This window comes from Dendropsophus ebraccatus, chromosome 5 (assembly GCF_027789765.1).
Source record: "Dendropsophus ebraccatus isolate aDenEbr1 chromosome 5, aDenEbr1.pat, whole genome shotgun sequence".
Classification (NCBI taxonomy): Eukaryota; Metazoa; Chordata; class Amphibia; order Anura; family Hylidae; genus Dendropsophus; species Dendropsophus ebraccatus.
The window spans coordinates 60,488,242-60,619,053 of record NC_091458.1 but is presented as its reverse complement, the minus strand read 5'-3'; the positions used below and the strand labels follow the sequence as shown (position 1 = coordinate 60,619,053).

Sequence of the window (130,812 nt, the reverse complement as noted above, 5' to 3'; positions counted from 1 at the left end):
TGCCACATCTGTTGCAGAACATCTAATTTCACTGCAAACTATTGCATTAGTAAAGTTGCAGCACCTGCTTCTTCCATTCCCTGTCTGCTCTTCTACCTCGGCAATGCTCAGCACAGGGCAGGATGCTGTAAACACACCTCATTCTCCCTAAATATCTAAATGTGCATATGGCTTGGGGATGGTGATGTAGCCTGGAAGGACTGGTCAGAGATGGTATAAGCGCTGAGAGACAAGATAGAGCTGAGAGACAAGATCCAGCCAAGCCTAATGGTACCACCATATTGGGAAGTAATATATCTTGAGGTGACATTTTTTTAATACAGTTTTCTGATTCTGGAGTACCCCTTTAAGGCTAGGGTTACACAATAAAATTCACTGTAGAATGGATTGTGTGGCCAAAAATTGCTGTATGGCTCTCCCTGAATTGTGCTACATCACAGCAAATGTAAATCTAAGGGGTTGCATTGCAACACAACAGTCTTTGGCTGTGCGACCCATGTCACATACAAAGATGCTGTGTAGCTCTAGCCCTATAAGGATTTTTGCTCAGGGTATAATGGGTACATCAGGTGACAAGTAACACATTCATATTCAGTATCATTCTACTGCGCAGTATAAAATAATTATTTCCTGTAGTAAATGTAATTAGTAACATAGTTAATAAAGGTTAAAAAAAGACAAGAGTCCATCAAGTTCAACCTACGGAAACCCTGAAGTGAGGCAAAAGCCCCTATGAGGCAGATGCCAATTGCCCTATCACAGGGAGAACAATTCCTTCCTGACTTAGCGTCCTATCACATGAAATCTAGTGCCCATAGATTGTAATACTATATTTTTTAAGAAAAGCATCCAAGTTATACCAAATAGGCTATGTTCACACAACGTTTTTTCAGCTCCGTTTAAAATGACGTCCGTCATTTTGAGTCTAAAATAACGGACATTTGGGGTTACTAATTGCTCTTTCCGTGTGGCTTAATTTAAAAGTCCATTGAATTTAATATTAAAAACAGAGAACGGTGGAAAAAGAAAAACTGTGTGTGAACAGCTAATCAAAAACGTCGGCTGTTTGCAAAAGACATCCGAAAATAATGATCATGTTCATTATTTTGACGTCCATGGTAAAAGCGTCCACTTATTCAATGCATTGTGTGCATTGGACGTCCATCTTCCCATTGACGGCAAAAACGTCAGTTTTTTTAAATATCAAAATCGGGCGCCTTTTCTAAATTTTTGACGTTGTGTGAACATAGCCATACACTGCTCAAAAAGTAAAGGAAACAGTAGAAGATCACATCCTAGATTTTAACGAATGAAATATTCTAGTTGCAAATCTTTAATGAGTACACAGTGGAATGCGTTGAGCAAAAACCTAAAAATTCTGTGGAAATGCCTCAAGACAGGGAAATGAGGCTCAGTAGTGTGTATGGTCTCCCTACAATGCCTGGGCATGCTCCTGATGAGGCGGCGGATGTTCTCCTGGGGGATCTACACCTAGACCTGGATTACAGCATAAGTCAACTCCTATTCAGTCACTGGTGCAATGTTGTGCATTGAACGAGACATGATGTCCCAGATTTGCTTGATTAGATTCATGTCTGGGGAACTGGTAGGCCAGTCCATAGCATCAATGCTGTCATCATGCAGGAACTGCTGACACACTTCAGCCATATGTAGCCTAGCATTGTCATGTATCAAAGGAACCCATGGCCAACCGCACCAGCATATGGTTTCACAATGGGTGTGAGGATCTCATCCCGGTACCTAATGGCAGTCAGGGCAACTCTGGCAAGCACATAGAGGGCTGTGTGTCCCTCCAAAGAAATGCCAGATCACACCAATACTGACCCACTGCCAAACCGGTCATGCTGGAGGATATTGCAGGCAGCAGAATGTTCTCCACAATCTCTCCAAGCTCTGTCGTGTCTTTCACATGTGCTCAGTGAGAACCTGCTCTAATCTGTGAAGAGTGCAGCACACTAATATTGAATCTTGCAATGTTGGTGTTTCCTGGAAAAAGCCAATTGCCCTGCACAGTGTTCGGCTGTAAGCACAATACTTACTTGTGGATGTGGGGCCCTCATACCACCCTCATGGAGTCTGTTTCTGGCAGTTTGAGCAGATACATGGATTTTAGTGGCCTGCCAGAGGTCATTTTACAGGGCTCTGGCACTGTTTCTCGTATTTCTCCTTGCACAAAGGAGGAGGTAGTGGTCTTGGTGCTGGGTTGTTGCCCTTCTTCATCGCCTCGTGTTACCTCTAGGGGGTCACAGCAATGATAAAATGCTAAAGTGTGAGGGGCAACACCCCGAAACAGCTGTATGTGGATGGTTACCTAGCCTTGGTTTATGCCTTGTCATTACATTGACTTATAGGGCCACTCAATATGGTGGTTTTGGTGGTTTCCTAACAAGAGCTGCCCCTTGGCTGGGTCCTTCCCGGAGGGATATCTGGCTAGTCCTGTGTTTTGAGACTCTTCAATGAGGCTCCACGGGCTCCTCTTTTGCATATTCATGTTTCCCAGGGGGCAATGCACCTAGGACTTCACTGCATTGAGCGCTTTCACTAGCAGCCGGCAGTGTTGTCATTTGGCTGGTTTCCCTGAGTTCAGCAATCTGTTTCTCTTATGGCTCTACTAGGCATTGCTCCCACCTAGCCAGAATCCTGCTCCACACTGATGAGGGGCAACACCCCTAAACAGCTGTATGTGGATGGTTACCTAGCCTTGGTTTATGCCTTGTCATTACATTGACTTATAGGGCCACTTAATTTGGTGGTTTCCTAACAGTAGCTGCCCCTTGGCTGGGTCCTTCCTGGAGGGATATCTGGCTAGTCCTGTGTTTTGAGACTCTTCAATGAGGCTCCACGGGCTCCTCTTTTGCAAAATGCAAAAGTGACCAAAACAACAGCCAAAAGGGATGAGAACAGAAAAATGGCCTGTGGTCAACACCTGCAGAACCACTCCTTTATACGGGTTGTCTTGCTTGGTTGTCATACAACCCTTACGGTTTTGATGACAGCAGTGTCAAATAATGGCAATCAATGGCACTCAAGTGACTAATAATGGGGACTGGTGAGGTCCATTTTGGTGTCTATGGTTTATTGGAACGTACACTGAAGTTGCCAGTGGAGGCTATGAATGGAGCCTTTGAGTGTAGTGTGAACAAAGCCTAAGAAAGGCCTTTATGCCCACAAAAAAAGAGAAAAGTATTTCAGTAGAAAATGACGTTCTTTGGGATTTTCTAAAAATTGGCTACCTGCACAAACCAAATAGAATAAAAATGTACTCACCATTAATACTGCTACCAATGCTCAGGCGTCCCCTGTGAACCTGCTCTAATGATGTCACATGCATTGTTCACATGATACTGCAGTTAATCACTGGCCTTAGTGGTCCCATTTGGCATATACTGCACAAGACCATTGAGGCTAGAGACTGGCATCAGCATGACATGAACCACAGCAGAATCAGGTGTTGAGGACAGGTATTCACCCACAGACAGCTGTTTCAGGGTGTTGCTCTTCATCAATGTGGGGCAGAATCCTGCTCCACACAGATGAGGGGCAACACCCCGAAACAGCTGCCTGTGGATGGATACCTGGCCTTGGTTTTTCACTTATCATCACATTGACTAATAGGGCCACTTATATGGTGGTTTTGGTGGTTTCCCTACAAGAGCCACAGTTGAAAGTATTATTGAGAAGTAAAGATTTCCATATGGAAAGCTATGGGATTTTATGAGCTGTTCTAAGCCAAAGGTGTAGATTAAGAAAAGTAAGGTTTCTTGTACCAAACCTTGAATGATGCCGACACAAAGAAAGAGGTGGTTAATGTGAATTTAGTCTAAATGCTCAGTTGGTGAAAGGATGGCTGGTCTATGGCCAGTTTTAGGAAAATTAGACTACTACTAAAAACTGAGCCTCTATCCTAATATCTTATACAATTACCCCCAAACCAGATTTACTTGTTATGTATCATCTATACCTGAAGACTTGTCAAAAATGAGAAGTGCAATGCCCTAAAACGTTACACGGAATCTAAAAAAAAGTATGTGAGAATGCCTGTCCAGGCATAAACCTTATACTTAGAGATTTCTTTTCCCCAGTACAGAGCGGGATTGCAGATCATTTACATAGAATGCTAAATATTAGTCCTAATAAACAGTATTAGCAGCCATCTTGAAGGAATGCAATTTGGACAATTGAAAATAACTAATGTCTGCAATGTTTTTGAGGCTTTTTTATTCCCCTCTAAATTAACCCCTTGCCTCCGCAGCCTGTTTTGGCCTTAATGACCATGGCCTATTTTTCAAATCTGACCTCTCTTTATGTAGTGATAACTCTGCGTTGCTTTTAACTATCGTGGTTATTCTCAGATTGTTTTTGCGTGACATATTCCTCTTTATGTTTGTGGTATACTTTAGTTGATACACTCAGTAATTTTTTGTAAAAAGCACAACATTTGTGCAAAACTTAGAAAAATTTACATTTCTGAATATTCAAAATTCTCTTTTTCTGGGAAAAATAGTTATGCCACATGAACTAATTATTACTGCAACATCTACAACATGTCTACTTTATGGTGACGTCATTTGGTGAAAGTCGATTTTTCACATTTTCAGGAAAATTTCAAATTCTGATTTTATTAGGGACCAGTCCAGTTCTGAAGTGGGTTTGTGGGGCCTGTATGTTAGTTACCCCCATAAATCCCTCCACTGTAAAAACTGCACCCCTCAAAATATTCAAAGTAACATTTTATAAGTTTATTAACCCTTTTGGTGTTTCACAGAAGTTTAAGCAAGTTGGAGGGGAAATATAAAATTTTCATTTTTCTGGCAGATATTCCATTTTAATCTATTTCTTTCCTCTTACACAGCAAATACTAACTGAGAAATACCACTCACTATTGATTCCCTTTATTCCAATGTTTCTAGAAATCCCACATATGTGGCTGCAGTGTGTCACCTGAATCATCCACAGGCCTCAGACATGACAGAGACCTGGGGGATTTTGGGGCCTTTCTTTATTTCAGGTTTTGTTTTAGCCTTTATACCATGTCACAGAGGCCTTGCGGTGCCAAAATATCTGTGTAAGACAAGTTGATGTTTCCATCGGTACCATTCTGGGGGACATGTGATACCCTGATCATTTTTTATTACGTTTTTTATGAGGTGGAATGAAAAAAAAGCACAATTTAGCAGCAGTTTTTCATGATTCTTTTGTACACGGTTTAGTGTATGTCACATATGACATGTTATTTTTATTCTTCAGGTCGGTACGATTACAGAGATATCCATTTTGTATAGCTTTTGTTATAGTTTATGGCATTTATACTATAAAAACTGTTTGTGTCTTGCATATTGTAAGAGCAGCAATATTTTAACTTTTTCGCCAATGGAGTTATGTGAGGGCTTTTTTTTCAGCATACGCTGGGGTTTTTAGTGGTACACCTTTTGGGTACATGTGACGTTTTGATAGCTTTTTTTCTATATTTTATAGGGGGCAGGATTATAAAAAAATTGTCATTTTGGTTAGTATTTCATTTATTTTTTGTATGGTGTTAATTTGGCGTGTTAATTAATGTAATGGATTAATAGACGGGGTCATTACGGACGCGGCAATACCAAATATATGTATCTCATTTATAGGGGATCATTTATAAAGTTTGATGGGGAATGAGTATATTTATTTATTTATATATTTATTTATTTATTTAATTAATTAATTTATTTATTTATGTATTTATTAGTGTGTGTGTGTGTTTACTTTTGCAGGTATATATATATAATGCAGTACAGCACCTGATCTGTGCTGTACTGCATTATATAGTGAATGAGAGGTCAGTGTGACACACTGACCACTCATTCAAACGATTAGGTCCCTGCAGTGCACTAGCCATAGTAACCCAGACGCACCGGGAAGCGTCTGGGTTACTATGGTAACACCGGGGGGGGGGTCTGGAAGCTCCGGGGGGGAGCAGAGGGAGCACGGGAACGGGGACCAGAAGGAGCACGGGGACGAGAGCATGGGGATGGGAGTGCGGGGACGGGAGCACATCAGCAGTGGCGGCAGGAGGAGGCAATGTTGCCGCAGCCTCCTCCTGCCGCCCAGTCAGCGGGGGAGGCTTCAGATCCCTCCATAGACACTACGATCGTAATGACCGCGGCGTCTATGGGGTTAACTGCCCGGAGGGGAGCACGGCTCCTCTCCGGGCAGTGGCGGCGGGAGGAGGCTGTCTGTGGCAGCCTTCTGCCGCCGCAGATTTTAAGCTAGGGACAGAGGGGGTAGGCAGAGAAGGCATGACGTCCAGGGACGTCATGATGCAGTTTGGCACTGCTTTTCATGACGTCCCTGGACGTCATATTGGGGGAAGGGGTTAAAGAAAATCTGCCAGACATTACAGGAGGATCTGGCACCTTTCCTGACATGTTTTAGAAGTAATAGCATTGATGCACTTTTAGTTAGAGCTGCATTGTGCTGTTTCTCTTTACTTCCTTTCATGTATGTATGAATATAGGGATATGGGCTAGGAAGGGATCACTGTGGCCGTTTGCTGCAGTCAGCCATCAGCCCCACTTTCCAAATTACACAGCCAATGGACAATGATTTTTTTTGGTGGGATCTGATAAGTTACTTCCTGTTCCTGTGTACACTCTAGCCACAAGTTCAGTAAACTCTTATCTCCTTCCCACTATGTGTGAAGCGTTAAAGTCATGAAGGTATAATGGGCTGGAGTTATAGTTGGCTGAAAATAGGTTTCATTGTTGGACAGCCCCTTTAAGGTATAGAACACTGTTATAGTAAAGTAGTTGGTCTCCTTGGCTAAAGAAGCATTGGATTTGGTCTGTTACTTGTGGTTTGTATTTAAGCATTATTATTATTATGATTGGTAATAAAACATATGTTTTAATCACTAGGTTGCAGTGATAAGTGATATGTTTTTTCCATAGTGTCTACATTGATTATTCTTTATATAAAATAAGCATAAAATACACAGGGATGACTCCCTGGCAATCATCCTTTCCATGCACTGTATAGATATAATCCTGATCCAATTTATGCCTGGTACTCATGTCTTTGCTATTGAAATCTATTTCTATCTATCTCCTATCTATCTATCTATCTATCTATCTATCTATCTATCTATCTATCTATTATCTATCTATCTATCTCCTATCATCTATCTATCTATCTATCTATCTATCTATCTATCTATCTATCTATCTATCTATCTATCTTTTAGGTAGTGTACATGCACCAGTTAATTAAAAGACACGTGCAAGTCAAATATAATCCCACAACAGTGGATGTGTGGCTACGAAGTGGTGTTGAAAATAAATGTGGAAGTAGCGCAGCGGATTTTACACTGTCATTTTCAGTGAGATTACATACTCGCAGCAGGATATAAGGAGTATAGGTGTATAAAAAAATTACATGTTGAGACCCACTTTGACCATTAGTTATAGCCCCTTTATTTCTATATAAAAACAAACCCTCTGAGCATTAGGGAATGAAGTTCATTGTGGTTGACCCTTTATTTATTATATTATACTCCCTCTTCTCTCTAATTATTATTCCTGTAAACCCAGGTAGCATTTCCCAAAGCAAGATCTGCACCATGGGTGTCATAGCTACTATGTTTAGCTCATATACCATGGAAATGCAGTTCAGGTGGGCTGAGAACATTGGCTTAAAGTAGAAAAGTAATGTAAATTGAATGTAGGTTTTCCATATGTTATCTTAAAAAAAACTTTATGTGGGGGAGATGTTTACTTTTGTAATAAGGGCACAAAATCCTGCTCCGCATTAGGTATTTTCCCAACGTACTTAGTAAGAAACTTGTCAATCTGACCACGCCAATGAGGCAAACACTGAACTTGAAGTAAGACATTCCTAGTGTCTATCACACACAAGCTCACCAGTGATTTCAAAGGAAAACATATTTTCCTTCATGATCCATATATCCCATGAGACCTATGCAGTTTCAAGAGAGGCTTGTTATTCATGGTTGAAAGTGTAGTACATAGAACAAGGTATGGTATGTTTCAGACTTAATAAAGTGGTAAGGTCTGTGTACAGAAGGAACACACTTAGTACCAGGTCTGACTTTACAAACAAAATAACTTGTAGAAATTTTTTATCTTTCACAAAATTAATTTTGTAATGAGTGCACAACATCTACCTGTCCTGTCTGTAATTTTTTTAAGCCAAAGCCAGAGGTGGATGCATTCAGAAATAAAAGTATAGGTTTTCCTCTATGTTTCCAATTCCATTTAAATCCGTCTCTGGTTTTCTACTGAATAAGTGTAAACCCCCCTACAGGCAACTATAGAATGTATATTGTTCTCAGTATGGGAGTGTTTTTCTGTAAACTTTTAAATGAAAAACTCCCTAATATATCTATAAGAATAAACCTTTCAGTAACTTTTGACAAATTTAGTGGTTTCCGATCAAGTACTTACTTTTTCCCTGGTCCAGAAAGGTATAGAACTAATTCTGGCTCCTTCATTTATAATAGCAGCTTTGTTAAGAAGCCATTGTGATAATTTTAGATGAAGTCATAATTATTTATGTATTTATTAATCATATTCTTTTTTTCTTTACAGATTCCCTTAATTCCTTAGTTACTAATTCCAAAGGAATAATTATTTTCTTTTATAAGACTTAATATACATTCAGAACTTAATGACTTTCTTAACAGCCCTTACTATATTAAGAGTAGGTATTTGTTGATTTTCTTTTGAGTTTTTTCAATCATTTTTGTAACTATAATAATTCTAATAATACATATTCACTGTATGATTTCATCGATTACGGCCATGAGCGAATAACAAGCCCCTGTATGATCACATGACCAGAGCAGGACAGTATCCATTGGAAGTAACAGCAGGAAGAGATCATAAAAAACATAAACGTAGTTTGCTCAATATACAATCAAATTTACTTTTCCGATGCAAATATCTTATTTTCCCTGTAATAAATCATACAGTAAAGTAGAAACAAGTATTATCAATTTGTTATTTCAAATATATTGATAATAATGTGAAAGTCTCTGCGGATTGGAAGCCGCTATCATGACCTGTGGGAAGAAAAGAAAAGTCTGGTGAACAGCAATAATGGAATTTACATTGATTAATTTTTAACTGCGATAAGGAAACAGATCCATTATGTCATTGTTCACGTTGTTGTTAGCAGAGCAGTTTATTTTCTGTTGTAATCATGGGATCAGGGTGTGACTCGGGCTTGTACAAGAATCGGACAACATTTACAACCTTTCACTTTCTTTGTGATTTACTGACTATCAAGAGCGAAACTAAAAACTTTATTTACAATTTTAAAGAGAGTGCTAAGAAACATTTACTTTTGCTATAAACTACAAAGATTGTATTATGGCAGGTCAGCATGAGAGATGGTACTATACTGGGTCAGTATCAGAAATGGTACTACAACGGGTTAGTATCAGTGATTGTACCACACCAGGTCAGTATCAAAGACTGTACTACGCCAGGTCAGTATCATTCTGTACTACACCCGGTCAGTATCAGAGACTGTACTACGCCAGGTCAGTATTAGAGACTGTACTACACCCGGTCAGTATCAGAGACTGTACTACACCAGGTCAGTATCAGAGATGGTACCACACCGGGTTAGCATCAGTGATTGTACCACACCAGGTCAGTATCAGAGATTGTACTATACGCGGTCAGTATCAGAGATTGTACTACACCGGGTCAGTATCAGAGACTGTACTACACCGGGTCAGTATCAGAGATTGTACTACACTAGGTCAGTATTAGAGATTGTACTACACCAGGTCAGTATCAGAGATTGTACTACACCAGGTCAGTATCAGAGATTGTACTACATCGGGTCAGTATCAGAGATTGTACTACACCAGGTCAGTATCAGAGATTGTACTACACCGGGTCAGTATCACAGATTGTATTACACCAGGTCAGTATCAGAGATTGTACTACACCGGGTCAGTATCAGAGATTGTACTACGCCGGGTCAGTATCAGAGATTGTACTTCGCCAGGTCAGTATCAGAGATTGTACTACGCCGGGTCAAAATCAAAGATTGTACTACACCGGGTCAGTATCAGAGATTGTACTACACCCGGTCAGTATCAGAGATTGTACTACACCGGGTCAGTATCAAAGATTGTACTACACCAGGTCAGTATCAGAGACTGTACGATACCCGGTCAGTATCAGAGATTGTACTACATCAGGTCAGTATCAGAGATTGTACTACACACGGTTAGTATCAGAGATTGTACTACATCGGGTCAGTATCAGAGATTGTACTACACCAGGTCAGTATCAGAGATTGTACTACGCTGGGTCAAAATCAAAGATTGTTCTACACTGGGTCACAGTGTGGAGATTGTACTACACCTCTCTATACTGGTTTCTTCCCTTCACTTCCTTTCTCCTTTCTTACTTTTCTCTATTCTATACTTTCTATCCTTATTTTATTCTCAATGTCTGGGAGCTACTGATACCAGAAGTGTATTTAATTTGTTTTCCTTTCAAATCAACTGTTTATATTGTTTTGTTAATCACTTCTATTTAAAAATCTTTCATCTTTCAGTCCTTATCAGCTGCTGTATGTCCTGCAGGAAGTGGTGTATTCTTTCCAGTGTGACACAGTGCTTTCTGCTGACATCTCTGTTCGTGACAGGAACAGTCCAGGGCAGTAGAAAATCCCCACAGAAAACTTCTCCTGCTCTGGACAGTTCCTGTCTTGGACAGAGGTGGCAGAAGAGAGCACTGTGTCAGACTGGAAAGAATACACCACTTCCTGCAGGACCTAAAGCAGCTGATAAGTATGTGAAAACTTTTAATAGAAATAAATTACAAATCTATATAACTTTCTGAAACCAGCTGATTTATTTACCTAAATAAAGATTGCACTACATCAGGTCAGAATCAATGACTGTACTACACTGAGTCAGATTTCTAGTAACTAACATTAAACTATTTTTCTTTTGTAGTTAGTTAGGCTAGGTTTACACTCATTTCAGTCTGTTTAATTTAAACATACAGAAAAACACTGTCAGCCACTTCTTTGTGCAGTGTGGACCTAGCCTTAACCAAAACTTTAGCATATTTGAAACTACATTTGCCTTTCTATTTATTCTACAGTATTTTTTTTACATATTTTCTGATCATTTTCATTTCCCTCCTCAATTTTTAGAATTATTTTTAAACTTGTCAAAACTACAATATCCCAATAGGTATTAAAACTAAACATCTGTTTTATCCCAACTTTAATGCCCACAATAGAAATGACAAAAATCAGTGAATAAAATGTTCGTAGTATATAGGTTGTGTTTAAGGGTACAAACCCACACACTGTATACGCAGCAGATACGCAACAAATACGCAGCAGATTTGATGGTTTAGATTTAATGCTGTGTTCAGTTATTTAGATCTAATCTGCTGCGTATTTGTTGCGTATTTGCTGCGTTTTTGCTGCGTATCGCAGCAGTAAATACGCTGCGTATACGGTGTGTGGGTTTATACCCTAAATCATCCTGCCTGCAATAGTATTTTAGAATGAGAATAAATAAAAATATGCACAAAATCTTCAATAAATTCATAGGACAGATGATTAGGATTGCTACATTCTCTTTAGCAAAAAAAAATAATCCATTCTTAGATCAGTCTACACTAAAAATGGGTTATATACTGTTATAGTTTAGAAGTAAATATAGTAGCAACTAATTTGTTTTGATCAAATAAGAAGAATAAATGTAAAGTTGAATTGTTGGTTCAGTGGTCTTAGGCTGATATTAAAGGGTTACTTTTCGCTCCCTCCATTTCTGCCCCAGTCCCATCTTGAAAGTATAGATTTCAAAACGGGGGCTGTGAGTACCAAATTACTGCAACTATTCCTTTTTTAAAAATAAACTTAATACTATCATAGGGTTTGAACGATTTGTCTATATTAAACGAAAATGTAGTCCCAAATTCGAGAAAGTGTGGGGTAGATAGTTGGATTCCCCAGGTTTCCCCTCTAGAGCACTCTTGGAGTGTTGTAGACTCTGCTTCGTCCCTTGCGTACTCAGGTTGCTTGTAGGCGCTGATCTAGAAGATTGTGAATGTGAATATACTTTGGTATGGGATCACTTTAGGCGTCTCCACATAGGCACATGACACTGATGTAGTATGTACTCTTTATTGTGTTCACTATGAACAATTGTACATGTGTAATTTCTCATGGTTGATTTCACGTATTGTTCTACTCATTTCAGTATGTATGTTTGCTTCCCTTTTTCTTTTTATCTTTTTTCTTTCTTTTTTTGGCACTGTTTCTGAGTGTTATATATAAATTGTGTAAAACTTTAATATAAACTATCTGATAAAAAAAATATATATGACCATTTCCTGCATTAAGAATCTTTTTTATGAAATACTGAAATAAAAAAATAAAATATATTTCAATCTGCAATCTGTTATATATTGTTTTAGTTATAGTTTAGAAGTTAATATAGTAGCACCTAACTTGTTTTGATCAAATAAGAAGAATAAATGTGAAGTAGAATTGTTGGTTCAGTGGTCTTAGGCTGATATTAAAGGGTTACTTTTCGCTCCCTCCATTTCTGCCCCAGCCCCAAGATTCCAAAACAGGGGGGAAGCGGGTACCAAATCACTGCAACTTTTTTAAAATTTTTTGCACAATAATTAGCCGAAATATATATCGGCTGATTATTGTGCAAAAAACTTTAAATTGTTTGAATTTAGGCGATAATCTTCTGGTGTAAACGTGGCAACCATCAAACTATGAACAAAAATTAGTTCGTATGTGGTTGATCACATCTTTTGAGCTGACCTCATAATCCTTGTTTTCAAGTCTTTTAGTGCAAACACTTATCGCTCATAGTATATAGATACAAACACAACTACAAATATTCAGAATATATTTACAAACACAATTACAATAGCATTAACAACTCTTTATAGCGATTTATCCTCTGGTCTTAATGCCTTAATTGTTTAAAAGAAAAAATCATCACTTGTTTGCTAAACAAGCGATTTATCCGATTTGTTCGCTAAACGAGCGATTTATCTGTGTGTAAAAGAACCCTTAGAGGGGATTTCCAGATCTAGCATTCATCATCAGGCTTAGAATAGACAATGATTGTGTGATTGGGGAGATCTTACCCTTAAGTACCCCCATTGAACAAAAGTGATTTTCAGAATGCCTATAGAGCAGTTTAGAAAATTAAAGGGGTAGCTTGTGGCATTGTTTAGGTAAGCATTTTTTCCCGTTGTGTTTATTTCAGCTGAAGAAAATGGTGATGTTCTCTTTTTGTACAAGCTGTAGACTTCAAACACAACTGTAAGTATTATAGACTCATCTGTTATTCAGATTCCTGTTAGAAGAGCTGCAATATAAAGCAATTATTTAGAATACTATTAATTCTAATTACGGTATTATTTTCCACATGTATTAAAGAAAGATTTTACATTTGTTGACTTTAGAAAGGTATGCATGCCTCTGCAGATGACAGATGGAAGCAGAACTATCTTAAGGCCCCCTTACACCTATAGATATTTTACAGAAGCAAGCGCCAACCTGTCAGGTTGCGCTCACTTCCTCCTTGTTCCCTGCTCGCTGCATTGTGCTATTACACGCACTACCAGCAAGTGGGGATCAGCGGGAGGGGCCGTATGAATGATTGTTGGATCCTTTGGGTGGCCCCCAGTCTGTTATGTATGTACTTAGTGCTGTTTATGAGCTTTATTCTAGTACTATGTCACTCCAGCCCCCTTTGTGTAAATGTTTCCAGATTGGGTAATGTTAGGTATCAGGCCTGCTCAGCCAATCAGCAGCAATAGTGGTGTCCTGTCTTAGCAACTAATTGGCTGAGCGGGTCTGCCATGTCACGTCCCTGGAAGCATCTGCACAATAGGTACAAGAGCGGTACAGTACCAGCCGCAATGCAGGAGCCAGGGAGGTAAGTACATATTATTTTTTTATTCACCCCCTACCCGAGAGTACAGCTTAAAAGAGTCCTATCAGGACAACGACTTCAATATAGTGCAGAACAGAAGGAATATTAAACAGGTATTCCAATGAGGCAGAATGGTAACTTCCTGGCTCCCTTCGGCCTGAAAAGAATGAGCTACGATACCAGGTACCAATTGTATGTGCCTGATAAACAAAGAAGAGGTATACAACTGCTGTAGTCATTTCATTTAGCTTATTAATGGGGGTGCCTTTATCAATGTGATATTGATGGCTAATCCCAAGATTATCATTATCAAGGGCATCACTATTAAAGTCCTGGAAATCAACTTTAAATTATTGCTGCACTTTACTTCCATCCTTTCTAACACTGCAAATCCCAGCTAGAAACAGAAAGCTTTCTACTGGAGAACTAAAGAGATGCTTGTCACTGTTGGAATGGAAAGGGCAGACAGATGGACCATGTGGTCTGACGACAATCTTCTATGTTTCTGCATTTCTATTGCAGATTGTTGATTTTTCCTAGAGTTTGTGACCTTGACCCTGCACCCATTGGATTTTTTTCTGTTCTTTACAAACTTTTCTGTACCTAACAGAGAATTACACAATATATTTGTGACTGTATACACAAAGTGTCCTACATAAACTCCTGTGGTAACATCGGCATCAGTATTGACACTGCGCAATGTGAGAACTCTGACCACAGCAGTGTACTAGCAGTGATGTGGAAATGAAGCAGAAGAGCCAAGAGTAATGTAAACTAACAATGATGGTAGAAACAGTGATTGGTGACTGAGCTTCACAAAGTATTGCATATGAGGATGTAAGGGCACAATAGTTTTATTTTTTCACTAGACACAGACTTTAATTATAAGCAGTGTGGCGTACAATGTATTTATTTATACCTATTATTCGTTTAATCAGGGTTACATATTTGTTTATTAGAGCACCTACACACTATATAGTCAAGTTACATAGTAGACAAGTTAACCTCTAAGTAATTTTTTGACGCATAGGAGGAAAGCAAGTATCCTGCTCCTGTACTCCAGAGTAGTGCAGGTTTTCTGCTGTGGGACACAAGCAATAAGGTCGTATAATTGTGTGTTTCCTGCAAAAGAAAACCTGCATAGCTTCAGGTGACCAAGTACAGAGCAGAAGAAAAGGAAAAGGAGGGCTCAGTGCTGGAGCGGAAGGAAAGTGAGTAGGACTTTTATTATATTTTATTTTCTAGGGATGGGAACATCTACTTAATAAGGGGAGGGGGTTAACTACCTACTGGGGCCATCTACTTATGAGCTTCTTATCCCCATATCCGTATGGCAGCCAACCACAGTTTCTTAGAAAACACATTTTGGTACAAAATTTTTATAGGGTTAGTGTTGTCATTAAAAAAAAATGTATACTGGGGTATATGTGGGGAAGTTGTCATGTATAGATGGATGAAGGAGGGAGTTTACTGTTGACTACAAGTGACAGGGAAAAGGGTATAAGGAGACAAAAAGCAGGGTGGAGTTTTTGCCATCTGTAGTATCCAGGCAAAAAAGGAAAGAAAATGTCCATGATTTTATTTTTCAAAATTAGCGCTGTGAATGCACTAATAGTAGGGTGCCCAGCCTTTCCTGTCACCAGCCCAATGTGAGTTTATATCACCAACACCTCAGTTGTAGATGCAAGTTTTCTGTAAAAGGAGGACCTTACAAGGGCAACCAGGAGTGTTCTTCACCGCTGCTGGCTAGTGTCAGTAGTTGAGAAGTGTTTGTCAGCCAGGGACTCATTCTATTCATTCTTCCCTCTGCTCAAAGACCACCAACAGCAGCCAGGAGCAGGTATCTGCAGCAGTGAAGAATGTTCCTGGCATTCCTCTTAGATTCCTCCCAGGGACTGGGCTTGAATGAATTTTGGGATCTAAATGAGGCCTCATTCAGACATACTTTTTGTAACAATTATTTTTGGCCTTTCCCCCCTAAAATACTGTGCATTAGTATATGCATCTTTTGGCTTTTTTACCATCATCTGTCTCATTACCTGACGTGATTCTTTGATCATGTGATTCAAGGATTTGTATTGAGGAATGTAGGGAAAAATACAAGAAAAAATGCTCACACATTTTTACATGTTTTTTCTTTGCATTTTTTAAACCTAGGAAGGTCTATGGGAAGAAAAGTTCCACTAACTGGCTATGTTCACACTAAGGAAAAAAAAAAAAGACGTCCACTTTTTCTTTTTAAAATGACGTCTGCATTTTAATTGACCTCAATGGAATGCACTGAAGTCAATGGAATGACGGCCACCCAATTCACAGAACATTAATAAACATCAAAATAATGATCATGACAATTATTTTTGAACGTCTTTTGCAAACAGCGGATGTTGTTTTTTAGTTAGTCGCACAGTTTTTATTTTTTAACATTCCTTTCCCTGTCCTTACTATTAAATTCAATGGACTTTTCAATTAAAGACACACCCAAAGGCCAACCAGTCCAACCTACACTAGAATAATATACAGGCAGCCATTATTGTAATGATGGGCATCCAAAACATGAAATAACGGGTGCAATTTTGAACTCAAAATGATGAAAGTCATAGTCCCTGGGTAAAAAACAAAACAAAAACAAACACCTGCATTTTTAACCCCTAGACAACCCTGGACGTAGGGTTACGTCATGGAAGTCTGTCCCCAGACGACCCATGACGTAACCTTACTTCCTGGGTGTTTTTCCCGCTATGAAGCGCGCTCCGGAGCGGAGCGCGCTTCATAGCAGGTGGGGGCCGGCTGCAATCAGCAGCCGGGACCTCACCGGTAATGACACGCTGCAGCGATCGCGCTGCCGCGTGTCATTAACCCCTTAAACGCCGCGATCGCGGCGCGACCGCGGCGTTTAAGTGTAAGTGACAGGGGGAGTCCCCTGTCACTTACCGATCGGGACCCCCGCAGTGTGACTGCGGGGGTCCCGATCGTTGAAACGGACTGCCGGAGGTCTCTTACCTGCCTCCGTGCGGTCCGATCGGCGATCTGCTGCACTAAGCCTGCACAGGCAGGCTCAATGAGCAGATCGCCGATAACACTGATCAATGCTATGCCTATGGCATAGCATTCATCAGTGTAGAAATCAAAGTAATGTATGTACAAGTCCCCCAAAGGGACTTCAAAAGTGTAAAAAAAAAAAAAGTTCAAAACACTAACACACTACCCCAAAACCCCTCCCCCAATAAAAGTTGAAATCACCCCCCTTTCCCATTATATAAATAAAACATATAAAAATGAATAAATAGATAAACATATAATATACCGTAGCGTGCGTAATTGTCCGATCTATTAAAATATAACAAGCGTCATTGCGACCGGTAAACGGCGTACACGAAAAGAGGGGAAAAAGTGCGCAGATTACCGATTTTATGTTACATTATATATTTAAAAAAATCTATAAAAAGTGATCAAAACGTCCGATCTTTACAAATATGGTATTAATAAAAACTAGAGATCATGGCGGAAAAAATGACACCCCATACAGCCCCATAGGTGGAAAAATAAAACCGTTATAAGCGTCACAATAGGCCCATTTTATTAATATTTAATTGCCAAAAAAAGGATTTCATAAAAAAAAAAATATAACATTAGAGAATCTGTGTAACCTGCATATGGTTGTGTTCGGACTGACCTATAGAATAATAGTATCATGTCGCTGTTACCATATAGTGCATTACGTAGACACAGGAACCCCCCAAACGTTACCATATTGCATTCTTTCTTACGATTTCACCTATTTATATCTTCATAAATAATATATCTGGAATTCCATCATACATGTTATGGTAAAATGAAAGACGCCATTACACAGTACAACTATTCCTGTAAAAAACAAGCACTTACATGGCCTTGTAGATAGAAAACTGAGAGTGCTGGAGCTCTTAGAAGGGGAGGAGGGACAAACGAAAGCACTAAGATCAAAATTTGCCCGGTCCACTGGGTCATTTTGGGCCTGGTCCTCAAAGGGTTAAAATCTGGACACTGCCATTTTTCTAAATAGCCATATTGTCTATAGTGCTTTGTTTCCCCAGTGTCCCCCCCCCCTGGAAAAACACCTTGAGTGAAACCAGCTTTATAAGAATGTGTAGTTGGAGCACTGGTCCCCTCTATGGTTTTCAGGATTTCTGGAAGCTAAGACTGATATGGGAAACTTGGTCATTTCTTTGAAATCTTTCTTCACATGTATTCTACTTAGAAGTCACATTAGTCTGTGGTTTTACTCTATGATGTTGAATGATTTCTCTCTTCTGTCAGCTTACCTGTCTGTTTTAGAGGTGTCTGGTTTGTCTATAGACAATGACAGTACTTTTTTGCCATGTCAGTGCAATGATGCGAATTATAGTTTTGCAACAGCTAGAGGGCTGTAGCTTTGAAACCCCTGTATTATTTGATCCCTCTGTATAACTAATAGCACCTTGCACTGAAAAATTGCTACAGATACTTTTTATGGTTTTTCTGATGACTGGGGTCTATAGGTATGTTTGCTGTATATGCTTGAATATTTCCTTACGTACACAGTAAACTAACATGGTGTGAAAAATTACAAAATGTATGTCCAAAATCTCATTAGTTTCCATTGCTCTGCACTTTTTCCTGGATAGGATGTCATAGGGTATCCAAAAGCATAGTCCTGAGGTGGCAATATGGACGGAATTTTTCCTTTGGTTATTGTGACTATATTTCTATAGTGATTATATATTGCTGATTTACAGCTCACATGGTGATATGTTTACTTGATGTGGACATTTAGAAGCAGCGTGTTTTCTCCATATAAAGACTGTAGTAGACAGCCCGACCTGCCATGTAAGCGAGAACTGTTAGATTGGCACTTGCTTTCAGACCCTATTAGATGGCTCGACAATTGTGCGGCCAGGGCTGAGCAAACATCGCTAGTGATGTTCAGACAGCCCTTTGGTCAGCCGTCAGCTGTGCATCACTTATTACACAGAGAAATTAGCATTCACATAATCTCTCCATGTAATAGGGCCTTGTAGAGGTTGTCCAGGCAAAATGAACTTGTCCCCTATCCACAGGATTGTGGAGGATCTGACCTCCCTACCCCTGCCAATCTCCCTATTGGGCCCAACTGTGGATAGAAGACAAGTTTGTTTTACCTAGACAACTTTTTTAAGACTGGCTTCACACAGCCTTAAATTTTCACAAAAAAAACATCCCAAAAAATAGTGGTGTCACACACCGCTTTTGAGAAAGTTTATTTTAGCATTTTTTCCTGGCGTTTTTGACTTTAGGTGTGAATGTTTTTTTGGGGGGAGTCTATGTGCTTCCAGGAGTGGTGTTTTTGAGACAAACAAAAGAAATTCCATTGAACACCACACTCTCTGCATCACTTCTCACCTACAAGTCCCTCTTGACTCTATACTAGCAAATGGCACCTTTCCTACATACCTCTTTCTGCGCATACATTTTCTCCACTGTTCACTTTAAGAACAAAATTTCTTACCACAAAAGACTAGATAATAATAAAGGTTATACAGTATAGGGGACCTTGATCAAGACTGGCATATGAGTATGAGTCTTAAGTAAGAAATAAGAATCTTGATCTTAACCCTTTGAGGACCAGGCCCAAAATGACCCAGTGGACTGTGCAAATTTTGATCTTAGTGTTTTTGTTTTTCCCTCCTCCCCTTCTAAGAGCTTTAGCACTTTCAGTTTTCTATCTACAGGGCCATGTAATGGCTTGTTTGTTACAGGTATAGTTGTACTTTGTAATGGCGTAATTCATTTTACCATAACATGTATGATGGAACTCCAAATATATTATTTATGAAGATATAAATTGGTGAAATCGTAAAAAAGAATGCAATATGGTAACGTTTGGGGGGTTCCTGTGTCTACGTAATGCACTATATGGTAAAAGCGACATGATACAATTATTCTATAGGTCAGTTCGAACACAACCATATACAGGTTTACGCAGATTCTCTAATGTTAAATATATATTTTGTTTTATTAAATCTTTTTTTTGGCAATTAATTATAAATAAATAGCCCTATTGTGACGCTTATAACGGTTTTAGTTTTTCACCTATGGGGCTGTATGGGGTGTAATTTTTTCCACCATGATCTCTAGTTTTTACTAATACCATATTTGTGAAGATCGGGTGTTTTGATTGATCACTTTTTATTAATTTTTTTTTATATATAATGTAACATTAAATCGGTAATCCGCACACTTTTTTCCCTCTTTTCATGTACGCCGTTTACCTTTCGCAATGACACTTATTATATTTTAATAGATTGGACAATTATGCACGCGACGGTATATTATATGTTTGTTTATTTTTATATGTTTTATTTATATAATGGGAAAGGGGGCTGATTTCAACTTTTATTGGGGGAGGGGTTTTGGGGTAGTGTGTTAGTGTTTTTAACTTTTTTTTTTCTTACACATTTGAAGTCCCTTTGGGGGACTTTTACATACAGTACTTAGATTTTTACACTGATCATTGCTATGCCATAGGCATAGCATTGATCAGTGTTATCGGCGATCTGCTCATTGAGCCTGCCTGTGCAGGCTCAGTGCAGCAGATCGCCGATCGGACCGCACGGAGGAAGGTGAGAGACCTCCGGCGGTCCGCTTTAACGATCGGGACCCCCGCAGTCACACAGGAATTTTTGGCAGCGCCAGGATACCTACCCAGGTACTTTTTTCTTCTTTTCACTGCAGTCTTAAGTAAAGCCCTGCCCCCTTTCTCAGATTTACTAGGAGGCGCACACCTCTTATTACAGCCGTCCCTGCGCTCGGCCCAGGCATTGTGCAAAAATCTACACCTGTTTTCAAGAAGATGTAGATTTTTGCCTAGTTTATGCCTGCTTCCAGGCATAAAGTTTCATAAATCAGATGTTGGAGAAGGCCATGCCTCCTCCCCGCCATGTTGTGCCCGCCCGCCTATCAGGCGAGTGGGAAATATGGCAGGCGTACGCCAAGGAAAAGGGGCGAATGTGCCCCTTTTTCATGGCGTACGCCACATTACTATCACCCAGATGCTATTCTGCAGTGATATACATCTAAAAATGTCCTATGTTTGTTTCTAGGAAAGAGATTCCGTTACAAGAGATTCAGATACCTGTTTCTTACAATGCCAAATGAAATGGATGTACAATTTCTTACATGGGCTGTCATATTGCATAAAGATGCAACAAACTCCTACAAAATTATATGTTGTTGTTATTATAACAGCCCACTTAAAGGGGTAGTGCGGCGCTAAACAATTATTCACAAAATAACACACATTACAAAGTTATACAACTTTGTAATGTGTGTTATGTATGTGAATGGCCCCCTTCCCCGTGTTTCCCCCCCCACCCCCACCCCCACCATCTGGGCGCGCTGTCTTTTTTTATGGCATGTGTTACCCATGGTGTTTTTTTGTCTGGCATTTTGTTGGAAAAAACGCCTTGTGGGAAATTGCCCTACGTGCGTTTGTTTGCTATGTTGTGTTCCTGCACATTTTGTACTCTCTTGCATGAAAATAAAGAAGGTTGTTTCATTATGCTCAAGAACATGGAGATGAAGTGGGTTTTCTTTCCTATGTTTTCAATACGTCGACCAGATCATGCAGCGCATGTCCTTGTAATCTATACTAGCACAGGCCGGTGTCATACAGAAGAGCTCTCAGCAAGCCTAAAAATGTCATTCTTGTTTTCCTACACAGCTCTCCCGTTTAGCAGTATGCAGCGTGGAGCCCCAGAGCAGAGGTTGCTATGCAACAGTCATGTGACACGACAGGGCACGGTTCCCATTACACAACACGAGAAAGTGAGATTGACGCCAAGTAAAGAATTTGGTGTCTATGTCATTTGGGAGCCAGTCAGCCCTAACACAAAACAAGCTATACACTGTCAAGACTTGCAAATCAAAACAAGGGATCTTACGAGGTCCAGACTTCCCCAAATCCGAATTCAATAATGAAGATTTCCTCTCGCGTTCGACCTCCGAAAGGTGAACAAGATTCCGTCTCGAAAATAAAGAGGTCCATCATACGCCCTGGATTGTGCAGGCAGATTATTTCCACCCGAAATATACAGTTCCCCTTTCACTGTATGATCGTATCCTATTTTAAGCAGGTCTTGAAGGGCACTAAACATAAAGATGGCAGCCTTTCAAAGATATGCTAGGATCTACTCTATTTGCAGTTGTTTCTGGAGGTGTAGGAACCAGTGATATATGAGATAAAGTAGGGACCATGGGTGGGGGGCAAGTTTCAGGACTGGTAATTAAAATCTTCTTGTTATGACTGTTTCCAGTGTGTTCGCTGTGACTGTCAAATTCTTATGAATGGGGCTTGCAGAACTCCATGCTCACTCTGCACACACACAACCCTATTCAGATGCACAGTATGAGACAGGCATTTAATTGTACACATTTCTGCAATAGACTTGCTGGATGGGAACAAGAGAATGCATTCTGCTGCAGAGTAAATACACAGAATGCACAATTTAAAATGGTTTTCTGACTTTTCAAAAATTACCTAGGGGGATGGAGTGAGAAGGTAAATAAAGGAAGTTATACTCCCCTTTCCATTTACTCCTGTGTTGCTGCTATTCACATGATGTCCATGTACTTGCAGTAAGGGATGCTGCAGCTAATCACTGGTGACAGCAGGCACGTGCAAGAGAATATGTACAGAGCGGTACTGGACCAGGAGTGAGCAGAGGGGTACTTTTCTATAAAGTCTAGAAAACCCAATAAAGCGACTCTGTACCCACAATCTGACCCCCCAAACCACTTGTACCTTCAGATAGCTGCTTTTTATCCAAGATCTGTCCTGGGGTCCGTTCGGCAGGTGATTCAGTTATTGTCCTAAAAAACAACTTTTAAACTTGCAGCCTGTGCCCAACGGGAGTATCTGTGCCCTAACTTTGCACCACCAATCCATTCCTCCTCCCCACCCTCTTCATCATTAGGAATGCCACTGGAACAACTTCTCCTGTCTGAATATTGCACAGGTGCTTTAACGATCCAGCCCATGTTCTGTATTCACACAGCTGAGGAATAGAAGACAATCTGCCTGGGCAAAGGGCAATAACCCTGAAACAGGTATTTGCAGGTAGGTATCTTTTCCTTCTGGAGAAATTTCAGGCTTGGCATATATCCCCAGTCATGTTCTAAGACTCCTAGTTGTAGTGAAACACTTGAGGAGAACACTACCTTTAAATGGCACCATCCTAGAGCTGCTTTGCATATCCTTCTAAGTTTTGTGCTTGAGGGTGTATTCATATGTTTTATTAGGTTAAGATATATATGACAAACAATTGACTAGGTGGAACATCTTCCCGAGAATGTGGATATTATATCTCGGAATTTATAAATGATTATAGAATAAACTGCATTCATTGAAAGTATAACCCTAGGATTTTCTCTTTATTTTCATTCAACCCCCACCCACAAGACGTTCTGTGAGAATCTATAACACAGACGCCATGTGAGCCCCATACTCCAAGAGTCAAACGTTAATATAGCATCAAGCAGCAGTTTGTCTCCTAAATAGGGAAGCGATAACAAGAGATTGAGTTACACTAACATTCACTTACTTGGGCCTCTTGCAAGCTAGAACAGCTCAAATTCACAGATTATGCAGGGGACGTCTGATTGCAGTGCTGAAAGAATGCACTTGTATGGACGCACAGGGAGCCCGGCTGGTTTGTCTGGGTTTCTCTTTGTGAATGAAGTGGAGAATTTCATAAGGCATTCATTTTAATCCTTGTGTTCACTAAAATACATCTTACTATGGCTGTTTCAGTGTTTACGGACATAGGCCTAACAATTCTTGTAGAAATGGGCCTCAAAAGAGCACACATTAGTACTAAAATAATCAAATATAGTCTAATAGCATTCATTTTTGCTATCACCAAACAATAATGTGAATAAGTCATAGACCATTAATTATTATTATACAGTAAATAATTCATCTAGAAGGGAACTCTTTTATTTTAGGAGCACCCTGATGGAATGCCAGTCTCTAGAATTCTGGGAGCGAAAGGGCATGAAACTCTGCACACTGCATCCAAATCTTTCCTCGATAGGACATTTTGAGAAGATTTACTGGCATTATCCTTCAACAGAATACTCTGATCTAAGCCATTCCTTATGCAGACAATGATATGTTTCACATAGGGTATTCGTTTTTGAGGTGGCCCCCTGTATAAGTAAGCATAAGACTTATACACTAAATGTAGGTCCTTAGTACACAGAGCCTTAGTTGCATGTCTGTGACCATTAGGCTATGTTCACACAACGATTTTCAATGGCTGTTATACTGTGCATTGTGTGAACAAACAGACGTTGTTTCCATAGACTTCAATGGAAACCATTGAAGACTGAAAATAACAGTTGTTATTTTGAGTATCACATAATGGCCGTTATTTTATTAGAAAAACAAAAACAGTGTGTGAACATGGCCTTACCCTTGTTTCTCACAATCATATTAGTAAATATCCATATTAAGAATTCACAAAGCTCATGTAGTATACATGGCACTGCATGTCATTAGTACATGATCAGTAATGCATCAGTATTAATGATCAGCAGTCTGTCTTCAAGGCAGGAAATTAAACTACACAAAATCGATAAAATATGGATAAAACTCCAACAGTATAGTAATGCAAAACAGATCTACTGCAGATTACATGGATCTCTTTCCTTATTCTCATGCTCCGTGATTCACAAACCCTACGTAGCATGAAGCTGCATGATAGAATACCAGTCCTTACGGCATCATGAATCATTATGATGCCGGGAGCGCCGAAAGTATCAGTACAGTCCCACAAAGAGTTAAACGTTTTGCGGCTCCCGGCATAATAATGGTACATGATGTCGGGAAGACTGGAATTTTACCACTCAGCTTCACCCGAGGGGGGGATGTAAAACGGCACATGAGGCATTTTTAAAATGCATACATACAGAGTGGTCCAAAAAAATGTATCCACTGTTTAAAAGTCCATAACTTGCAAACTAATTGACGGAATTGTCTCATATTTGGTAGTGTACTAGTTTGTAGTTCCGGCAGTCACCACACAAGCGTTGTATTGTTTTCACAGATGACAGTCGCCGGATAGTCTGTGTTGTGTTCGTAGTTGCACCTAGTAACTCGAGTAAACATGGCTGGCGCAAGGCTTACATTCGATGAAAGGAAGTCAGTTTTGAAGAGGTATTTTAAGTACGAAAACATTAATGAGATTCAACGGCAATGGCGAAATGAGTATCAAACAGAGCCACAGACACGTTTAACGATTTGTCGCATTCGAAACAAATTTGAAGCCGAAGGCTGTGTTAAAGATGTACACAAACAACGATCTGGATGACCTGTAACAGTAACAAGTCCAGCTAACTCCCGTCGTGTGTTACAACAATTCACTAGTTCACCACAGAAGTCTTTGAGTGTGTTCGTGAAACTGGAATGAGTCGCAAAAGTGTTTGGCGAATTTTGAAGACAGCAAAGTGGAAGTGCAACATCCCACTATTGCTACATGCAATGAACGTGGACGACCCAGATGGAGCACTGCGAGTGGTTTAACAACATGGTGCGCAACGATGACGAGTTTGCAGAGATGATTGTGTGGTCTGATAAGGCACAGTTCAAACTCAATGGTACAGTAAATCGCCACAATTGCATCTACTGGGCCGCCGAAAATCTGAACGTCCATGTCGACAAAGCTGTGAATTTGCCAGGAGTAAATGTGTGGTATGGGTTGTCGTATCGGGGCTTGATTGGGCCATTCTTCTTTGACGGCACAGTTACCGGTGAGGTGTACCTTTATAAGCTTCAGACATCCATTTTACCTGCCATCCGAGACCTGTATGGAGACAGAAGATTTTACTTTCAACAAGATGGTGCCCCAGCCCACTACCAACATCGTGTTAGGGCGTATCTCGACGAAAATCTACCAGGAAGGTGGATAGGCCATAGAGGTGCTGTGGAGTATCCACCACCTTCCCCAGACTTAACTCCTCTGGACTTTTACCTGTGGGTAAAGGACGTCGTTTATCGACAAATGCCACGCACATTGGCTGAACTTCGAGAATCCATCGTACATTCATGTGCAAATATCGAACTGAACACCTTGCAGTCAGTAGTTCGTGCCGCAGTTCGGCGGCATCGTTTTTGTGTGGATGTGAATGGTGACCATTTCGAACACCTACCATGATATCTTTAAGTTGGACTTTAAGCTACACTTTCACCAAATATGAGACAACTCCGCCAATTAGTTTGCAAGTTATGGACTTTTAAACAGTGGATACATTTTTTTTGGACCACTCTGTATTTATACCACCTGCACCATAGTTTAATATTTACTCTGTATTACAGACAGGTCATAAGTGATGAAATACTGATGAAAAATATGCTGCCAGTTTTTGGGTTAGTATATCGTAACGGTACTTGCCTGTTCAAAATAGAACAGAGATAAATAAATGATTTGCTCCTCTTCTGTATTTTGGACACAGCTCTGGTTTTGGCTTACACATACTGATGCCAAATATTGACCATAATGCTGGTGTGCGAAAGTGACCAAAGTCTGGAATGTAGACATTGTGGTGTAAAAAACATAGGCACATTTTTGCTTTTTTCTCATTTGTCTTTAGTTTATGGTTAATAGACTGCGTGCTATGTGATTCTCTAAGAAAAAGCTAGTTTCCACATGTTGCTTGGTATGGATGCACTTAGTGAAACTGTTTGGACTTGTCATCCGGTGGCTGGGACAGGTGGCATCTGCGTGATTAATGTGTACACAGCAAGTTATCATTGTGTCCTGTTACTTTGAACTGGAGACCACAGTCACAAGTTAACCGTTGAAGGCTGTGTGTTATTACTTTTCAGTGTGGAAACTAGTGAGATATTTTTTTTATTTGTTACTTTTTTATGGCTGTGTTCAGTTAGAATAGTGTAATGTTCAGCTCACTCACAACAAAAACACTGTACAAGTATCAGTGTCTTATAAGGCAGAAAATGTTTTTTTGCTTGTTTACTTTTACACTTTATACAAATAAATTTACTGGACAATGACTAATTTGGTATTTTATTGGGCAGGCATGTAAAACACTGTCCTATAGACACTTAAAGGGGTTGTCTGGGATGAACACATAATCAGGGATGCTGTGGGGGCATGACTAGTGATATATGCTTACCTGTCCCACTGTCCTGACGCAGCTGCTGGTTCCCGGGCTGCCAGCTCTCCACCACTGTCAGTGTTTCTTCAACATCTGCTGATGAGCCACTCACACCAGAAATAGCCACTCAGCATAGACTCTATACTGTCTATGCTTAGCATCTATTTCCAGTGGGAGTGGCTCATCAGTAGATGTGGAAAAGCTGACAGCAGTGGAAAGTGAGTGGCCGGGTAACCCTCAGCTGCAGTGGAGCGGGACAGGTAAGTATACATCATTGTCATGTCACCACAGCCCTGGTAGCATCCCCGATTATGTATTTATCCCAGACAACCTCTCTAATAAATCTATAATAATTATATTTTCGTTACTACACTAACACAATCAGAGCCTATTAGGTCTGAAGGCATAACTAGAATAGATTCCTGTAAATTGGCAAGCCCACTATCATGTATATTCATGGGAGAGCAAGTGATACTTACACTCCTAAGTCCTCTGCTTTTTGTCTCTCTCCCTACTTTTGAGATAGGGTATCCTGCTGCCGTTAAGGGTAAGAAGAGAGGGCTCCCGGCGTGAGCCCTCTCTGCAGCGTGCAGTTCTTTTTCAATTTCACTGCACAAATAATTTTTTTTATGAAAAAAATTAAGTATGTTTTTGCAAAGTATAATTGGTGTTGCAAAAAATAAGGGCTCATGTGGGTCTGTAGGTGAAAAAATGCATTCGCTATGGCCTTTAAAACACGAGAAGGAAAAAACGAAAGCGCAGCTGACAAAACCCTGTGTCCTATGTTCGGTATACACACGTAGTATAGTACAGTGGTTAGCTGACAAAACCCTGTGTCCTATGTTTGGTATACACACGTAGTATAGTACAGTGCCCTGTGTGTCCTAAATCTGTCCTTGTAACACAAATACTGTGTACAGAGCAACACTCAGGAAAACAACACTGGCCTCTAGCACAGAGGTAATATGAGGTCACTTGCTGGGCACTATGCCATGTTTACCCCTTCAGTACTACAGAAGCCTAGCCCTATGCTGATTAAGATGAAACTACATAGAAACACCTGTACGCTATATGTATTTATGCATTCATATTTATAGTCCTAAACAACAACCTAGAATTCCTGCCCACCATATTCAGACTGTATACTGTATACATACCATACATTCTTGTGTACCATACAAACAGTACACCATACATTCTTCTCTACAGTATGTATATTATACCTTTTTGTTTCAAAGTACAGAGTATGCGGTGGATTGGTCAGGGACAGTTTCTGAGGTCAAGGATATAAACGTTTACTGTATTTGATTAAGTATTTTCATACAAAGAAGTGTGCTACATACTGCTTCTTCTTGTAGAGAAAGCACAGGAAGCATGGCAGCACACATTATACTTGTGACCTTCGCTAAATACAGTAGTCCATGCCCTATCCCAGTTTGGGGTCTCCCAATGTATGCTACATTTCAATGGGAAGATGTGTTAGGTTGTTTCTTCTCTTTTGCTGGGAATAAATGTTGATGGTGGTTTGTCAGGGCTATTGTTGGTCCTGGCAGTCTGTTATCCTGGTGTTGATCTTGTTATGAGGTTATCCTTAGGCCCCGTTCACACTACGGAATTGGCATGTCAATTCTTTGAACGAAGAGGCGCAGAGAGCGAAGGCGTGCCAGCCCTCCCATTCAAACTGATAGAAGGCAGGAATAGGCGCTGAGTCCGCGCACGGGGGGTGGGGGGGGGGTGGGGGGGGGGGGTCCACAAGGAATCTAGGCGCCAATTCCGTAGTGTGAACAGGGCCTTACAACTGACACAGTTCTTATTTGCTATACGAACATTATCACCCACCATTCTGAGATATGATATTATTGATTGGTCCTTTTTTATTCTAGCCCTTATGTCTTATATCTATAACATTACAACTGCTAAGCTCAGCTATTGCAGCTGATAGATTCATTTTCATGCTGTGCACTGAACAGCGTAAATATAAGAGAACGGTGTAAATATAAAATAGAAAAAAAGGCCCAGTTTCTTGGGTGTGTAAAATAAAAATGGGCGTAAACTGCACATAACAACCAATCACAGATCAGCTTTTAGCTCTGATTCAATAAAAGCTGAGTTGTGATCGATTGCTGTAGGCAGCTTACACCAGTTTTTATCTTACTTACTTTATTTATTCAAGGCCAGTGTCAGAATTGCTTTTTTTCCCATTATCGTGAAAAGAATTAATAAAGGTTGATTTATAAAATATATTTACTCCAAATGGTACCGTGAAAAAATACAATTGGTCATCCAAAAAAACAAACATTTTAACATAACTCTTAGGCAATGGAAAAAGACAAATGCTTTGTTTTGAAATCTCAAAGGGGTGACTGTAGCTTTGGTGTTTAACCCCTTCAAGACTGAGCCCATTCGGGCTTTAATGACCAAGCTCATTTTTCAAAACCTGACCTGTCTCACTTTATGTGCTTATTGCTTAGTGATGCTTTAATGTATGCTAGTGATTCTGAGATTGTTTTTTCGTAACATATGGTACTTTATGATAGTGGCAAATTCGGTCACTGTCTTGTGTGTTTTTTGTGAAAAACATCAAAATATCATGAAAAATTTGCACTTCACAAACTTTGAAATTCTCTGCTTCTAAAAACAGAAAGTCATATCATATAAATTAGTTACTAAGTCACATTATCAATATGTCCTCTTTATTCTAATTTCATTTCGTAAACATATTTTACTTTTTTCGGGTGTTACGGGGCTTAGAAATGTATCAGCAAATTATCACATTTTAATGAAATTTCCAAAACTGATTTTTTTTAGGGACCAGTTCTTTTTTTTAATGGATTTAGGAGGCTTGTATCCTGGAAACCCCTATAAGTGACCCAATTTTGGAAACTAAACACCTAAAAGAATTAATCTAGGGGTATACTGAGCATTGTGGCCCTACAGGGGCTTGAGGAAAGTATTCACCATTAGGCCATAAAAAAATGGAAAATTGAAATTTTCCAACAATATATACGTTTAGATTAAATTATCTCATTTTGACAAGCAACATGAGAGAAAAAGCACACCAAAATTTGTAACACAGGTTCTTTTAAGTACAACGGTACCCCAAATGTGGGCATAAACTACTGTATGGGCACACCGCAGGGCTCAGAAGGGAAGGGGCACCAATTAGCATTTTCAGGGCAGATTTTGCTGAAAAAGTTTCTGAGCGCCAGATGCGTTTGCAGAGCCCCTGTAGTGACAGCAAAATAGAACTCCCCAAAAGTCACCCCATTTTGGAAAGTGCACCCCTCAAAGAATTCATCTTGGGTGTGGTGAGCATTTTGATACTACTGGTATGAGAGGAAAGTATCAATAATGTGTTTGTTTAGTTTGAAATTTCTTAATTGTACGAGTAACAGGGGAGAAAACACACCCAAAAAATTGTAACACAGGTTCTCCCGAGTACAACAGTACCCCATATGTGGGCATAAACCACTGTATGGGAACACAGCAGGGATCAGAAGGAAAGGAGCGTCATTTTGCTGGAGCAAAACCGCAGCTAGTATTGGTTATTAGAATAGTGCAGTTTACGGGCAATCTAGGGTGGTTACGGGCAATCTGGGATGGTTGCGGGCAGTCTGTGACAATCTAGGATGGTTACGGCCAGTCTGTGGCAATCTGGGGTGGTTACAGGCAATCTGGGGGTATTTACTGGCTATCTGGGGGTGGTTACGGGCAATCTGGGGGTGTTTCTGGCTATCTGGGGTAGTTACGGGCAATATGGGGGTGTTTACTGGCAATCTGGGGTGGTTACTGGCTCTCTGGGGTGATGATGGACAATCAAGTGGGTTATGGGCAGTCTGTGGCAATCTGGCGTGGTTATGGTTATTCTGAGATGGTTACGGGTAATCGGTGTGGTTATGAGTAATCTGGAGTGGTTACAGGTAATCCAGGGTGGTTACAGGTGATCCGGGGTGGTTACAGGTAATCTCAGATGGTTACAGGTAATCTGATGTGGTTACAGCTAATCCGGGGTGGTTACAGGTAATCCGAGGTGGCTACAGGTGATCCGGGGTGGTTTCAGGTAATCTCAGATGGTTACAGGTAATCTGATGTGGTTACAGCTAATCCGAGGTGGTTACATGTAATCCGGGGTGGTTACAGGTAATCCGAGGTGGTTACAGGTGATCCGGGGTGGTTACAGGTAATCTGGGGCACCTGACTTTTTATTCCCCGTCACCAATGATTTACAGTGACGGGATAAAAAGCACTGGCAGCATTTGGAACAAGCGGTCAGTGGTAAATAGTATATACCGCTGATTGCTTGTACCAGGACCACACTGGGTGGTCCCCAATCTCTGCCCCATGCTCTCCGACACCTCCGGTGGTAGAGAGAATAAAGCGTTGATCATGTTTAGGAATCCATCACAGTCTGTTCACAGTAATGGGGGCTATCTTCCTAACAAAAACCCACAAAAACTGTCGCCTCATTGCAAGATCCATAGCGTTTTTATCTTGCGCAAATGAGCTGGTTTTGGGCTCATTTTTTGCGGGAAGATGTGTAGTTTCTATTGATGCCAAGTTTTACATATACTTGTCTTTTTGATTTCTTTTATGACGTATTTTCTAAAGTGGATTGATAAAATACAGCTATTCTGGTACTTTTAAAAAAAATTACAGTATGTGTCGTGCTATATATTTAATGATTTAGTTTTATAGATTGGGTTGTTACGGATGTGGCGATACCAAACATGCATAGGTTTTGTGTTTTTGATCTGTTTTATGTAATGGTTTATAGTGTATAGGGAATTTAATGCATTTTTACTTTTACACTAGTGTAATACTGTAAAGTGATCTTTGATCACTGATCAAGAGGGCGGGAGAGCATTCCGATATGTACGCCATTAAAAAAAGTACGTATCGGAATAAAGCCCATTAGTGACCGCCGTAAAAATACGTATTGGCGTTCACTAAGGGGTTCATGTAATATTTGTATTGCCAGCGTCATTACGCACACGGCGATACTAAGTATGTGTTCTTCTTTTTTTTTAATGTTATTATTGTATTGGGGCTATGGGGCTTATATGTAAATTTTATTTTGTGTGTTTTTTTTTTTTACACTTTATGTTTTAGTCCCACCATGGGGACTTTACTGTAAAATTGCCTGATCAGCACTGCAATATGAGCCTGATCAGCCACCATAGCTATGACACCAGGAGGCTTCGGGGTAGCCTCCTGATGTCACAGATCCATCAGGACTGTGCAATCTTACCACACAGCCCTGATAGAGGAGACAGGGAGAATCCACCCATGTGCTTCAAGTTCCAGTCTGGTCATTTCCCCTAACCTTGACCACCTCTACAGCTGTACAGGAAGTTCTGTAGTTCTAAAAATTTCTATGGCTGTTGTAACAATGGTAGTGACTAAATCCCATACCGCAAAGGGACCTTGCTGGGGGTGGGCACACAGCTCCCAGACAAGCCCCGCCCCGGCTGGATTTCATTGGCTGCTCCACTCCGGGCTTCCTATCAGTCAAAATCAGACCCTGCCGGACCCCCGACCCTAATCCGAGCGTTTAGTATTAGGGTTAGGGTTGGGGGTCGGCTTAGGGTTACTCCAAACATTTAACTATCCCCTGCCCACACAACAACCCTAATCCTAACCCTCGGGGTTGGTGCTAATCAGGAGGGTTAGGGTAAGGGTTGGGGCTGTGGGGAGGGTTAGGCATGAGAAATCCGTGGGATGTAACCCTAAACCGACCCCCAACCCTAATACTAAGGGCTTGTCTGGGAGCTGTGTGCCCGCCCCCAGCAAGTTCCCTACCTTGTCACAATACATGTTACTGTCCTCCATTTTGTGCCAATATATCACAGAAGGTGTCATAGCACTGGGCGGTCCTGGCAGTGAGAGATTCCTATTAGTTTGTTACACTCAGGGTCATATGTTCCTTTTTAGCCATATACAGTGCTCTTCAGGACCTTCATCACATGATTCCTCAGAGCCAATAGCATCACAGAAATGGACCCTGCTGCCTAATAGTGCAGTGTTCTGTGGAGAAGAAATGGACTATCTGCATACCTCCCAACTTTTGCTGGGAGGAAAGAGGGACAGTCACGGCAATGTGCCACGCCCCTATGGCCACGCCCCCATAGCCACACCTCCATAGCCGCATTACCTATTACCATTATATAGGAAACAAATATTCCCACCAAATCTTCACCGCATAGTGACTTATCCCCCCTTATACTATTACTGCATAACATCCACTATACACACAGCAGTTCTCTCCCTCAGCAGTGACCATATAGCGGTAGATGAGGCTGTACACCTGCAGACCTTATAGGTGATTATAGTGCAGTTATTTAGTGACTCACAGGGGACGTATTCTCTTGTTGATCACTTTTGTGTTTCTTCGCCATCATGCACGGCCATCTTGAAAACCTCTCCGGCCATCTGCGAGACAAACATTTTAGGCTCCTGTCTCCAGTATCATCCTTATCTGCTTCACAGTAACTCTCTGTGCCCCATATGGTACAGACCCCTCTGGGCCTCCATATCCCACTGTAGTACCCCCCCCCTCCCCCTAGTTAATCTCACTTTAGTAACCCCCCTCTCCCCATAGAACACACTGTAGTAACCCTCCCTATAGTACTGTAGGTCCCACTGTAGTACCCCCCACCCCTACATAGTACTGTAGGTCCCACTGTAGTACCCCCACCCCCACATAGTACTGTATGTCCCACTGTAGTACCCCCACCCCCACATAGTACTGTATATCCCACTGTAGTACCCCCACCCCCACATAGTACTGTATGTCCCACTGTAGTACCCCCACCCCCACATAGTACTGTATATCCCACTGTAGTACCCCCACCCCCACATAGTACTGTAGGTCCCACTGTAGTACCCCCCACCCCCACATAATACTGTATGTCCCACTGTAGTACCCCCCCACCCCCACATAGTACTGTATGTCCCACTGTAGTACCCCCACCCCCACATAGTACTGTATGTCCCACTGTAGTACCCCCCACCCCCACATAGTACTGTAGGTCCCACTGTAGTACCCCCACCCCCACATAGTACTGTAGGTCCCACTGTAGTACCCCCCACCCCCACATAATACTGTATGTCCCACTGTAGTACCCCCCCCCCCCCACATAGTACTGTATGTCCCACTGTAGTACCCCCACCCCCACATAGTACTGTATGTCCCACTGTAGTACCCCCCACCCCCACATAGTACTGTATGTCCCACTGTAGTACCCCCACCCCCACATAGTACTGTAGGTCCCACTGTAGTACCCCCACCCCCTATAGTACTGTAGGTCCCACTCCTCCCTCTCCTCTAGGCAGACCCATCCCTGACAGAAAATAATAAAGATACATACTCACCTAGTCAGGGATCAGTCACAGAGCTTCTCCAGCTGCTGCTGAGGTCACAGGTCAGGGACAGAGCAGGAGAGAGCAGACAGCCTGACACACAGCCCCTGCCCCCGCAGCTCACAGCTCCAGCCCCGCGGTATCTGCTTTCATCTTCTCTCCGTCTGTCCCTGACCTGTGACGTCATCATCAGCAGCGTGTAGGGGACAGACAGGAGAGAGGAGACAGAGTGCAGGTACCGCGGGGCTGGAGCAGAGAGCTTCCGGGGCAGCAGCTGAGCTGTGTGTAAGGCCGCCTGCTCCAGAAGCTTTCTGCATGTGCAGACAGCGTCCCTAAAGCCATTTGACACTGTCAGCAGCCGCAGGAGCCGCCGACACTGTCAGATGGCTTCAGTGAGGAATGAGGGGGGGGGGGGGCGGCGGGACACAGGGGGGCCGTTCCGGGACCGCGGGACATCACCCCAAAATCGGGACCGTCCCGCGGGATCCGGGACGGTTGGGAGGTATGTATCTGTGCTCTATGGAAGGAGAGAACAGTGACCACTACTCCCCCCATCATCTCCCCCCATCCAGCAGAGCTTGTATATACATGCAGGGACATCACTGGAGCTCAGTGGTAGTCATATACATGCAGGGACATCACTGGAGCTCAGTGGCAGTCATATACATGCAGGGACATCACTGGAGCTCAGTGGCAGTCATATACATGCAGGGACATCACTGGAGCTGAGTGGCAGTCATATACATACAGGGACATCACTGGAGCTCAGTGGTAGTCATATACATGCAGGGACATCACGAGCTCAGTGGTAGTCATATACATGCAGGGACATCACTGGTGCTCAGTGGCAGTCATATACATGCAGGGACATCACTGGTGCTCAGTGCAGTCATACATGCAGGGACATCACTGGTGCTCAGTGCAGTCATATACATGCAGGGACTGGAGCTCAGTGGCAGTCATATACATGCAGGGACATGACTGGAGCTCAGTGGCAGTCATATACATGCAGGGACTGGAGCTCAGTGGCAGTCATATACATGCAGGGACATCACTGGAGCTCAGTGGTAGTCATATACATGCAGGGACATCGCTGGTGCTCAGTGGTAGTCATATACATGCAGGGACATCACTGGAGCTCAGTGGTATACATGCAGGGACATCACTGGAGCTGAGTGGCAGTCATATACATGCAGGGACATCACTGGAGCTCAGTGGTAGTCATATACATGCAGGGACATCACTGGAGCTCAGTGGTAGTCATATACATGCAGGGACATCACTGGTGCTCAGTGGCAGTCATATACATGCAGGGACATCACTGGAGCTCAGTGGTAGTCATATACATGCAGGGACATCACTGGTGCTCAGTGCAGTCATATACATGCAGGGACTGGAGCTCAGTGGCAGTCATATACATGCAAGGACTGGAGCTCAGTGGCAGTCATATACATGCAGGGACATGACTGGAGCTCAGTGGCAGTCATATACATGCAGGGACTGGAGCTCAGTGGCAGTCATATACACGCAGGGACATCACTGGAGCTCAGTGGCAGTCATATACATGCAGGGACATCACTGGAGCTCAGTCGCAGTCATATACATGCAGGGACATCACTGGAGCTCAGTGGCAGTCATATACACGCAGGGACATCACTGGAGCTCAGTGGCAGTCATATACACGCAGGGACATCACTGGAGCTCACTGGCAGTCATATACACGCCGGGACATCACTGGAGCTCAGTGGCAGTCATATACACGCAGGGACATCACTGGAGCTCAGTGGCAGTCATATACATGCAGGGACATCACTGGAGCTCAGTGGCAGTTATATACATGCAGGGACTGGAGCTCAGTGGCAGTCATATACATGCAGGGACATCACTGGAGCTCAGTGGCAATCATATACACGCAGGGACATCACTGGAGCTCAGTGCAGTCATATACATGCAGGGACTGGAGCTCAGTGGCAGTAATATACATGCAGGGACTGGAGCTCAGTGGCAGTCATATACATGCAGGGACTGGAGCTCAGTGGCAGTCATATACATGCAGGGACATCACTGGAGCTCAGTGGCAGTCATTTACATGCAGGGACATCACTGGAGCTCAGTGGCAGTCATATACATGCAGGGACATCACTGGAGCTCAGTGCAGTCATATACATGCAGGGACTGGAGCTCAGTGGCAGACATATACATGCAGGGACATCACTGGAGCTCAGTGGCAGTCATATACATGCAGGGACATCAATGGAGCTCAGTGGCAGTCATATACATGCAGGGACATCACTGGAGCTCAGTGCAGTCATATACATGCAGGGACTGGAGCTCAGTGGCAGACATATACATGCAGGGACATCACTGGAGCTCAGTGGCAGTCATATACATGCAGGGACATCAATGGAGCTCAGTGGCAGTCATATACATGCAGGGACATCACTGGAGCTCAGTGGCAGTCATATACATGCAGGGACATCACTGGAGCTCAGTGCAGTCATATACATGCAGGGACTGGAGCTCAGTGGCAGTCATATACATGCAGGGACATCACTGGAGCTCAGTGGCAGTCATATACAGGCAGGGACATCACGAGCTCAGTGGCAGTCATATACACGCAGGGACATCACTGGAGCTCAGTGGCAGTCATATACACGCAGGGACATCACTGGAGCTCAGTGGTAGTCATATACATGCAGGGACATCACTGGAGCTCAGTGGCAGTCATATACATGCAGGGACATCACTGAAGCTCAGTGGTAGTCATATACATGCAGGGACATCACTGGTGCTCAGTGGCAGTCATATACATGCAGGGACATCACTGGAGCTCAGTGGTAGTCATATACATGCACGGACATCAGTGGAGCTCAGTGGCAGTCATATACATGCAGGGACATCACTGGAGCTCAGTGCAGTCATATGCATGCAGGGACTGGAGCTCAGTGGCAGTCATATACATGCAGGGACTGGAGCTCAGTGGCAGTCATATACATGCAGGGACATCACTGGAGCTCAGTGGCAGTCATATACATGCAGGGACATCACTGGAGCTCAGTGGCAGTCATATACATACAGGGACATCACTGGAGCTCAGTGGCAGTCATATACACGCAGGGACATCACTGGAGCTCAGTGGCAGTCATATACATGCAGGGACATCACTGGAGCTCAGTAGCAGTCATATACATGCAGGGACATCACTGGAGCTCAGTGGCAGTCATATACACGCAGGGACATCACTGGAGCTCAGTGGCAGTCATATACATGCAGGGACATCACTGGAGCTCAGTGGCAGTCATATACACGCAGGGACATCCCTGGAGCTCAGTGGCAGTCATATACATGCAGGGACATCACTGGAGCTCATTGGCAGTTATATACATGCAGGGACTGGAGCTCAGTGGCAGTCATATACATGCAGGGACATCACTGGAGCTCAGTGGCAGTCATATACATGCAGGGACTGGAGCTCAGTGGCAGTCATATACATGCAGGGACATCAATGGAGCTCAGTGGCAGTCATATACACGCAGGGACATCACTGGAGCTCAGTGCAGTCATATACATGCAGGGACTGGAGCTCAGTGGCAGTCATATACATGCAGGGACTGGAGCTCAGTGGCAGTAATATACATGCAGGGACTGGAGCTCAGTGGCAGACATACATGCAGGGACATCACTGGAGCTCAGTGGCAGTCATATACATGCAGGGACATCACTGGAGCTCAGTGGCAGTCATATACATGCAGGGGCATCACTGGAGCTCAGTGCAGTCATATACATGCAGGGACTGGAGCTCAGTGGCAGACATATACATGCAGGGACATCACTGGAGCTCAGTGGCAGTCATATACATGCAGGGACATCAATGGAGCTCAGTGGCAGTCATATACATGCAGGGACATCACTGGAGCTCAGTGGCAGTCATATACATGCAGGGACATCACTGGAGCTCAGTGCAGTCATATACATGCAGGGACTGGAGCTCAGTGGCAGTCATACACATGCAGGGACATCACTGGAGCTCAGTGGCAGTCATATACAGGCAGGGACATCACGAGCTCAGTGGCAGTCATATACACGCAGGGACATCACTGGAGCTCAGTGGCAGTCATATACACGCAGGGACATCACTGGAGCTCAGTGGTAGTCATATACATGCAGGGACATCATTGGAGCTCAGTGGCAGTCATATACATGCAGGGACATCACTGAAGCTCAGTGGTAGTCATATACATGCAGGGACATCACTGGTGCTCAGTGGCAGTCATATACATGCAGGGACATCACTGGAGCTCAGTGGTAGTCATATACATGCACGGACATCAGTGGAGCTCAGTGGCAGTCATATACATGCAGGGACATCACTGGAGCTCAGTGCAGTCATATGCATGCAGGGACTGGAGCTCAGTGGCAGTCATATACATGCAGGGACTGGAGCTCAGTGGCAGTCATATACATGCAGGGACATCACTGGAGCTCAGTGGCAGTCATATACATGCAGGGACATCACTGGAGCTCAGTGGCAGTCATATACATACAGGGACATCACTGGAGCTCAGTGGCAGTCATATACACGCAGGGACATCACTGGAGCTCAGTGGCAGTCATATACATGCAGGGACATCACTGGAGCTCAGTAGCAGTCATATACATGCAGGGACATCACTGGAGCTCAGTGGCAGTCATATACACGCAGGGACATCACTGGAGCTCAGTGGCAGTCATATACATGCAGGGACATCACTGGAGCTCAGTGGCAGTCATATACACGCAGGGACATCCCTGGAGCTCAGTGGCAGTCATATACATGCAGGGACATCACTGGAGCTCATTGGCAGTTATATACATGCAGGGACTGGAGCTCAGTGGCAGTCATATACATGCAGGGACATCACTGGAGCTCAGTGGCAGTCATATACATGCAGGGACTGGAGCTCAGTGGCAGTCATATACATGCAGGGACATCAATGGAGCTCAGTGGCAGTCATATACACGCAGGGACATCACTGGAGCTCAGTGCAGTCATATACATGCAGGGACTGGAGCTCAGTGGCAGTCATATACATGCAGGGACTGGAGCTCAGTGGCAGTAATATACATGCAGGGACTGGAGCTCAGTGGCAGACATACATGCAGGGACATCACTGGAGCTCAGTGGCAGTCATATACATGCAGGGACATCACTGGAGCTCAGTGGCAGTCATATACATGCAGGGACATCACTGGAGCTCAGTGCAGTCATATACATGCAGGGACTGGAGCTCAGTGGCAGTCATATACATGCAGGAACTGGAGCTCAATGGCAGTCATATACATGCAGGGACATCACTGGAGCTCAGTGGCAGTCATATACATGCAGGGACATCACTGGAGCTCAGTGGCAGTCATATACATGCAGGGACATCACTGGAGCTCAGTGGCAGTCATATACAGGCAGGGACATCACTGGAGCTCAGTGGCAGTCATATACACGCAGGGACATCACTGGAGCTCAGTGGCAGTCATATACACGCAGGGACATCACGAGCTCAGTGGCAGTCATATACATGCAGGGACATCACTGGAGCTCAGTGGCAGTCATATACACGCAGCGACATCACTGGAGCTCAGTGGCAGTCATATACATGCAGGGACATCACTGGAGCTCAGTGGTAGTCATATACATGCAGGGACATCACTGGAGCTCAGTGGCAGTCATATACATGCAGGGACATCACTGGAGCTCAGTGGCAGTCATATACACGCAGGGACATCACTGGAGCTCAGTGGCAGTCATATACATGCAGGGACATCAATGGAGCAATGGAGCTCAGTGGCAGTCATATACATGCAGGGACATCACTGGACCTCAGTGGCAGCCATATACATGCAGGGACATCACTGGACCTCAGTGGCAGTCATATACATGCAGGGACATCACTGGAGCTCAGTGGCAGTTATGTACATGCAGGGACATCACTGGATCTCAGTGGCAGTCATATACACGCAGGGACATCACTGGAGCTCAGTGGCAGTCATATACATGCAGGGACATCAATGGAGCACAGTGGCAGTCATATACACGCAGGGACATCACTGGAGCTCAGTGGCAGTCATATACATGCAGGGACATCAATGGAGCAATGGAGCTCAGTGGCAGTCATATACATGCAGGGACATCACTGGACCTCAGTGGCAGTCATATACACGCAGGGACATCACTGGAGCTCAGTGGCAGGCATATACACGCAGGGACATCACTGGAGCTCAGTGGCAGTCATATACATGCAGGGACATCAATGGAGCAATGGAGCTCAGTGGCAGTCATATACATGCAGGGACATCACTGGACCTCAGTGGCAGCCATATACATGCAGGGACATCACTGGAGCTCATTGGCAGTCAGCTCTTCCCCATAGATACTGTATTTATACAAAGCAGAGGAGCTAACTGCCTGTGCTGGCGGCTTCTATCATGTTACAGCAGAGGCAGCAGCATCTGGGAATAAGGGGAATGATGGCTGGGTGCTGGTGTTTTTGTGGTTCTTACTTTAGATAGGTGAGTGGTCACTGGGGGGAGGGAATGTGGGAGGAGTTACAAGCAGTAGGCTGGTGGAATGGCGCAGGCTCTGACACACAGGGAATGCTGGTCTATGTAGTTTGGCAGGTCCTGTGCTTAACCCTTTGAGGACCAGGCCCAAAATGACCCAGTGGACCGCGCAAATTTTGATCTTAGTGTTTCCGTTTTTCCCTCCTCCCCTTCTAAGAGCTCCAGCACTTTCAGTTTTTTATCTACAGGCCATGTAAGGGCTTATTTGTTACAGGAATAGTTGTACTTTGTAATGGCGTCATTCATTTTACCATAACATGTATGATGGAATTCCAAATATATTATTTATGAAGATATAAATTGGTGAAATCGCAAAAAAGAATGCAATATGGTAACGTTTGGGGGGTTCCTGTGTCTACGTAATACACTATATGGTAAAAGCGACATGATACCATTACTCTATAGGTCAGTACGAACACAACCATATGCAGGTTTACGCAGATTCTCTAATGTTATATATTTTTTTTAAATGAAATCCTTTTTTTTGGCAATTAATTATAAATAAAATGGGACTATTGTGACGCTTATAACGGTTTTATTTTTTCACCTACGGGGCTGTATGGGGTGTCATTTTTCCGCCATGATCTCTAGTTTTTATTAATACCATATTTGTGAAGATCGGACGTTTTGATCACTTTTTATTAATTTTTTTATATATATAATGTAACATAAAATCGGTAATCTGCGCACTTTTTCCCCTCTTTACGTGTACGCCGTTTACCGTTCGCAATGACGCTTGTTATATTTTAATAGATCGGACAATTACGCACGCTACGGTATATTATATGTTTATCTATTTATTTATTTTTATATGTTTTATTTATATAATGGGAAAGGGGGGTGATTTCAACTTTTATTGGGGGAGGGGTTTTGGGGTAGTGTGTTAGTGTTTTTAACTTTTTTTTTTTTACACATTTGAAGTCCCTTTGGGGGACTTTTACATTCACTACTTGGATTTTTACACTGACCATTGCTATGCCATAGGCATAGCATTGATCAGTGTTATCGGCGCTCTGCTCATTGAGCCTGCCTGTGCAGGCTCAGTGACCAGAGCGCCGATCGGACCGCACGGAGGCAGGTGAGAGAGCTCCGGTGGCCCGTTTTACCGATCGGGACCCCCGCAGTCACACTGCGGGGGTCCCGATCGGTAAGTGACAGGGGACTCCCCCTGTCACTTACACTTAAACGCCGCGGTCGCGCCGCGATCGCGGCGTTTAAGGAGTTAATGACACGCTGCAGTTAATGATTGCAGCCGCCCCCCACCTGCTGTGAAGCGCGCTCCGCTCCGGAGCACGCTTCATAGCGTGAGAAACACCCAGGGCGTACAGTTACGCCCTAGGTCGTCTGGGGACAGACTTCCATGGCGTAACTATACGCCCTGGGTCGTCTAAGGGTTAAAGAGTCACTGTCGTATTTTTTATTTTTTTTGCAGAAATCAATAGTCCAGGCGATTTTAAGAAACTTTGTAATTGGGTTTATTAGCCAAATCTTCCATTATCTGCATGTAAAAAGCCTTTTCCCAGGTCCCCCCCTCCTTCCTCTTTTTCATCCACTCTGAAAAATCTGAAAATTGTGACTTGTTGCAGGAGTCGTACCCTGTCTGTTCTAGGGAGAGGGGAGGGGGGAGGAGGAAGGAGGGAGTTAGCCGGCAGCAGAAAGCAGATAACAGAGGATTACAGGCACGGAGCTGGGTGACAGCTGTAATCCGAGCTCAGACAGGTCACTGGTGACTGTCACAGGAGATATCCCGTGAGGGATTTGTAGATTAACTCTTTGTTGTCCTGTTTTGGTCTTTTCTTTAGCTCTCTCCATAGGAGAACAATGAAGACAGGGGGGAGAGCTTCAAACTGATTTTTCATGATAAAAATGCATTTTTCAGATAATAAACCCAATTACAAAGTTTCTTAAAATCGCCTGGACTATTGATTTCTGCAAAAAAAAAAATTTCACGACAGTGACACTTTAAATGATCCAAACCAGGAAGTAAAGAAAAGATGGGTGAACAGAAAAACGTCCACAGTTGCCCCAAAATGTAGTGGATCAAAGCAGAAATTGCTAGGGGGGGGGGGGGGGGGGGGGGGGGGGGGGGGACTTGGGTAAGCTAGAACTGCAATTTTTAAAAAATTGTGCATAGAGTTGAACACCCTCTTTAAGGGCAGAATTTATCATGTACAAAAAAAAATGTTATATGAAAATTTTTTATGCAAAAGTCAACATGTTCTGGCAGAAATTAGAGCCATCAAATGTCTTTTGTAGTTAGTTACCAGACTTTGTACTCTGCGGATGTGCCATAAATGTCTGGAAATACCCCATTAAAGAATGACTCTGGGCAAAACAGTTATGCCTAGTGTAAGGCCTGTGGGTGCTGTGCGGGATGCCTCTTCAGCCCTGTACTTTGCAGCAGTGTATTAAACAAATTGACTAAATTTTAGAGCTCTTTGTCCCTATTTCAGTGCCAGGCACACAATGCCCCTTAACAGTATCAGCCACACAGTGCATGATTAGCTTTCACCTGTCCCTACTCCAGCGTTGCTTCTTAAGGCTATGTTCACACTACGTAAGTCTCCGGACGTAGACTCCGTGAATAAGCGGCCGGAGACTTACGTAGTTTGCGTACAATGGAAAGTATACGATGTACGGCTGCACAGTTCACACTACTTACGACCTTACGCCCAGATCGTACGCGGCGCCGTAAAAATTAACCAAACCATTGTTGGAGGACGAAAATGCCGTAACTTACGCCCGTAGCGTAACATGCGGTCCCGTACGTAGTGGTGATTTCTTCATTTTGCAAGCTTTTTGTGCCGATCCAAAAGGTTCTGTGGGGTGTCCGGGGCTAAGCGAAGATTTCCAAGTAAAAGACCGCTGTCAGATCGCTATGTAGGGCACTCGTGAAGCGTAAGTAGACTACGGGCATAAGTTCGCGGTCCGTACGTAGCCGGCCGCAACTTGCGTAAATTCCCGGACGGAGTTTAACACGTATATGTCTGGCTGCGAAAATATGCGGCCGGACATATACGTAGTGTGAACATAGCCCCAGGGTGCGTTTACGCATAAAGGATCCGCAGCAGATTTGATGGTGCAGATATCAATGTAACTAAATGACTGAACACAGCATTAAATCTGCACCATCAAATCTGTGGATCCTGTACATGTGAACGCACCCCAAGCTGATTTTCTCTGTGATATGAAAGACATCTATGGCTATGTTCACACAATGTTTTTTCAGCTCCGTTTAAAATTATGTCCGTCATTTTAAGTTTTAAATAATAACGAACATCATTTAGCAGTCTGGCATCTCCTTCTATTGGTACATTATTCTAGTTTGGGGGTACTAATTGGCCTTTGGGTGTGGCTTAATTGAAAAGTCCATTGAAGGGAGAAAGAACAGTGAGAAAAGAAAAACTAATAAAAAACGTCCGCTGTTTGCAAAAGACGTTTGAAAATAATTGTCTTGATCATTATTTTGACGTCCACGGTAATAACGTCCGTTATTCAATACATTGTGTGCATTGGATGTCCGTCTTTCCATTAACTTCAATGCATTGCAGTCAGTTAAATCACAGTAATAACGGCCATTTTTTTTTAATAGCAAATAAGGTTGTCTTTTCTCTATTTTTTATGTTTTGTGAGCATAGCCTATGTGGGCAACTAACATGATTCTAACATGTTCATTCGAAATCTTTTCAGTGATATGACCCCTCTGCTGCTACCAATGTTTGTGTTGGGAACTGCAGGGCTGATGCACAGCATTGTACAGAGCAGGATTCCATCATCCCCTCAGTGTTCTGTATATTCTTATTACATATACACTACCCGGGGGCAGGCTGCTCATCCCTAGCAGTTCGTGCAGCTGGCCCTACAATACCCCTGATCACATCCATTTTAGTCTCCCAAATGAGTTCCAATCAGACAGTAGCTCCGTAGCTTCAGGGAGGCAGAGGAGACATAATGGTTAAAGCAATAAATCATAATGTCAAGGTAAAATGTATGAAGCCTGTCTAGCATAGCAAGGTTTTCCCCCGGTAACATCACAATAATCACAGTAACTTCAAGAACGGACTGATATATAATAGAATTATTATAATAAATATATATATATATCAGTGAGGGGAAAGTGGTCCACCATTCAGGACCCCCCCCCCCCACACACACACATATATATATGTGTGTGTGTGTTATCCACTTTGTCTCTTAATGTTATGGTTGACTGGTGAACATTCCTATGCCCCACACATCCATTCTTGTAAATCACACACACACACACACACACACACACGTTCCTATATACACTACCGTTCAAAAGTTTGGGGTCACCCAAACAATTTTGTGTTTTTCATGAAAAGTCAGACTTATTCCGACCTTCCTGCACTCTATTTTCCCCTCTGTGTCGGACCTGTGCTGGCGATGCTCCTCTGCACCCGGGACTATGCTGCAAATTTGGTGGAGTTGCCCATCACTGAACGGATACTGGCCCAAAATCTTCACTCTATACAACACTTTGACAGTTAACTCGATACCGACTACCCCCCAGATTGGCCTCCTCTCCATGATCCCCGGCTCTATCTCCTCAGCTAAAAAGGGCCTTCTCAGGCACTTTCTGACTGCCGCTAGAGTGGTGCTTCCCCGTCATTGGAGGTCCTCCATAGCTCCTTCTTGTGCAGAATTGGTAATCGAGGTCAATTATCTCATGCGAATGGAGGAGATGGTGGCGGAAGACGCCAATCGCAACGCTCAGTTCAATCGCACTTGGCCGCCCCCTAGATTTCGATTTCACCTTTAGCCTCTGACTCATGGTTAGAATAACAATTTAGAAGCCTCTTTCCTGGACATCCTCCCCCCCCCCCCCCACATCCCATGTCTGTTGCCACCCTTTCCTTCCTGTTGCCCATCCCCTCCTCCCTTTGTTTTCCTTCACATCTTCTGTTTTCTCTCTTCCTTTCTTCTTTTCTATTTAAATCTCGTACACTTTCCCTGCCTTATACCAATAGCGGTCCACTTATGGACTTACTTCGATATTCATTTATTCTTCTGTTATCGGATTATAGTTCAACAAAATAGCAGACTATCTATGCTGACAACACTTTACTTCAGGTTGTAAATATTATTTATGTTCCTTCTATTTTTATTATATATTTTTTTGGGGGGGTGGGTAAACGCTCTTACTATATTATGTGTTGTGACTTCACGGTTCCATAATGTTCACAATTCTGTAATCGAGCTTTATACTTTATGCAATTGTTTGGGGAACGCTAATCTATTCTGTGTTGTTCATTTCTTCTTTCAATAAAAACTTTATAATGAAAAAAAAAAGTCACAATTATTCACCACCATACGTTGTGAAATGAATAGAAAATAGAGTCAAGACATTGACAAGGTTAGAAATAATGATTTGTATTTGAAATAACATTGTTTTTATATCAAACTTTGCTTTCATCAAAGAATCCACCTTTTGCAGCAATTACAGCATTGCACACCTTTGGCATTCTAGCTATTATTCTGTTGAGGTAAGCTGGAGAAATTGCACCCCACGCTTCTAGAAGCAGCTCCCACAAGTTGGATTGGCTGCGCTGGCCACTCCATTACCGATAGAATACCAGCTGCCTGCTTCTGCTGTAAATAGTTCTTGCACAATTTGGAGGTGTGTTTAGGGTCATTGTCCTGTTGTAGGATGAAATTGGCTCCAATCAAGCGCTGTCCACTGGGTATGGCATGGCGTTGCAAAATTGAGTGATAGCCTTCCTTATTCAGAATCCCTTTTACCCTGTACAAATCTCCCACCTTACCAGCACCAAAGCAACCCCAGACCATCACATTACCTCCACCATGCTTCACAGATGGCGTCAGGCATTCTTCCAGCATCTTTTCATTTGTTCTGCATCTCACAAACGTTCTTCTTTGTGATCCAAACACCTCAAACTTGGATTCATCCGTCCAAAAAAATTTTTTCCAGTCTTCCTCTGTCCAATGTCTGTGTTCTTTTGCCCATCTTAATCTTTTTCTTTTATTGGCCAGTCTCAGATATGGCTTTTTCTTTGCCACTCTGCCCTGAAGCCCAAAATCCTGCAGCCGCCTCTTCACTTTAGATGTTGACACTGGTGTTTTGCGGGGTACTATTTAATGAAGATGCCAGTTGGGGACCTGTGAGGCGTCTGTTTCTCAAACTAGAGACTCTAATGTGCTTATCTTCTTGCTTAGTTGTGCAACGCGGCCTCCCACTTCTTTTTCTACTCTGGTTAGAGCCTGTTTGTGCTGTCCTCTGAAGGGAGTAGTAGGAAATCTTCAATTTCTTAGCAATTTCTTGCATGGAATAGCCTTAATTTCTAAGAACAAGAATAGACTGTCGAGTTTCAGATGAAAGTTCTCTTTTTCTGGCCATTTTGAGCATTTAATTGACCCCAAATGTGATGCTCCAGAAACACAATCTGGTCAGTTTTGTAGCTTCTGTAACAAGCTAGACTGTTTTCAGATGTGTGAACATGATTGGACATGGGTTTTCTAATAATCATTTAGCCTTCTGAGCCAATGAGCCAACACATTGTACCATTAGAACACTGGAGTGATAGTTGCTGGAAATGGGCCTCTATACACCTATGTAGATATTGCACCAAAAACCAGACATTTGCAGCTAGAATAGTCATTTACCACATTAGCAATGTATAGAGTGTATTTGTTCAAAGTTAGGACTAGTTTAAAGTTATCTTCATTGAAAAGTACAGTGCTTTTCCTTCAAAAATAAGGACATTTCAATGTGACCCCAAACTTTTGAATGGTAGTGTACACTACATACGTTCTTGTGCATTTCGTTTATATTTCTGGATACTATACTTATATTTATTGTCTTCACATTTAATATAAAATCTGAGTACATAGTTAACTGTGCTGCTGCTTTCAATGTAGAACCAACAGCACATTACTCCTGGATGCTTTCTTATTGCTGACTTCATTTGTACTTTTGTCTCTGTCCTTCCCTCCAATCATTCAGATGAATGGCTTTCCTTGTATTAGATGGAAAGTTCCAGTCTTCTATCTTGGGAAGTCTGCTCTTGCTTGAAGATGAAGGTCCTGAATGGTGAACCACTTTCCCCTCTGTGATATCCATATGATCTAATAAGGTAAATGGGTAGGCTGGATACTAGGCTGCAGCTCAGTAGGGCAGTTCCTGCAGGCAATGGTGTGTCACATCGGCAGGGAAGCTGAAGGCAATGGGGGTAGGTGAGTTTACCTTCTTTTTCAACTTTTACACCACCCCAGGCATCTAAAAAAAAAATCAATCCCCATGCAAACTCTTTAATGCTAATTTCTGGTAATTACAGTTTAAGTGATTGTATCCATCCACTGTATCCAGTGACTGTATCCATCCACTTGCACCTGGAAAATGTGTGGTAACAAGTGCACTTTGACCATTGCAATAAATTGTATCATTAAAGTATAAAACTTGTTGTAAAACAGCGACCTGTTAAACAGACTTGTTATGTATTAAAGGATGCCTATCCCTAGGACCAGCGTGTGATATGCTATCTTCAGGACCACTGATGATCAGAAAAAAATTAAATCTGTGTTCTCAGTATCTGCCTATCTCTGTACATCACCATGGATTCTCAAACTTTTTCTACTGGAGCGTCAGCCAACAGATCAAAGCCCCCCAAACAGTTTGAGAAGCACTGCCTTAGGGTATGTGCACACTCTGAAATTGGTGAAAATTTCAAGCAGACACTTTTGACGTGTCTCTAACGTGTAAAAAAATAAAAATATAATAATAAATAATAATCATAATAATAAGCAAGTCCGCTTTGGGCCAACGGGGGATTTAGATTGAGTCTATGGGATAGGGAGAACTTCAAGCGGAGACTCCACTTGACATTTCCGCCCAAATTCGGTAGTGAGCACATACCCTTACACTCTGACAGTGTTGCCTTGGAATGGCAACATGTCACTACCTGTTAACAGCACAACTCTCCAGCCGAGTTGTATTGCAGTCATATTATGATCCTATTTGGTAAATAAATATAATACAATGATATGAACAATTATTAGGTTTGCCCCAAATTTATACCAGGTAATTCGCTGCAGCAGTGACACTTATTTCTTTTTTTTTTTTATTATTATTATTATTATTATTATTATTATTATTATTGTTATTATTATTATTATTATTATTATTATTATTACAGATACATAATTAAGACACCCTTGATGTTTAATCTCTTACTGACCAAGTCAATTTAAGCCTTATATCCCAAACAGTTTTCTTAGTTTTTTTCTTTGTCACATTCTGTAAAAGATCTAACTTTTTAATTTTTTTGTTGAAAGGGCTATTTCTTTGGGAAGATGAAGCTGTGCTTTTTAATAGCACCATTTTGGGGTTCATATAATTTAGTGATTTAAAAATATATACATTTTTTGTGGAGATGAAAAAAAAATTATATATCTCTATATTTTGCATTTTAAATATACACTATTCATTGTATGGTTTCACTGTTAGGCTAGGTTCACACTATGTAAAAATGACGTCCATCTTCCATAACAGCAGGCATCATTGTGCAAATAACGCCCCTTATTTCAAAACATCGGATGCTATTTGCGCAACCTAGCTGTACACTGAAATGTATTAAGTTTGGGCACAAAAGAAATAGTTTTTATTATTAAAAAAAAAAAAAGTTGTGTTGCTACATTATTTTTTCCTTGACAGAGGTGGGTGGGGCTTGATTTTTTTGGGAGAAAGTTGTAACTTTTTTTGACTCAGGACCAGAGATTTCTCCAAACCCAGACATTAGTGCCAAGCCCAAAGCTCTTAGTGACTGCCATAAAAACACATTGTCACGGCCGCGGCGGCAGGGACCCGGCAGGGACCCGGCGCTGCTGCTAGTTCGGCCCCTGGGGGCGCCTCACCTCTCCTCCGCTCCTGTCTCCGTCTGTGCCGGCCGGCGCGCGCGACCCCGCCTCCTAGGGCGCGCGCGCGCGCCGGCTGTCTCAGATTTAAAGGGCCAGTCCGTCCCTAATTGGTAGTTGCACCCAATCACTCCCTATAAATCCCCGCATGCCCTGTCCCTCGTGTTGGAGCCTCTACATGCTTCCCATAGCGTTTGGCCCAGCCCCCTGTTGTTCCTGATTCCTATCCGCTACCTGGTCCCTAGTCCTTGTTCCTGATACCTATCCGCTACCTGGTCCCTAGTCCTTGTTCCTGGTTCCTGCTCCCCTGTCACTCCATTGCTCCTGTGTTCATCCTGTCACCTGCGGTTACGTCTACAGACCTCTGCCAGCACTATCTCCTGCCTACTGCTCCTGCCACGCCTCGCCTGCCGTCACTAGCAACCAAGCCAGGGGTAGCGACCTGGGGGTCGCCTGCCGCAGCAAGTCCATCCCGCCTTGCGGCGGGCTCTGGTGAAAACCAGCGGCCCCTTAGACTCCGCTCCCTGGTGAGGTTAGTGCCATCGCTAGTGACGGTCCAGTGGATCCACTACTCCAGGCGTTACACACATATGAAAGAATGTACCATAAGGTATATAGCTTTTTTTCTTTACATGAACTGATTGGTAAGGGGATCCTAGTGGCGCAGTCCTGTTTTGAAATGCTGCCCAGTTCCCGAGCTTGGTGACGTTCTTTTGCCTTGCCCACCTGTGGTGTCCCATCCCTGCTGTTTCTCTTGTACACCTGTCCTAAAGTTCACACTCAGGTGGTGAATGTTGTATGTTATTTCCCCATTAGCTGTCAGTTTTCCTTATATTTATATTTCTCCTGCACAGCTGAAGGTCATGGGTTAACAGTTTTATGTCATGTGTTATATGCTGACCACTAGGAGGTGCTCTTTCTTGTCTATCCTTTCTTCTTCCTCTCTCTTACACACACTCAGCCCCACCACTCACAGGAGGGTTAAGATAGTACCCCTGTAGGAGGAGTTAAACGGGTGGAGGAACTGAGTCAGACTTCACTTAGTTTCTACTGAGAGAGGACACACCAACCAGTTCCTGCATTAGTTAAGCCAGTGCCTGGCTTTGGCCAGGACCTCTGACAGGGACCAGAAATAGAGTTAGTCATTGGAGGTGCATGAGGACAGATGTATCAGAGACCAGTTCAGTTAAAGATTTCTTCTATGCAAGCAGTTACGTTCGCTATGCAGTGCTAAGTTACAGTAAGAGAGAGAAGCCACCAAGGAATACCCTAGCCCACACCAGGAACCTCTCGAAAAAGTGCAGGGCAGACTCCTGAACCAAGAGGAGCTGACCCCAGTAGGACAAAACTACCAGTATTTAAAAGGTCTACGTATCCTACTGTGCTGTGCAGGTCTACTGGGAAAATTCGGGCACCTCGCTACACCCCGATAACCGACGACTGGGACTCGTACTACCCTAGCAGGATGAGTAGCTCGAAACTGCAGGGCAAAAGATGATCAGACATAGGTCTAAATGTGAGTACGAGGATTGCTTCACTACTTATATATCTACACTAAAGTTTCAGCAAAGTACAGGATCTAAACTGGGCAAGGGCTCCTCTGGCAAACTCCTCTTTACCTCTACAAGGCACTACTACTAATCTACCAAAGCTCCTACTCTTTCCAATCACCTACTTTTAAAGCACTAAGTCAGCACTTGAGTCTATGGTAAAATTTACACTACCTTAAGAGAGTGTACTGTTTATTTGCCAAGTCCTACAGTAAACTGTCATATTTTTATACAAAACGCATGGGACTCTGCTTCCTCTGTCTGCACCTGTATCTATACACACACCACCGCACACCTTGGGTTATTCTTCCCCTTCTCTATGGGTGGCGGTACCATCATCCCGGGTGGGCCAACTACCACTTGAGGTTGCCGTGACGAGAACCCAAGTGACCCCCAACAAACTCGGAGGTTACCGACCATTTGGGGAGATAAACCAGCCATATACAAAACAGGTACCAACATCACACCTGTGTGCTGGCGTCACGACAAATTACATCACCGGCCGAGTCCACCACACACCATCCCCCAGTGTGACCATATCCCCTCCCCTCTGTGATGCAGCTCCATTGACTCTAATGGAGCCACGTCACAGAGGGGGATTTCATCACACTGGGGGCAGTGGGCCCACCCTCAGTGAATAGAGCCAGGCCTTTGCACAGCAAAAGAACATCACTAAGTGCATTAACTGGGCAGCATTTTAAGAAAATGACTGCAACATCGGAATTCCTGCACCGATTGGCTCATGTTAAAAATTTAAAAAAAGAGATGTACCTAATGGTACATTCACTTTAAGTGATCATGCTGCAGCTCTTTACAAACATCCGTGAAACTTTTTGAAAGTTTATGTCCAGTAATCTAATCTTTAAATAACAAAAACTGTAACCCTACAGAAGAAATAGGGTGGGCCAAGCCTAATGTGTGGCATTTTTGCTGCACTAAGTATCTTAACTAAAATCACTTAGCACGGTGTGGATACTACCATTAAAGATGAGTTTGTGTACACCCTTCCAGGTCTCTTACTAAATTAAAGGCTATAGATATCTTTGACATGGCCGAAAAAATATTTGCCATATATGTGATGTCTATGTGGGATATCTACAAATGGTCCAGCAGGGGCGTACGCCAGGGGGAAGGCACAGATTCGCCCCTTCTCCCTGATGTACAGCTGCTGTATCCTTGCTCCCTCCATAGGGTGGTTTCCTCCCGCATAATGATTTCCGCCTGCTCACAAGTCGACACCTGCTGAAAGACGCAAGTTAGGGCCCCCGGACGGCCGGATTCACTAAGAGGCGCTTCTTAGTAAATTTGGCTTGGAAAAGGGGGCGGGGCCTAATTTAAGACTGGCGTACGAGTCTAATATGCAACTGAATTCCCTAGCTCTCATGTATCTTTTCCCTGTATTATTTTCTGCTTTTGCAGCTTTTAGCTATGCTCACACTAAGTAAAAAAAGGACATCTACTTATTGTTTAAAAAAAAACAACAAAACTCTGCATCACTCTAATTGACTTCAATAAATTGCATTGAAGTCTATGGAATAACAGACGTCATTTGCACACAGTGTAAAGTGTATCAGGATCCAAACATGGGGAAGCAAAGAGGCAGTATCCGTTGTAGAGAGTAGGGAGAGAACGGGATTAGCACACCCCTTTCTTGGTTCTATCTAGCAATAAGTCAGGGTCTGAAAACTCTGACCAACCAAAACTTTTGATATATCTTTAGGACATATTGAAAGTTTGTGTTAAATGAAAGCGCCTATTTACGTTCGCCTGGAAAAACCCTTTAATATAGCCCATGACAACTGTTTCTTAGTAGTTATTACCTTAGCCTGAATTACTAATTTGTAGACATAGAAAATCAGGAAAAATCTGTATTTGCATTGTGTCACAATTTGTAGATCCACGTGTGAGGGCAGGAAATACACAATTCATTGATGTGGTTAAAATCCCATACTGCAGAATAAAATAAACAGTTACTGCTCTGGGTATAGACATCAGGCTGCCAATTCAACATCCCTCTCTCACTTGCCACCAAAAAAAAAACTTGTAGAAGTAACAAGAACTTTCTGCTTCTTCGCTATACGCCAGGGTATGTTTTCATTTTTCCAAGAAATCCTGAGACACACAGTGTGAGCTGGGACACCACAGAGTCTGCTCAGGAACTAAAAAGAAATGAAGCTGACATGACACGGGCCCATTATTTTATGTTCTTGGCCTGACCCCACCCCACCAACATCCTGTGTTGTGTTCTTTGGTTGAGATCAAAACTCAACTGGCTAAAGAAATCTTGAGGCACCCAGTGGTGGGAAAGAATCTCTAAGCAACACACATTCACAGATCCTTACAGTACGCAGGGTAGTACATTCCGAATATCTCCTTTTTCACTTTTATTCCTAAGATACGTTAACCCTGACTTGTTTGGCTGCCCAAAGCTCAACTTCATCATTTAGGATGCATTTTCAATGTGTTTTTCTTTGCATTTATTTTTCTGTCAGTTTTCTATTTTTTTTTATTTGCAGGACAGACAGGCTTTTTTTATTACTCAAAACTGAAGCTAATATAATTTTATTTTGTAGGTCTTCAAAACAGAAGCCGCAAAAATCAATTGCTCTTTAATTTTTTATATTTTAGAGTGGTTTGTTCAATTATTAAAAATCATACCAAAAAAGAATCTTACGATTATCCCATGCATATCTATGCCAAAATGGTTTAGATTGTATAATATTTAAGATTGCTATAGCAGCGAGGACGAAGTTTTTCAGCAGACGGAAGGACTCACTAAACTTCATCTCAGCCAACTTTATTTTTCCAAACAGGGTCACAGAACACAGACAAGATAGACGGCCATTTCGCTGCACATGTCGCTTCCTCTTGGCCTTTGGCAATTTTTATTAGCCAGAAACATGCAGGGAAGGGGCAGCCACATCCTTTTGGCTGCTGGCAAAGCAGTGATTGGCTAGCCACATCAGGTGAACTGGGTGTATATAGACCCAGGTCTTCTGATGCTTAACCCTTAGGCGACCCTAGACGTACCCGTACGTCCAGGGCCGCCTCCATGTGTTCAGAGCGGGGCCGCACGGTGGCCGCGCTCTGAACCGCCACCGACGGGTGCTGCTCGTGGTCCGATCGCCATGCCCGCTAATACAGTAATCCGATGCAGCTGTCAAAGTTGACAGCTGCATCCAATTACTTGATGCAGCCGTTCCCTGGTGTCTAGTGGGGAGGATCGCTCCGAGCGATCCACACATCTTACCCCGTCCGGGGTCAGCGCCGTAATGGCGCTGATCCCGGCTCGGCACTCGACTGCTTCCGGCTGCAGCAGCCGGAAGCAATCAATGTGCCTATTTCATCGATCTATGCTGCATATCTATGCAGCATAGATCTGTATGAGAGATCAGTGTACTTGTACTAGAAGTCCCCCAGGGGGGCTTCTAGTATAAGTGTAAAAGTAAAAATAAAAGTGTTGTTTTTAATAAAAAGCCCCCTCCCCTAATAAAAGTTTCAATCACCCCCAGTGTACCCTTGCAGTGTACTTTATGAAAAAAATTCAGCCTGTCATTGCAAAGTACAATTAGTATGGGTGATGGAGGGATGTGAACACATGGAGGAAATGTGAAATGGAAGAGGGACAGAAAGTATGACAAGATGGAGAAGGGGGAGGGAGACATAGAAGGTGTGGTGCATGCTGGGAGTTGGAGTCTCCTGGCCAGCGCCATATTGAAAAGCATGACAGAATTTTAAAAATTTTGATATGGGGAACAGAAGCATGCAGAAATGCAGGAATGGTGTCAAAACACTCAGGGGGATACAGTGAGTACAACAGGGCTGCTTTTGTAATTCTTTTTTAAACTACATTGGGTGGAATACCCCTTTAATTCAGCTGAGGTCTGTTAGCTGACAGGGAGAGTTGCTGGAGCAGGGACAGAGCAAGTGTAGGGCTAATGCTACGTTTACACGGAACGATTATCGGGCGTATTTTCGCGATAACGATCAAATTCGAACGATAATCGTAAGTAAACGCGGCGAACGATCGAACGACAAGCGAGAAATCGTTCATTTTGATCTTTTAACATGTTCTTAAATCGTCGTTCGCAAAAAATTTGCCGATCGTTCCGTGTAAACAGTCGTCGCGTGATAGTCCGGCCGCCCGCAGCCCCGCCCGCCCCCCCGCAGCCCCCCTGCGCCGGCTCGATCGCCACCCCTGCCGCCGCTCTGATCGCCACCCCCGCCGCTCTGATCGCCACCCCCGGTGCCGCCGCCACTCTGATCACCACCCCCGCCGCCCCTCTGATCGCCACCCCTGCCGCTCTGATCGCCACCCCCGCCGCCGCTCTGATCGCCTCCCCCACCGCCGCTCTGATCGCCACACCCGCCGCCGCTCTGATCGCCACCCCCGCCGCTCCGATCGCCCCCGCTGTGACGATCGCCCCCGCTGCGACCATACGTTACCTGCTCCGCGTAGCAGGTCTTTGACATCCCCGGCTCTGCTCTTCAGTGCACTGATTGGCTGAAGAGGTGAGCCGGGAATTTCAAACGGCTCCTCTTCAGCCAATCAGTGCTCCTCTTCAGCACTGATTGGCTGAAGAGGAGCTGTTGGAATTTCCTGGCTCCCCTCTTCAGCCAATCAATGCAAGGCAGCACTCTGTCCACACAATGTTGAAATTGAGTGGATGGCCGCCATATAACAGTAAATAACTTCCATTATTTCAATATAACAGCCGTTGTTCTAAAATAACAGCAAATATTTGCCATTAAATGGCGGCCATCCACTCAATTTCAACATTGTGTGAACAGAGCATTTCTGTGTTTTTTATCCACTCCTGGTTTTGGTTGCAATACTGACTGAAATATACTGACTGAAATATACATATACTGACTTAAATATTTGTAGTGTGAACGCAGCCTAAGTGTGGTTAGTTAGGTAGTTGATCAGCTTACATAAACACCCAAGAGTCCCTTTTGGCACTAGTAGTCTGTCAGTGTGACTGAAAGAAAAACATATTTGGTAGACAGGGGTCTAGATCAGGGCCACCCCTTCCTGTTTTATGCAGATATATGGAAAACAGTGGTTCACCCACAGCAGATATACATCAGTATAAAAAGGTATTCCAACATATAGTATGTGCCATGTCTTTAGTGTATAGAGGAAGCCATGCCAGGAGGTGTTGTAGTAGTAATGCCAGGAGGTTTTGCAGGTGTAATACCAGGAGGTGTTTAGGAGTAATACCAGGAGGCGTTATAGGAGTAATACCAGGAAGTGTTATAAGAGTAATACCAGGAGGTGTTATAGGAGTAATACCAGGAAGTGTTATAAGAGTAATACCAGGAGGTGTTATAGGAGCAGTCCCATGAGGTGTTATTGGAGTAATGCTAGGACTTGTCGTAAGAGTAATACCAGGACGTGTTCAGGAGTATAACCAGGAGGTGTTGCAAGGGTAATGCCAGGAGGTGTTGTGGGAGTAGCTTTGTGGCCCCTGACCTGGCACTAATAGTTTGATTGGTTCTGGCACAGCTCTTATTAGTCCTGCAGTAGAAGCTGGTCTACAATATTGCCCCTTTTCATCCCAAAGTCCTTTTAATACAGTGACCTGGGAGTCTTTAATGCATCCATGCATGCTCCCTCTGCTGTTCCCATCCCTTTCTGAGGTTTTCAGGTGAACCAGCCCCCCCCCCCCCCCTTTGCCCAACAGGAAGCTCCTGAAAAAATGCTTGAGTCTCCCATTGACTTTAATAGGGTTCATTATTTGAATTCAGCTCTTAAAAAGCATATTAAAACTAGGAAAATATTAAACTCGAGTATTAAGCGTTCAAGCATTTTAGTAATTGCTCATCTTTATATGGGAGCTATTGAGTTTGGCACGCAGGTGAAGATCCTGGTATTGGTAGTTTCTGCTCTGCTTCTGGCTAGTTTAGTTTTTTATGCATTGTATCCCTAGATAAAACATTTTTATTTAGTGAAGGTGCAAAATTAGTTAAGGTCAGGATAGAACAGACCGAAACTGCTGGCGGGATGCAATTATTTAATGTTCAGGGTAGCATACAATCCACATGACAGAAAAACATCACTGCCTAAGCACCCAATGTCCATACAAAATGTGCAGGAAAATAATAGTCAAGCTTGAGTTTAGAGATGTATGCAACTTTTTGGTGTGGACTTTTTAAAAGCCCTTTTATAATTGATTATAATTGATTCTCTTCTAATTTTTTTTTTTTTAATGATTAACATATATATTATTTTATTATTTATTTATTTCTTTTATTTGACTTTGTTCAATTTATTTATGGCAGAAAACCGATTATTCCAGTTCCTTTTCACAGTACAGGATCGGGTTGTCAGTGTGACAGCCTGATCCTGCCGTTCCAACACAAAATCCTCCACTCCACAACTGGGTCCAACAGGTTCAGGTATAGGTGAAAAAGCAAAGTACTAAACATTTATTAAAAAATAACACAACGTGTTTCAGGATTACACCGATCCCTTTCTCAAGTGTCTGGGAGTGGCTGCGGTTCATATACCTGCTGTGGTCGAGTGTTGTGCCTTGTATTTGCTCAACACCATCAGGTGAAAATCTCCATTTTCTCTCTTTCCTGATGCCCTTCTGCCTGATTTCTACATTATGGAGCACTGTTCATTTTTGTATTGATCCTGCCATTGGCATGTATGCATGTATGCAAGGGCTCGCACCGTGCCATCAAACCCCGCATGTGCATTAACCAGTGTTTGACACAGGTACCAGCCCAATAATTTATGTGGTGTGGATAGAAACGGGTTAATAAATGCAAAAATAAAAATTAAACAAATGTGACAGGGATGTAAATTATTCTAAACAAGGTTCCCTTGAAAATCAAGAAATTTACCAGTAGACAATGTTTTACACACAGTAAAAGAATACCAAAATCCTGCCTTCATTTTGAGTGAAAATAAAAGGATGTGTGAACAGGTGAAAAAAAACCTGGTTGTATATAATGAGCACTTTCACTATTTTTAATGCCTGTACTCAATTACGGCAATATTTCTCTACTGTGTGTGCACTGGTCAATTCCCCATAGACTTCAATAGAGCACAAACTTAAATTCAAAACACGGCTCAAAATGATGGTTGTATTTTCCTTTTATTTTATTGTGTGTGAACACAGCCATAAATTTATTGGTTTGTTCTACTTTGGCAATTTAATAAAAAATCCTCATTGAGGATTTCTAGTTACATTGTTTCTTGGGAAAGCTATCAATATAGTCATCAATAGAGCTTTTAAAGGAGTATCCATTCCATCATTTCTGGATAGTTTATTAAACATTGATCTATCAACTACAGGAAAACACTGTGATCTCCCTTAATAGTAATGGCCTTATTATTATCAAACAGTTTTCGTAAAAAAGAAAAAAATGTCTGTATAGAGATGTAATAATTTGACAAATTAAGTGCACATATATATTTTTTCTTTTAAAGGGGCAAGTGATCCTTAACTGTGGTTATAAATAAAGTCTATACTGGCGGAGTTACATTTATCAGAATACGCAATAAATAAGCTTCTGCGGACAATAAAATGTCGGATTTGATGTATTTATGTTTGTTTTTTTCCAGCTTCTTTCCCTCTTCTGAACTTGCCTGCTGTACAATGTTTACATTAAGCTTGGACACTGCTAGAGTTTCCCTGACTGGGGCCCCTTGCTATAATCTGAGGTTGTTTCCTATTGCTGCCACATTGGCTATGCATTCCTGAGCTCTGAGCAACAGGCTTCTCCTTTCCCGCCCGCCCATGCTCCACAGAGGTGAAGGATTTAGTAGACAGGAGTTAGATTGGGGGCTCATTGCTGCAGTCGGGATCAAGTCACAAAATGTGCTGCAGTAAAGCAAAAGAAGATAATACAATATTTTTCATTACATCCGATAACAAAGTTATAGTGCTCAACATGTCAACTTAGCTAAGGTTAATTTGTCCATGTAGCAGAGCTGAGTTTGGCACAACTTGTTGTGATATCACGATTTTCTATAGGACTGCAAATAAGCAGGATCATATGACATATTAAGCTCCGCCACATTTATATTAGGTGACGGGGAATATAAAAAAAAATCTTTCTATACATTTTTATTGTATTTTGCATAGACATGAAAGAATATAGCGACTTTCATTGACTGTAATAGTGTTGTATATGAGATAAGGCCCTGAAATATTTCTGTCCACATTTTGTGTATGAAAGAAAATCTTAGTCTTAGAGAGGGACGTAGTGCTTTTCATTTGTAGTCTTGGGAAGGCAGCAGAGCAGGTGGGCTTGTCTGCAAAGTCTGTAGGAAGAATAGAATGCTAGGAATGTGGCGTTTCTTCAAGCCTGTATCCGGTTCATTTCTGTCTTACAGATGGATGGGGAAGGTCAACAAGGGTTGTTGCATTAGTAGTTATCCCCCATTCAATAGAAATTAGACCGATGATCAGAAAATCGGTGAAAATGTCCATGTATATCCATGTAATCCTGAAACGCTGATCAACCAGCAGACAATGCAGCACTGAACCACATACATGAATCCTGCAGACTGGGGAAACTACTGAACGTACAGAATTTCCTTCCAGGGATCCATTGAATAGCTATAATGACAGATTAGAACACAAGTTTAGAATAATTTTGTAATAAAAACATATGCATTTAAAATCTATGGTGACAATGCATTTTGGGGGAAATTTGGGGGGGGACATTTTTTTTTTAAGACTGGTGTAAATAAGTCTTGATAAATGTCTTAAATAAAGCCCTACCCCCATTTACCCAGCTGAATTTACTAAGAGGTGCACCCTATGAAAAAGGTAAGGATCTTTGCCTTTTCGACGGCGCACACCAGGATAAATGTTCTCTATTATGTAGAGCTATTGCATTCAGATTCCTAAGATGTCTTTGTCTATGAAGCTCTATACCGGCCATCACTGAATGCCTGGGCTTTAGTAGAATCAGGTTAGTGGCTAAGCATACAGAAGTATTCAGCATTACATAAGACCCTATTCACACAAAAAAAGTTTTACAACTTTGACATCCAGTTGGAAGAAAATAATTGTTTTTTCTTTTTCTTCATTAACTTCAATAGACGAGCCATACAATAAAAATATGTGTGACTAGGTGTAAAACAACAGTTGGCCAATTTCCCATTGACTTGAATGGAATTCATTATTATATTAAAAATGCAGCCGTAATTTGACCTCAAAATCACTGCCATATTTTCTTTTATTTTACAGTGTATGCACACAGTCTAAGTCTGACGTTTTTGGTACAATACCTTTCTTAGCAAAAACCAGGGGTGAACACAATCTTTTCTTATGCTTTTTTTGCATGTATAAGCCCAACCAAAAGCCAGGTTCACATATGCATAATGTGGGCACATTTTTGCATCTGTACTATGGATACAAGCCCTACTTGAATTTGGGTCTGACAGTTCAGGTCATGAGACCCCCAGTCAGGCCAGGACATAGCAATAATATAAATGCGTAAATGAGTGTGTATTATGATCTGTGAACTCAAATTATTGGGGACAAGTTATAGAAAAATATATATTTTTAAATATTTAAATAAAATATACAGCATAAACGGTAATTCAATGAATCTTTTTTAGTTTTTTTGCCTTTTCAAGTTTGGATCTGTTCGCCATTGATTTGCATTATGAAAATGCTTAATGTATGTTTAGATACGCTTTTGATATAACTAACCATATTCACTGTACAGACAGATATGTCTGATGCAGGCCAACAATGTAAGGTGACCAGAGCTCCTTAAAACTGACACATTTTAGATCTTAGAGCAAGAAAAAATGTCCATGACTTTGAAAGGTGGCTCTGCAAAGGAATCTTCTCAAATAGAGCAGTGCCACCTTCCAAGGTCATGTACATTTTTTTCTTGCTCTGTACTTTATCTAGACAGGCCCCGTACAATTTTTGACTGGCCAGCAGAAGGATACTCTGGACACTTGGACCCCTTTGCTTGGGGAGATAAGTATAAAGAACAAGAGACTAAAGGTCCCTTTACACATACAGATAAATTGTTTAAGCGCTTGTTTAGCAGACAAGAAGTGATATTTTCCTTTAAACAACAGACGTTTAGACAAGAAGATAAAACGCTATGAAAAGTAATTTTAGGTGATTGTAATTACGATCCTAATTGCGTTCATATATATAATTGCGTTCGTATCTATATACTGTGAATGATGAGTGCTCACACTGAAAGACTTAAGAACGATTAACAATAATTTTGAGGTCGGCTTAAAAGATGCAGTCAACGACATATGAACCAATTTTCATTAATCGTTTGATCGTTTACACAAGAAGATTATGGCTTAAATTCGATCTATTTAAAGATTTTTTGCACAATAATCAGCCGGTGTAAAAGGACCTTAAAAGGTGAGAGTCTTAATTTTTAGGACATTTCATTTTTGGTCCTGTTACTGCTGAACTGTTATTATACTCACATATGCGCTCACTGCAGAATTCCCTTGTCTTCTAGTGAGACAGCTAAAACATGAAAGCTACAATTGTTGAATCCATATGGATCTATTGAAATAAACAAATAAATCAACAAACAAACCAACGAACTGACCTCCAAATATATTCATGTCAGAACCTGATCCGTCTTTAGTTTTTAGCTAGATTCCTCTTTAAGTGAGTTTTTTCTTTTCTTTTCTTTTTACTAGAGGGTATAAACTTTACCGTCTGAGTGTGTTTTTAGTATCCTGTCCTGTGTGGGGTTAGCAGAATATAGGTCAAGTATTTAAAGATCTTCTGCCTAGAAATATGTTAGAACAAAACACCCTAGCTAAATGCTTTGATCTCTCATCAGAGCAGGAAGCACTTGGTGTAAACATGGACTTTTTATGGTCTAGTTACCACAAATTTTGTGATAGTCTATCCTCTGGATGACCTGTTTCACAACTATTCCCCAAGCAGATCAACTGAAGTGCCTGATAAATTATGTTCAACCTCACTAGGTTTGGTTCATCAAGTGCAAACCAAGTTCTGTTTTACATCTTCATTTTTCAGGGCATGCTGTAAGGTGAAAGCTTAAAATTTTGTATGCATGGATACCCAAACCCAGATTGTGGAAACATTTGTTCCATTAAAGGGAACCAATCACACAAAAATTGGCTATAAAGCTAAGGAAACGTGCTGGTAGATCAGCCAGCACGCTTCCTAACCATCCCCCTGTCCCCTCCGTCCCCTGTACATAGAGCCCGCAAAGTTAGTTTATTAGTCTCCCGGGCTCTATGCAAATTACCATGTAAGTAGTCACGGTGGGCGGGCAGCTTCTTCAAGTAGTCACGGTGGGCGGGTGTCTTCTTCAAGTAGTCCGTGTCCTGGACCAGCTCCAGCGCTGTAATCACGCCCCTCTGGGCGTGTGTAGAAAGCGCCGCATGGTGATGTCATTAGGGGGGGACGGCATTGCATGTCGGCCTGGCCGACGTCTTTACTAAGCTGCGCATGTGCAGTACTGTGGGTGAAGCCACTGCTGTACTACGCCGCGCAGGCGCAGTACCGCAGCGTCTTCTCCGGCTGCACTGCGCATGCGCAGCTTAGTAAAGACGTCGGCCAGGCCGACGTGCAATGCCGGCCCCCACCATGCGGCGCTTTCTACACACGCCCAGAGGGGCGTGATTACAGCACTGGAGCCGGCCCAGGACATGGACTACTTGAAGAAGACACCCACCCCAGGTGACTATATGACCAGACACCCGCCCACCGTGACTACTTACATGGTAATTTGCATAGAGCCCGGGAGACTAATAAACTAACTTTGCGGGCTCTATGTACAGGGGACGGAGGGGACAGGGGGATGGTTAGGAAGCGTGCTGGCTGATCTACCAGCACGCTTCCTTAGCTTTATAGACAATTTTTGTGTGATTGGTTCCCTTTAATACTATTTGAAGTTGAAGAGAAAAAGTTCTCCACACTCTTGTACATACAATTAAGACCCTATTACATGGGCGATAATCGTTCTGTGTAATAGAACACAACGATCAGCCGATATGAACCATGTAATAGCAACGGCAGCAAGCGGGGAACGAGGAGCAAACAAGCGCTGACAGCACGTTTGCTCCTCACAGTCGCCCCGTGTAATAGGGGCTTTAGACTTGGTTCACTCTGGTGTTTTTCTAATTTGCTAAAGGATCCGTCCATACTAATTGAATGAATAAGCGCAAACTGATGAGCAAACTGATTGCAAAATTTTCTGTTTTTTTTTTTTTTTTTTTTTTTTAAACTGATGTTCTTTAGTACATTAGTTTGCTTTGGTCAGCATCTGTTTGCATGTCAGTTTATTTTTCTTCCTGGCTTCTCACTTCTTCCGCTTATGCTTAACGACCGCAGCGAGTATGTAATTCTGCCGCCCTTAACCCCTTCTGCTCCCCCGCTGTAAGCATACATTACCTGTCCTTGCTGCACGGGACCCCGTGCAGCAAGGACAGGTAATGTATGCTTACAGCGGGGGAGCCGGGCGGGAGCAGAAGGGGTTAAGGGCGGCAGAATTACATACTCGCTGCGGTCGTTTAGACCGCAGCAAGTATGTAGTGTATGGGAACTGCCAGGACCTGCCAGGCTCGCAGCGAGAATCTCGCTGCGAGCCCGTTCGTGTGAATATACTCATAAACTGATAACTGATGTGAATGGAAATACCTTCTGTTTAGATCTGACCTCATTGACTATAATTTAAAGAAAAACAAAAAAAAACCTTAGTGCACTTTCTATTCTGGTTCCGTTTTTGCATACACAAATTTCATGTCCGTCCAAAAAAACAGAACACTTATCGATTTACAACCCGTACAAATAGAGCACAATGAAAACCCATTGAAATAAATAGTGAATATGACTGATCCGCCAGGTTCCTTTTCTCTGTTATCAAAACAGAACAGAGATATGGAACTGTGACGGATGCTAAAACTCTAGTGTGTAATTGCAGAATACATTAAAGGGGTTATCCAGCGCTACAAAAACATGGCCACTTTCCCCTACTGTTGTCTTCAGATTGGGTGGGGTTTTGAAACTCAGTTCCATTGAAGTAAATGGAGCTTAATTGCAAACCGCACCTGAGCTGGAGACAACAGTAGGGGGAAAAGTGGCCATGTTTTTGTAGCGCTGGATAACCCCTTTAAGTGAGTGCCGTCTCACATCACATCACTGGACCTGCACCTAGCAGTAGGTATTACAGCTCAATCAAGTAAGTACATGTGTCAGTATTCTGCTAGGAGCCAACCAGTGTGCACATACCTCTCATGGAAAGAACATGTGGGACAAGACTTTGCTAAAATGCCAGAGTGGAGCATAAAGAGTTACTGGGACTCCAAATCCCCACCTCAGTTTCCCAGGGTGATCCCATCGCTCCAGCTCTTACTGTTATACCAAAGACTGCTCTTACATTACCTTGGAAGGTCATTTTGCCAAAATTACCACATAAACCCTATGTTTATTTTCCTTGACCTTTGTTTTTTACTTGTCTTGTGAACGATTAACATCAAGGGCACCATACTGGTATCAAAGGTATCATACTGATGTCCCTTATATGATATTAATCACACTGCCTGTCCCTACAGCACTAAGCATCAGCTGGGCTCTGCAGTATTATAACCAGCCAAACATAGTGGTCGCCATATTGCAAGTTATCATTCTATATCTAGTCATAAATTCCAACACCATGTATGTCAACAGCACAAATGCAATAAATAACCATCTGTTTCTATAGAAGAATTCAAGGAAGCTATATTTATTCTGTTTACATAGTAGTAATTCACCTGTATGACTATAAGTCTTAGCCAAGTTTTCCATTCACAACGTTCCTCTGCTCATAAATACATCCATAAAATATGGATTAAAGAAGATATCTTCAAAGAAGCCAAAGTGGAACTTGCATGTAATTGTAGCAATAAATGAGTCTCCTGCTAACAGGGGTGTGAAGGGTGTAACTATAGTCATAGTTGTCAATGGAATTGCTTAGAGAACTTGCAGGAATCCAAAACACAGGGAAACAAGGAAGCCGGTAAGCCATTTGAAGAGGTTATCTCTTTTTAGACTCCATTATATCTTTCCTAAAAGAGAGTGCAGCAGCTATTGTAGCTCGTCACAAAAACAGAGATCACCTCCAAAGGGTTGTCTCACTACAGGTGGCACCATAAAAGGGGTATCCCTATGTCAAGTTATTATTCCTATCCCCCATTATAGGCTATAAGAGAAACAGATTGCTGAACTCAGGGAGAACAGCCAAATGACAACACTGCCGGCTGCTAATGAAAGCGCTCAATGCAGTGAAGTCCTAGGTGCATTGCCCACTGGGAAACATGAGTATGCAAAAGAGGAGTCCGTGGAGCCTCATTGAAGAGTCTCAAAACACAGGACTAGCCAGATATCCCTCCGGGAAGGACCCGGCCAAGTGGCAGCTCCTATTAGGAAACTACCAAATCCACCATATTAAGTGGCCCTATAAGTCAGTGTAATGACAAGGGATAAACCAAGGCTAGGTAACCATCCACAGACAGCTGTTTCGGGGTGTTGCCCCTCATCAGTGTGGAGCAGGATTCTGGCTAGGTGGGAGCAATGCCTAGTAGAGCCATAAGAGAAACAGATTGCTGAACTCAGGGAGAACAGCCAAATGACAACACTGCCGGCTGCTAATGAAAGCGCTCAATGCAGTGAAGTCCTAGGTGCATTGCCCCCTGGGAAACATGAGTATGCAAAAGAGGAGTCCGTGGAGCCACATTGAAGAGTCTCAAAACACAGGACTAGCCAGATATCCCTCCGGGAAGGACCCAGCCAAGTGGCAGCTCCTATTAGGAAACTACCAAATCCACCATATTAAGTGGCCCTATAAGTCAGTGTAATGACAAGGGATAAACCAAGGCTAGGTAACCATCCACAGACAGCTGTTTCGGGGTGTTGCCCCTCATCAGTGTGGAGCAGGATTCTGGCTAGGTGGGAGCAATGCCTAGTAGAGCCATAAGAGAAACAGATTGCTGAACTCAGGGAGAACAGCCAAATGACAACACTGCCGACTGCTAATGAAAGCGCTCAATGCAGTGAAGTCCTAGGTGCATTGCCCCCTGGGAAACATGAGTATGCAAAAGAGGAGTCCGTGGAGCCTCATTGAAGAGTCTCAAAACACAGGACTAGCCAGATATCCCTCCGGGAAGGACCCAGCCAAGTGGCAGCTCCTATTAGGAAACTACCAAATCCACCATATTAAGTGGCCCTATAAGTCAGTGTAATGACAAGGGATAAACCAAGGCTAGGTAACCATCCACAGACAGCTGTTTCGGGGTGTTGCCCCTCATCAGTGTGGAGCAGGATTCTGGCTAGGTGGGAGCAATGCCTAGTAGAGCCATAAGAGAAACAGATTGCTGAACTCAGGGAGAACAGCCAAATGACAACACTGCCGGCTGCTAATGAAAGCGCTCAATGCAGTGAAGTCCTAGGTGCATTGCCCCCTGGGAAACATGAGTATGCAAAAGAGGAGTCCGTGGAGCCTCATTGAAGAGTCTCAAAACACAGGACTAGCCAGATATCCCTCCGGGAAGGACCCAGCCAAGTGGCAGCTCCTATTAGGAAACTACCAAATCCACCATATTAAGTGGCCCTATAAGTCAGTGTAATGACAAGGGATAAACCAAGGCTAGGTAACCATCCACAGACAGCTGTTTCAGGGTGTTGCCCCTCATCAGTGTGGAGCAGGATTCTGGCTAGGTGGGAGCAATGCCTAGTAGAGCCATAAGAGAAACAGATTGCTGAACTCAGGGAGAACAGCCAAATGACAACACTGCCGGCTGCTAATGAAAGCGCTCAATGCAGTGAAGTCCTAGGTGCATTGCCCCCTGGGAAACATGAGTATGCAAAAGAGGAGTCCGTGGAGCCTCATTGAAGAGTCTCAAAACACAGGACTAGCCAGATATCCCTCCGGGAAGGACCCAGCCAAGTGGCAGCTCCTATTAGGAAACTACCAAATCCACCATATTAAGTGGCCCTATAAGTCAGTGTAATGACAAGGGATAAACCAAGGCTAGGTAACCATCCACAGACAGCTGTTTCGGGGTGTTGCCCCTCATCAGTGTGGAGCAGGATTCTGGCTAGGTGGGAGCAATGCCTAGTAGAGCCATAAGAGAAACAGATTGCTGAACTCAGGGAGAACAGCCAAATGACAACACTGCCGGCTGCTAATGAAAGCGCTCAATGCAGTGAAGTCCTAGGTGCATTGCCCCCTGGGAAACATGAGTATGCAAAAGAGGAGTCCGTGGAGCCTCTTCAATGAGGCTCCACGGACTCCTCTTTTGCATACTCATGTTTCCCAGGGGGCAATGCACCTAGGACTTCACTGCATTGAGCGCTTTCATTAGCAGCCGGCAGTGTTGTCATTTGGCTGTTCTCCCTGAGTTCAGCAATCTGTTTCTCTTATGGCTCTACTAGGCATTGCTCCCACCTAGCCAGAATCCTGCTCCACACTGATGAGGGGCAACACCCCGAAACAGCTGTCTGTGGATGGTTACCTAGCCTTGGTTTATCCCTTGTCATTACACTGACTTATAGGGCCACTTAATATGGTGGATTTGGTAGTTTCCTAATAGGAGCTGCCACTTGGCTGGGTCCTTCCCGGAGGGATATCTGGCTAGTCCTGTGTTTTGAGACTCTTCAATGAGGCTCCACGGACTCCTCTTTTGCATACTCATGTTTCCCAGGGGGCAATGCACCTAGGACTTCACTGCATTGAGCGCTTTCATTAGCAGTCGGCAGTGTTGTCATTTGGCTGTTCTCCCTGAGTTCAGCAATCTGTTTCTCTTATGGCTCTACTAGGCATTGCTCCCACCTAGCCAGAATCCTGCTCCACACTGATGAGGGGCAACACCCCGAAACAGCTGTCTGTGGATGGTTACCTAGCCTTGGTTTATCCCTTGTCATTACACTGACTTATAGGGCCACTTAATATGGTGGATTTGGTAGTTTCCTAATAGGAGCTGCCACTTGGCTGGGTCCTTCCCGGAGGGTTATCTGGCTAGTCCTGTGTTTTGAGACTCTTCAATGTGGCTCCACGGACTCCTCTTTTGCATACTCATGTTTCCCAGGGGGCAATGCACCTAGGACTTCACTGCATTGAGCGCTTTCATTAGCAGCCGGCAGTGTTGTCATTTGGCTGTTCTCCCTGAGTTCAGCAATCTGTTTCTCTTATGGCTCTACTAGGCATTGCTCCCACCTAGCCAGAATCCTGCTCCACACTGATGAGGGGCAACACCCCGAAACAGCTGTCTGTGGATGGTTACCTAGCCTTGGTTTATCCCTTGTCATTACACTGACTTATAGGGCCACTTAATATGGTGGATTTGGTAGTTTCCTAATAGGAGCTGCCACTTGGCTGGGTCCTTCCCGGAGGGATATCTGGCTAGTCCTGTGTTTTGAGACTCTTCAATGAGGCTCCACGGACTCCTCTTTTGCATACTCATGTTTCCCAGGGGGCAATGCACCTAAGACTTCACTGCATTGAGCGCTTTCATTAGCAGCCGGCAGTGTTGTCATTTGGCTGTTCTCCCTGAGTTCAGCAATCTGTTTCTCTTATGGCTCTACTAGGCATTGCTCCCACCTAGCCAGAATCCTGCTCCACACTGATGAGGGGCAACACCCCGAAACAGCTGTCTGTGGATGGTTACCTAGCCTTGGTTTATCCCTTGTCATTACACTGACTTATAGGGCCACTTAATATGGTGGATTTGGTAGTTTCCTAATAGGAGCTGCCACTTGGCTGGGTCCTTCCCGGAGGGATATCTGGCTAGTCCTGTGTTTTGAGACTCTTCAATGAGGCTCCACGGACTCCTCTTTTCCATTATAGGCTAATCAGAGACGGTCCAGCCTCTGGGACCCCCAGCAATCCTAAGAACACACAGAAATCTTTGGTGGCCCCATAGAAAATGAATAGAGTGCTGAACACTGAGTGCATCGTACACCATTCAATCCAGGAACAATATTGTCCAACTTCTCATGATTGGTGGGGGTCCTAGTTGTCAGACCCAGCTCAGCTTGTTATCCCCTATCCGATGGAGAGGGGATAACAACTTGAGATGGGAATATCCCCTTAAACATAGCAGCCACTAACATGATCACCTGATTGCCATGGCAGGCTAAAGCCTTTCCTTAAATCCTAAATCCTTAAAGCTTCATTTGCCAAAGGAACTTAAAGCCAGCCATACATTTAGCATCTAGCAGCCAGGGAAATGGATTATTATGTGGCATCTAGTCAGATTTATGGGGTCCATTTACCCCATGGGTTATGGTCCTTTTAAACGGAACGATTATCGTTCAAATTTGCACGATAACGATCAAATTCGAACGATAATTGTTCCATGTAAACACAGCGAATTTTGCGGATCGTTCTGTGTAAACAGTCTGTCACTGATTTCACCTATGTGTCAGATAGGCTTAAGCGATCGCAAAACGATGTAACGATGTATCGTTCCGTCTAAACGCTGATAGTTATAAAAAACACATTGTTCATTCAAAATCGTTAATCGTGCAATCGGGCGAATTATCGCTCCGTCTAAAAGGACCATTACTTAGGACCACCAGTACAAGATCTATTCTTACAGAGAAGCACTCCTTTCTGATTCATAGAGGTAGGACTCTCTTGATGACATCTATATGCTCTAATATTTCTAGTGGACAGGGACTGTCATTTTGTTTCTTTCTTTTCATTATTCGGGCTATGCTTTAATGCATCATGACTACTATACATACCGTATTTGTACATTTTTCCAAAGCAGAATACTAATGCAAGTAACATACCTCCTAAGTGTCCCACTTTTGACCCTTGTCCCTCTGTCCCTCTTTGCCCCTTACATTCCATTTGCATTAATAAACTTTCTAGGTTGCTCTAGAAAGTGTCTTGTTTCTTACTGTATAATAGACCTTGCATATTATTCTATCATGTGGTGCAAGTTGGAACCTAAAAATTATTATATTCAGATGAATTATGTGACATTATGGCCCCTGTCACACATCATGTCACACATGCAAATCATATTGCCCCATACACACATCTGTAAGTGTTACAGATCCATTTTGGGGCCATGATCTGTGCCACAAAAATTATTAAGCTATTGTGCATCCATGTCACGCTTAATCAGTGGGTCCCTGCAAATGCGTCCAGTTACACATTCGTAATCCTGTCCATTGCTGCAGGTCTGCAGTTACAGATAGGGTTACTGATGTGTGAATAGGATCTGCTGTAGATTTGCAGATATCAATGTAACTAAATGGATGCATCAACCTGCAGCAGATCCTGTATGTGTGACTGCATCAATCTGACAGTGGCGGACAAAACGCTGACAGTGGCGGAGAATGGGCGGCCCAATTTTGTGATTTTCCCGGACAACCCCTTTAAAGGTACGTTAACAAAACCTAAAATGTTAAAGCTTTTCTATGGGCCACTAGAGTTCCTACCTATTACTTGTTGTTTTATAACGATGACTTATTTATCACTTTTCAAAGGATCATCTCATTGTCATCACATGCAGGATTCCAATGAAATATATACCACTGTAAGGGTACTATTCCACGGGCCGAGCAGGGCCCGATCAACGATGTAAACGATCGCCAATCTGCTAGATCGGTGCTCGTTTACTGGGCCTATTCCACGGCCCGACAATCGTTAGTGAGGGCTGCAGGGACATCATTACCGATGTTCTTGCAGCCCTTGCAGCATACATTACCTCCCCGGGTCCCACTGCGATTCGGCCGATTATTGCTCTGTGGAATAGGCCCCTTATACAGATGGAGGCAAATAATACAAGACTGACAATAGATATGGGGATAGCTCAGCTCCTCCCTAACACAGAGCATGCCCACAACACTCCTCGATAGAAGTCAGTTGCTAACTTTCAATCCAAGTATATGCTATAGGACATAGGTCAAATAATATGTTCCATTTATAATAGTATATTTTTAAAGAGTTAGGTTTTATATGTAAAAAAAAAAGCCATGGTTATGTAGACGGGATTGGGTCATTGCCAAATAGTATGATATATATCGGGTCCGCCCCGAGCATGAGGCTACCTTATCGTGGTGGGGTGGTTTACACTGTTTGCAAATGGTAACCAAAAGCCTCATTTTTGTGGGAACTTTTTTAAGCAGTTGGGAGGGCTGCTTTTAACTATTTTCATGTCTGTAGTGGGTCTACATCTTGCCATTGCGGTGAGCTTTTGCATTTTTCTGTGTTTTTGTGTTTACAATTTCAGCCATAGCAACGCACTCTTGCCTGGTGTGAATGGTGTTCTAGGAGAGCTGACCAAATTTGTCTTTTTTTCTGTGTTCCAGATCAGGGGAGTGGCTGCCTCTACCTGGTCGTGCACTCCACCTATCCCCCACAGGTGGTGCAATTATTTTTGCAGGTATAAGACGGATCTTGCATGCCCAGAGCATAGCCATATTGTACGCCATGGAGAGGCCATAGTACAATGTAGGGTCCGCCCCGAGCATGAGGCTCCCTTATCGTGGTGGAGTGGTTTACACTGTTTCCAAATGGTAACCAAAAGCCTTGTGATTTTTGTGGGATTTTTTTTTAGCAGTTGGGGGGGCTGCTTTTAACTATTTTCATGTCTGTAGTGGGTCTACATCTTGCCATTGCGGTGAGCTGTTGCATTTTTCTGTATATATACATATATATGGTTGTGCCATGATGTAGTCTAATCCCTCTGCTCTCTGAAATTCTAAGAAAATTCATACAAAAAATGCACCTGTCTGGCCTGTTCAGCTGGATGTTTTTAAAACTGTCACTATATCTGGGCTTGTCTTTATATTTCTAGCACAAGTTATGAGTGTTACATAAGTTATGTTCTCTTATAATAACCAATGACAAAATTTTAGTCGGATTTTCCAGAGCCTATGACAGCATTTCTTAATCACCCCAATGACACCTTGAAACCTTTAAATTTTCTGAAAAATACTGAAAGTCCCATTGAAAGTATTAACATTTCTGCTATGGAATGTCTACATTTAATTATATTTCATGAATATTGATAAGTACATTGGTGATAATTTCAGTAATGGAATATTTGCTTATTGAATCAGAAATTTGAAAAAAAAAATGGTTACAATTTTTTTTAAAAGAAAATGTTTTACAGCAGTGCTCCTCCAACTATTTCTACTGGAGCCTCACCCAACAGACCAAGGCAATGCCTGGGTCTCACCAGACTAACCAAGAAGATCCTGGCCCTCACCATCTGTAGTAAAAGTCCATTTAAAGCTAAAAATAATGCTAGGACTACCTTTCACCTGTCTCCCAAGCTCTATATACTAATAAAGCAAGTATGAAATAAACTAATAATGTTGCTAAAATGGAGATTTTGCAGGACTGTGCAGATCATAGTTACTTTTGTGAAAACTGCCTCCCTAGCTGGGCTTCACCAACAACTAGGGGGCACCTCACAGTTTGAGATACAGGATACAATTAGCAAAATGTGCTTGAAATTGAACTGTAGTTAAAGCGAAAATGTACTCCCTTCACCCCCAAGCCATTGGTACCATTTGATGCCTGACAGTAAATCCTTCCCTGTTATGTGACTCAAAATCCACCTGGTGCCATGGTTGGGGTAAAAAAACATTCATGAGCAGCGGTGTCAATGAGGCGTGGCCTAGAGCATCTGTGCCTAAGCTTGCAACAACGCCTCTCCTTCTTCTTCAGTGCAGACACACTGATGTCTCCAAGCTTCCTGTTGTAGGCCACCATGTCCAGTGTGCCTGCGCCGTCTTAACTAGTGTTCAAGATCTGTCTTTTTTGCAGCGCAACTACTGTCAGGGGCACAGGCTCCATTTTGCAGTCAATCTCACAGCGCTGCACCACACAAATGACAAATCCCAAATGTTGGTGAATATGGTGGAAGCGCACCAGAAATGGTAGTCTAGAACAAGAAGCTTGGCCATGTCATTGATCCTGCGCTGCTTCCAATCGCTCTAGCGCAGTATTATAACTTGGGATGAATAGAAGAAATACAATGCGGGGTGGAACTAAAGACGGGGACAGGGCAGAAGGAGGAGAGGCTTTGCAGGCCTAGGGCACAGATGTCGTAGGCCATGCCTCCTTGACACCACTGCTCATGAATAAAATAATGTTTTTTTTCCCCAAACACGGATTTAATGTCGGCAATCAAATAGTACCAATGGTCTGGGGAGAGGGTGAGTACAGATTCATTTAAAAAATTCAAATATATATATATATATATATATATATATATATATATATAGACATATACTGTATATGACTTATGGTAAGACAAAATAAGACATTCAGCATTGAATCCTTGCAGTCCTCTATGAGTTATATTGTTAAACGTTCCGTAAGTTTACTGCGTCCCCTGAGTGTACAGCAGTAGGTGCCGTAAACATATATATAAGCTATCATTTTCACTACATATTTCCTCCAGTGTTTTACTGCTACATTTCTCTAGTTACTTTGCGTCTACACATATAGTATATTTGTTTTTTTTTTGTTTGTGAAATCTTTCAGAGAATTATGCAATACTTGCTAGGCTTGTCCAAGGTTGCGCTATGTCAAATCAAAAAGTTTTCCATGAGCTAGGTTGATGTTGTTGACTATAGGAATGCACAAGTGAATTTAGAAAACTGATTTTACAGCTGTGAATGTTGTGCTTGGATTTCAGAATATGTTTGGCTATATGTTATTTTAGAGGCCTGTGGCAGTGAAGAGGTTAATTTTTTCTGGTTTCCTGTGTCATTCTAGGTCGCTTTTTACTCCCTCCTTCCTTCTTCTCCTCCCTAGGCCTCCTTAGCAAACTGCTGCATGCCAATCTGAGGCCACATTGGGGAGAAAAGAACATCAGGGGGGAGGGGTGGGGAGGGAGTGAGTACTGGAGGAGAGTGCGTGGGGAGAAATGACATGGGGAGGCATCTTTTCCTGAAAACCATGTGACTTGCCTGGGTTTACATAAATCACAGATTGTTTTTCCCGCCAGCTGCTACAGTTTTTAAAGGGATAAGACGCCTGAGAGGAAGCCAAGCGCATAAGTCAGTGCAATTCTAATATACCAGCCATTCACATAGTAATAACTACAGTAATCAGTCACATCACCAGTAACAAACCCAGTGTGCAATGTGTGAATCTGGCTGTAGAAGTAATTTTTAAAAGTATTTTTTCCCCTTTAATATATGTATCTGCGATAGATGACGGAATCTTTTTTTGGAAGTTATGTTAATAATTGTAGTAAAGCCACAGAATAGAGACCACTGCAAAAAAATGCTTGTATTTATTATGTTGTGCAGTTACTATTGTAGTCATTGGACAATTGTAGCCATTGTAGCTATTGGACTGTCTTAGTATTCCATGCTATGACATTATATACTCAGACAGCATGGGAAATGGGAAGACTTGATGAATGTAAAATGTTTTTTGGTGCCATCCGCAAAGCCCCTGAAGTTCCAGAACAGAAAACTGTAGTGACCCCATGTTTAAAATAACACCCCCTCTAGGAATTTATCTTGGACTCCACAGGTGTTTCAAGACATTTTTCAACACTGAGACAGGAAAATGAAAAATTATATTTTTCCAATACTATGTAAGAGCCCCATAGGTGTTTTCCAGAAATGAGACTGTAGTAGATGTTGCAGAGCAAACTCTCATTGTTTCAATAGAAATGCAATTTTGGTGCTCTATCTGTTGTGTCCTATGAAAAGACGGATTCCTAATTATTATATTATGTCTTCTTTCCTGGTTTCTAATCTTTTGCCTGGATGTACAACAGGATTTAAAGTGAATCTGTCAGCTGCGATTTAGGTTCCAAACTGTTGACACTTAATAATAGCTGCTGTGTGACACTCAGGACTGACAAATAAGAATGGTCAGGGATGGGGGGGGGGGGGGGGGGCTGGGCGAGGTGGCATTTCATCCCTCAGTGAGCTTGGGAACCAGGAGCTTGGGAACACCTCTTTGACACTTTGCAGCAGAGAATAAGAGTATTTTATATGTTCTGGAAGCTTAGTCATATATATGTCTCCCTGATCTGACAGTATCTAATAAGTGTCAGCAATTTGGAATGTAAATTGCAGCTGATCACCTAGATGCTTTTTAACTGATTACATGTTCTTATTTAAAGCGAATGTACCATCAGTAAATTCGCTTTAACCCCTTGCCTCTAAAGCCTGTTTTGGCCTTAATGACCATCTGACCTGTCTCACTTTATGCGCTTATAGCTCAGTGATGCTTTAACGTATGCTAGCGATTCTGAGATTGTTTTTTCATCACATATGACACTTTATATTAGTAGCAAAATTTGGTCACTACTTTGTGTATTTTTTGTGAAAAACATCAAAATATCATGAAAAATTTGAAAATTTTGCATTTTATGAACTTCTGAAATTCTCTGCTTCTAAAAAAGGAAGTCATAGCACATAAATTAGTTACTAAATCACATTACCAATATGTCCTCTTTATTCTGGCATAATTTGGGAAACATATTTAACTTTTTTAGGGTGTTACGGGGCTTAGAAATTTATTAGCAAATTATCACATTTTGTGAAAATTTCCAAAACTGATTTTTTTTAGGGACCAGTTCTTTTTTTTAAATGGATTTAGAAGGCTTGTATACTGGAAACCCCCATAAGTGACCCCATTTTGGAAACTAGACACCTTAAAGAATTAATCTAGGGGTATAATGAGCATTTTAACCCTACAGGGGCTGGAGAAAAGTATTCACAATTAGGCCGAAAAAAAATCGAAAGTTTAAATTTTCAAATAATATATACGTTTAGATTAAAGTTTCTCATTTTCAAAAGGAACATGAGAAAAAAACCATGCCAAAATTTGTAACGCAGGTTCTCCTGAATACAACGGTACCCCAGATGTAGGCGTGAACCACTGTATGGGCACACAGCCGGGCTCAGAAGGAAAGGAGCGCCAATTAGCTTTTTTAGGGTACAAACCCACTTGACGTATTTGCTGCGTGAATCAGTCTTAAAAATAAGCAGGCAAAACGCAGGTTGGCTTTATACGATTGTTCTGTTCTGCACAATTGCGTATTTTTGAAGCGTGAAGCTTGTTGTTAGCAAAGCATCAGTTGTTAACAACCTGTGCGAAAAACAAATGTAGCTTCACGCTTCAAAAATACGCAATTGCGTATTTTAACTCAGAACAATTGTATAAAGCCAACCTGCGTTTTGCCTGCTTATTTTTAAGACTTATTCACGCAGCAAATACGTCAAGTGGGTTTGTACCCTAAATGCAGATTTTGCTGAAGAAGTTTCTGAGCGCCAGGTGCATTTGCAGAGCCCCTGTAGTGTCCGCAGAATAGATTCCCCCTAAAAGTCACCCATTTTCGAAAGTACACCCCTCAAAGAATTCATCTTTGGTAGGATGAGCATTTTGACCCCACATGCATTAGAGGAAAGTATTCAAAATTAGACAGTAAAAATGAAAAACACGAATTTTTCCAATAATATGTTTTTTAGTTTGAAATTTCTCAATTTCACGAAGGAACAAGAGAAAAAAAGTACCCCAAAATTTGTAAAGAAGGTTCTCCTGAATACAACGGTACCCCATATGTGGGTGTAAACCACTGTATGGGCACACAGCCGGGCTCAGAAGAAAAGGAGCGCCAATTAGCTTTTTCAATGCAGATATTGCTGAAGAAGTTTCTGAGCGCCAGGTGCGTTTGCAGCGCCCCTGTAGTGTCCGCAGAAGAGAAACCCCCCAAAAGTCACCCCATTTTGGAAAGTACACCCCTGAAAGAATTCATCTTGGGGTGTGGTGACCATTTTGACCCCACAGGTATTAGAGGAAAGTATTCAAAATAAGACAGTAAAATTGAAAAACTAGAATTTTTCCAATAATATGTTCGTTTAGTTTGAAATTTCTCAATTTCACTAGGAACAGGGGAGAAGCTGCATGCCCAAATTTGTAACGCAGGTTCTCCTGAGTACAACGGTACCCCATATGTGGGCATAAACCACTGTATGGCCACACAGGAGGGCTCAGAAGGAAGGGAGCACCAATTAGCATTTTCAGTTCAGATTTTGCTGAAGTAGTTTCTGAGCGCCAGGTGCGTTTGCAGTGCCCCTGTAGTGTCCGCAGAAGAGAACCCCCCCAAAAGTCACCCCATTTTGGAAAGTACACCCCTCAAAGAATTCATCTTGGGTTGTGGTGACCATTTTGACCCCACAGGTATTAGAGGAAAGTATTCAAAATAAGACAGTAAAATTGAAAAACTAGAATTTTTCCAATAATATGTTCGTTTAGTTTGAAATTTCTCAATTTCACTAGGAACAGGGGAGAAGCTGCATGCCCAAATCTGTAACGCAGGTTCTCCTGAGTAGAACTGTACCCCATATGTAGGCATAAACCACTGTATGGGCACCCAGCCGGGCTCAGAAGGGAAGGAGCGCCAATTAGCATTTTCAGTGTAGATTTTTCAGAAGAAGTTTCTGAGCGCCAGGTGCGTTTGCAGCGCCCCTGTAGTGTCAGCAGAATAGAACCCCACCAAAAGTCACCCCATTTAGGAAAGTACACCCCCTGAAAGAATTCATCTTGGGGTGCAGTGAGCGGTTTGACCCCACAGGTATTAGAGAAAAGTATTCAAAATAAGACAGTAAAAATGAAAAACTCAAATTTTTCCAATAATATGTTTGTTTAGTTAAAAATTTCTTAATTTCACAAGGAATCGGAGAAGAAACGTACCCCAAAATCTGTAACGCAGCTTCTTCTGAGTAAAACGGTACCCCATATGTGGGCATAAACCACTGTATGGGCACACAGCCGGGCTCAGAAGGAAGGGAGCGCCAATTTGCTGGAGCAAAACCGCAGCTAGTAATAGTTATTAGAATAGCGCAGTTACTAAAATACAATAAAAAATGAGATTACAGGTAATGTGGGGTGGTCACGGGCAACCTGGGGTGGTCACGGGCAACCTGGTCTGGTCACGGGCAAGCTGGGGTGGTTATGGGCAACCTGGTGTGGTTATGGGCAACCTGGGGTGGTTATGGGCAACCTGCGGTGGTTACAGACAATCTGGGGTGGTTATGGACAACGTGGGGTGGTTATGGGCAACGTGGGGTGGTTACGGGCAACGTGGGGTGGTAACGGGCAACATGGGGTGGTTACGGATAAACTGAAGTGCTTATAGGTAATCTGGGATGGGTACCTGTAATTTGGGGTCGTTACAGGCAATCTGGCGTGGTTACGGGCAATCTGGAGAGGGTCACTGGCAATTTGGGGTGGTTAGAGGCAACGTGCGGTGGTTATAGGCAATGTGCGGTGGTTATAGGCAACGTGGGGTGGTTATAGGCATCGTGCAGTGGTCAGAGGCAACATGCGGTGGTCAGAGGCAACGTGCAGTGGTTAGAGGCAACGTGCGGTGGTCAGTGGCAACGTGCGGTGGTCAGAGGCAACGTGCGGTGGTCAGAGGCAACGTGCGGTGGTCAGAAGCAACGTGCGGTGGTTACGTGCAATTTGGGGGGTTACGGGCAATCGGGGCTGATTACGCACCATCTGGAGGGGGTCACTGGCAATTCGGGGTGGTTACGGTCAACATGTGGTGGTTACAGGGAACGTGCAGTGGTTATAGGCAATGTGCGGAGGTTATGAGCAACGTGCGGTGTTTAGAGGCAACGTGCGGTGGTTAGAGGCAACGTGCGGTGGTTAGAGGCAACGTGCGGTGGTTAGGGGCAACGTGCGGTGGTTAGGGGCAACGTGCGGTGGTTAGGGGCAACGTGCGGTGGTCAGGGGCAACGTGCGGTGGTTACGTGCAATCTGGGGGGTTACTGGCAATCGGGGCTGATTACGCACCATCTGGAGGGGGTCACTGGCAATTCGAGGTGGTTACAGTCAACATGTGGTGGTTACAGGCAACGTGCGGTGGTTATAGGCAACGTGCGGAGGTTATGGGCAACGTGCGGTGGTTAGAGGCAACGTGCGGTGGTTAGAGGCAACGTGCGGTGGTTAGGGGCAACGTGCGGTGGTTAGGGGCAACGTGCGGTGGTTAGGGGCAACGTGCAGTGGTTAGGGGCATTGTGCGGTGGTTATGGGCAACGTGCGGTGATTACGTGCAATCTGGCGTGATTACGGGCAACCTGGGGCGGATATGGGCAACCTGCGGTGGTTACGGGTAATCTGGGGGGTTAGGGGTAATTTGGGAGTAAACTGCAATTATTACTATAATAAAAAGTGTGTGTTTTATTTTTTTGTATGTTTTTCACTTTTTGTACTTTATACATTCATTTTCACTGTATTACTATGATTACTGTGATATTTTCTATCACAGTAATCATAGTTCAGTGACAGAGACCAAATTGGTCTCTGTCACTTTAAATTTTCTGAGCTGGCTGGTTGTGAAGCGCATGCGCACTTCATAACCAGCCAGGACACAGAAGAGGAAGGAGCTCCAGGATCAGGTAACGTATATGGGGAAGGGGGTGACTGGGGGACGGGGGTGACTGGGGGGCGACTTGGGGGGCGACACACTGACACTTTTTATCCCCTGTCACCAATGATTTATGGTGACAGGGGATAAAAAGTGCTTCTTTGCACTGGGAACAGGCGATCTGCGGTATATAGTATATACAGCCGATCGCCTGCTCCGGGACCACACGGGGGGTCCCAGATCACTGCCCCATGCTCTCCGCTACCTCCGGTGGCGGAGAGCATGGGGCTTTGATCATTTATTCATTTCCATCATGGGGGCGGCCATCTTGGATGTGATGGCCGCCCGGGGAGGGGAGGGATAGTGATCGCCCACTAGGGGGGCTGATCTGGGGTCTGATTTATACATTTTCATCTCCCCCCACCGTGGATTCACAGTGGGGGGAGATGAAAGCGATCTGCGGCGCCGGTAATACCCGTTACCGGCGGATCGCCGCTATAACGGTAATAGCGGCGATCCGCCGGCTTCGGGGGACGAGGGGGGAGGGCGGGGGACACTTTAGAAGTGGCGGCGGGAGGAGGCAACATTCTGTAGCCTCCTCCCGCCGCCCGATCGGCGGGAGAACACAAATCTCCCCCATAGACGCTGCGGACGCATTGACCGCGGCGCTTATGGGGTTAACTGCCCGCGGGGAGCGCGGATCCCCTCCGGGCAGAGGCAGCGGGAGGATGCTATGTGACATAGCCTCCTCCCGCTGCCCGATCACCGTCAGGGACAGCGGGGGGAGGCAGGGAAAGCATGATGTTTGGGGAACGTCATGTTGCGGGAACTACTTGTTTTACATGACGTTCCCCAAACGTCATTTTGCGGCAAGGGGTTAAAGGACAACTCCGACCAAAAACTATTTTTTAATATGTTATTTCATAAGCAAAGTTAGATTAGGTTAAATTCCTAATATACACTAATTATGGTAAGTGCACATATATTGCTATTTCCCTCAATTTACTAGATCAGGCAGGCTTCAACTTTCTTTAAAAAAAATGTGATGTCATGACTCCCCAGTAGGGATAGTCCGAACCAAGTTCGGTTCGGGTTCGTACGAACCTGAACTCTCGGTAATGATTCCCGCTGTCTGCCCGCTCCGTGCAGCGGGTGGATACAGCGGGAGGACCGCCTGGAAAACTGGGATACAGCCGTAGCCATAGGCTGTATCCCAGTTTTCCAGGCGGTCCTCCCGCTGTATCCACCCGCTTCACGGAGCGGGCAGACAGTGGGAATCTGATGCTGAGCATTCGGACCATCCCTACTCCCCAGTCTATACCTGCAGGATCCAGCAGGAGGCGCAGCATATGTGGAAATTACATACAATGGGCATTTCTAAGCTTTTCTGCCCAAAATGCAGTTGCTGATCATCAGCACCGTCCTGCACCGCATATTAAACGCTTCTCTATCGGGGTCCCCACTGCCTCTCTCCTGACGAACCTACTACTCAATTACTGAACCGCCATAGCCAAGAGATGCACGGAAAGGGGCTGCTATCTATCTGCAACCTTTCTATCAGGGCGGGGGGGGGGGGGGGTCAGATAGTTGCCTGGTCTGCATAGAGTGTTCTATAGCACTGTACTCTGACCCAGGAAGTCTCCTTCACCTTCCAAATCATGGCAGGTCCACTTAAGGCTGGGGCTTACATCAGGAGACAGGTCTGTGGAGGTAATCTCTTGATAGCTGTAACTTCTTTCTCACTGGACAGAGAGTGCTGCATTAATGTGCCCACATATACCCTGCTTATTTCCTTATGCTCTCTGCAGTCTCTGTCAGCCCTGCTGCTATAATGTGCCTGCACTTACACTCAGCTATACACACTGATGCTATAATGTGCCTCCACTCACTCTCAGCCATTCACACTCCTGTATAGAAAAGTTTCTGTCGCTGTCCTCCTGCACAGGTCTGTGATTCTCACTTCCTAATTGGTCATCATAGACACACACCCCTTCCTAATTGCTGTCATGTGATGTGACCACACAGACCTCTGACAGCAGCCCTGTTTCTCTATTCTAGCCTGTTGTACTACGCTACTGCATTATGTGGATCTGCAGTTCCATCCTGTATCTACAAACTGCTGCTGTCTTATCAGGTTCATGCAGTTACTATACATTACACTCCACATACTGATTGCTATTCTATACAGTAACTTATATGACATATTCAGCTGTTTCTAAATGTTTGTTTCATTTGTTTTGCCTATTATTAAGAAAAAAAAAATCATTATTTTTGGGGTGTGGAACCAATTATCTGCATTTATATAATTTCTTATGGGAAAATTTTCTTTGGTTTAAGAGTCATTTGGATTACAAGCACGGTCCCGGAACGAATTATGCTCATAATCCAAGGCACCACTGTGTGTATATATATATATATATATATATATATATATATATATCCACGATAGCTCAAAGCAGGACTTGCCCACTCAGCCAATCACTAGGGATGGGACAATGCTGTGGGCAATGATGGGCAGAGCCGACCAGGTCTTGCTCCAAGTTGTAGTCTCAGAAACGGGCAGAAGACAGGAGCTGTGGAGGATTTAAAGTAGACAAATGGGAGCTGCAGCTGGGGACCAGGGGTGGGTAGGTGCACTTTTCTGTTTTTTTTTCTACTGTCAGATCACTATGACACCAGACTACCCATAGTTTCTAGTACAGCATTGCTTTTGCCCTACTTCACTCCCAAGGTTATTGTCCACTATTAGCTCATTTGCTTGCTATGCCAACTTGCCTCAGGGCCTCTAGGTTTCATAAAAGGGCAAACAGTGGTCACAAATATTAGGACAGTTTTAATTGCTTTAGACAGACTCCAGCACCGTCCTATCCTGAAGGGAACTCCAGTGATGCTTCATTAGATGTAGAAAAAGCATTTGATAACTTGAGATGGGGTTGGTTGGGGTTCATGCTGGACAAAATTACAGAAGGCGTTCTCACACTTTTATATACGATAAATGTGAAGGAAAAAGTGATTGGCTCACCACGCAGCTGCAAACTTCGGGTAATGAGCATTGTAGTGCGTGTTATTTTCGTTGAATTGTTCTCACACTTTTGAAACATATTTAGGTTCGGTGCTGTTTTTTTTGTATCTCTCTTGTTTAATGTGCAATGCAGCCTCTGGTATACTTCCTTAAAGGGGTTGTCCAGTTTAAAACTTTTTTCTTCTTTTCTGTTCCCAGTGTTATCCATACCACCCATGTGCTTCCAGTTCCAGTCTGGTCATTTTTCCTGAATTTGACAACCTTTACAGCTGCACAGGAATTTCTGTAGTTCTAAAAATTTCCATGACCGTTGTCACATTACATGTTACTGTCCTCCATTTTGTGCCAATACATCACAGAAGGTGTCATAGCACTGGGCGGTCCTGGCAGTGAGAGAGTCCTATTAGTTTGTTAGCTTAGGGTCACACGTTCCTTTTTATCCACTGACAGTGCTCTTCAGGACCTTCATCACATGGTCCCTCAGAGCCAATAGCATCACAGAAGTGGACCCTGCTGCCTAATAGTGCAGTGTTCTGTGGAGAAGAAATGATTGACTATCTGTGCTCTATGAAAGGAGAGAACAGTGACCACTACTCCCCCCATCATCTCCCCCATCCAGCACAGCTTGTATATACATGCAGGGACATCACTGGAGCTCAGTGGCAGTCACATACATGCAGGGACATCACTGGAGCTCAGTGGCAGTCATATACATGCAGGGACAACACTGGAGCTCATTGGCAGTCATATACGGTAAAGAATTTTATTATGTGAAAAGTCAGATTGTATGCTGCAATAAATAATCCTTTTCATACAATGCAGCATTGGAAGAGTCTTAGACAGTGCTAGTGGATAGATGTTATGCCTTGGTGCAGACTGGTTTACTGGTCATTTTCATACTGGGATGGATCCTTCCTCTTGAGTCTCTGGTGTTCATTGTTTCCCCAGTTGTAGATCAAATATGCGAAAGCAAAGGGTGGTGTAATGGTGAGAAAGTTAGATGAGAACCTTCTCCACACATTGGGGATCCCTTTGGAGAAGGCATTAGCAAAAGCTCTCTGTTCAAATGGTGACAATGTGAAGGTAATAACATGGCGAACCTTGGCGAGGTCTCCAAAGTGCAGCCCCATGGTTTACTAGCTTGTACTCTATAGTTCCTGCGCCTTTAGTATAACCCCTATGACCCCCGCCTGCAGTGAAGACATCAGGTCCAAGCCCAGCTGAAGTCAGTGCACGGCCGGGGAGACACAGAACCAGCGACACGTGAGCGACGCCAGACTAAAGACCTTACAATCCAATACAATAAGCATTGCTGGGCACACGTTACACAGCCGCACCGAACGCCACATATCGGCAGTCATATACATGCAGGGACTGGAGCTCAGTGGCAGTCATATACATGCAGGGACATCACTGGACCTCAGTGGCAGTCATATACATGCAGGGACATCACTGGAGCTCAGTGGCAGTCATATACATGCAGGGACATCACTGGACCTCAGTGGCAGTCATATACATGCAGGGACATCAATGGAGCTCAGTGGCAGTCATATACATGCAGGGACATCACTGGAGCTCATTGGCAGTCATATACATGCAGGGACATCACTGGACCTCAGTGGCAGTAAGCTCTTCCCCAAAGATACTGTATTTATACAATGCAGAAGAGCTGACTGCCTGTGCTGGCAGCTTCTATCATGTTACAGCAGAGGCAGCAGCATCTGGGAATATGGGGAATGATGGCTGGGTGCTGGTGTTTTTGTGATTCTTACTTTAGATAGGTTAGTGGTCACTGGGGGGAGGGAATGTGGGAAGTATTACAAGCAGTAGGCTGGTGGAATGGGGCAGGCTCCGACACACAGGGAATGCTGGTCTATGTAGTTTAGCAGGTCCTGTGCTCAAATGATACAAACCAGGAAGTAAAGAAAAGATGGGTGAAAAGAAAAACTTCCACAGTGGCCCAAAACGTAGCGGATCACAGCAGAAATTGCTAGGGGGACTTGGGTAAGCTAGAACTGCTATTTTTTAATTTTGCATAGAGTTGAACATCCTCTATAAAGCCCCTATTACGCGTGGCGATTCAGAGGAGCAAACAACCTGTCAGGTCAGCGCTGGCTTGCTCCTTGTTCCCCACTCAAGTGTCTCAAACATATTTAAAGGAATTTTAGTTGGAATATTGAGGTGAAAGTGGCTATATTTACTGAACATATCATCTTATTCACATCAAAACAAGATGAAAATTTTTTAAAAGTTGATAAAGGGTTCACTCAGTATTTGGAGTACCATGTGAATGAGTGAACATCTGTCACAAATGCCAACATTACGTAACTAACAATACACATTGGCCAGGCCCCATTTTATATAGCCTCAACTATCCTTTAATTTCTTGGTCTGTGCTTTTTAGTAAAGCTTTTTAGTATGTCCTGCTTTTCTCAGCCTAAATATGCCATACAAATCATTCTCCTACTGTTAAAGCATAATATTATGAATACATTAAATTCAACCTTTTAAAAGTTATCCCCATTTTATTTGCTTGAGTTAAAAAAATGTATGTGATATACCCATATCTTTTTGTCAGCACAGGCAAATGGCCCAGTCATCTTATAATAGAGATACATCAATACATTGTCACATGTTTATTCAAGACGTAGCTGTGACTTACATAAAAGAAATGGGGCCCCAGCAAATGGGCCTTTTCTTATGGTGTCTGATTTTGCCCCCAGGACAGAAAGCTCTGCTGTTTATTTGCCTTTGCTTTCAAACAATAATCGTCCGTACTTGGCCAATTACCAGCCAATAATCGTTTAATGCAGTAGCTCATGGGTAAAGGCAATGATCAACGACATTCACAATATCGGCTGATCGTTGTCTTTCAGCGTATTCTAAAATCAAGATGACGATAGCAACAGTCCGCTGCCTGTCACTCTGTGTAATAGGAGCAGCAGACCGTCGCTCTCTTTTTGGGCCACCGGGATGATCTAAAGATGGTCCAGGCAGCCCCTCCCGCAGCCCCCCAACTCCTCCCCAATCACTGTTTGTGTGTGTAATAGCACAGACATCGAGCAGGGAATGAGGAGAAAGAGAGCGCTCGCTTCCTCCTGTAGATCAGGCCATGCAATAGGGCCTTAGGTCAATAGTAGCTAACATTGTGACAACAACATAACCTTGTTATGCATGTACAGTGCTGTGAAAAAGATTTAGGCAGGTGTGAAAATGCTATAAAGACACCTCCCATCAGGAAGGCATCTGATCAAATCCAACTTTTCATTCTGCAGCAGGACAACATTTAGCCAATGTCATTGAGAACTGTCTTCAGCCTAAAGAAGAACAAGGAGTCCTGGAAGTGATCCCAAGTCTTGATCCCAACATCATGGAGATTGTCTGGAATTACATGAAGTGACATGAAGAATTTGAGCAGCCTAAATCAACAGAAGATCTATGGTTAGTTCTCCAAGATGGCTGAACAACCTACCTGCTAAGTTTATTTAATAATTTTGTGCAGAACTGATGCTGTTGTGATGGTAAAGGGCGGTCACACCAAATATTCATCTGATTTAGATTTCTTCTGTCCATTCACTTTACTGGAAAGCTATAAATACTTCCATTTTTGTAAAGCAATTTTACTTTGCAGCATGTTTTCTGTACTTGCCTAAACCTTTGCATGTTACTATATATGTATGTGTATTTATTATGTTTGTTTGTTTTTTATTTATTTATTTTTGGGGGTTTTTTTCAGAAAAGTAAATCTCATGTATCCATCTTAAAGGCTACTCTTAGCAAACCGTTACTTTGCTTTGCATGGTGACCACATTTCAAGAGTAGTTTTGCTTTGATGTTGCACCTTTCACCAGTATACAGGAAATTGCTTATAGAGCTATATGAAATTACTGACCTCTCTACCGAAGCTTTGGAAATCTCCTATGATCCTTTTTTTCTAATGGGCTCAAGGCAGCAACAAAATATCAGTAAGGCCTTTATACCATAAAAAAGAAATAGTAAAAAGCTACGGCTTCATAGAAGTGTTTAACTTTAATCCGAGAGTCCACCCTTGCTGTTTTGTAATTTTAAATAGGTAAACTATTATGTTATTTTTAATATATCTATAAAGAGGGCAGTGCTCTTATTAACTTAGACCACTTTCTTGCCTGTGATTGCCGCAATAACTGAATACAGCAACTAATGTGTTAAACGGATATTATCCTAGAAGTGTGGTTGTATGTCAAGCTGTCTCAACCTGTTTTTCATTTTGATATACAGGTAATTTTTATATATATATATATATATATATATATATATATTGATATGTAAATGTCTTAATAATAAATGGTATTAAAGTAAAGCGGCCAATACACAAACAGGATATGTTTGATTGCCAAGCCATTTCTTGGTATTTTCATATAATTCTGCTGTTCTCCATAACAACAAGGGTGGTTACGATATATGTGTAGGGAAAATTCAGTTCTTGGCTGACACCGAGATACAAAATACTCCAGACTAAAATAGAAAATACATTCTTCAAGATTTAACCACTGGAACCTTGGAATTTCTACAATTCCATCTTGATCAGTTCAAATAGCTGTAATGGAGACAACCAGAATACCCGTCAGAAGAATGATTAGCCAAGGGGAACACATTTGCTGAGGAATAAAATTATCTTATACCTATGTGAAAAAGTAAGTGCCCCCTTTAACTGGTTATACCTCTTTTGGCATCAATTATTGCAATCGAACACTTCCTGTAAGTTGACAGTCTTACACATTTCTAAACGTTACCCCCCCCCATTTCAATCTTTCTGGGTATGTCAAATTACACTGGGATATAGCGATATGGAAGTCATAAAACTTTGAGCTTCTGAGGGGAACTGTCCACAGGATAAGGGACAAGTAAGAGATTAAGGGGGTCGGACCTTCATACTCCCCGACGATCTCCACATTGGCCTGCGGTTCCTTTGTTTTGAAAAGAGCCGTGGGCAACTCTCCATGGAGCCGCCATAAAGAACCAAGTGCTGTAATTGGCTCTTTCCGGCAGCTCCATTGGAATAACTAGAGCTGCGGGACATGTGCTGATCCGCGGCTGTATTGACAACAAAAGAGATGTGGGCCAATGTGGAGGTCACTGGGGAGTTCTACGGTCTGACTCCCCCGCAATCTTTTACTTGTCCCCTATCCACTTTTGTCCTAGTATTATCTTGGAATACCCTTTTAAGTTAGGCTACTTACAGACATGCATAATACAGGTGCAGGGGAGATTCATCAAGCTTTCTTAGGGTATGTTCACACTGAGTAAATCAGGTGGAATTCCGCAGCAGAACTCTCCACTGCGAAATCCCACCTGCCTCAGTTTGCCATAGCCTGTCTATGGGAGAGTGTGCGCTCCTCCACTACCACCGCTCTCCGCTCAAAGAAGTGACATGTCATGACATAACATGACATAAAGTAATATTCTATTTGTTCCCTTCCTATAGCAACTAATCAGAGCACAGCTTTAATTTCTCATTTTGCTGTGATAAAATGAAAGCTGAGCTCTATTTGGTTGAATATCCCTCTAATGACTGCATTATGGCTACAGGTCTCAGCCAACTACTGGTTTATGGACCTGCATTACCAGCATTTTAATATAGCTAGCTCAGGCCATTAGAACAACTCTACACTCTTTGGATCCCCACCAGTCATTAGGAATGATTTGGATGGAGTGGTGGTCCCTGTGCACCCCGATCTCCATTTAATGTCTATAGGGCTGCCCAAAAACAACATAGTACAGCAAATTTCTGTTAGAGACATAAATGGAGACGCAGTCCGTGAGTCGGACCAACACTTAATTCAAACTTCTCCTTACTACAATAAAGCACTGGGAGAGAACCTGAAGAATTTTGTTATAATGAGCATAATTTATTAATCTGTCTATAACCAAAGCTGTCTGGTTTTGGTCATAGAAACCAATCACCGCTAAGTTTTCAATTTTACCAGAGCTCATTAAGGTATAAAAGCTTGTCCGTGATTGGATGTTATCCCCTGTGCTATGGATAATTATATTGTGGGATAAGCCCCTTTAAGGTTTTGTACTGTATTAGTCACAGCCTTGAGGTGTTGATGAAAATCCTTAAAAACTACTTTAATCACAGAAACCTATCTGTGTATCCAAAGTGAGTTCTTTAAAGAAGAGTGGGATAAGTTTATAATACGAAATGTAAATGGCTGATTGAATCAAATTAAACAAAGAGTTTCATTGGAATTATGGCTGTTTTGAGGGTGCTACCAGTTATGTTTTCAGGAGACTAACTTTTTAATAAATTCATTCCATTACTGGAAATTTGCAGAGACTTTTCTTTTCTTTTTTTTTTTGGAACTCTATTTTTTTTTTCAAGATATAAAGACACCGGTACATGAGACACCAACAATATGGTAAAAGAGAGTAACAAAAATAGTTTAATAAGTAACAATAGAAGAAACTTTTTTTTTATTCCAGGCAGTATAACTATTTAAATACATAGATCGGTACCTATATCTTTTCCTGATTCAGGTAGATTAGTCCTCCCATTTTAACAGTAACACTTTATGATTACCCTGATACTGGGCTATCAATCCTTCCATTAGATAGTTATCGTGTACTGTGGCTAGGATTCTAGGAAGCAAAAGAAAAGAAGTAGACTTGCAATGTCTAGCAATAGCTGTGCATATAGCAGTTAAATATGGGAGGTAATTGAGGTGAGGTGAGGAAGCAGTAAGTCATCCATACATAATGACAGCAGCGCCACTTCAGGCCCCCAAGGGATAGAATAATGTACAATCTCATTTATTTTCATTTCCACCTGCTTCCATAAGAGGCATTTAGCTTTTCAGGACCACCAAATATGGAGCAGTGATTCAATATTTTTGCCGCACCTGCAGCAATGGGAGGGAAAAAAATTTGGATAACCTATATGTAGTAAAGTACCATTGGTACAGCAATTTTCAGGACAACTGGTCGGATGTATAGGCAGTGCCAAGGTCTTGCTCTCATTTAACATATGCAAAAGTACTGTAGAGACACCATCAATCAAATAATGACAGCAAGGTATCCATCTATAGACAGCTGTTTTGGGGTATTCGCCCCTCATCAGTGTGGAGTAGGAATCTGGCTACTGGGAGCAAAGTCTAGTGCATTCAAGAGAATGATGGCGGACCTCAGGGAGATCAACCAAAACATAGCAGAGGCACCATCACATTTCTCAACATCAGTGAATTTAGGAACATTGCCCCCTGGGAAATCAAATATGCAAAAGTAATGAAGAGACACTATCATGTATTTCTCAACATCAGTGAGCTAGCAAGACCTTCCTCCGGGAGGGAGCAAAGTCTAGTAAAAGCGTATTTGATTTTCCAGGGGGCAATGTTCCTAAATTCACTGACGTTGAGAAATACATGATGGTGTCCATTATTCTCTTGAATGCTAAGCTTTGCTTACACTAGCCAGAATCCTACTCCACACTGATGAGGGGTCAAATACCCCGAAACAGTAGTCTGTGGATGGATACCTTGCTGGAGTGTTCCACAAGTCCCATCATTATTTGATTGTGGCTTGTTGGAAGGTGGTTTCCTTGACTGGACACCCCCCTTGGTTCCCAGAGGAAGGTCTGGCTAGTTCACTGATGTTGAGAAACACGTGATGGTGTCTCCACAATTATTTTGCATATTTCATTTCCCAGGGACATTTACCACAGGACACTATATTAGAATAGGCTATGGAGATACCCTTATTATCTTATGTTGGTCATAGAAATATCCTTCATAGGGGGTTATTGGGAAGTCCCACTCCAACATGGCCAGAAGATGCCGATCTTGCATATATATTTTTTTTTACAAAGCCTTTTCATCACTGTAGATTAGACCAGGTAAATAGGCTAGTACCTCCACATGTAGTAGTTTCAATCCTTGCAACATTTCACACACACCATGCTTAAAGGAAATCTGTCACTAGGTTTATGCTGCCTTAAATGAGGGGCATCATAAACTAGTGACAGGAGTGCTGAACAGAATGGTATATTACTTTTGTCATTCTGTTCAGCTATTCTGCTGATATGGAGGAGAATGGGCTTCACGCTGCACCACTCCCCCAGCTGCTTATTGACAACTATACTCTATAGGTGGCCAGTGGGCATAGGAAGTTGCTCATGAATATTGAGGACTCCTGAGCACATGCACATAGTACTTGTTATTCAGGGGAATGTCTCTAAATTAGCTGCACAGAACAATGAAATACATCATTCTATTTAGCTTTAATGTCACCAGGGGCGTAGCTAGGATTCATGGGGCCCCATAGCAAAAAACTGTATGGGGCCCCATAAATCCTGTACGCCCCCCCCACCACCACCAAACACAGACATTGACGCACATATACACATACAGAGGCACCATTAACATATATACAGATACGCCATTGACATACACACATATATACGCTGTGATGTGATTACACTAGTGCAGATGTATACACCATGAGTAGACTGTACACAGGGAAATCATCTGATTGTAATAAGAAATACTCAACCAGAAATAAAAGAAAATGCTGCAGATATTAATGGTGGGTTCTTTTATTAGAGCCCAGCATTAATAGAAGCTGCTGCAGAACATCTTTGGGAGCAAACACACACATATACACCAGTGCTACAGACATTGCTGACATACACACACACACACACACACACACACACATATACACCAGTGCTGCAGACATTGCTGACATACACACACATATATAGCCACAGATACATACACATACTGACATATAAATATATACACAGATACATATATACACACACTGACATATACAGCGGGGTACCTACCATGAAGGCAGGGCAGGCTTCCTCGCCCCCCTTCCTGCAGGGGCCCCATAGCAGTCGCCTTCCCTGCCTTCATTGTAGCTACGCCACTGAATGTCACTTAGATAGGGCAGCATAAACCTACTGATAGAGTCTCTATAGGTAGGAAGGCCGCCAACAGGCCATGCGGTCCAAAGGGAAGTTTATTCTTTGCATAATGAAAAGTTATATAACTTTGCAATACTCCTTCAGTATTGATCCCTTTTGGTTGTTTTTCAATAAAAACCTTCACTGTTTCCTTTCACTGGATTTAAACCTGTCTTGGCCATGTGATGGACACACTGGTTTAGGACCGCTTTTTGTTACTGTACAGATATTTACTATACGTGACCTAATAATGGGTGACAGCAAGCAGGGATCTTGAAACTGTATGGAACCAATACAGAAAACATATTAGAAAACTATGTAATATTTCATGATATACAAATGGGATGTATTCGCCAAAACCAATGGACCCCTTTATTACTACAGAATGTTAAATGTAACTAAATCCTCCCTATAATGTCGCTATCATTATACCCATTGTTGTGCAGGTACCTGAACGCATGGATTCTCACTCTCAGGATAAGAACCAGGATAAATGTCATTATCCGAATAACAAAACAACATCACAACGCTCATCCACTCCTACATTCTGCATATTTTCATCTCCTGCTATTCTGGAAATCTAGTTGAACCCGTGGTTTTCATTTTTTTAACCATCTGGTTTGCTTTTCTATTTAAAGAAAAACATATTCATTTTAAGAAGCCTCCTGGTTCTTGTTTTGCTCAAAAGCATAAAGAAAAGAAGACATTCAATGAAGTATTTGCTGGAAATGAAAGCTAACAGAATCCTCCTATGGGCCCCAGCGCTGGATCTCTTTTCAGCAGAATGGACAGAACTCAAATTGCACAATAACATTGTAGCGTTACACTGTGCCGAAGGGTTAGTAGTTTGGAATATGTAGTTTAGCTGATGGATTTGTTTATTGTATTTACATTATTGTCAATTTATATTCATAGTAGAATAGGACTTGTGTGGTCTTTCTACGATAAGTTGATAAACATTCTATTAAAAGGTGTTGTTCACATGGGAAAAATATGCTCTGATTTTGATGCAGAATCTTCACCAATTTCTGCGCCAAAATCAGGGACATTTGCATGAAAAAAATCATCTCCCATAGATTTTAATGAGAAATTTCACTCCATGCTGAGACATCTGTGCGGTTTTAAAAACAGCATTGTGGACAGTAAAAAGTAACATAACTTTTCTAAATGTTTCTACATGGATGTTGCCACTGAAACCAATGGAACTTTGAGAATCCACATAAAAATCCATACCAAAAGGCCAATTCTGCACAGATTTTAGGGTACATTTTCATTACGGATTTCATGCATGTGAACAAGTTCTTATAGAATATACTACAGGTTGTCTTGTGTCTAAAGCTTGGTTCACACAGCATTTTTTGCAATCCATCAAATCTTCTTTTAAATGGTTACTTTAACGTACACAAAACGTGGCCAACCATGTTCTTATGTACGCTTTAAAAAAAAGAAAGAAAAAAACAAACATCTGTTTCGATTATATATATGTATATATATATATATATATATATATATATATATATATACAGTGGTGCTTTGGATTACGAGCATAATTCGTTCCAGGACCGCGCTTGTAAACCAAATCCACTCTTAAACCAAAGCAAAGTTTCCCATAAGAAATCATAGAAATGCAGACAATTGGTTCCTCACACCAAATATAATGATTTATTATTCTGAATAACATGTAAAACTGATAAAACAAACATTCAGAAACAGCTGAATATGTGATATTATAAGTTACTGTACAGTATAGCAATCAGCATGTGGTGTATAATGTAAAGTAAGTGCATAACCCTGATAACACAGCAGCAGCGTGTATAGCTGATTGTAAGTGCAGGCACATTATAGCAGTGTGTATAGCTGAGTGTAAGTGCAGGAGCATTATAGCAGGAATGAAGAAGATAGGAAACACAAAGGTGGACAGAGACTGCAGGGAGCATAAAGGAATGAGCAGGACATATGTGGGCACATACATGCAGCGCTCTCTGTCCGGGGACAGAGGGGTTACAGCTATTGAGAGATTATCTCCACAGTCCTGTCCCCTGATGGAAGCCCCAGCCTGAAGTGGATCTGCTATGATTTGGAAGGTGAGGGAGACTTCCTGGGTCAGAGTACAGGGCTGAAGACCCCACCATGCAGATCATGCCCCTCCTCCACTCGCGCTCCCACCCAGTATAGGGAGCTCTTAAACCAAAGCAATGCTCTTAAACCAAGTCATAATTTTTAAAAACTGTGAGCTCTTAAACCAAAACGCTCTTAAACCAAGTTACTCTTAAACCAAGGTACCACTGTAATGGAATAGTCAATGGAAAAACAAACCCACAATTGCATCTGTTTTTTAATAAATGCGTGTATGTTAAACGGACTGTAAAAATGCTGTGTGAACCAAGCTTTACACTTATGATATAGGTCATGTATAACTTTAAAACATCTACTCTTACAAAGTATAGCAAAACACTGTGGTCACTTCTTACTATATCAAGGATCCTCTGCAGCTTTCTCCATCTCTATCCCTGAGTGTTCTCCTCAGTGTTCCTGCAACAGAGTAAGCACCTAATTTACATGTAAATGCAAATCATTTACATACATGTGAATGTATGCTAGATTAAGGGCCGTATTTCATGGCCCGATGATTTGGTGTAAGTGTGCACAGATCTACTAGATACTGCCTGATAATCATGCACCAAGGGCTGCGTGGACATTGTTAACGATGACCGTGCAGCCCTTGTAAAATAATAAACTCTACATACCTCTCCACGCTCCTTGATGTCCTGCTAGCTTCGGCCCACTCCCCACAGTGACTGTAGTAAATGGCCGCTCAGCCAATCACCGAAACAGCAGCCTGTAACTTTAGACACTGCCGGGAGCACCAAAGCTAGCAGGACATCAAGGGGCGTGGAGAGGTAAGTAAACTTCCAATCCATACAGAGCAAAAATATGTTTTGGTTTCAAGATTCATCTGCTAACAAAAGTAATTTACCCTGTGAAATATCCACTTTGTAGCAGTTCTGAGAACAGCGTACAGGTATGATATATATTTCTACCCAAGAAAACGATTAGAGGAATAAAAATCACTGTCAGGAGGTAGTGAAGGAATTAATTACTATGAAAGAAAAAGAATATGAAACACACTTACACCTGCTGCAGTGCCCAGAGACTCATGTGCCAGCCCCATATGCAACAACTTCACAAGCTCAATCCTGTGCTAACTCTGTAGCCAGCAGATGCATACATTGAATGCACTATTTTTCATGGTAATTTTATTTATTTTTTTCATTTTCAATAAGGTTATTGTAGAGTACTTTTATATATATATATATATATATATATATATATATATATATATATATTTTTTTTTTTATCTCCAAGATTAATAATAGAGCATAACCATTTTGGGATGAGATATAGAGCCAGACAAATTGCTCAACCCGTTAGGCTGGGTTCACACTACGTTTTTTTTCATCCGGTTTTACAAAAAACTAATGGAAAAATTGATGCATTTGTGTGCATCTGTTTTGATCCATTTTTTCATTGACTTCTACTATTTAAAAAAAGCCAGATCAAAATGGTCCTGTGTGGACCTTAGAGCAAATGTACCACTAGGTACATCACTTTGGGTTTTTTACATGAACAGACCGGTGATCACGATCGTCACACTGGGGGCCAGCGTGCCCATCTCCAGTGCTTTGTGCTAGGCCTGTGTTTGGGAATAAACTGGTCCTGTGCACAGGATCTGGGCAGCAATTCAAAAAAAGGACCACGCCACCGGCATGCCAGGGAAGGTCTGTTCATGTGAAAAACCCAAAGCGTGGTACATTTGCTTTAAGGAGTATGTTTTTTTTCTTTTTGTTTTTGATCATCACAGTATAATGTTTTTCATTATGCCTTTTACTCTCACTAGGGTACTTTACTGTGCAATATTCTAATTACTAATATAGAGCTCTGGTAACCTGTCAATAAAAAACTACCAGGCCATCTATTAGGCCATACCAAATTCATATAGCCATGGCAAGCTTTGTTAAGTCTCATCTGCCATGGCACCAACCATAGGCTTGTGACCACTTTTGCAGGGCTCAATAAAGTCAGAGAGACTCGTCGCTTCTCTTAATCACCTAGATGTAACCCATCTCCTTAACACAGATTTAACAAAAAAAATTGTTTTACTAACATGACCCAATGAGCCACCTAGATTTTATAGTCATTCTTGTGGTATATACATAGACATATAAAGGGTTAAATGGTCCCTTTTTTTTAAACAACTTGCCTCTATTTTTGATAGTCCGTGTGATTTCTAACATATCTGCAATTTGTTTAATTAACCAAAAATGATTACCTACCCCAGAATGAAAGCTCAAAATAGTTGACAAGTAGGTGTCTAACGTCTCTGTATATGCTGTCCACTGCCTTTTTTAGGTTTAGCACATCTCTAGTAACAGAGAGACCAGGACAGAACGCAGGAAGTGAAGATCGGCTGTAGATTGTGCTATCTTTAGGTGAGAACCCTGGCTGTGTGAATGAAAGCTGTGTCTGCCTGTCTCCTACATAGGGTTCATGCTGTGCCCAAGATGAGTGGCCTTGATTTTCCTTGCATGGACAGTGCAGACCATCCAGACATGCAGGTTAATAGTCTGTTTGTCCATCTCCTCAGCACAAGGCACATTCTTAGCTCCGACTCTACTTCCTGTATATCTGTCATTAGAGATGTTTTAAACCCAACAACAGGCAGCAGACAGCAGATTGCAGGGGAGAGAGACAGTCACTTAGTGGTCTAGATTTCAGAGCATATTACTAAGATAGGGAGCATTTTTTTGTAAATTAAGATGCTGTATGCTGGGATTGTGATGCAGTGATGTGGCTGCTGCGTGGGTGTAGGATCACTTGGGTACTTGTCACAGTGGCCAGGAGGGGTCTTAGAACCCACCCCTGGACAAATGGGCACTGCGCTTAAGGTTGAGGATGACCCAAGTGTGGACAAGTGTATAGGTGCAGGTGTAATAAATACTAGTGGTTTAACCAGAACAACTTGGTTTACTTGTAGAAACTTGAGTGCAATACAAGTTAGATACACTTTGGAAATGCAGGTGCGGGCAGGAGGTAGTAGTAAGAGTTGTAACAACAAGGTAGAGTAGAGGAGCATCTTGAGGGCCCTTCCCAATGTAGCAATGTATTCTGCCAGGATAGCGTAGTAGAGAATAGAAGTAACAGAAGAAGATACTCATACTCAAGTATAGATTCACTAATCTGACCGCATTTTGCCCTATAGTGTCCGGTTGAGCAGACTTTCAGAGACTTTCCAGAACAGCCGTGTGTTGCAGTAGAATACGTCAGCATAAATGCTCTTTGTCATACTGGGGTCAGTACCTAACTCTAGGTGAATGCCCTGTGTGTTGCAGAAGGTATCCCTAGCATGGACAAGGTTTTCCTCAGAGGACGTCACTCCCTCCTTAGGTTTTTAGCAGTGCATGCTAGCAGCAGTTAACAGCATATAAGGAGTCTCTCTGGCTCTGTGGTGTCTCAGTCCCTCTCCATCTCTACTGACAAAAGCCTGACTAGAGACTGAAGACCAAAGACCCTCCCACCAGGAACTAACTCCTTTTTATAGGGTTACCTTAGCTAGCCTGTGATTGGTGGGCCTGTGTGTGGAGAAGAAAGAAGAGGCAGGATAGGAGGAAAAGTGAGGGAAACAAGCCTGCACCTGTGATAGGACAAAACATAGCAAGTGGCACAAAATAGTTAACCCATGAGACCTTCAGCCATGCATAGTACAGTACATACAATAAATACAACAGTGACACCTATTGGTGAAAACACATAACACATCTCCTTCACATCCCTTTTGTGTGAACCTGAGAGAGTTACTTTACCCAGGTGTATAAAACTTAGTGGCACATCTGTGCTGGGGCACTAAAAAGTTAAAGGAAGCTGTTTGAAATGACAGTGGCCATTTAGGAAATGTGCCCCTCAGAACTTGTGGAGGCTTGTAACCCATGGAGCAAACCTCAATCTCAGGACTATTAAACAGTCACACTCATTGTCTATGATCTTCTCCAAGTATTTACTCCCCTAGCTGTTTGCTCCACCTGCTCCTAGTTTCAAGCACTAATGTTATTCACCTCACTGTTCCTATGCTCTTCTAAATAGGGGACTTTCCAGGTATTGTGTTAAAACATGCCTGGTGTTTGCCATCTTTTTAGCTAACTTTTGGCCCCTTCCCACCCAATGAAATAAATGTACAGGTGAGAGAATTTCAGCACACAATGCCATAACAGCACATACAGCTTCAGGGGCTGTGATCCTAAATAATGGTGATCCCAGCCAAATAATCCGTATAGATGCCAGATGGTTGCTATGGCATTTTGCATTCAAGCATTGAACATGGAGAGGAGGCCAAGCATGTGCACTAGGTTACACATGAAAAACTGACCTCTGTTCTTGTGATTAGTACTGGTTTCATTGGTCATACTCCCATGGATCAGCCAATTATCCCCTATCCAGGATCATTTTAAATCTTGGGATAACCCCTTTAAAGCGTAACTGTCATTTCAGGGTCATTTTTCTGAAAACAATAAATATCTATAGTACAAGCAATTTTAAGAAACTCTGTAATAGGTTTTATGTACTAAAAAAGTTTCCTTCTGTACTGAAAAAGCAATCTCCCAGCCTCCCCCCTCACATCAGATGAAGCAGGATTTCTGTCTCCATTATGTGGCTATGGAGAGGGAAGGGGCTGTTAGGAGTGACTGAGCACGGAGGATTTCTGCACAGCACAACACCCTGCAATCTTCTCTCAGTAAGTTCATAGATAAGCACTGACCTTTCTGACACCTGAATTTAGCGTTTTAGGTGCCCAGAGAGTCTACAAACAGCTGACCTTCATGTCACCTCTTCCTGCTCCCTCATCTCCCTCAGCCCCTCCCCCCTTCATAGGCTTACAATGGAGAGAGCAGAGCCCGTCTTCACTGGCTTCTCTGTAATGAAGACGTGTTTGCCTGATAATGCACAGATAAGAAGTCAGGGGGGAGGCTGGGAGATTGCTTCTTGAGTACAGAAGGAGGCTTTTTTGGCTGATGAAACCTATTACAGAGTTTCTTAAAATCGCTTATACTACTGATTTCTGCAATAAAAAAAAAAATATGACAGTTACACTTTAACCTCTTAAGGACCCATGACGTACCGGCACGTCATGGATCACTGTCACTTAAGGACCCATGACGTGCCGGTACGTCATCCCTTTAAACGGGCGCCGCGGCCGGCCGGGTCCCGATCGGGGGAGATAGCCTGCTATAATACATAGCAGGCCATCTCTCCCTGTCGGCATGGAGGGTTGTTAACCCCCCCCATGCCGACGATCGCCGCTATTGGCTGATAAGCCCATAGCGGCGATCGGAACCTTTCCGGGCCATCGGTGGCCCGATGACCCGGAAAAAAATGGCGGTCGGTGCTGTCCGAGGACGGCACCGACCGCCATTACTGTAAAAAGTAATGGTGGTCACGGTACCACCGTCCCGATCGCCGTGAACGGCCGGCCAGCCGGCCGGCCGTTCACGGCGATCAAAGTCCCCACAAGTAATAAATACCTGCTCCGGACCCCTCAGCTAGGTAGCTGAGGGGTCCGGAGCAGGTATTTGTACATTACTCACCTGTCCCGGGGTCCTGATCGGCGTCTTCCGGGTTCCCGGCGTCCACTTCCTCTTGTTGGGACTTCGGCTTCTTCCGTGAGTCCCGATCGTCTCTTTCCGGCTCCAGCGTCGTCTATTTTCGTATTTTTCCGGCTCCAGCGTCGTCTATTTTCGGATCTTGCGCTCTGCTGCCCCCTAGCGGCTGATAAGTGTAATACACGTATCAGCCACTACAGGGATGTTCAGAATGTAGTAAAAAAAAAAAATTTTTTCCCAATTTTTTTTTTTTCTATTTTCCGCACCCTATCGCCGCTGAGTGTTGATCAGCATCGCACGAAAGTGCGCTGCTAATCAGCAACTCCTCCTTTTTGGCGTAGGGTGTTTTTTTTTTATATCCTACTGCCACGGTCTGCTTATAAGTGCCGAACATAAGTGCGGCATTCATCAGCAACACCATTTTTGGCGTAGGTTTTTTTTGTATACTTACTGTAAAAAACACGTAAAAAAACACTACATTACACCACACTACATTGAATAAAGTTTTACACTACACCACTACATACCCCATATACCAATCCCCATATAAAGATGGCCCCCAGGGTGTTTTCGGTGTCGGACGCATACATTATTATTGCCTCCGACACCGAAACAGCCAGTGAGGATGAATTGGGGGGATCCTTCTTTCCTCCATTCATCCTCATCCTCCTCATCATCCAGTGACATGTCTGGGGGTAGCGTAGCGTACGCTGCCCCCCAGACACGTCTTTTCCGCCAGTACCGTCCCAATAAGAGATGACGGTATGGCGTGAAATTCTACAAACTCTGTGAGAGTACCTCAGGGTACACTTACAGATTTAGGGTACGTGCACACTGCGGAATGGCGAAGGATAACCCTTCGTGCATTCCGCAGCTGGCACCCGCCGGCGGACTGATGCAGGGGCGCGTCTCCGCCTGTGTCATAGACTCTATCCTATGCATGGGCGGATTCCATTATCCGTCATTCCATCAACACGTTGGACGCAGAGCGGAATCCGCCCGTGCATAGAATGGAGTCTACGACACGGACGGAGACGTGCGCCTGCATCAGTCCGCCGGCGGGTGCCAACTGCGGAATGCACAAAGGGTTATCCTTCGCGATTCCGCAGTGTGCACGTACCCTTAGAGTGTATGAAGGAAGGGACACTCGAATCCAGCCGCCAGATGCCCCCCCCCCCATCCTCGGAGTTAGTGGGGAGATCGTCCGGGAACTGATCTTCCCACTGCTGGATAAAGGTCACCACCACCCGTACGGGGATAACTTTTATACCAGCGCCCCCTCTTCCGGTCCCTCGCTGCCCGAGCTACTGTAGCTTGCGGCACGATCCGAACATATCAGAAGTAGTAATAGAGCCCTAATATTTAGCAGCCATGGAGCGGACCCAGCGCTTCTGGATATGAAGGACCCCGTATCGCACCAGGGCAACATTTTCCAGGTGACGTCCCCCACACTGGAGAAAGGGAGACCCCAGAAGAAGTGCAGAGTGTGGGGTAACAGGGGGATCAGGAAGGACACCATTTACCAGTGTGACACCTGTCCTGATCCCCCCGGCCTCTGCATACTGGATCGCTCCAAGGCGCACTACACGTCATTGGGGTTCTACATTATCTAAATTCTGTCCCTTATTCCTATTTCAGGGGTCACGTTGATCCAGGGATTATTCTGATCGCCATTATGGAGTCGGGAAGGAATTTTTCCCCTGTGATGAGGCTACTGTCGTCTGCCTCACGAGGGGTTTTTGCCTTCCTCTGGATCAACATAGGTTGAATTTGATGGACACCTGTCATTTCCAACCTTATAAACTAATAATTGGCCTAATACCCCCAAATAAATTAGAATTGTCCCTTTTCCCCAGCTAAGTAGGTATGGCTGCCATTCCCATTAGAGGAGGCCATGATGCAATTACAAAGCCTCTGTGCGGCCAGGACAGTAGAAACCCCCCACAAGTGACCCCATTCTGGAAACTACACCCCATAAGGAATCTAACAAGTGGGGCAGCGGGTATATGGCCCCCTGGTGACGGCCACATTTGGGACGTGAAAATGAAAAAAATGGTATTTTTTATTTTCACGGCACATGTCCTACACATGTGCCCATCACTAGTGGGGTCCATATGCTCACTGCACCCCTTGTTAGATTCCTTATGGGGTGTAGTTTCCAGAATGGGGTCACTTGTCGGGGGTTTCTACTGTTCTGGCAGCACAGGAGCTTTGTAATTGCGACATGGCCTCCATCCCCCATTCCAGCCTCTAAATGGCGCTCTGTCCTTTTGGTGACTTGCCCTGTGCCCATATGGCAAATTATGTCCACATGTGGGGTATTTTCGTACTCAGGGGAAACTACCCTACACGTTTTGTGTTCATTTTCTTTTTTAACCCCTTGTGGAAATGGAAAAAAATCAAGGCTAGACCAACATTTAGTGTAATTTTTTTAAAATTTTTACTCTAAATCATTGATCTTGTCTTGATTTTTTCATTTTCACAAGGGGTTAAAAGATAAAAAAAAACACAATGTGTAGAGCAATTTCCCCTGAGTACGGAAATACCCCACATGTGGACATAAAGCGCCATGCGGGTGCAGGGTAAGCCTCCAAAGGGAAGGTGCGCCATTTGGTTTTTGAAGGCTGGATTTGGATGGAATGGATTTCGAGGGGCCATGTTGCATTCAAAAGGCCCCTGTGTTGCCAAGACAGTTAAACCCCCCACAAGTGACCCTATTATGGAAACTACACCCCTCAAGGAATGTAACAAGGGGTGTAGTCAGCATATGGACCCCACTGGTGACGGGCACAAATGTGGAACAATGTGGCGTGAAAATGAAATATTAAATTTTTTACACTATAATGTTGGTCTAGCCTTGAATTTATCATTTTCACAAGGGGTTAAAAGAGAAAAAAACACACAAAATGTGTAGAGCAATTTCCCCCGAGTCCGTAAATACCCCACATGTGGACATAAAGCGCCATGTGGGTGCAGGGCAAGCCTCCCAAGGGAAGGAGCGCCATTTGGATTTTAGAGGTTGGATTTGGCTAGAATGGATGATGAAAGCCATGTCGCATTTACAGAGCCCTTGTGCTGCCAAAACACTGTAAACCCCCCACAAGTGACCCCATTCTGGAAACTACACCCCTCAAGGAATCTAACAAGGGGTGCAGTGAGGATATGGACCCCTGGATGACGGGCACATTTGTGCCATGAAAGTGAAAAAATGAAAATTTTCACTTTCACGTCACATTTTTCCACATTTGTGCCCGTCACCAGTGGGGTCCATATGCTCACTGCCCCCCTTGTTAGATTCCTTGAGGGGTGTAGTTTCCAGAATGGGGTCACTTGTGGGGGGTTTCCAGTGTCTTGGCAGCACGAGGGCTCTGTAAATGCGACATGGCCCTTGAAATCCATTCCAGTGAAATCCAGCTTCCAAAAGCCAATTGGCGCTCCTTCCCTTTGGAGGCTCGTCCTGCGCCCACTTGGCACTTTATGTCCACATGTGGGGTATTTCCGTACTCGGGAGAAACTGTGCTACATGTTTTGTGTTATTTTTTTCCTTTTATCCCTTTGTGAAAATGAAAAATTGAAGGCTAGAACAACATTTTAGTGTAAAAAATACTTTAGTCTTTTTTCAAGCCATATTGTTTGGAAAATCTGTGAAGCACCTGTGGGGTCCAGATGCTCACCGCACCCCTTGTTACATTCCTTGAGGGGTGTAGTTTTCTAAATGGTGTCCCTTTAGGGGTGTTTTTTAGGTTTTGGCACCCCAGAGCCTCTGCCAACCTGAAGTGGTACAGTCAAAAATGACCAAAAATAACGGAGCCATTGAAATTCACTAGGCGCTCCCTTATATCTGAGGCTTGTGGTTGCGTCAAATAGCGCAATAGGGCCACATATGGGGTATTTCTATAAACTGCAGAAATGGGTCAATCAATATTAGGGTGCATTTCTCTGGTAATAGGTTTATAATTATGAAAAATATTGGATTACAATAAAATCTCTGCACAGAAAATTAAAATTTTCAAATTTCTTACACACTTAGCTTTTATTTCTGTGACTCCCCTAAAGGGTTAAAAAACTTTCTGGATGTGCTTTTGCAGAGTTTAGGGGGTGCAGTTTCTGAAATGGGGTGCTTCGTGAGGCTTTCTAACACACAGTCCCCTCAAATACACTTTAAACCTGAACAGTTCCCTAAAAATATCTGATTTTGAAATTTTACTGAAAATTTGGAAATTTGCTGCTAATGTTTTAAGCTTCCTATTGTCTAAAAAAAATGAAATATAGTTTAATAAATGCCGCCAACATAAAGTAGACATGTTGCTAATGCTATTTAATATATAATTTATGTGGTATAACCATTTTCTGTATAAGCAGAAAAGTTTTAAAGTTGGAAAAATGCATTTTTTCACAATTTTTCACGCTATTTTGGGTTTTTTCATAAAGATTCGTTATAAGTATCGACTCCAATTTACAAGAAATGTGAAGTACAATATGTCACGAGAAAACAATCTCAGAATCAGCCGGATAGGTAAAAGCATCCCGAAGTTATTAATGAATAAAGTGACACTGGTCAAATTCATAAAATTTGCTCCGGTCCTTAAGGCCATTTCAGGCTCTGTCCTTAAGGGGTTAAGGTGTCAATTATATTGCAAGATAAAGGCTATGTTCACACTGTGTAAAAAAAAAAAAAAAAAAAAAAGAGAGAAAAGGCAGCCGCTTTTTAAAAAATTTTTCAAATAACATCTGTTATCAGCGATTTTTTAATTAAAGTCAATGAAATGCATTGAAGTCAATGGAATGACAGCGGCCCAATGCACATAGTTAAATAACAGACGTTTTTTAATTTAATTAATATTCATGACAACAACGGACATTAATTTTCATGACAACAGACATTATTTTTAGCTGTTTGCATGCTTTTTTTTTTTTTTTTTACCATTCTTTCACCAGTCTTTACTACTAAATTCAATGGACCTTCAAAAAAGAATCACACTCAAAAGGGCTTGAACTAGAATAATGTAGCAATAGCCGTCATTGTACTGACGGGCACCAAAAACGTGAAATGACGTCATTTGGTACTCAAAAAAAGTCATGGGAACATAGCCAAACACTGTAAAAAATGCTTTTTGTTCATCCCACCTTTCAAAAATATAGAATAAAAAGTGATCGAAAAGTTGTATGTGCTTCACAATAGTATGAGTGAAAGCTATAAAACATAAAAAATAACTATAGAGCCATAATGTATCACAACAGAAAAAGGTTAACTTGTCAACACTTTCAAAGAACTAAAAGTAATACCCCTGAACAACTATAGTTCAAAAAAGTTTTTTTTATGAAAAGGCTTTCATAATATGGTGACATATATAGAGATTGGTGGGGTTCTCATCACAGATTAAAACCTTTTTGTCAAATGACAATAACACTTTAAGGGGTTAAATGTATAATTCACTAGGGAATTTTTTAATTTTGCATTTAGACAGTCAGAGTAGTGTTGCAGGAACAATGAGGGTGAATTGAAGAAGTACCAAGCTGGGACAACCATCAGTATTCCCTTTTTTCTGGTTTACAAAGAATCTCTGTATCTATAAAACAAGTATAGTTCAGGATTGTAGTTGAGCAGTAACTAAAAGCCTCCAGGATGATAAGGCTCAGCCAGATAACTGTGGAGCTGTTTAGAAACCATAAAGCAGTTACTGTACAGTGATTCCTGGAAAGCAAGGGCCCCCTAGTGGTTAACCTATGAAGCTATCCAAACCATGTGTTACACAGCTTTCCTAAGCATTCAGTATTTAGAGTTCATTTAACTCAACATTAAAAATTAATGAACTTTGTCACAAGCATTATTAGCAAATTCAGACTACAGGGCATGATTGCAGAAAATGTGTGGAGCACTGAGTGTATTCAGCATGCATTCATGTCTTCTCATAGATGACCGTAGGAAATAACCACATACTTTCACCATACCTATGAAGCTAATCTGTAGATCTTGGCTTAAAGAAGGAATTTTCAAATACTACAAAACTTTTAAGTTCTAATGAACACTTACCACTGAAGGTACTAGGTGAGGTAAATACTAACTCTTAAGGGTAGCTTCACACGTACCGGATCCGCAGTGGATTTCACACTGCGAGTTTTCATTCTGCTGCCAGTATGTCACCCCGCCCCTTTAAGCCCCCACCACCCGCAGCCCCCGACCCGGAGCATACACACACAGCTGCGGTGCCGAGCAGGTAATGTATGCTCCGGGCCGGGGGCTGCGGGCAGCAGGCGGCAGGGGGTTAAAGGGGCTGAATGAAAATTCCGCTGCAGATATGTAACCCCATAGACCTTCACACTACCAGGATCCGCAGCGGATTTTGATGCAAACTCGCTGCGTGAAATCCACTGTGGATCCGGTACTTGTGAAGCTACCCTTAATATAATTCTTTACATTGACTGCAGCCTACCTCTGTATTAATAGGGACATAATCTAGAGAGTTCTGCTAATATACTGTATATCACATAGGGTAAGAATATAGAGAAAACACATCTGTAATGTGTCATCTGATGGAGCATGCCAAAACATTTTTTTGTTGGATATCTTAGGCCTCTATATGAGATGAACAAAAACACCTCCCTCCAACCAGGGTTTGCTCAAGCGCAAGTCCAAGAGATGCACAAAATAAGTGTTTAAAAATGTATTTTAAAAACATTCATGGCGACACAAAGCGTTTCTAATCCGTGTGTCTTTCTAAATTAGATGGTCCTTAACCCCTTAACGACTGCGGGCCACCTCGGGAAGCTCAGAACGGGGCCGCGCAGCGACCGATCGCCAGGTCCGATCGCCGTGCCCGCTAATTTAGAATTTAGATGCCAGGGGGGCTTCTAGTATATGTGTATTAATAAAAAGTTTGAATCAACCCCCTTTTCCCATGTTATAAATAAAAATTAATAAATAAACATGTTTGTTATCGCCGCATGAGTAATCGCCCGAACTATTAATTTAGTTCATTCCCGATCTCGCACGGTAAACGGCATAAGCGTAAAAAAAATCCAAAGTGGAAAAATTGTAATAAAAAGCGATCAAAAAGGCGTATATGCGCAATCAAGGTACCGATAGAAAGAACACATCATGGCGCAATAAATGACACCTCACATAGCCCCATAGACCAAAGGATAAAAGCGTTGTAAGCCTGGGAATGGAGCGATTTTAAGGAACATATATTTGTTAAAGGGAATCAGTCAGCTCCCAGGCCCTACCTGAGGTGCTGGCAGTGTGCTGTAGCTGGCAGTCCCCCAGTGAGCATGGTGCCTTTTTGGTAATTTTCCGTGCAGCGGATTATGTACAATCTTATGTCTCCTACTGTCACAGAGCAGTTGTTCGTGCCACACTTGTCATGCATCCTCCTCCCTCTTCATGAATAATCAATGCTGCCCGGCCTCCTGCTCGCTCAGCTGTTAGATTGCAGATCAGTCCTCTGTAGGCAGTTTATGTCTCAAAGAATCTTTCCTCTGTAATGTGTTGGAGCTGTGGTCTAGGGGTAACTCACTTGTCTAGAGACCTGACAGCAGGTCATTCTCTGGTTCAAATCCCCTGATGGAAATTAAGTCGGTCTTTTTTTTCCTCATTATTGTATTATTTCTATGTTCACACACACACAGTATTTTTGCTCAGTATTTTGGTCAGTATTTTGCAACCAAAACCAGAAGTGGATTGAAAACACAGAAAAGCTATGTTCACACACTGTTGAAATTGAGTCGATGGCTGTCATTCAATGGCAAATAATTACTGTTTTTATTAAAACAACGTCCGATATTTGCCATTAAATGACGCCAATCTGCTCAATTTCAACAGTGTGAGAACATAGCCTTTCTGTGTTCTCAATCCACTCCTGGTTTTGGTTGCAAAATACTGAGCAAAAATACTGTGTGAACATAGCCTTAAAAATGATACAATAATGAGAAAAAAAGACATCTTTTTAATTTTCATCAGTGGATTTGAACCAGAGAATGAACTGCTGTCAGGTCTCCAGACAAGTGAGTTACCCCTAGACCACAGCTCCTACACATTACAGAGGAAAGATTCTTTCAGAGATAACCTGCCTACAGAGGACTGATCTGCAATCAGCTGACAGCTGAGCGAGCAGGAGGCCAGGCAGCATTGATTATTCATGAAGAGGGAGGAGGATGCATGACAAGTGTGGAACGAACAACTGCTCTGTGACAGTAGGAGACATAAGATTGTACATAATCCGCTGCACGGAAAATTACCAAAAAGGCACCATGCTTACTGGGGGGCTGCCAGCTACAGCACACTGCCAGCACCTCAGGTAGGGCCCGGGAGCTGACGGATTCCCTTTAACAATGGTTTGAATTTTTTACAAGCCATCAGATAAAATAAAAGTTAAACATGTTACATATCGTTGTAATCGTAACAACTTGATGAACATATATAAAAAGACAGTTTAACCCCAGGGTGAATGGCGTAAAAACAGATAGCCCCCAAATATACAAAATGAGGGGGTTTTTTTCAATTTCACCACACATTGAATATTTTCCTGGTTTCGCAGTGTACTTTATGAAAAAATTCAGACCATCATTGCAAAGTACAATTAGTGGCGCAAAAAATAAGGCTCATGTGGGGTTCTAAGTGAAAAAATACAAGTGCTATGGGACAAGGAGGAAAAAAAGGAAGAGCAAAAATTGAAATTGGCCCGGTCCTTAAGGGGTTAAAGGGTAACTATTAGCAAGTGAGACAAATCTAACCTGCTGATAGCCCCCTATAGTGCCTGGGATTATCAATGGAGTGGGCAGGCCAGATGATGCTGTGGGGACGGGGCAGTGCTCCTAACAGCGCTCCCAGATAAAGATTACACCGACTAACAGCACCGGACCTGTGGTGAGGAGGAAGGTAACACACATACCTTCCTCCTTAGCGTCACGGGCGCTATAGGGGCTATTATAGGTCAGTTTTCTCTAACCTGCTTTTAGTTCCCCTTTACAGTGAATCTGTCAGCTGCGATTTACCTTTACGGGTACAAACCCACACACCGTATACACAGCAGATACGCAACAAATACGCAGCAAATACGCAGCAGATTTGTTGGTACAGATTTGATGCTGTGTTCAGTTATTTAGACCTAATCTGCTGCGTATTTGCTGCGTATTTGCTGCGTGTTTGCTGCGTGTTTGCTGCGTATCGCAGCAGTAAATACGCTGCTTATACGGTGTGTGGGTTTATACCCTAAAACTGCTGACACTGTTAGGATAAGTAGACACACTGTATCTTTCATATATCTGTCTGTGCTTCTATAAAGTAGAGAAATGCTTTTATTCTCCTCTGCAAAGTGTCAAGCCCCTGAAGGGCTGCAGGCTGGAATGCCTCCTTGCTACCCCCTCCCCCCCATCCCTATCCCTGCTAGAGCCAGGGCTGTATGAACAGCTACAGCTGCCCTAGGCACCAAACCTGAAGACGCCCCAGCTTGGGGAGCGTGGAGGAGAGTGGTTTTGGCCACATGCATCTCTCTACATGTAGAAACATTGTCTGAAACGCATTTTCATGGTTTTTAATTGCATAAAACTTAAATTTCCACAGTGAATCGATGATTAGAGCCGTCTGCATATTGTCTGAAGGAATTCTCACCACAGGATTGGTAGGTAATAGCTCCAGGCATCACAGCCATACCAGACCTGAACAACACCTCCACACCAGACCTAATCATACCTCCCCCCCTACCCCTTCAAAAAGACACCAGATTTACTGGCAAGTCTGAACTGGAGGTGGGAGACTAAAAAAATTAAAACAAAAAAAAAAAGTTGTCTCCTTCCCTCTGCTCCCTGGTGCTGCCCCCCTGCCAGGTGCTGCCCTAGGCACCGGACCACAGGTGCCTAGTGGTAAATACGGCCCTGGCCGAAGGGGAAGTAAGAATGCATTCCATCCTGCAGCACTTCTGGGGCTTGGAAACGCCTTTTTGACACTTTGCACTGGAGGAAAAAGAAACTACAGATGCATATATGAAAGGTACCATGTGTCTCATTTACCTTACAGCTATCTAACAGTGTCAGCAGTTTGGAACAGGAATTGCAGCTGACAGATTCCTTTTTTTAGGTTTGAATTTATGCAGTACTAATAGTAGACCTCTGTTTATTGAATCTCTCCCTGCAGCCCACACTTTTCTCTCCAACATATAGCATCTTCCAAGGATACCGTAGCACATTTATCACACATTCTGTTCTACATGAAAGAAGAAACTTCATGGGGAGTCTCGCAAGTGGACGAATGTACAAACTCCTTACCTTTACCATACAACAACAATTAACAAGACTAACAATATGCGATACTAGGAGGATTTATCCAAAGGCTACATATACCCCAGAAGAAGCCACCTGTAGCAGCACATTGTGCGTTGGGTTAAGGGGCTCCAGTTGCTCCTCTTTTCATTTCTAGTGTTACTGTCGCTTTGGTGGGTGTTTTGCCATTAGTAGGTATATCTCCTTTATTCAGACTGATGTAGTCTTTATTTTCTCCTTGTTTTCATTTCATTGTTTCTTTGCTCTTAGGAGCTGGGGATATCTTTTACTTTCAATTTCATTTGTGTCCATGACGTACTTGCAGTGGATTATGTACAATCTCAGGTCTCCTACTGTAATGAAGAGTCAAAGTGTTGTTTGTGTAACACTATGGCACACCTCACCACTCCTTCCTCCTCCCTCTTCTTCATGAATAATCAATGCTGCCCGGCCTCCTGCTCACTCAGCTGTCAGCCAGTGTCTCTGATTGCAGATCAGTCCTCTGTAGGCAGGTTATGTTGGAAAGAAACACATGTAGTTGCATCTCTGAACCCAAATGTGTTGGGCCTATGGTCTAGGGGTAACTCACCTGTCAACAGACCTGCCAGCAGTTCATCTTTTGTTTCAAATCACCTGATGGGAATAAAATAGAGATATTTCTTTTTTTCTTATTATTGTATCATGTTTAAGGCTATGTTCACACACAGTATTTTGGTCAGTATTTTGGTCAGTATTTTGCAACCAAAACCAGGAGTGGATTGAAAACACAGAAAGGCTATGTTCATTTTATGGCAAATAACAGCCATTATTTCAAAACAACGTCCGTTGTTTTAAAATGACGGTAGTTATTTGCCATTAAATGGCGGCCATCCACTCAATTTCAACAGGGATTTAAACCAAAGAATGACCTGCTGGTAGGTCTGTAGACAGATGAGTTACCCCTAGACCACAGCTTCAACACATTTGGGGTTAGAGATACAATTATATGTGAGAGTTTCTTTCAGACGTAACCTACCTACAGAGTATTGATCTGCAATCAGAGACACTGTCTGACAGCTGGACGAGCAAGAGGTTGGGCAGCATTGATAATTGATAATTAATTGATAAGAAGAGGGAGGAGGGAGGAGTGGTGAGGTGTGCCAGAGTGTGGCACAAACAGCACTTTGGCACTTCATTACATTAGGATTGTGTATAATCCACTGCATGGACAAATTACCAAAAGTCACCATGCTTACTAGGGGACTGCCAGCTACAGCACACTGTCAGAATCTTAGGTAGGGCCCGGGTGCTGACAGATTCCATTTAATACTATGGCAGCAACAATCATGCCAGTGGGAGAAAGATAATTCTGCCGGGAAATAAATGATGCCACAAGGAGGAGACATGCTCCTTTTTAATCATTTGGGGTCGTGGGGGTTAGTATGGAAAGGGCACCAATGATCTTGTATATGTTATTCTATAGCCTAAAGCTAGTCCTGGCAGAAATAAATCAGTTTTCATCTTTTTTTTTTTTTTAACCTTCGTTCAGCTGAGTAGGTACAATTGTACCTATTCCGTTTTAAAATTGCAATAACTTTGTTTTCGAAAAAGTTTTGGTCCAGTGCAGTTTTGGTCCAGAATATATTGGCCAAATTTCAATAAAATATCTCCACTTGGCATCATTGTAGACAAAATTTGTCGAGTTTACAGGCCTTTCTTTTGCAGGCTGCATGTTGCTAGGTAGGAACCTTTTGTTTTTTCTCACTGTACCAACTAGTGTCATGTTCCAGGAGTTCAATACCTTAGCTAGTTTCATGGTTGTAAAGAAGTTATCGGTGGTGACATTTCTTCCAGAGCCTTTATACAAGCTCACTAGGTCCAATACTGTTCGTTCACCAATGTTTACTTGTCGAGGACCATCAGTTGGTTTCCCAGTGTAGAGCTGACCTTGTAATGGGTAGGCGTTTGACGAGTCACAAGCCCAGAAAATCTTTATGCCATATTTAGCTGGTTCTGAAGGTATGTACTGGGTAAATTTAGTATGGCCTCTAAATGGAAATAATTGCTCGTCGACGGTGATGCAATCATAGGGCTTGTAGGCTCTCTCCAGATTTCTGTTCATTATTGTCCAGATCTCCTGTATTGGTCCAGCTTTATCTGTTTGCACACGTTCTGCATGTGTATTTTCGCTGTCAAATCTCATAAATCTGAGTATCATCTTGATGCGGTCACGAGACATGGCTGCACATATAAGAGGCAGAGCATCAACATTCCCACAGTGGATTCATATGAAGGTACAATTGTACCTCTGCAGCCTGTTAACATTGTAAAATTATGGAGCCTGACAAAGGTTAAAGTAATGAAACATTTTAAGAGTCAGGTTTATTTAACAAACAAACAATCTGGATAGCAAAAAACAAATTATGAACTAGACTGAAAATACACTTACAAAACAAAACAGGCAGTGTGGATGAAACATTATTAAACAACATTATTGTTACAGGTAGTGGAAGCTCTCGGTTGTGGAAGCTCTCGGTTGTGGAAGCTCTCAAATGTCGGTTGTGCTTTCTTACTTCTTTTTAAGGTTGTTAAGAATCATTTATTGTGCGATCCATGGCTTCAATCCTTTGCCGTTGATTGGTGCAGAATTCATTCATTTTCACAGTCTGTGCTTCCCAGAAATTCAAGGTCTCTTCCTCCAGCTCTTTTAAAGCCAGAGTTTCAGAATCCAGATTACAGAGTTCTTTTGCTACTACTGTGCGAAAATAATCTAATTTCTGAAAATTGCTCTGTTGTATCTGAGTTATTAGATTAGTAACATGCAGATGAGAGTCTTTCAGCACTTCCTGAGCCCGAACTTCCATCTTTTTATACTTAGTCATCATTTTCTTTTTAAGGTCCTCTGTAAAATTTTCAAAAGATGAAATGAAGCTGCCCTCTGTTATGTCCGATTCGTGAGAATTTAAATTAAAGACATCCTCTTCCAGTTCGGCTAAAGCTCTCACAGAACTGAAAAGTTTACGTGGTTTTAAAGAACTGCCTTCGTCTCCTTCACTATTTGATCGCTTTCTTTTCTTTTTTAAATCTTTGGCTATGCCTGAAGGATACAGACCAATCGGGTCTGTGAAGCTTTCGACATCCATTTTGCTGGTAGTGTCTGCATGTGGTGGCATATCAGTCCTAATTAGGTCACAGGAGGGCATTTCTTGTAAAGCACCTACGGTGTCTTCATTAAAATGAGATAAATGAAGAGTGCCAATCGGGTCTGTGTAGCTTTTGACATCCATTATGCTGGTGGTGTTTGTGTGTGGTGACTTATCAGGTGAGGACATTTCTTGTAAAGGATCCATGGTGTCTTTATCCAATTCAGATAAATGAAAAGTGCCTGGTGTGTGTGGAGCCGAATCCCCAGAAGTTTGCAGGCCACTAACCCCTGGAAGTTTTAACAGTGGAAATGTAAGGCTTTCTGCCACACCTTTTTCTTAACGTTTAAAAATATTGTTCTACATTTTGGGGCTTTTCTGTATCATCAGAACTTTCTGGAGACAATGGAAGCATTTTACGTTTTTGCGTTTTACGGCTATAGTCTGCAGAATTTGCGGAGGATTTTCTTGGATGTTCCAGGTCCCACTCCACTTCACTTCCACTAGAAATGTAGGCTTTATAGTCGTCCTTTTTGGTATCAGTTTTCCGGCAACATAGACTTCCTGGCCTTGTTGTGTTTGTATTAGTCTGCCTGGGGGATGAAGACTTCTTCAGGACAGACACCTTTAAATCTGAAGCAAACACTGCTGATGAATTTCCAAATTCATAAACATCGATAGATCTTTTTTCTGCAGACTGCTGCTTTGGTGTCATGGTCTTCGATTACGTAGTGGGTATTGAAACCTTGCCTGAAACCTCTGAAAGGTTGTTGATGCTAGAATACTCTAGAAGCCTAGGAGTATCAAGGGGAAATGGGGGAACATCTTTCCATCATTGCTGTCTTTATCTGAATAATCTCTCAATCTGTTTTGTTGCTTTCTTGACCTGGGCGTTTTCTGCTGGGATGCAGGACGCACTCCTGTTGCTGAAGACTGATCCATACCATTAGTTGACTGGGCCCCATTATGTTGGCCACCACTAACAGTTTTCGCTGCAACAAGTGTCCTCATTATGGCTGCAGCACTAATGGCGCGCGTCCCTGTCTTCCGTCTTCTGTTGCACACTCAGTTTTAATCTTATGAGAGGACTGCGAAAACCTCTGGTAAGGGAGGGTCAGCGCTGTTGCTGGGTGGCTAGTCTATTTCAAAGAACAGATGCGGTGTATATCACAGATTCCTGCAAACTGTGTGTCACGACCCGTCACACCAAACACACAGAGACAGTGAGCCCTAAGCTCAGCCCCGCCCACTGACTCTACCTACTTGCCCCCCTAGGCTAAACCCTAGGGCAGCAACTGGGCGACGGTCCCTGTACTGGCTTGGTGGGACAAAAAGACAAGACAGACAGACAAAACACAATAAAGAATGGTCAGCAATCCGGGTCACAACAGTCTGGCAGCAAAGGTACAAAATCAGGATCCAAAAGAGTAGTCAAATAACAGGCAATATGGTCGGGGGCAGGCAGCAAGCAAGCAAGGTCAAAAGATACAAGGCAGGAATCAGGAGAAGCAAAGAAACAGAACCACAAGCAGGCAGAGACAAGTCAATATCCGGCAAAGATATCCCAGACTGAGGTAGTTATATAGGAGGCCAGGGTTCTGATCCAGAACATAATTGGACCATCCCCCTGATCTCCAAGCACAGACAGCTGAGAACAAAACAGATCCACTGGCAGGAAGACCTGTCAGTCACAGCAGAACCAAAACACAGATTAACCCTGACATGGCCAGACAGAACTCAGCAGGTGAAGTCGGGTGTGTCTCCCAAAGAGAGCAAATAAACCAGTGTTCAGACACAGCAAAACAAAACACAGAACAGAATGAGAATATCAGCGCCTTCTCGGCCGCACAGCACGAGCAGAGGGGCGCATAATGCTCTGCAAAGATACAGTCCTGACAGTACCCCCCCTTTTATGAGGGGCCTCAGGACCCTCACAGGACTCAACCTCACTTAGAAGATTGCCATCTGACTCCCATTCATCAGAAGACGAGTCCATGGCATGGAGAACAGGCTTACTGACAGGACGAGCAGAACAACATGTTAAATTCACATCAGATACAGGCAAATCAGGTACAACAGAACTAGAAATATTAATTTCGCCGGAGGGTACCTGTGCGCCCAAGTGACCTTCCTGGGAGTCACCTGGACGCCGATGATCTGGGTGCAGGTTTTCTTGCCGCTTGGGCCGCTTGTGGCAGAAACTGATGAAATGGCCACTGTCACCACAGTAGTAACATAGACCATTGTGTCTCCGGTGTTCTCGCCTGGTCTTGGCGTCTAATAGTCCCAGCTGCATGGGCTCGTCCTCAGGAATAGTAGGGGTAACAAGAGGGGTTTTGACAGAATAGGAGACAGATTGTTTAGAAGAGTCAGAGTCTACTTTCTCCCTATGTCTGTCACGGAGCCTGCGGTCTATACGAATAGCCAAATTCATGGCCTGCTTAAGGGTGGAAGGTTCTGGATGCCCTGTCCAGGCATCCTTAATGCCATCAGACAACCCCTGCTTAAACTTGCATCTAAGTGCAGGATCATTCCATCCGGATGGAACGCACCACTGGCGGAACTCAGCACAATACTCCTCCACCGGTCGCTTCCCCTGTCTCAAAGTAGTCAACTGCCTCTCAGCTGCTGCTGCCCTGTCAGGGTCATCATACAGTAATTCCAATGCAGAGAAAAACTGATCCACAGAAGATAACTCAGTGGCATCTGGAGGCAAAGAAAAAGCCCACTCCTGCGGAGGTCCTTGTAAGAGTGACATAATAATGCCTACTCTCTGGCTCTCATCCCCAGAGGACCGGGGACAAAGTCTGAAAAACAACTTACATCCCTCTCTAAAGATTCGAAAGGCCTTTCTTTCGCCTTTGAACCTATCAGGAAGCTGCACTGGAGGTTCTGGGGGAGCAGCAGCAGATAGCATGGCATTTTGGCCCAGGAAAGACTCTACCTGCTGCACCCGTTGCGTAAGGTCCAGAACAAGCTGGTTGAGACTTTGCATTTGCTCAACCAGAGCTTTCATGGGGTCCATAGCAAGGTGGAGAGAAAAAAAAAAAAAGTATGGCCGGATATTCTGTTAGGAACCGGACAGCAGGACAAGACAAACAGTGAGCCCTAAGCTCAGCCCCGCCCACTGTCCTCTACCTATTTGCCACAATCCGCCCTAAAATGGCGGCGAGCAACTGGGCGGCAGTCCCTGCGCTGGCTAGGTGGGACACAAGGACAAGACAGACAGACAAAACACAATAAAGAATGGTCAGCAATCCGGGTCACAACAGTCTGGCAGCAAAGGTACAAAATCAGGATCCAAAAGAGTAGTCAAATAACAGGCAATATGGTCGGGGGCAGGCAGCAAGCAAGCAAGGTCAAAAGATACAAGGCAGGAATCAGGAGAAGCAAAGAAACAGAACCACAAGCAGGCAGAGACAAGTCAATATCCGGCAAAGATATCCCAGACTGAGGTAGTTATATAGGAGGCCAGGGTTCTGATCCAGAACATAATTGGACCATCCCCCTGATCTCCAAGCACAGACAGCTGAGAACAAAACAGATCCACTGGCAGGAAGACCTGTCAGTCACAGCAGAACCAAAACACAGATTAACCCTGACATGGCCAGACAGAACTCAGCAGGTGAAGTCGGGTGTGTCTCCCAAAGAGAGCAAATAAACCAGTGTTCAGACACAGCAAAACAAAACACAGAACAGAATGAGAATATCAGCGCCTTCTCGGCCGCACAGCACGAGCAGAGGGGCGCATAATGCTCTGCAAAGATACAGTCCTGACACTGTGTTTTGTTCTATGGGAGGCAGATACCGAGTACCAGCTGCTGAGTAGCTAAACACACATTTTGTAGTAGCTCACGTGATTTGTACCCTTTCTATATCTGAGGGATGCCAATTCACACATGTTCTTTGTGATGTCCATCTGCCTACTCTAGGAATAGATTCCAAAGGGACTCCATTTGCTGCCACCTTAGTAGTAGCTGCCCCTCTTTGAGTGTGTGCTTTCAACATTCATGTCTCCACACCTGCCCTTCTCATTGCAAAGATCTAACCTCTGATTGTATTAGCTGGTTCCCTAGATCTAATAAAAAGGTTGGTAATGTCCCCTCTCAGAGGTGCTGTCATCTCTAAATATCATTCTATGAAATCTACAAAGCACAAAGCCCGGTGCTCTGAATCCCCTATTAAATCAAGCTCCACAGGACTACTCCCCATACTACACTACAAGTTCTCCCATTGAGTATATTAATTCCTCTAAGAGTAAGTGAAAGCCAAGGTATTCTGCCACAGATGTACGTTAGAGAAGTCTCTGTTGTGAGTAATCTCAGTACAAGCTAGATGGAAGATAGTGAACTCAGACATTCATTCCCACAGCCTTGCCAGTTGCATGTAGAGGGTGCAATGGGTGTGCTTCAGGTTCAGTTTTAATGACTTAACCTTCAGAAATGACATGCCATGCGGTCAAAACACAATGCTTGTCTACAGGTAGCAAACATGTCTGTTCAGTTACAATGGTGATCACACAATGAAGAAGCAGGAAGTGATGCAACCAAAAGGGAGGAGTAATAGGAATGCAAAGCAGTATGGGATATAGGTCCTATATGAAAGGAAAATAAACAATGCTATAAAACTATGGTCACTAGGTGGCAGCATTGCATACATTTGAAAACATAGCATATAAACTGAATGAATATAACAGGCTGTTACAGTACACAAGGCTCATATGTATGTATCAGAGTCAGTTTCAGAGACCTTACCACAAATGTTAATAAAGACAAGCTAATTTTTTTTACCAGTAATTCTTATAGTGATGCTGTCACCCCTTAGTGTAGATGTGGTTTTAGCACCGTTATCTACTGCTTCTCCTAATTTTTCCCAAAATACCTTTCTCAAAGTTCTCCTGCTCCTTCTTTAGCTGATTAAAACCTTGGACAGTGGACAGTGTCACCAAGGTGGGGCTTATTGGTCACTGGACCAAGGTGACAGATGAACAGCTGATTTACACAGGTGCTTGGTGTGGGCACCCTGCCAATAAGTAGCTGTTGAGCTATCCTGTGGATAACTTATCAGTCAGTTCTGCCCAGAGAACCCCCTTCATTTCTGCTTTTCATTTCTGGTAGTCTGAAAGTATTGTATTATCCCTCGCCTGGGTCCTGAAGACCAATTTATATTTGTATTAGCTTAGTATGTTAATTCAGGCTAGGATAATTTGACATTGCCACCCACATTTACTAGTGGGTCCTTCAGATCCTTGAAGCAGTCTCATGTCAGACCCAGTGGAAGCTTCTCCTCTATTCTGAGCCTGTGAAATTTGGAGTATCAAGGTCTAGATGGGTGTATTCAGTAAACTATGACTAGGTGATAATTCTTTTTGTTCTATATTCTGCAAGGTCTTGGCCATCAAAGTCTGTAGGAGAAAGGTAAATAAATTCTGGAGGCCTTCATCTATTCTCCATGCTTTTGGAGACCACATCCTTGCTGTATATGAGGCAGATAGATGTATTGCTCTCTCTGACTGATCTATGTGAGTATCTGAGACATCAGGGCTACCATTGCCATGGTTACCTTATGCCAAGAGATAGTATGTGCGTACTCATTTGTGTACCCTGGTACACACTGTGCTTTTAAAGACCACCTGTCACTATGGCCACTGCTGGATCAGCGGTGAATCTGACTCCACAGCGGGAAGTTTGGAAATTCATAACTACAAACACGACGTGACAGAAATGCACATAAACCCCATAGGATCAGATTCACTGCTTATCTAGCCAAATCTGGAGTGACAGGTACTCTTTAAAGTGTAACTACCTTTTAAAGGGAATGTGTCACTTTTTCACATTTTGTACTATAATTTCTGTCACAACAGTGCTTCAAAAAAAATAGTTAAACTTTTATTTGTGTTTTGGTTCCTTTTTATTTAGTCATAATGTGCTGCACTGGGGGCTGCCATTTATAATAGCATCTGTGTAATGGTGCCTGCATGACACTTACATTCTTGCTTTATGGCAGCTTCCTGTGCATAGACCTCAATAGACGGCTCTGACATGTCATAGGGACATATGAGAAGTGTATATCAGTCAGGGTCCGACTGTTGAGAACCCTCTGTTCTAGATATCGGTGGGGTTCTCAGCAGCCGGACCCCGCCCAGTATACACTTCTGACATGTCGCTATGATACATCAGAAGTTTTTTAAGATGGTAGTTAAACTTTGTCTAGATTGTTTTGATTTTTCTAGAACTTAGACCTCTCATTTCTCTTGCCTATCTGTATTAAAATATCATTTGTAAGTGTGAGGGACCCTACCATTCTGACAGGCTAGTCTCACTGCCCACAATTCCAGAATGTTTATGTGTAAACTTTTTTCTCTCTTTTATAGCAGAGTTTATGGAATATGCTCCACATCCCAATGATGTTATAGTGTTGTCTGGTGGAGGAGTCTAGATAAGTGGAGGCAGAGGGTTTGGGAATGTTTATATATAATAATTAATATATAGTTAATAGATAAGTCCATCACTTATTTCCAAAAGAAACCCTGCTTTCTCTTCCAGAGCGAGGCGTCTCCCTAGAGGCTTTCCTAGCCACATCTGTATTTTTTCACACATGGTCTGAGCTGCCCTAAACCCTAGCTGTAAAAGTACAATGTTTCCTATAAGTCTTGCTAATTGTGTTGTACTGTTTCCTTGTATGATTTCTTTTACTGTTCTTGTAATCTCCTCCAAAATCACGTGTGGAATGCTTATAAACCTGTTCTGGTTGAGTAGAAATACTCTCTCTATCAAACCCTAGTTGTTTCCTATCCAGATATACCAGACACATAACACCTTTTGTCCTTAGATGGGGAATCAGCCCTTTTCACATCTTTGTGAAAGTATACTTCTTACAGACAGGCCAAAGACCATTACATTCCAATGGTAAAGATGTCCCTTCCATTGGAACTGTAGAAGCCTTCTGCGCTTAAGTGCAATTGATATAGAATGAAAGGCATCCTTTAGATCTATTCTTAGAGGAACATTCCTTTGAAAGAAGCCTCACAGTGTTTTCTAATCTGAATCTTTTTTTCTTTTTTGTTTCAGAAACCTTTGCAGAGGTTTCACATTTAATTTTGGTCATACTGACCTATTCAGTTTGACATCCAGAAATATGTGGCTTATCCATCCTTATTGGTCGTCATTTGCCTTAAAAAGTCTCCCTGTCTAAACAGTTTCTTCTAGACTACGTACAGTCTCTTTTCCATTCTAAACCAGGTTGTTAGAATCACAATCTAAGAGAAAGTTTAGAACATTTTATCACATTTAGGGCCCACTGGTACATAGTTATGGTTTTCCAACAACTCTTGATAGATTTAGGGCCTCTGTTCTTTCAAAAAGAGGGTCTTTTTAACCCCTTAGCGACCCATGACGTATCTGATACGTCATGGTGCCGCGCGGGGTGTTCAGAGAGGGGTCCCGCCAGGACCCCGATCTGAACGGCGCTGATCCCGGTTGACATGTGCAGCCGGGCAGTGCCTCTATTAGCCGGTGCGGGTCAAACCTGACAGCTGCACTTAGAGGCTTTCCTCCGTGCATCCCTGGTGTTTAGTGGGTCGGATCTCCCCCCCGCGAAGCAATCGCGGGGGGGAGATCCGTTCTTCTGCCCATGCCGGGCCTCAGCGTCGGAATGACGCTGATCCCGGCTCGGCAATAGATTGCTATGGCCTGCAGCAGGCCATAGCAATCTATGACCGATGTGACTGATCTTTGCTGTGTATATACACAGCATTGATCTCTATGAGAGATCAGTGCTGTTTATATATAAGTCCCCCAGGGGGGCTTCTAGTTAAAGTAAAAATAAAAGTAAAAATGTTTTTTTATTAATAAAAAAATCCCCCCCCCCATATCAAACCAAATCACCCGCCTTTTCCTATTTTACAAATATAAATAAATAAACAAACAAATAAATAAACATATTTAGTATCGCCGCACGCGTAATCGCCCGAACTATTAATTAATCACATTCCTGATCACGCACGGTAAACGACGTAAGCGCAAAAAAATCCAAAGTGCAAAATTGCGCATTTTTGGTCGCATCAAATCCAGAAAAATGTAATAAAAAGTGATCAAAAAGTCGTATATGCGCAATCAAGGTCCTGATAGAAAGAACACATCATGGCGCAAAAAATGACATCTCACACAGCCCCATAGACCCAAGGATAAAAGCGCTGTAAGCCTGGGAATACAGCGATTTTAAGGAACATATATTTGTTAACAATGGTTTGAATTTTTACAGGCCATCAGATACAATAAAAGTTATACATGTTATATATCGTTGTAATCGTACCGACTTGAGGAACATGCATAACCAGTTTTACCATAGGGCGAACGGCGTAAATGCAAAACTCCCCGAAATCAAAACAAATTCCTTTTTTTTTTCAATTTGACAGCGCAAATGATTTTTTTCCGGTTTCGCAGCATATTTTATGGTAAAATAATGCCTGTCATTGCAAAGTACAATTGGTTTTGCAAAAAATAAGTGCTCATGTACGTCTCTAGGTGAAAAAATGCAAGCGCTATGGACTTTTAAACATAAAGTGGAAAAAGCAAAAGTGCAAAAACGAAAATTGGCTTTGACCTTAAGGGGTTAAAGGGAATGTGTCTCCTAGATTTTTTTGACTGATTAGATACTGGATTATATTTTGTTTGGTTGGTTTTTTGTTTGTTTGTTTTTTAACCCCTTCCCTCAAAAGTCAGTAAATGTACTGACCTGCTTCAGATGTTCACTGTTTACACAAACAGTGACCGGGAGCTGCAACTAAACTTTCAGCTGATAGCTGACAGTTTAGTGTAATTGCCAAAGGGGGTCCAGCATCGGCAATTGCCGGCATTGGTGGTTCAGTAACGGTAATTGGTGTTGTAAAAAACAAATAGGATTACATTGGAATCCCTGGAAAGAAAATGCAAATTTTAACTTTTCACTCTTAGGCCCCATTCACATGTCCCTGTCAGTTTTTACTGTCAGGAAATCCTGATCAGGAGACCTCAAAAGTCATCAGGAAAGTATCAGGACTTCCTGACAGTAATCCGTTTTTACCATCAGGAAAAACCTTCAGGATTTCCTGATGAGAAAAAAAAAACAGGCACCCACATTGCCGAAGTACAACTCCCATCATGGCTTGCCAACAGGGGCATGATGAGAATAGTAGTTCTGCAACCTGGATGGCCACAGGCAGCAGAACTACAAAGCCCATCATTGCCTGCCAACAGGGGCATGATGAAAATAGTAGTTCTGCAACCTGGATGGCCACAGGCAGCAGAACTACAACTCCCATCATGGCCTGTCAGCAGGGGCATGATGAGAGTTGTACTTCTGCAACCTGGATGGCCACAGGCAGCAGAACTACAACTCCCATCATGGCCTGCCAACAGAGCATAATGAGAGTTGCACTTCTGCAACCTGGATGGCCACAGGCTGCAGAAGTACAACTCCCATCATTGCCTGCCAACAGGGGCATGATGAGAATAGTAGTTCTGCAACCTGGATGGCCACAGGCAGCAGAACTACAACTCCCATCATTGCCTGCCAACAGGGGCATGATGAAAATAGTAGTTCTGCAACCTGGATGGCCACAGGCAGCAGAACTACAACTCCCATCATGGCCTGTCAGCAGGGGCATGATGAGAGTTGTACTTCTGCAACCTGGATGGCCACAGGCAGCAGAACTACAACTCCCATCATGGCCTGCCAACAGAGCATAATGAGAGTTGGACTTCTGCAACCTGGATGGCCACAGGCTGCAGAAGTACAACTCCCATCATTGCCTGCCAACAAGGGCATGATGAGAATAGTAGTTCTGCAACCTGGATGGCCACAGGCAGCAGAACTACAACTCCCATCATGGCCTGCCAACAGGGGCATGATGAGAGTTGAACTTCAGCAACCTGGATGGCCACAGGCTGCAGAAGTACAACTCCCATCATGGCCTGTTAGCAGGACATGGTGGGAGTTTTAGTATTAGGGGGGAGATGGCTGTGTATCTCACCTGTCGGCGTCGGAAGAACAGCGGCGGTGCAACCTGCTGCGGTCTCGGGGGTGGGGGGGTTACCGGGGGCCACGGAGGTCGGGGGTGGCTGCGGGGTGATGCAATGCGGCGTGGCGCGGTCATCGGACGCCGGCGGCGGGGTGATGCGATGCGGCGTGGCGAGGTAATCGGGCGGTGGCGGCGGGGTGATGCTGTGCTGCGGGGTTATCGGGCGGCGGGGTGATGCGGCACGGCGGGGTTATCGGGCGGCGGTGGGGTGATGCGATGCGGCGGGGCTATCGGGTGGCGGCGGCAGCTGATGTCCGGGTGCAGGGGCAGAGAAGCTGATGTCCTATCCGATCCCTTGGGGTGGTGGCGGCGCGGCGTTCGGGCAGCTGGGGGGCCGGCGGGCTCTCAATCATCTGGAATCACGGGCACTTTCCTGATGTACATCAGGAAAGTGCCCGTGATTCCGGCGCTCCCATAGCCTTCTATGGGGGCGTCCGGGCCGGAATTCCGGACAAAAATAGGACATGTCCTATTTTTTCCGGATATATTTTCCGGAACGGACACCCTTCCGGAGAAATCCGGAAGGGTGTCCGTGACCAATTATAGTCTATGGGTCCGGAAATCCGTCCGGATTTCCTGACAGGAAATCCGGATGGTTTTTCCGGACGTGTGAAGGGGGCCTTACTTTGCAGTTATTCCTGTGAAATGCCCAAAGGGTTAAATAAGTGTAGGAATGTAAATTTAAATACTTGAAAGGGTGAATATTTCAAAATGGGTTGAATTGTGGGGGTTTTTAGTATACAGGCCTCTAAAATATACTCCAAAACTGAACTGGTGCCTAAAGAACTTCTGAGTTTGTAATTTTCACGAACATTTTGAAAATTGCTACTAAACATTTACGGCCTCTAACATCCTAAATAAGTAAAAGCATGTTCACCAAATGCTTTTAAAATAAAGTAGACATGTTATAGATATGAATTAATTAATAATGAATGTAGTCAGGCCCGCTTCTGCCATGAGGCGGAATGAGCATTCCGCCTCAGGCGGCAGATTTTGCGGTCCTGCAGGGGGCGGTATAATGTTCCCCCTGCTGTCATTTGTGTTAAATTTCACTTAACAAAAATGACAACAGCCGTGCAGCCGCTCACCTGTCCCGCTGCCCACGCTCACTGCTGTCCCCACGTCCCGCTGGGCTCCTGCAACGTCACCCAGAAGCACTCCTGGGTGACTTGGCTGTGATGAGTGGCCGGGGTCGGCGGGGCAATCGCTTCACGGAGGGGGGTTCGGGGCTTGCTGCAGGTGGGCGCGCGGGGTTCGGGGCTTGCTGCGGATGGGCGTGGGGGTTCGGGGCTTGCTGCGTGTGGGCGTGCAGGGGGGGGGGGGGGTTCGGGCGCTAGTAAGGGGGGCGGCTGCCTGAGGTTTGCCTCAGGCGGCAGAGACCCCAGAATCGGCCCTGAATGTAGTATTACTATTTTCCTTATTGGCAGAGACTTTCAAATGTAGAGAAATGCACTTTTTTTTTTACATTTTTAACAACATCTTGGAGTTATTCACAAAAAAATTCAACTCAAATTTACCACTAACATAAAGTAGAATATGTCACAAAAAAACAGTCTTGGAATCAGAAGGATAGGTAAAAGCATTCCCAAGTTATTGATGAATAAAGTGACACAGGTCATATTCATAAAATTTGCCTTGGTCCTTAACCCCTTCAAGACCAAGCCTATTTGCACCTAAAAGACCAGGCTCATTTTTCAAAATCTGACCTCACTTTATGCTCTTATAGCTCAGTGATGCTTTAACGTATGCCAGCGATTCTGAGATTGTTTTTTCATCACATATGGCACTTTATATTAGTGGCAAAATTTGGTCACTACTTTGTGTGTTTTTTGTGAAAAACATCAAAATATCTTAAAAAATTTAAAAAATTTGCATTTTATGAACTTTGAAATTCTCTGCTTCTAAAAAAAAGAAAGTCGTATCACATAAATTAGTTACTAGGTCACATTACCAATATGTCCTCTTTATTCTGGCTTCATTTCATAAACATATTTTACTTTTTTAGGGTGTTATGGGGCTTAGAAATTTATCAGCAAATTACCACATTTTCGTGAAAGTTTCCAAAACTGATTTTTTTAGGGACCAGTTCTTTTTTTAAGTTGATTTAGGAGGTTTGTATACTGGAAACCCCCATAAGTAACCCCATTTTGGAAACTACACACCTTAAAGAATTAATCTAGGGGTATAATGAGCATTTTAACCCTACAGGGGCTGGAGTATTCACCATTAGGCCGTAAAAAAATGAAAAATTAAAATTTTCCAATAATATATACGTTTAGATTAAAGTTTCTCATTTTCAAAAGGAACATGAGAGAAAAAGCACCCCAAAATTTGTAACGCAGGTTCTCTTGAGTACTACGGTACCCCATATGTGGGCGTAAACCACTGTATGGGCACACAGCGGGGCTCAGAAGGAAGGGAGCGCCAATTAGCTTTTCCATTGCAGATTTTGCTGAAGAAGTTTCTGAGCGCCAGGTGTGTTTGCAGAGCCCCTGTAGTGCCAGCGGAGTAAAATCTTGCCATAAGTCACCCCATTTTGGAAAGTGAACCCCTCAAAGAATTCATTTTGGGGTGTGGTGAGCATTTTGACCCCACAGGTATTAGAGGAAAGTATTCAAAAGTAGACAGTAAAAATGAAAATCTTGAATTTTTCCAATAATATGTTCCTTTAGTTTGAAATTTCTCAATTTTGCGAGGAACAGAAGAGAAAATTAACCCCAAAATCTGTAACGCAGGTTCTCCTGAGTAGAACGGTACCCCATATGTAGGCATAAACCCCTGTATGGGCACACAGCAGGGCTCAGAAGGGAAGGAGCGCCAATTAGCATTTTCCGTGCAGATTTTTCTGAAGAAGTTTATGAGCACCAGGTGAGTTTGCAGAGCCCCTGTAATGTCTACAGAATAGAACCCCCCCCAAAAGTCACCCCATTTTGGAGAGTACACACTTCAAAGAATTCATCTTGGGGTAGGATGAGCATTTTGGCCCCACAGGTATTAGAGGAAAGTATTCAAAATTGGCCAGTAAAAATTAAAAACTTGAATTTTTCCAAGTTTTTCCTGTTGACAAGGAACAGGAGAAAAAATGTACCCCAAAATCTGCAGTTTCTCCTGAGTACAACGGTACCCCATATGTGGGCATAAACCACTGTATAGGCACACAGCAGGGCTCAGAAGGGAAGGAGCGCCAATTTGCTGGAGCAAAACCGCAGTTAGTAATAGTTATTAGAATAGCGCAGTTACTAAAATAAAATAAAAAAATTAGATTACAGGTAATCTGGAGGTGGTTACGGACAGGCTGGGGTGGTTCTGGGTAATCTGGAGGTGGTTACGGGCAGTCTGAGGTGGTTACGGGTAATCTGGAGGTGGTTACATGCAACCTGGGGTGGTTATAGTGAATCTGGGACGGATAGGGTCAACATGGGGTGGTCACGGGCAACCTGCTATGGTTACGGCAACCTGGGGTGGTTACAGGCAAACTGGGGTGGTTACAGGCAACCTGGAGTGGATACGGACAACCTGCTGTGGTTACAGACAATCTAGGGTGGTTACAGGCAACCTGCTGTGGTTACGGACAATCTGGGGTGGTTACGGACAATCTGGGGTGGTTACTGACAATCTGGGGTGGTTACAGACAATCTGGGGTGGTTACGGATAAACTGAAGTGCTTATAGGTAATCTGAGGTGGGTACATGTAATCTGGCGTGGTTACGGGCAATCTGGAGAGGGTCACTGGCAATTTGGGGTGGTTAGAGGCAAGGTGCGGTGGTCAGAGGCAAGGTGCGGTGGTCAGAGGCAAGGTGCGGTAGTCAGAGGCAAGGTGCGGTGGTCAGAGGCAAGGTGCGGTGGTCAGAGGCAAGGTGCGGTGGTCAGAGGCAAGGTGCGGTGGTCAGAGGCAACCTGTGGTGGTTGCGTGCAATCTGGGAGATTACATGTAATCTGGCATGATTACGGGCAACCTGGGGTGGTTATGCGCAACCTGAGGTGGTTACGGGCAACCTGGAGGAGTTACAGACAATCTAGAATTGTTACGGATAGACTGAAGTGCTTATAGGTAATCTGGGGTGTACCCATGTAATTTGGGGTGGTTACAGGCAATCTGGGGTGATTACGGACAATCTGGAGGGGGTCACTGGCAATGTGCGGTGGTTACGGGACACGTGCGGTGGTTACGTGTAATCTGGGGGGGTAACGTGCAATTTGACGTGATTACGGACAACCTGGGGTGGTTACGGGTAATCTGGGGGGAGGTTAGGGGTAATTTGGGAGTAAACTGCAATTATTACTATAATAAAAAGTGTGTGTTTTATTTTTTTGTATGTTTTTCACTTTTTGTACTTTACACATTTATTTTCTCTATATTACTATGATTACTGTGATATTTTCTATCACAGTAATCATAGTTCAGTGACAGAGACCAAATTGGTCTCTGTCACTTAAAATTTTCAGAGTTGGCTGGTTGTGGAGCGCATGCGCACTTCATAACCAGCCAGGACACCGAGGAGGAAGGAGCTCCCAGGATCAGGTGAGTATATGGGGAAGGGGGGGGTGACTGGGGGACGGGGGTGACTGGGGGGGTGAGGGGCGACTTGGGGGGGGCACAGTATCACTTTTTATCCCGTCACCAATCATTCATGGTGACAGGGGATAAAAAGTGTCGGGGATCACATGGCACAAGCGATCAGCGGTATATAGTATATAACGCTGATCACTTGTACCGGGACCCCACAGGGGGGTCCCCGATCACTGCCCCATGCTCTCCGCTACCTCCGGTGGCGGAGAGCATGGGACTTTGATTCATTTTTACTATTTGATCAGTGTGAACAGACATTAGTCTGTTTACAGTGATGGTGGCGGCCATCTTGGATCTGATGGCTGCCGCGGGGAGGGGGGGTTAGTGATCGGGGCAATAGGGGGGCTGATCTGGGGTCTGATTTCACTTATTTCATCTCCCCCCACCGTGGATTCACGGTGGGGGGAGATGAAATACAGCGGCAGCACCGGGTTAATGGGGGTCAGCTGCGGGATCGCAGCTGATTCTCATTATCTCCAGTGCTGGACACAGATAAAAGCGAGATCGCTATCTCTGCGGCGATCCCATTCTCATCATAAAACCCCTGTCAGTCAGGAACGTATATATGCATTCCTACTGCACGGGGTATGTGCAATAGGAACGTATATATACATGTTACTGACCTGAAGGGGTTAAAGGGTTAATTTGTTTCCATTTTCTAAAGCTGGCTTAGACCTGGCTTATCTGAAAGCTTCATACACAGACTTGGCTTGAGAAAAGTCAGTGGGGACAAAAATGTTGCCTGTTATATATTTGTGTCTCTAATGTGCATATTCCATTTGGAACTAAGGAAAACTTACCTTGTAATAAACTTTCACTTGACTTGCTATAAGAGTATCATGCTTTTTCCTACAGTATGTGTTGATGAGCAGTTGAGGAACCCATTTCCACAAAGCACCTAATCAAAAGGGGATATGCAGTTAAATTATCTGTATGTGTCTCTATGTATGTATATGCCTGTGTATATGTAATTGTATGTCACTCTGTATGTATGTAGGAGCCTGTGTGTACAGTGTGTGTGTATGGGTATACAGTGGAACCTTGGTTTAAGAGTAACTTGGATTGAGAGCGTTTTGAAGGAAGAGCTCACAGTTTTTCAAAATTGTAACTTGGTTTAAGAGCATTGCTTTGTTTTAAGAGCTCCCTGTACTGGGTTGGAAGGGGAGTGGGGGAGGGGCATAGTGGGGTCTACAGCACTATACCCTGACCCAGGAAGTCTCCCTCAGCTTCCAAATCATAGCAGATCCACTTCAGGCTGGGGCTTGCATTAGGGGACAGGACTGTGGAGGTAATCTCTTCATAACTGTAACCCCTTTTTCCGGACAGATAGTGCTGCAGTTATGTGCTCACATATGTCCTGCTCATTCCTTTATGCTTCCTCAAGTCTCTGTCAGCCCTTGTGTTTCAAATCCTCTCCATTCCTGCTATAATGTGCCTGCACTTACACTCAGCTATACACACTGCTGCTATAATGTGCCTGCACTCACACTCACCCATTCACACTGCTGTATTATAAAGTTTCTGTCACTGTCCTCCTGCACAGCTGTGATTCTCACTTCCTGATTGGTCCATGCTTAACACACGCCCCTTCCCCATTGCTGTCATATGACCACACAGACCTCTGACAACAGCCCTGCTTCTCTATTCTAGCCTGTTGTACTGTGCTACTGCATTATAAGGATCTGTAGTATCATGCTGTATCTACAAACTGCTGCTGTTGTTTTTTCATTCTTATGCACTTACTATACATTATACACCACATGCTGATGGCTATACTGTACAGTAACTTGAGTAACTAATTTGACATATCCAGCCTCCTAAATGTTTGTTTCATTAGTGTTATGTTATTCAGAAAAAAAAATCATTATTTTTGGGATGTGGAACAATTTGACTTTATTTCAATGATTTCTTATGGGAAAATTTTCTTTGGTTTAAGAGTGATATATATATATTTATATATATATATATATATTGCTGCTGTGGTTTTCTACTTTTATATACTCCAAGCACTGTTGGTCCCATCTCTATCATACATTTGAGGAGTGCGGCAGGACTTTCTTGTTATATATATATATATATATATATATATATATATATCATATTTCCCTGAAAATAAGACCTAGAGCAGTGTTTTTAAACTCCAGTCCTCAAGACCCAACAACAGGTCATGTTTTGAGAATATCCCATACACAAAACACCCGTGATAATAACTGATTCAATGAGCATGGGTTTTATGCTGTTACAACATGAAGATTGTAATATGTGCTGAAAGTGTGGTGGTATTATTTGTTTTGTATATAACATTGCTTTCAGTACACTGGATTTGGTCAGTATGATGGAAATATGTATGGGGATTATATTTTTTCCTTGTTTACTATATAGACCTTACACTTTGCTGGTAAAAGTCTGCAGCACTCCAATGTACGGTGAAAAATATGGTTTTATTCCACCAACAAAGCACAACAATCACTGAGCTCAAGGAGATCAGTGAAAAGATTCCAATGAAATGCTCAATCAAGAGTCTCCACTGATGCCCCCAAAAATTTAAATATGCATAAAAGGAGTCTGGGAGCCTTGGTTGCAAGTCTCCCTATTTATGTTCCAATACTCGCAACCGAGTGTGACTTAAGGGGCTACCTATCAGGGTGGTGTGGTGCTCTCCCCATCTGGAAGCACCCCGTGGCAACAGGCTAGGGATATCTGGCTATTCCAGTGTTTTGAGACTCGCAACCGAGGCTCCACGGACTCCTTTTTATGCATGGTTTTATTCCATCCAAAAGTGCAGGGTTCTAAAATACAGTGTTTCAACCCTCTCACTGTGTCATTCTCAAGCTCTTATGTGGGAGAGTTGAAACATTGTAATTGGAATCAAGCACTCTTGGATGCAATAAAACCACGTTTTTCACCTTATGTTTGCGTGTTGAGGACTTTTGCTGTATATATATTCTGGGAATCCCGACCAAGAGGCTTTCACTGCTACCACCTACATCATTACAAATTTGGATGTACAGTTTTCTTTTGGACTAGATGGATAGCCCCAAATACTTAGATAGCCAGCTACATGGTTGATCAAGCCTTATGCTAGCCAAAAGTGTTGATCAGTGTTAGCCAAAACAACAGAATTCGCTGTGGCGCCAATATATTTATTTATTTTTTTTTGGGGGGGAGGGTATGTTTTTGTATCAGAGCTCAAAGGGTGCTTTATATGCCAGGGCAGCTTTTTAGTCCCAGTCTGGCCCTGTGTAGAACTTTATTTTTTAACATAACAGCAGCTAAACATCCAAATTTTACAGTGCCCAAGCACTATATTCT

The 130,812-nt window shown here is 43.0% G+C and overlaps 1 protein-coding gene, 1 long non-coding RNA gene and 1 pseudogene across 2 annotated transcripts; 1 reads left to right on the top strand and 2 right to left on the bottom strand.

Annotated features, from left to right (window-relative positions):
• Window positions 1-13,292: 13,292 nt before the first annotated feature.
• On the top strand, window positions 13,293-92,951 carry LOC138793602 (uncharacterized). The gene is made up of 3 exons (XR_011363307.1): window positions 13,293-13,347; window positions 86,171-86,336; window positions 92,286-92,951. It is a non-coding gene; the product is annotated as an uncharacterized lncRNA (long non-coding RNA).
• LOC138793601 (cytochrome b-c1 complex subunit 8-like) lies at window positions 83,652-84,067 on the bottom strand. The gene has a single exon (XM_069972245.1). It carries the CDS (start codon window positions 84,023-84,025, stop codon window positions 83,777-83,779), a length of 249 nt encoding a protein of 82 aa, XP_069828346.1. The 5' UTR covers window positions 84,026-84,067; the 3' UTR covers window positions 83,652-83,776.
• A 19,324-nt stretch (window positions 92,952-112,275) lies between the features above and the next one.
• LOC138794161 (synaptonemal complex protein 2-like) lies at window positions 112,276-118,913 on the bottom strand (annotated as a pseudogene).
• Window positions 118,914-130,812: the final 11,899 nt, after the last annotated feature.

Bases quoted from the DNA above. Each gene is read 5' to 3' on its own strand.
- LOC138793601 (XM_069972245.1), bottom strand. From the start codon at position 84,025: ATGGGGCTGCACTTTGGAGACCTCGCCAAGGTTCGCCATGTTATTACC.